The sequence below is a fragment of the Chiloscyllium punctatum genome, chromosome 44, assembly GCF_047496795.1.
Source record: "Chiloscyllium punctatum isolate Juve2018m chromosome 44, sChiPun1.3, whole genome shotgun sequence".
NCBI classification, from domain to species: Eukaryota; Metazoa; Chordata; class Chondrichthyes; order Orectolobiformes; family Hemiscylliidae; genus Chiloscyllium; species Chiloscyllium punctatum.
This window is the reverse complement of record NC_092782.1, coordinates 54,663,711-54,807,889: the sequence shown is the minus strand read 5'-3', so window position 1 is coordinate 54,807,889 and position 144,179 is coordinate 54,663,711. Positions and strand designations below refer to the sequence as shown.

The 144,179-nt window shown below is 42.7% G+C and overlaps 1 non-coding gene across 1 annotated transcript; it reads right to left on the bottom strand.

Moving 5' to 3' along the window:
- Positions 1–43,595: 43,595 nt before the first annotated feature.
- On the bottom strand, positions 43,596–43,668 carry trnar-ucu (transfer RNA arginine (anticodon UCU)). The gene has a single exon. It is a non-coding gene; the product is annotated as a tRNA-Arg (tRNA).
- Between the last annotated feature and the right edge of the window lie 100,511 nt (positions 43,669–144,179).

Below are 144,179 nucleotides of genomic sequence, written 5' to 3'. Positions count from 1 at the left end.
GATGAAGCAGCATCTGTGGAGAGATATCGAGTTAATGTTCAGGTCGATGACACTTCAGCAGAACACTTCGAATTGAAGATCTTTGAATTGAAATGTTCACTCACTTACCCCCCTGCAGATGCTGCTTGACCAGTTCACATTTTCCAGCATTTTTTGTTCAGGTTTCAAATTTACAGCATTTGCAGTATTTTGCTTCTGTGATAAAATCAGACTGAGAACATATTAATGCAAATTTAGAAAAGAAACAGATTATGCAAAAAAAAAAGCTCTGCAGTGAAAATTGTATGATGTGGCCTTTAATCTGCCAAGATTTGACCTTATTAACAGTACATTATACTTGCATAGCTACTGAAATGCCAGGAATTTCTTCCAAATGAAATTCCTACAGGGTCCTTCACTCCAGCAGCATGACAGTCACCTGTCCTCCTGTCAAACATCACATGAATATCAACAGGTATGCACTTAGGAAGTCAAAAACAGCCTAGCTGTCTAACTGACAGTGTTACCTGCATTCAGATGCTTCTATTAAGGAGCCTCACATTTATATGATTAGAGCTTAAAGCAGTGATATACCAGAATGTTGCTTTCTTTCTGCCGATCTATCTTTCGCTTTCTCCTTCTTATCCTTTCTTCCTTTCTGCCATCCTTGTCTCCCTCATTTTATTCCTACTTCCCTCTTTCTATTGCTATCTGCCTCAATCTTTCCCTCTTTATCTCCCTCTCCCCTCTTTCTCCTTCTTACTTATTTCTCTCTCCCTTTACCTCTTTCTCCCTGTCTCTCCCTCTGATTCTGTCCCCCCTCCAAAGCTCCCTTTTTCCAATTTTCTCTTCCACTTGAGTAACTATCTAATGATGTCATTCTCTATCTCTGTCCACCTCTATCCCTCTGTCACTCAAGTTTGCTTCATAAGTCATCAACATGTTTCATAACCATAAGATACAAGAATAATCACAGGAGACTATTCTCAGTTTGAGGGTAGTTTGACTGTATGCCAAACTCTGAGAAACATGCAGGTTGTATTTACACTGAAGGTTATTGTGAACGTCATTTACTCCTACCTCTGACTGTTGTTTTAAATTGACAATATCTGAAAAAGCTTTGTTATTAAAATGTCGCATGGATAGGCATTAGTGCAGATTTTTAAGGATATTTCCCATGGTCCCCTGTAGGGAAATTTTTTTCCTATCATTTTCTTTGTGTTTTAATCCCATACATTGCACTTGTGTCTCTGATCAGCGCAGTGGGGGATATGAGGGAGTAACAATCAAACAGTAGATGTCAGAAGGACCTCTCCTACTTAGTTCCATAACAGGAGGAGATGATGTTTTCAGTCTTCTGTTCATAGCAAAATGGTAAATGGGATTACAAGTATGCTTACTTGAAAAGCTGGGAGCAGTATGAACCTGCAGTGTAAACACATTCACAGAGATTCACACTGCCTCGAACTTGTCATGAAGGCATCCTTCTCATTCCATTTACAATCCTGCTAAGTGTATCATAAGCTGGTAATTCACTCCACATTTTCCTTTGACCATCAACTACACACATTCATGAACTTTGTCATAACCTGCATTCTCAACCTCAGCAGTGTCATTCGATCCAAAATTCACAGGGTCCCTGCCTGAAAACAAAGTACCAAAAACTTAGTTTGAAAAGCTCTTTACCAAGAAATTCTGTATCAAGAATACAGTGCAACACACGCAGGAAAGTAACAGTTTGGTTATTTTTTTTACCATATACTATATAGGCGCATTAGATTTTATGTAATGTAAGGGTCTGAATATTATGATATTTTGGCAATGTCCGATTGGCCAAGATTCATGGGAGGGCTTCTCTCCTCATGTCTTTTTTTTGAACTGTTATCGCAAATTGGCCTTGTTAAATACTCATCATGCCCATCTCATCCAATACAAACCCAATTCCACCACTCCTGTGGCTGCGAGAACTCACCGCTGCTGGGTTATCTCAGGAGGATAGCAGATGGCGGAGAGTTAGAGTTGATACGTTGTGCTTCGGGAAAAAGCTTGATGCAGGTCAGGCAGCATCCGAGGAGCAGAAGAGTCGACATTGTGGTCATAACCCTTCTTCAGGACTGATATCCCAGAACAGAGCGTTTTCACCAGTGCTTGCTCCATATTTGAAAAGCCCACTGTGCTCTCAAACCAACGTTGCCTGTCCGCAGTTATCCTCCACAGTTCATGGCATTTTCCCTCGGAATGGCTGAGCAGCAGAAACCGGCATCCCACTTTACAGACAGGGACCTGGGAGTTCCGGGTTACCAGGTGGTGCTGAAGACAGGCATTTCTCCTTCCTCAGGCCACCATGCAGGGCATGGCAACAAAGCACTGCCAGCTCTTCCCAGGTTGATTGTGATTCCAGCAATCCACAGGAATACCCATCAGTGTAGGAAGAAGGTCAATGACCTTCTCCTGTCCATCAGGTTCAGTGGCACCTCTGCAATCTGCTGTCTCGCACTCACTCTATCTTTGTCACTGTACCCACCTGCCAATGAGGCTTTCACTCCACCACATAACATCTTTCCTCACTCTCCCTCAACCAAACAATCCATCCAGACCGCTGGCCTCTGTGCCTCTAACTCATTCACTCAGGATACCTCAGCAACTTGCTCTCTACTGCAGTGGTACTAACAGCTATGCTTCTCATTTTATCTCACTCAATCCCTCCTTTTGTCACATTCCAGAAGGAAATGGCCCACAATAGGATGGGAGGAATCAAGACAAATGCTGGGATGCCCAGTGTTCACTTCCTCACTCCTTACCAGGGGAGTGGCTTGACCCAGACCACACCCATGACCAAAGCCCTGGGCTGATATCAGGCAATGCTCCTGACATTTTATTGTGCCAGGACTCACTGACTGAAGAGGATCTCCATTGACATGGCTGAACAATTCTCGACTCCAACTTTGAGACATGGTTTTTTGCTTGAAGGACATGCCTTGTCTCTGCCATAAAGCTGCTTGCACATGGTGCAGGTGAAACATTGGCATTGTATGGTAATGTGCAGCAATAGTAGGGACGGCTCAGTAGTTAGAACTGCTGTCTCACAGTGCCAGCGACCCAGGTTCGATTCCAGCCTCGGCAACTATCTGTGTGGAATTTGTACATTCTCCCAGTGTCTGCATGGGTTTCTTCTGAGTGCTCTGGTTTCCTCCCACAGTCCAAAGATGTGCTGTTTAGGGTGGATTGGCCATACTAAATTGCCCATGATGTAAGGTTAGGTGCACTAGACGGAGGTAAATACAGGGTGGGTAGGGAAATGGGTCTGGGAGGGTTACTCTTTAGAGGGTCGGTGTGGACTTGTTGGGCTGAAGGGCCTGTTTCCACACTATAGGCATTCTATGATTCTAACACAGTGACCTCGAGTAGTGACTGCTGACAAGCCACCTGCGTTTGTGTCTACCCTAAAAAGTTAAAAGTCACATGACCAGGTTATAGTCCAACAGGTTTATTTGAAATCACAAGCTTTGAAGCACTGCTCCTTAGTCAGGTAGTGTTGTGTGATTTTTAACTTGACCATCCCATTCCAACACCTGCACCTCCACATCCTGTCTGCCCTAAAAGACATGGCAAGGCAGAGAAGCAGTGAGCATCATAAGACCAAAAGGACAAAGGAGCAGAAATTAGGCCATTCAGCCCATCAAGTTTGCTCTGGCGTTCAATCAAGGCTGATAAATTTTTCAACCCCATTCTTCAGCTTTCTCCCCATAACCCTTGAGCCCCTTGACAATCAAGAACCTAACTATCTACATCTTAAATATACTCAATAACCTGGCCTCCGCAGCCTTCGTGGCAATGAATTCCATAGATTCCCCACTCTCTGGCTGAAGACGTTTCTCCTTATCTCCGTTATAAAAGGTCTTCCTTTTACTCTAAGGTTGTGCCCTTGGGTCCTCGTCTCTCCTCTTGGTAAATGCTGAGTGAATAAGCAGGGAGAAAGTGGGGGGGGGGGGGGGGGTGAAGCCTGACCCAATCAGAGAGCTGGGTACCTGTCTAAGCATACAAAGTGTCCTTGTAAAAGCATCGCAGTGGGAGGTGCTAGCACACTCAAAGGTGCAGCATTGGACTGCAGAAATGTACAAGTGTTTGGTGATCTGCCATGTTAGTGCAGAGCATCATTAGATACCAAAGCTGTGAACATAAGTTGCTTGAGGCTACTGCCCACAGAGTGTACCCCGAGATGTTGGTGTTGGGTGTCTGAGACAGAGATCCCCAAACGAGTTAATAGCAAACTGGAGGCACCAGGTATCCACTCTGACTTCCATGTCGGGAATTCTTACTGTCCAGCAGGTGGTAGAATTGGAACCTGACCATTCATGAAGCAAGATTCAGTGTTAATGAGGGCAATAATGAGTAATAATCCCTATTAATAGACATCTGTTGGAAAATGCAAATTGTTGCTCCCAGCGTCAACAAAGGCCTCGTTAGATTTCTTATGATATTCTCCCAGATTTCTCACCATAGCCTGTGGTGTTTAGGGGCTTATAAAATACTGTCCAAAATTATCAAAATAATGCAAGAACTGAAAGGTGGCTCATACAGCTCTTGAAGCTTTCAATAAGATCAATGATGGACTTTCATGTGAACTTCACCTTTTTGCCCTTTCCCCTATGTTCCCTTGATTCTCTTTATGCTCAAAAATATATTAATCTCAGTCCTAAATATAGAATCCCCACAGGGAAGAAAGAGGCCATTTGGCATCAAATCTGTACTGACCCTCCAAAGATAATGCCAACTAGACCCAGCCCCCATCCCTGGACATGATGAGCAATTTACCATGGCTAACCCACCCAGCCTACACTTCCCTGGACACGATGGATAATTTACCATCGTCAATCCACCCAACCTGCACATCCCTGGACATAATGGACAATTTACCATGGTCAATCCACCCAACCTGCAGATCCCTGGACATAATGGACAATTTACCATGGTCAATCCACCCAACCTGCACATCCCTGGACATAATGGACAATTTACCATGGTCAATCCACCCAACCTGCACATCCCTGGACATAATGGACAATTTACCATGGTCAATCCACCCAACCTGCACATCCCTGGACATAATGGGCAATTTACCATGGTCAATCCACCCAACCTGCACATCCCTGGACATAATGGGCAATTTACCATGGTCAATCCACCCAACCTGCAGATCCCTGGACATAATGGACAATTTACCATGGTCAATCCACCCAACCTGCAGATCCCTGGACATAATGGGCAATTTACCATGGTCAATGCACCCAACCTGCACATCCCTGGACATGATGGCAATTTACCATGGTCAATCCACCCAACCTGCAGATCCCTGGACATAATGGACAATTTACCATGGTCAATCCACTCAACCTGCACATCCCTGGACATGATGGCAATTTACCATGGTCAATCCACTCAACCTGCACATCTCTGGACATAATGGGCAATTTACCATGGTCAATCCACCCAACCTGCACATCCCTGGACATGATGGCAATTTACCATGGTCAATCCACCCAACCTGCAGATCCCTGGACATAATGGACAATTTACCATGGTCAATCCACCCAACCTGCACATCCCTGGACATGATCGCAATTTACCATGGTCAATCCACCCAAACTGCAGATCCCTGGACATAATGGGCAATTTACCATGGTCAATCCACCCAACCTGCAGATCCCTGGACATAATGGGCAATTTACCATGGTCAATCCACCCAACCTGCAGATCCCTGGACATAATGGGCAATTTACCATGGTCAATCCACCCAACCTGCACATCTCTGGACATAATGGGCAATTTGCCATGGTCAATCCACCCAACCTGCAGATCCCTGGACATAATGGGCAATTTACCATGGTCAATCCACCCAACCTGCAAATCCCTGGACATAATGGGCAATTTGCCATGGTCAATCCACCCAACCTGCAAATCCCTGGACATAATGGGCAATTTACCATGGTCAATCCACCCAACCTGCAGATCCCTGGACATAATGGACAATTTACCATGGTCAATCCACCCAACCTGCAGATCCCTGGACATGATGGCAATTTACCATGGTCAATCCACCCAACCTGCACATCCCTGGACACGATGGCAATTTACCATGGTCAATCCACCCAACCTGCACATCTTTGGGCTGTGGGAGGAAACTGGATCATCTAGAGGAAACACATGCAGACATGGGGAGAATGTGCAAATTCTACACAGGCAGTCGCCCAAGGCTAGAATTGAACTTGAGTCCCTGGAACTGTGAGGCACAAGTACCACCCTTGTAAAGGGAAAGAAGGAAAAATATTTAATAAGCTACAGCTCTCAGGGGCAGACTTTCAAGTGTTACAACACTACGAATGAACAAATTACTCCTCAGCACAGTGTTAAACAGGAAACTCTTCAGAAATCATTATATTTTATCGCACAACACCAGGTTATAGTACAACAGGTATAATTGGAAGCACAAGGTTTAAGAGCACTACTCCTTCATCAGGTAGCTGATGAAGGAGCAGCGCTCCAAAGGCTATATATTTCCAAATTAACTTGTTGGACTGTAACCTGATGTCGTGTGATTTTTAACTTTGTCCACCCCAGTCCAACACTGGCTCCTCCACATCATAATTTTTATTTCTTCAGCCAGAGGAAACAGTTGGTCAGCATCTATTCCAATTCCCAATGAACTGAATCTGAAAAATGACTGACAGTGAACTTCCCTCACGGGATCTCCTGAAGTGAGAGTTAATGGGTGATTGAATAGGGTTCAAAATCATGAGGACTTCAGATGGAGTAAACTAGGAGAAATTTATGTTAGTAATGGCAGGACACAGAGTTGAAGTGGAGAAAGTGAGGACGACAAATGCTGGAGATCAGAGTCAAAAAGAGTGGTGCTGGAAAAGCACAGCAGGTCAGGAGGGGCTTATGACCGAAATGTTGACTCTCCTGCTCCTCGGATGCTGCCTCACCTGCTGTGCCTTTCCAGTGTTGCACCTTTCGACACAGGCTTAAAGGAGTTGTCAAAGAAACTGGGAGACTTGTCCTTTTTTTAATTGAAATAATTGTTCTGTCTGGAAAGCACTTCTGAACTGTAGAGTTAATCACAACCTTCAAACAGAAACCATACATTGTCCAATCCAGTTAGGGACCAGTAACTTTTGTTGCTATGCAGATGACATTTGAAATCTGATGCATTTACTAATAAAAAGAAACACAGTTACTTTGCAAAAGTCGCCAAAGCAAACAGTTAATGCTGTCTGGTATTCTAACGTTCAGTGTTAACATGATGTAAACATGAACGAACAGACAAACTGGTCTATCACATGACAAATATTAATTCATGTGATCATCACGAGTTACAAAAATCCTAAAATCCTCAAAAGGGATTAAACTTCTTCTCCTTTGAGGATGGAACCTTGAACCGTTGCAGCTTAGATTGTCCCAATGAGTGCCCACTTCCCACTGCTCAATCTCTTCTTCAAGTCCCACTGAATTTATAAAGCAATACCCCGGCACGATCCCAGCTCTTTCACAGCCTCTGCTCATGATCCTTTCTATACCCAGCTGCCAGCTTCACAGAGCGAACAGCTTTATTTCAGCCTCACCGAGCTCTCAACTGCTCCTGGGCTTCCCTGAGTCTTAATTCCTCAGCTCAACTGAGCAAGTGCTGCCGTTCAGTCTCTCACTCCTGGAGCTGCTCTGATACACCTGCTGTTACATGAATGGCTTGTTACCCTGACATAATCCACACTTGTCCCAGGTGTACTCGGAGCTGGAGTCTCAGCCCCAAAAACACACAGTGGGATGCCTAGAATATAAATTCCCTACCCAGCTCCCAGTTCGGAGCAATAGTCGAAATGTCATTTACGAGCAGGGACACAGGTTTAAGGTAAATGGGTGTAATTTTAAAGGAGATGTGAGAGACAAGATTTTTACACAGAGGGTGGTATGTGTCTGGAATGCACTGCTAGGAAAAGTGATGGAGGGAGATACAACAGAAATGTTTAAGAGGCATTTTGACAGATAAATGAATAGACAGGGAATAGAGGGATATAACAGTGAAGCAATAGATTTTTAGCTCAGAACAGCATCATTAGTTGGCACAGTCTTGGTGGGTTGAAGAGCCTGGTCCTGTACTGTACTGCTCTTTGTTCTGTTTAAATGGAGGGCTTTAGAATTACAGCTGGCGCAGTACAGTATAATATGTGTATAATTAATTGTATTAGACTTTATGGCATTAATATAACAGGCCAAAGGTTCATTGCTAAAGAGCATTATACCACACTTTAAGCATTCTTGTAAAGCAGAATAACAAGGGAACAATAGTGAAGTAACGGCTGAGTGGTTTTACCACTGGACTGTTAATCCAGAGACCCAAGTAACATTCTGGGGTCCCAGGAATATAAATTTCTGACAAAGCTACCAAGGGTTGAATCCCATCATGGCTAATGGTGGCATTTGAATGCAATAAAAATCTAGATCTGAGAGTCTAATGATGACCATGAATCTGTTGGTGATCGTTGGAAAAGCCCATCTGGTTCCTTCAGGGAAGGAAACTGCCATCCTTACCTGGTCTGGCCTACATGTGACTCTAGACCCACAGCAATGTGGTTGACTCTTGACTACCATCTGGACAATTAGGGATTGGCAATCAATACTGGTCCAGCCAGTGATGCCCTCATGCCGTGAATGAATACCAGTGATCTGTGGAACATTATGATGTCATTCTGATGGATCAAGGGAAATGGTGGGAAAAGGACAAGTGGAGATGTGCAGATAAGTGAATATTCTAGAATATTACTTGATGACACTGAGCTACACTAAAGGGGAGGGCTAGTTCATTTGTGCAATTTGTTTTATGCATTCATGGAATGTGCATATCATTGACAAGGCCAGCATTTATTGTACATCCTAAATTGTTCCTGAGAAAGTGGTGTGCTGATAACTGAGTACAATAGCTTGCTCAGCCACTTCTGTGCAGGGAATCACATATAGCTTAAACTGGGTCAGGACGGCAGATGATGGAGTTCTAACATAATCCGATAGCTACATAACTGATACCAATTGTTCATTCCAGATTTATTCAATTAGCAGAATTTAGTCACTGGGGTAAATTTTGAACTCATGACTTGGGAAAGTAGGTCCAGAACATTGGATTATGAGTTGAATAACATAACCACTGTGCCCCTACCTAAGAAAAAAAACCAACATAGAGAGTGCCACATAACTTCATTTGAAGGTCTTGGCCCTATAAGTAACTCTAACATGGGGCCCGCCTTGCTTCTGCATGCTTCTTCTTTACTTAAGACAATGCAAATGATGCCAGTCCCTATATCATCCAAATCTGAGATCCTGGCCTCGTGACAGCTGGGTGGTGGTAAGGATTGCATCAATTCCAAGCCCATACAAAGGCAGCTGCTTGTGCTTATCTCATTAAGAAAACCATGTGGGTTATCGAAGAAGCAAAACAGGCCTTCATAAAGTAATTCTATATCATGCCCCAGGTTTGTTTACTGGATTTTATTATCTTGTGGATTTGAAAGATATTAAAAACACCAGACAGAAGGAAAACATTAATAGGCACTATTTAGAGGAGAAGATGAACAACTTATCCCAAGAAAAGAGACCCAGGATTTTTGCTTAGCATTCAGAGCACAATGAAAAGGGATTATGTCGATGATGATAAGAGCAGCTATATAGTTATATTCAAGATAGTAAAAATTACTCTCTTGATCTTACTGCTTCAGTGAGTTGAAGCACTGTCATTTTTTCCTTTATTGATTTGAAGTTAGCTCTGATAGGAATATTAAATAAAGCTATCATAACTGTGCCCTTTGAAGAATAATAAAGTAGCATAGGGCAGGTAGTTTTCCAAGCTATAAGTCTGGATATCAGGCACTGTAGAGCTACTCAGAATTTGTTTTTAAATACTGCTTTTGTTTTTGACTTCATCAGAGGGATAGGGGTCTCAATCGGAGAATGGAACTTCCTGTCGATGAGGGTGATGGAAACAGAGAAATTTCACAGTTTCTAGATTTCTGAAAGAAACTGGATGGAGCCTTGTGTTGCTGGAGCTGCTGGATGTTATTATGGGAATAGGACTGACTAGATTGCTGTACAGAGTTCAAATGAACTCACGGCTGAACAATCTCCTTATTTAGAGTGGTGCTGGAAAAGCACAGTAGGTCAGGCAGCATCCGAAGAGCAGGAAAATTGATGTTTTGGGCAAAAGCCTCATTCCTGATGAAGGGCTTTTGCCCAAAATGTCAATTTTCCTGCTCCTCGGATGCTGCCTGACCTGCTGTGCTTTTCTAGCACCACTCTAATCTTGACTCTGATCTCCAGCATCTGCAGTCCTTACTTTCGCCTAGATCTCCTTACTTACCATTGTGACTATCAAAACTGATATTGTCTAATGTGTGTCTCCCTGCATGTCTTCATCACTTTCAGTTGCACCAGGCTGACTTTCTTTTAATCTCTGTCTGCTGATCTGCAACTCCACTCACCCCTTCCCCTTCTGTGGCATTCTGGTTGAAACAAGGAACAGAGTTGAGTGGAGCTACTTTGTGAAGTTTTGAGTTGGTCTTTCACACTGGCTCTGTCCATTTACCAACTTCATCAACTTTTAGTTGATTATGTACCATTCTATTCTGTGACACATTAGCCAATGAAACGGTGACTGCATTTCCAGCATTGAGAAAAATAACAACAATGACTTGCATATGTAATAAAGTGCCTCAAAAGACTTCATAGTAGTCAGCTTAATGAGACAAACATTGACACCAAGCCCAAGAAGAAGACCTTCGTGTTATCAGAGATGCCACAGCTGACACCAGGTTGTAAAGGATAAATGTTGCTGGATGTCCACATTAATAAAGTATGAACATCTCAGTAAAAAGCTACCAGCAATTCCTCTTCTAGTTACAAGTTTAATGCTTACTAGTATTACCTTGTGAAAGATGACCAGCTGGAAGGATAGACATGAGTAACAAGTGATAACAAATTACAGTAAACACGAGTTACAGTAAAGAATGGCCAGATAGCTAGATTAAGACTAGATTAAAAAAAAATTATCAACTCCTAACAGATCCTAGTTAAGTCTAAGCTGCATCATTACGGAGTGTGACTGCAAACTGACTAATACCTCCCAGAGACTGTTCCTTATAGGTCAATGAATGGAGCCATATAGATGTTCCACAGTTAACCATTTCAGGCCAACTGTCTCAGGCAGCACTTAGAAAAGATGTCCAAACCCTTTGGGCAAAGAGGTGGACTTTAAGCAGCATCTTCGAGGAAACGAAAGAGATGGTGACGTGAAAAAGTCTCTAAAGGGAATTCCAAAAGCTCAGACCTAGCTTTAAGTGTGAACTAATCCAATAATAACTTCAACATCTATCACCCTATGGCGCTAAAGACTCACAACTAAGCTGCTATTGCCTATGACCTCTGTCATTCATTGTTTCACATCGCTGGTCCATTAACAATTGACTTGAAAGCTTCCAGCTGTGAAGGTAATGCAAAATGCAATTTTAGTATTGATTTCAATCATTTTAACACAGCTGCAACCAGAAAGGAACATTTGAAGGAATGCAAAATCTGCTAGACTCTCTCAATTTTAGTTGAGATTTTCTGACAGGTCCTTGTTTGTTATAAGCAAGCATTGGTGTCTTCTAGCAGGTAATATGTACTCATCAAGGGCTTGGTAACGAATCAAGTTTAAAATATATATAAACTATCTCTGAAACTAGTTGTGAAAGCAACAATATCTGTTATGGCATCTGTTTTCTTTGCTTATGTTTCATGTCCAGAGGGGTACCTCTGCAAAATCAAATCTGGAGTTAAGCATCTAATGATGACCATGAATCCATTGCCTGGTGCTGGAAAAACCCATCTGGGTCACTAATGTCCTTTAAGGGAGGAAATTACCATCCTTACTTGGTCTGGCCTACATGTGACTCCAGACCCACAGCAATGTGGTTGACTCTTAACTGCCCCCTGGGCAATTAAGGATGGACGATAAATGCAGGCCTAGCCAGTGATGCCCTCATCCTGTGAATGAATAAATTAAAAGAAAATACAATCTAATGTTCTTTACAGATGCTTTGCTTTACTGAAGCAGTTTGAGGGAGGTGATTTGAAATGAGTTGTCCATTGTCACTTGGGTTATCCCAAGCAAGTATTGTTCTAAATGCTTACAAACAAAGATGAGAGACAGGCAGTCTTTCTGAAGTTAAGAGAGTCATTCAGTTTGTATTAACTCCCTGGCTGCAAATGGAACAGATCATCTTAGTTAGATTCCTTGTTAGTTTCTTCCAGAACTGCAAGATGCCTTCCTTATTAGCATCGTAATATACCAGGAGAAAGGGAGGACTGCAGATGCTGGAGATCAGAGTGGAGCGTGCGGTGCTGGAAAAGTCAGGCAGCATCTGAGGAGCACGAAAATCGCATTTGGGGCAAGAGTTCTATTACTGATGAAGGGCTCTTGCCTGAAACGTTGATTCTCCTGCTCCTCGGATGCTGCCTGACCTGCTGTGCTTTTCCAACACCACACTCGCGAATGTAATATATCTACCTCTCTATTGTCACAATGGATGGAATCTTACATGTATCTGAGCAACCAAGGCTTTGACAAGATGTGTGGTAGAGTTGGGTGGACAAGTGCAGCAAGGTCCTCCTCAATACTGAGATCCTCTTGCTTCATCTCTTCTGCTTATCACAAGTAGCACAGTGAGATTCTCACCAGGCAGGAGCAAAGGTGCCAATTGACGATCAATACCAACTGTTCCACAGTTTTTGTTAACAGCACAATTCACCTCATAGAGTCACAGAGATGTAAAGCACAGAATCAGACCCTCCTGTCCAACCCGTCCATGCCGACCAGATATCCTAAATTAATTTAGTCCCATTTGCCAGCACTTGACCCATATCCCTCCAAACCCTTCCTATTCATATACCTGTCCAGATGCCTTTTAAATATTGTAGCTGTACCAGCCTCCAATAGAGTCAGAGTGAACTCATAATTTTCAAACTCTCATTTTACCAAACAAGCTGAACGTTGGGTAAACTCAATGAAGAAATCACAGACCCCTTAGTAGCATCAAACTACAGAGGGATCTAGGCATAATAAAATTCCCTGAAAGTGGCAAAGCTGATGAATAATGCAGTCAGGAAGATATATAGCGTGCTTGTCTTCTTTGGTTGGGGTATGGAGTATAAAAATTGGCAAACCATGTTGCAGCTCTATAAAACTTGACTTCATACACATTTGGAGTATTGTGTACAGTTTGAGCCACACTACTAAAAGAAAGTGGAGGCTTTGGAAAGGGTAGAGAAATGGTTTACCCCCAGGGTGTTGCCTGGCTTGGAGAGTATTAGCTATGAGGAGAGATTGGGCAAACTTGTTTTTTTTTCAACTGAGTGTCAAAGGATGCTGGGTGAGCTGATAGAATTTTACAAAATTATGAGAGGTGTGGATAGAATGGATAGTCAGTGCCTTTTTCCCAGGGTAGAAATGTCAATTACTAGGGCACATAGATTGAAGGTATAAGGGGGAAAAGTTTGAAGGAGATGTGACCAGGCAGGTTTTTTTTATTTCAGAGGGTGGAATGCGCTGCCAGAGGAGCTGGTGGAAACGGATACATTAACACCATTTAGGAAGCATCTTGACAGAAACATGAATAGACTTAGAATAGATGGATATGGATTACTTGGAGACAAAACGTTTTTAATTGAGAAAGGCATTCCTGTGTTGGTGTAGTCTTGGTAATCCAAAGGGCCTGCTCCTGTGCTGCTCGTTGTTCTTGGAAACCAGCTGCAGCTCACTGCTTCATATCAAGCACCAACACTTCACTTCACACTCCATGGGCACTGTCCATATTCATCCCAATCCACAGATATTTGACACCTGCCAACCTCCAAGAACCATCACAGTTCTCTCTGATCCACTTACAAGACAATTCTGCACCAAAATCATTCATTATAATGTTGCTACGAAAATACTGAGTGCTCAGGGACATGCACCCAGCTTATGGGCTGGACAAGACTGCATCTCTAATCTTTTCATAGAATCCCTACATGGTGGAAAGAGACCGTACAGCCCATCACATTTGTACCAACCCTCCAAAGAGCATTCTACCCAAATCTAGCCCCTTACCCTATCCCCATTTCCTATGGCTCAGCCAACCAACCTTTACCTCCCTGGATATTATGGGGCAATTTAGCATGGCCAATCCACCCAACCAGCATATCTTTGGACTGTGGGAGGAAACCAGACCCCCTAGAGGAAACCCACACAGACACAGAGAGGATGAGGACACTCTACACAGACAGTCACCTGAGGCTGGAATTGAGTCCAGTTTCCTGGTAGCGTGAGGCAGCAATGCTAACCATGATGTCACCATGCCACTCTCCCTCACACGCATAGCGCTCACTCACTCTAACTCTATGTGGATGCTCATAGCATCACTGCCTTGTCTTTTTGCTTTCTGCCTGTATAGCCAGAGATAACAGGCTCATATTACTGCTGCTTTGCCTTGCCTTTTAGCACAGATACAAAGCCAGGATGCTTATCATGATTGTCAGCAGGTCTTTGTCAAGTCAAAGGAGAACAGCCTGTGATCAGGGTGTCCCTGTACAATTAATCAAAGGCAGACTCAGATACCAGTCCAGGTCCTGCTCAGGGCAGTCAGAATCAGGATCCTCTCCTCGTAAGGGATGAGGAACAGAGTGACAGCAGTACACCTTGAGTTTTTCTGCCCTATTGTACTCTGTTTTCAGAATAAGAGGGAGGCAGGAATTACAGAAGATAAAGAGCTTTACTGTGGATGCAGGTGGGGAGCTGAACCAAGCGAGTGAGTGGGCAGCTCAGAGAGCTGGTGTTGGGGGGGGTGGGGTGGTTGAGGATGGGCGAGTGAGGGAAGATGTTGTTGACAGTAGTGAGGGTGGTACAGTGTGAGTCTTAGTGGGAGGTGGCTACAGTGGCAGAGGTAGAGAGAATGTGAGCTATCAGACAGAAAACATTGACACTTATGGTGAAGATTAGAAAAGGACATTGACCTTCTTCTGACAGTGCTGGGCGCTTCTCCAGACAACCGAGACTGCCCCAGTTGTAGAGCAGGCTGGCATGGCTTGTTGATGACCTCGGCTGCTGATCCTGAAAAAGAGGGAAGTCCTGTCTGTGCACCATTCTGTCCAGCAATCTTCCAGTAGCCTACCCATTAGCCGAGGTGCTGATTTCTCCCTGTCTGCCATGTCCCGGGCAAACCTCCAGACTGACCGTGTCTCAGTGCACAACAGACCTTTAAAGATTGCATAAGGAATGCCAGCATATTCTGGTGAGTGGCGATTAGTCCTCAAATCCAGCTAATCAGTATCCTGCATTTACATCTATTAATCATGGCATGTCTGCTGCAGCCCACAAAATTAGGGCAAAGTCAGTACATGAACTATTCACTTGACTTCAAACATCTTCAATTTCTATTTTTCTCTAGTTCAACTTCAGGTTAATCTGGTGAGCACTGTCTAGTAGTCACACTAGACTCTGAGCATGGTCTGCAGTGGTTTCTTCCATTGCCTCTCCACATCCATAGATGATCCACGCTAGAGAGATCACTGACTACCTTGTACTGTTTGCTTTGATACTCTTCTGGGGCAGTGGATTTGCCAAATACCATATCTGACTACTTGTAACTCCCAATGATACCCAAAATGTAGTTAAAGAAGATGCTACTTTCATCCAATTTCACTCGCCAGTGACCAATCTTCACAGTGAAGATAGCAAAGGCCTTGCCTTCGGAAATTGTGACAAAATCCCTTCAATGATAGGCATGGGTCAGAGAGATCTCTTCAACACTGTATTGAATTCCTTGAAATAAATGCATACCCTCAGCTTGGCAGGGTTTTTTCAGTGCTACCTTGCTGTTAATTCTCTCTGTGGGAGTTAACACTTTTTTGATTACTCCCTCCCTATCCAGTAACTCTAACTTGTCTTACAGGTTGGACCTGCAGCCACCGGGATCTCTCCTCAGCCAATGCTGCATTGGTCTCACTGTCTTATCTACATTGAGATAATATTCACCACCAAGGCCTATAGAAAGATATTTGGAGTTTATTTAAAAGTCATTCATGCATTGATTACCCATCCCTAATTGCCCAGAGCCCAGTTAAGAGTCAGCCACATTAATGTGGGTCTGGAGTCACATGTAGGCCAGACCATGTATGGATGGCAGTTTCCTTCCCTAAAGGACATTAGTGACCCAGATAGTTTTTTTTCCAACAATCGACAATGGCTCTTATTAGACTCTTAATTTCAGATTGTTATTGAATTCAAATTCCACCATCTGACATGGTGGCATTCAATCACAGGTCCCCAGAACATTTTAGGATATGTTCGGGAGTAAATGGCTTTGTGATCTGCAAAACATGACAAATTTCATTTGCTTTATTAAACATTACTCTTCCAGGCTTCTGACTTTCTTCAGCTGAGAAGAGTCGACTTTGCTTAATGTCTACTGTTTGGAACCTCAGATCTTCATTCTTCTCATTGCATTGGGCTCTTCGATTCATTTGTCATCTTAACACGAGCATCATTCCATCATATAGCTTGAAACATACTTTCAAAATCTTTGCTATCTTCAAAATTTTTTTCCAGTCACTATCTTGAGCCATTTCCCACAGATCTGTGAAGCTCATGATACTGTACGAATGCCAGTGTCTATCTGACATTTCATAGTCACTTGGTGCCCTCCTGCAGTAATCATCCTCATTACAAATGATTTATCATCTTTAGACCTGAGACTGTCGACTTGTGGTAGAGTAGGGAGCAATTTGTCAGATTTGTCAGAGTTGGGGTAGGGGGTCTTGCCTTGGACGGTAAATGGGGGGATTTGGGGTTTAACCTCAGACAGAAGCATTCTGTATGGGAGTGGGACTGTAATAGGTGACAATACCTGGCACGATTTGGAGATGCTGGTGTTGGACTGAGGTGGACAAAGTTAAAAATCACACAACACCAGGTTATAGTCCAACAGGTTTAATTGGAGGCACTGGCTTTCAAAATGCTACCTTTTCATCAGGTGGTTGTGGAACAGGACCATAAAACACAGAATTTATAGCAGAAGGATTACAGCATCATGGGGCTGTAATGACATATTAAACAAATTTAGATCAAGTCTTTTATCTTTTATCATGGGATGTGCTAGTTTCAGTTCTTTAATATGTAAATCTCAGAACTCCTTTTAGGTTACATTCTCAAGATAGCTTCAGATTTTCTAACAATAGGTGCCATCTCAGCTCAGACAATGTTTTAATGGTGTGAGGTTAAAAACTATCTGTGTACCAATTTTGAGCCAGAATTGGCATGGTCATCTCATTTTCCAGGGATCAGGTGAGCAGATACAATGCATGGAGGTGGTTGTTTGAGGGTGTCTGGGAGCCTGTGGTGTTTATGGGATGGGCTACTGGGCAAGGGATTGGATATCTGCAGGTGCATTGATACATTCAGGGTGAGGCTGGAAGTCACCTGCTCAGGAGTACACAATCTCATCATGTTGGAAATCAAAAGTGTAAAATGGGGAAGAACATGGTTGCAACCACACTCAGAATAGACCGAGTAAATGGTTTGGGGAGTCAGTGAGAGATGGGGTTGCAACACCTACAGATATTACAGCCTTTTAAAGGAAAGAACATTGCAACCATTGCTTTTGTGTGAATCAAATTGGACTGTTAAGTTGATTTGAATTAACAAAATCCAATGAGGTGACACCTCATACAAAACATTGCCCTGCATTAATTCTGGTAGTTAGTCAGGGAGACAGATAATTGGAGCATAAATGATAGAGGTTTGGCTGTGCTTATTAATTTCAGCGTTATACTGTATCCAAAAAAAGACAGCTTAGCACAGAAACCAAGCCAGAGTCCAATTAAATGATTGTTCAATGTTCTGGCGATCCAGCCAGTTAAGTTAACCAATTGATATGAATGAATAATATTTAGATAATTGACTTCCTACTGTATAAAGAGAAATGATCAAATGCTCAATGCTTCCTAAGCTTCTGGGATGATGCAAATATCATGACATAGAAAACAACCAATCATGGGGGAATAACAGAATATGAATTTGATTATCTTTCATGGAGCAAAGAGAAATTTTGGGTAAAATTCTTTCGAGTGATTTTATCAAAGACCACGTTGAAGAAAAATATCACTGCATGGTGAAGAAGTAGTCTTGGCCTTTTCTGAATCCTGTGTGGGAGAATTGCATTGCCTCAATAGAAGCTCTTTTACCTTTGGGTCATTCAGTTGTGCTTTCCTGAAAATGGAGCACAAAATCTAGGCAATGGAATACTGAGGGAGTGCCGCACCGATGGCAGTGCTGTCTTTCAACTAGGAAATTAAACTGAGACCATAGGCAGCCTGTGTGCCTTTGTCCTGTATGTCACATGGGACTCTGACCCGTGCCACTTCCCTTTAAATGCCATCTGATCAGTCAGTGCTGCAGCCCCTTCCTCACAGAGTGAGTCACTTAACCTACCCACTCCGAGTGTCCCCACAGCCATGTTCTTTCCCATCGCATACTTCTGATTTCCAGAATGATGGAAGATGATTGGTTCCTCTTCCAGTTTTTGCCTGAACATGTTGGCAATGACCCAAATATCCATGTTCCCTTCCCAACAGTCCATCCCATTAACCCTACAGGCTTCACACTTTCTCAATTTCCACCAACCATAGACCAAAAGACCGTAAGAGATATGAACAGGAGTAGTCTGTTTGGCCCTTCAAGCCAGTTTCGAGAGTATGGTGCTGGAAAAGCACAGCAGGTCAGGCAGTATCTGAGGAGCAGGAGAATCAATGTTTCAGGTATAAACTCTTTCCTGATGAAGGGTTTATGCCAGAAACAGCGACTCTCCTGCACCACGGATACTGCCTGACCTGCTGTGCTTTTCCAGCACCACAGTCTCAACCCTGATCTCCAGCATCTCCTTCAAGCCAGCTCTATCATTCAACAGGATCATGGCTGATCCAACATTTCCACCTTTTTCCCCTTACCCTTGATTTACCCTAATGATCAAGAAACTTTTAATCTCACCCTTAAATGCAGTAACCCACCTACATGTGCCTACATCTGCCTTCCCACCCCCCACAAATCTTGCAAATCCTCCTGCTCAATTTTACAATTGTACTGCACCCCTGCCCGGCTTCTGCATCCACCTCAATGACCTCGGTGGAGGATCTGATCTTAATTGGCCTTTATTTAAACATGGAAGGTGGGTTGTCAGTGCTAATTGAACTGTTATTGGACCGCCCAATCCTGTGGGCAGGCAGAAAAACCAAGAGGTCAGATATCCATCTTAGTTAACATTGTGAAGGAAAGGGCTGAAAGTGTCAGGTCCCATATCTTAACTGCACTGTACCTCAATTAATCTGTCACCATTTGTTACCTCTAGATTTTATTATTCCAACACACTCCTACTGATCTTCCATCTCCCACCGTCCCTAAGTTTGAATTCATCAAATTCATTACTGCTTATTTCCTATCTTGCTCAAAATCCCCATTCACCCATAATCCTTATACTTGGCTACCCACATTTCAATACCTCATCGAAAAAAAAAATTGAAATTCCTCCATAATCTCAGCTCTTCCTATCTCTGTGAGCTCTTGTTGACCCCATAATTCATTGTGCTACTCCAATTTTGGTCGCTTGCAATTTTCCACCATCAATCCATCACCGGCAGCCGTGCCTTTAGCTTCCAGGGCTGGTGGCCAAGTATTGTTTGATGATACTATTGTGAAGTGTTTGAGGTGAAGGATGTTCCTAATGACCAGGGACTTCAGAACTAGGGGTCACAGTGTAAGAATATGGGGTAGGCCATTTAGGACTGAGATGAGGAGAAATGTCTTCACCTAGAGAGTGATGAGCCTATGAAATTCTCTGTAACAGAAAGTGGTTGAGGGCGAAACACTGAATGTTTTCAAGAAGGAGTTAGAGGTTGTTCTTAGGGCTATAAGAATTGTAGAGTACAAAGAAAACATGGGAGCAAAATATTGAGTTGGGTAGTCAGCCTTGATCATTATAACTGGCAGAATAGGTTTGAAGGGCTAAATGGCATGCTCCTGCCCTGATTTCCATATTCCTATCTTTCCAAACCTACCCTGTTCGAGCTCCTTTCTCTAGAACAAATTATGTGGGGATCCTACTGAGTGTGAGTAAGTTAAGCTTATCCCAATTAGAAGGATGAATGCAAATGAACCTACTGAAGGCATGTCAGATGGTGTACTCCATAATGCCCAAAACGTCGATTCTCCTGCTCCTTGAATGCTGCCTGACCTACTGCGCTTTTCCAGCAACACATTTTTCAGTTCTGATCTCCAGCATCTGCAGTCCTCACTTTCTCCATAACAGCATATACCAGATATAACTTTAGATTGCTTTGAAGTAAAGAGTCTAACATTTGACTATGTCCCCTAGTTGCAGGTAGCTAATCATCACCTTGACCATTTGGCACATGATTTACTTATAGCAAAGATGTAGACCACTTTGCCTAACTAGACAATTGCAGAGTTTATGTTCCACTCATCCTAGTTTTTCTCATCTAATTTTACTGCCATAATCTTCCATTTCCTTCATCTGTATTACTTGTTTAGCTTCTCCTCAAATGTATCCATCCTGTTGACCTCAACCACTCCCTGTCAGAGTGAGTTCTACAATGTCACCACTTTACGTAAAGGGTGTTCTTCTCAACTGCCAACCATCTTGTTAAGATGATCTCCTGTTATGCTCCTCATCACAAGAGGAAATAATACTACATCCTTTCAATCAAAACCTTTTAGAGCTTAAAAGAAATCACCACAGTCTTCTTCATCTAAGGGAAAAGGTACCCAGCCTGAGAAACATTTGCTACTATGTGTACCCAATCATTTCAAGTATCATTCTTGTAAAGTTTCTTTGTGCCTTTCCATTGCCTCCATGCCCTTGTTTATACATGGCACAGTAAAGGTAATGACACTATCGTCCTACTGACGCCACAGGGCTTCTTTCAGAGGGAGGTGACTGGTGGTGGTTTAACCTGAGAGTCACCGTGCCTCAGGCAAGGGGAGAGGTTGAGAAAGAGAGTTCTTCATGGTCACCTCAGCTGGTGTGGGAATTGAACCCATGCTTTCACCATCACTCATCAGCCAACTGAGGTAGAACCATAGACCAATACAAATGATACACAACAGAAGGAGGCCATTTGGCCCATCTTATCCCTTTTTAATCTCATCTACACACTGCAGTTCGCAACGTCGAAGGTGCAGATCCAGGTTTGAAAGAATTCAGGGTCTCTGCCTCCACCACCAACACAGACAGTGACCCTAAACTGGGAACTGTCCAGGTAACTGACCTCTTTTATACAATAGAGACCAGAACTCCAAGTGTGGTCACATGGTACAGTCTTCCTCACCATGAACCATTAAAAGGGAGGAAAATAGACAAAATTATGTTCATCGCAAGTTTTGTAAAGAATATGGAATAATGATGATGAAAATCTCTCTTCAACTGTATATTTTTTTTTAAAAACAAGCTATCCTTTTTCATTTGCAATTTGTCTGATCTCATTTTTTCAAATTTGCTGTGGAGTACAGTGGGTGAATTAATACAGTAATCAAAATAAATTATGCCTGTTCTCAAGTGTAATTGATAAGCTGGACTTGTGCCAATCTGTGCTGACACCTCTACACATTCCAATTCAGATTTACTTTTTTATTGATTTCAAAATGTTAATGCAACCTCCGCATTCCACATCCCTTCTACTTTACTGTGTTTTGTTTCCTGTCAGAAATACCCTTCCATTTCCAATTCACTTCCTTCCCCAAGCACCCCGACTGAGAAAAAGAAATTTCAGAAGGTTAGTTTGTACTAGACAGGAATCCAGATGCTCAATTAAATGCATGACGTTGTCACCCCAGGTTTTCTGTCTTTGTCTCTCTGTCTCTGATTTAAAGTTTCTTGGCTCTTGTCCTGTTTTGGTCTCTCCGTTTCTATTTTACCAACATTGTCCAACCCCCTCATCTTCTAACCTTGACAAAACTGTAACTCTGCCTCAAAAGAGAATGAATTTAAATCCAGAATCACAAAATGGATAGTAAGTTTCAAATTAATTGCTTTACTCAGAGGTTGGGGAAGACACAGGAAAGACTTCACAATGATGTGGAGTGGAGATTGAGATGGTGGTGAATTCAAGAGGGAACTGGGTAGACATTTAGCAGAGAATGCAATTAAGGATGATCAGGCAGAGGGGATTCCTTTTGCCCCATTTACATCCATAAATGGGGTATTAGTACCCAAAAATCATGGGGAAAATGACAAAGTACCCAATGTAAATTTGCTTGCTGAGGTGACCAGTCCTCCTGTTGAAATGCAAGAGTCCATACAGAGGTTATCTGATGATCAGAGCATCCTGAATGACAACTTTTATGTCAATCAGCACCAGGCATTACTGTTTGTTTGGCAGCTATTGCAGTGCCAGTTAAAAAGACTTACATGCAGCCAGAGGAAATTGGAGCAAGGGCTAACACACAAATTGTTTCTTCCAACTCAACCGAGTTTTTTTATTACCCATTCTGCTGCACATGCTCCCATGAAGTTTCTTTGCTCCTGTAATCTGCTACTCTTTTTGCAACATTATAGAATGTCTTTAATGTTGTAAGACATAGAGAATAGGAGCAGGACCCTCGTCCTATCAGTCTCATTTGATTTATGGGCTCCCTGCTTCATTCTTCCAATCTTCAGTCAATATAGTCTTAACTAATCCAGTCTCTCTTCATACGTCATTTATCACATAGTGCTTAATGTACGAACAAAATCAGAAATTGCTGGAAAAGCACAGCAGGTCTGGCAGTATCTGTAGAGAGAAATAAGAGTTAATTTTTCAGGTCCAGGATGTTTACAGCATCTGCAGTTCTTGCAGTTTTTATTTAGTACTTAATGCATTTTACATTAAGTAATTTACATTACATGTGAAATACGTCATAGTGTCTTGAGAAACCTCAAGTGAGATTTAAGAGTAAGCACATATTACTGTTCGGCTCCAAATAATTGGTGCTTAGAACAACAACTGGAACAAAAGCTAGTTAGATCCTCCCATGAACATATACCAATGGGCATTATGTGGCTGCAGGACGTCAGCTAACCTTTTCAGATGCAAATTGTACTACACAACAAAACCAAGCATGGGGTAGACCATTAGCTCAGTTTTACAATCCAACTACGTTCAATTTCAGCCCATTGTTCAGGAGAGGATAACACATTGCATTCAAGCATTTCCACTGTCTCTGCCACCTCCAATGAGACAGTTTTCACATCTTTAACCTGATGCACGCCTTCTCCAGTCACAGCAGGATGGATTAACCAGACAGAAATTAAATTGCAGATCACAATTTCGAAGCAGCTCAACGTCCACATCACTTGCTTCCAGTGCAGTGGAGCCTGTCCAGCGATGTAAGGTAATGGAAGGCAGGAGGAGATTAGACAGCTGCTTCTTCGACACTCTTGCCAGCAGCTGTAGCCAACCTCGCATCTCGCTCTTTGAGATTTATTGGTCTCTGTTGTTGCCTCTTCTCAATCCAACAAAAGAGTTAGCACTTGAAGGACTTCAAATGTCAAGAAGCATAAAGTGCATCCATGTCCATGATTCAAAACCCGCTGGAAATCTGAAATATAACCAGAGGGATGCTGGACACATTCTTCAGGTCAGGACAAAACCTGTGGAGACAGGGAGAGAGAAACAAAATGAACGCCTAAGGTCAATAACCTCTCAGCACATCCAACTGTGGGATATAGGTAAAGTAGTGTTACTTCTGCAATCATAATTACTTATGCAAGGTAAATGAACTCACACCAGTGTATAATTGTTTCAGCCAAGAGCTGAGTCAACAAGAATGGAATACATAATTGAAGGAAATACATAATTGTTTTTGTATTAGCTAAAATGTGCATGCAAGAATGAAATGTGCCTGCAAACAGTGGTAGATGTTACAGACAAATAGATAAGGTGTTGTGAAGGGAGGGGGTTAAGCTTGATACGTCTGTACAAAGAGTAGTTATAAGCATCTGTTTCCCGCTTCTGCAAAAACAAAAACAAACCACAATCAAGAAGTCATGAGGGCATAAGATCATAACAAGTGAGGGAAACAGATGGTAGTGAAGGAGGATATATCTAACAATGGGCCAAGGCGGGAAGTGGCCAAACAGCCTTGTGAGACCAGAAATAAGCATTTTGTCACAGACAAGGCCAGACAAGGCAAGAGATGAACAAGAGTAATGGGTGCCGGTCTTAGAGAGGTGGGAGGTGTAAACCTGGGAGGAGCAATGGGAGGAGAGAATAGGAACCAAATTACATAAATGTTGTGTACTAGTTGAATTCAGTGTGTGTGTGTCCCTGCCTTCTGGACAGTGGACACCACACCCTCTTGCAAGAGCAAAATAAATGACACTACTGATTCAGATCTTGTCTCAGACTGAAATTATTGAAGTGAGTGAGCTTCATTTCTCACACAACCAAAGTTAACAATGTAACAGTTTATAATCAATTGCAGAGCCAGGGAAATGGGGGTGCAAGAAAGATCAAACGGAGTGGGTTTTAATCGATAGGAAGACAGGGTAGATTGAACAAAGGGGCTGATTGTGTGAGGTAAATGGGGATGATATTCTATTGGTTCATTGTATTCCAGACCAGTTGATCACAATTTTAAAATGTGTGGATAACACAAAACTTGGAAGCATTGTGAACTATGAGGAAGATAGTTTTAGCATAAAGTTCACAGCTTTATTAATCGGGTCAAGAGCAAGGAGGTGATGTTGAATTTGTTTGAGACCTCAGCTGGAGTGTTGAATACAGTTTTGGGTGCCACATTTTGACAAAGAAGCAAATACATCGGAGAGAGAGTACAGAATGATTTACTAGAATGGTTACAGGTCAGAGAGCATCAGTGATGAGGATAGATTGAAGAAGTGAGGACTGTCTCCCTGGAGAAAAGAAAGCTGAGAGTAGATCTGATTGAAGATTTGAAAATCACGAGTGGACAGGACAGGGTTGATAGGGTGAAACTGTTTCTGGTTGTAAAATAAACAAGAATGAGAGGATATAGATGTAAAGTTATGTGTAAAGGAAGCAAGGGTGATGAGATATGAAAATATTTTCACACTGCAAGTTGTCAGGGTGTGGAATGCACTGCCTGGAAATGTAGTGAAGGCAGGTTCAATTGGGCATAGAATTTTTTTTTGATGGAAATCTTGTGCAGGGATTTAGGGAAAAGGCAGGTGAGTGGCACTAGGCAAATACAGCTGGCCTAAATAATGGAGATGATGCAGACACAATTGGCCGAATAGTCTCCTTCTGTATTTCAATATGTTCTGTGATTCTGTGATAGTGTTAAACCTCAAAAGGATACAAACAGGAAGGCGGAGTTGTTAAAGAGGCATTTAGCACACTTGTCTTCATTGCTCAGATGTTTGAGTAAAGGAGTTAGGATGTCATGTCGAGATTGTACAGGACATCGGTGAGGCCTGTTAGAGTCATAGAGATGTACAGCATGGAAACAGACCCTTCGGTCCAACCCATCCATGCCGACCAGATATCCCAACCCAATCTCGTCCCACCTGCCAGCACCTAGCCCATATCCCTCCAAACCCTTCCTATTCATATACCCATCCAAATGCCTTTCAAATGTTGTAATTGTACTAGCCTCCACCACTTCCTCTGGTAGCTCATTCCATACACGTACCACCCTCTGCATGAAAAAGTTGCCCCTTAGGTCCCTTTTATATCTTTCCCCTCTCACCCTAAACCTATGCCCTCTAGTTCTGGACTCCCCCACCCCAGGGAAAAGGCTTTGTCTATTTATCCTATCCATGCCCCTCATAATTTTGTAAACCTCTATAAGGTCACCCCTCAGCCTCCGACGCTCCAGGGAAAACAGCCCCATCCTGTTCAGCCTCTCCCCATAGCTGAAATCCTCCAACCCTGGCAACATCCTTCTGGAATACTGTGTGCAGTTTTGGTCCCATTGCTATAGGAAGGATTTATTAAATTGGAGAGGATTCAGAAAAGATTTACCAGGATATTACCGGGATTGGAGGGTTTGAGTTATATGGAGAGGCTGAAAAGGCTGGGACTTCTAACATTGGTGTGTAGGAGGTTGAGGGGTGACCTCATCACGCTTTATAAAATCATGAAGGGCATAGACAGAGTGAATAGCAAAGGTCATTTCCCTAGAGTTGACGAGTTCAAAGCTAGAGGGAATATTTTTAAGGTGAGAGGAGAAACATTTTAAAAGGACAAGAAGACCCAACTCTTTTTACACAGAGAGTGGTTCAGGTGTGAATTGAAGTGCCAGAAAAAATGGTGAATGCAGGTACAGTTACAATGTTAAGAAGCATTTGATTAAGTTCATGAATAGGAAAGGTTTAGAGGGATATGGGCCAAATGCAGACAGATGGGACAATTTCACTTTGGGAATGTAGTTGGTGTGGACCGTTTGGACCGAAGGACCTGTTTCCATGCTGTATGGCTCTATGACTCGATCACTCATAGACGGACAGTCGGTCAAATCTAGTGCATAGAAGTGTGAGGAGATTCTTTTTCTAAAAGGGGGTGCAGGAAATAGGGATATCTGCGCACATATCACTGATGGTGGCAGGACCATTTGAAACCCTGGTTAATTAAGCCAACTTGATCCTGAGTTTTATCAACAGCGACGTGGAGTACAATAAATCAGCATAAATAACAAATACTCAATCTCAGCTGGAATATTGTGTCCTGTTCGGGCACCACATTTTAGGAAAGATGTGAAAGCGTTAGAAACAATGTACCACATGGAATTCAAGAAAATGATCCAAAGAATGGGGACCTTCAGTCGCTTGGGGAGATTGGAGAAGTTGAGCCTGTTGGAACAAAGAAGGTTGAGAGAAGATTTGTAAGGCGTGTTGAAAAGCATAATGAATTTGGACAGAGTAGACGGAGAGAAACTGTTGTCATTGGTTGATGGATGGAGACCCAGAGGAGACTGATTGAAGCCAATTAGCAAAGCAAGTCATAGTAACATGAGGGAAAACATTTTCTCAAGACAAGTGGTAGGGATCTAGAATGCACTGTCTAAGAGTATGGGTGAAGGCAGATTCAATTATTGCATTTAAAAGAAATCAACCCATTTTCTGAAGAAGGAGAGTTTACAGGGCTATGGGGAAAAGATGAGGAGTGGCACTAAGTGAATTGCACTTATACCGAGGCTGGATGGACTGAATGGCTTTCTTCCATACTGTAATAATTCCATGCCATGGGATATTTTACATCCATCTGAGAGAGAAGATCATGTTTCCGTTCAGCAGCTGACTCAAGAGGTGGAACCTCAGGTGAGGTGAGAGTGACAGCCCTTGACATCAAGGTGGCATTTGACTGAGTGTGGAATCATGGAGCCCTAGCAAAACATGGAGTTAATGGGTATCAGAGGCAAACGTTCCACTGATTGGAGTCATACCTGGCACATAGGAAGATGGCTGTGGTTGTTGGAGGGCAGCTATCTCAGCTTCAGGACATCTCTACAGAAGTTCCTCAAGGGAGTGTCCTCAGCCCAACCATCTTCAGCTGCTTCTTCAATGACCTTCTCTCCATCATATGGTCAGAAGTGGGGATGTTCACCGATCATTGCACAACATTCAGCACCATTCACGGCTCCTCAGACACTGAAGCAGTCCATGTTTAAAGCAACTAGATTTAGACAATATCCAGACTTGGGCTGACAAATGACAAGTAACAGTCACGTCACACAAATGCCAAGCTATGACCATCATGAATAAGGAACAATCTTCTCACTGCTCCTTGATATTTAATGGTGTTACCATCACCGAATCTTTCACTATCGACTTCAGAGGTGTTAGCATTGACCAGAAACTCAACTGGACTTGTCACATAAACGCAGTGGCTACAAGAGCAGGTCAGGCCTGTTGGAATACTGTGTTGAATAACTTACCTTCTGACTTCTGAAAGCCTAACCATTACATACAAGGCACATGTCAGAAGCATGATGGAATATTCCCCATTTGCCTGGATGGGTGCAGCTCAAACAACACTCAAGAACCCTGATACCATCCAGGACAAAACAGCCCACTTATTTGGCACCAGACCCACAAACAACAACTCCCTCCATCATCAATGCTCAGTAGCAGAAGCGTTTACCATTAACAAGACGAACTGCAAAATTGACTAAAGCGCCTTCCAAATGCACAACCACTTCGATCTAGCTGGACAAGGGCAGCCGATCCATAGGTACACCACCAACCGCAAGCTCCCCTCCAAGACACTCATCAAACTGACTTGGAAATATATCGCTGTTTCTTCACTGTCTTAAGATCAAAATCCCAGCATTCCCTTCCGAAAGGCATTGTGTGTCAACCCACAACAGGTCAATTGCAGCAATTCAAGAAGGCAGCACAGCACCACCTTCCCAAGAGCAACGAGGGATGGGCTATAAATGCAGGCCCAGCCAGGGGCGTCCACATCTCACGAATGAGAAAAAAAAACTCAGACGGTGCGATATTCCCCCAAAACACACTACTCTGTCAGTTTCAATTTGGATACATATCCCAGTGGTAGGTTGTAAATCCAGAATTTTCTGATTCACAGCAAGGACTGAGTACAGTAACTAAGATCACTGAACCTGAGAGAAATTTAACTGAAATTGTATGATGGTATTAGCCAAGATCTTTCAAAAGCTGACTGGGGGCAGATGTTTGCAGGTAAAGGGACAACTGGAAAATGGGAAGCCTTCGGAAATGAAATGAGAGTTCAGGGACAGTATATTGCTGTCAGGGTGAAAGGAAAGGCTGGTAGGTATAGGGAATTCTGGATAATGAGAGAAATTGAGGTTTTGGTTAAGAAAAAAAAGGAAGCATATGGTAAGTATACATAGGAGAGATCGAGTGAATCCTTAGAAGAATATAAAGGCAGTTGGAGTATACTTAAGAGGGAAATCAGGAGGGCAAAAAGGGAATAAGATAGCTTTGGCAAATAGGGTTAAGGAGAATCCAAAGGGTTTTTTATAAATACATTAAGGACAAAAGGATAACTAGGGAGAGAAGAGGTCCCCTCAAAGATCAGCAAGGCGGCCTTTGTGTGGAGCCGCAGGAGATGGGGGAGATACTAAACAAGTATTTTGCATCAGTGTTTACTATGGAGAAGGACATCAGAGGTATAGAATATGGGGAAATAGATAGTGACATCTTGAAAATACCCATATTACAGAGGAGGAGGTGCTGGATGTCCTGAAATGCATAGAAATTGATAAATCTCCAAGACCTGATCATGTGTATCCTAGAACTCTGTGGGAAGCCAGGGAAGTGATTGCTGGGCCCCTTGCTGAGATATTTGTATCATCGATAGTCACAGGTGAGGTGACAGAAGACTGGAGGTTGGCAAACATGGTGCCACTATTTAAGAAAGGTGGTAATGGAAAATCCAGGGAACTATAGACCAGTGACCCTGACATCAATGGTGGGCAAGTTGTTGGAGGGAATCCTGTGGGAGAGGATTTGCATGTATTTGGAAAGGTAAGGGCTAATTAGGGATAGTCAGCATGGCTTTGTGTGTGGGTGGTCATGTCGCACGAATTTGATTGAGCTTTTTGAAGAAGTAACAAAGATGATTGATGAGGACAGAGCAGTAGATGTGATTTATATGGACTTCAGTAAGGCGTTTGACAAGGTTCCCCGTGGGAGATTGGTTAGCAAGCTTAGACCTCATGGAAAAGAGGGAGAACTCGCCATTTGGATACAGAACTGGCTCAAAGGTAGAAGACAGAGGGTGGTGATGAAGGGTTGCTTTTCAGACTGGAGGCCTGTGACTAGTGGTGTACCACAAGGATCGGTGCTGGGTACACGGCTTTTTATCATTTATATAAACGAATTGGATGTGAACATAGGAGGTGTGGTTAGTAAGTTTGCAGATGATACCAAAATTGGAGGTGTTGGACAGTGAAGAAGGTTACCTCAGAGTACAACGGGATCTTGATCAGATGGGCCAATGGGCTGAGAAGTGGCAGATGGAGTTTAATTTAGATAAATGGGGGGGTGCTGCATTTTGGAAAAGCAAATGTTAGCAGGATTTATGCACTTAGGTAAGATCCTGGGGAGTGTTGCTGAACAAAGAGACCTTTGTGTGCAGGTTCATAGTTCCTTGCAGGTAGATAGGATAGTGAAGAAGACATTTGGTACGCTTTCCTTTATTGGTCAGAGTATTGAGTACAGGAGTTGGGAGGTCATGTTGTGGCTGTACAGGATATTGGTTAGGCCACTGTTGGAATATTGCGTGCAGTTCTGGTCTCCTTTCTATCTGGAAGATGTTGTGAAACTTGAAAGGGTTCAGAAAAGATTTGCAAGGATGTTGCCAGGTTTGGAGGATTTGAGCTACAGGGAGAGGCTGAACAGGCTGGGGCTGTTTTCCCTGGAGAGTCAGAGGCTGAGGGATGACATTTTAGAGGTTTATAAAATCATGAGGTGATGGATAGGATAAACAAATAAGGTATTTTCCCTAGGGTGGGGAAGTCCAGAACTAGAGGGCATAGATTTAGGGTAAGAGGGGAAAGATATAAAAGGGACCTAAGGGGCTGTTTTCTCATGCAGAAGTTGGTGTGTGTGTGGAATGGCTGCCAGAGGAAGTGGTTTAGGCTGGTACAATTACAGCACTGAAAAGGCTTTCCTGATGAAGGGCTTATGCCAAACGTCAATTCTCCAGCTCCTCGGATGCTGCCTGACCTGCTGTGCTTTTCCAGCATCACACACTCGAGCACTGTAAATGCACCTGGATGGGTATATGAATAGGAAGGGTTTGGAGAGATATGGGTCAAGTGCTGGCAAATTGATATAGAGTAAGTTCGAATATCTGGTCGGCATGGACAAGTTGGACCGAAGGGTCTGTTTCCGTGCTGTACATCTCTGTGACTCTATGACTCTAATTAAATCACCCCGTAGGTTGCATATAAAAACTTGTTTTCAATGTATGATTTCCTATATTTTCAGTTGAAAGAAAGACTTCTGTCATTGCTTAAAAAACAACAACTGACCAAAGGCTGTTCACTTCACATGCATTTCTGTGGTGATCATACTCTTTTATTTTCCATTGCCTGGAAGTATGCTTTATTTACACATTAGGCTGTTGTAAACACTGCTTGATATTTCTTGCTTCACTTCATTGCTTAAAAATGATTGTTTGCTAATACAGACCTGGAAATTTTCATTGAATGTAAAGGAGACTGCTAATCTCTGCTCCATTCCCATGACAACACCCTGACCAAACAGAATTTACCTGCCTGGTCTGAGATCAAAAATTGATAATTAGCTGCTCTTGGTACATCTCCATTCCAACAATGTCCCAACCAATCAGCACCCTCTTTTCATGCTGTGTAAATTGGTGTTCCATTATTCCAAGGCTGTTTCTTGCTTCATCGTCCCCATGGGACCAAGAAAAAAAGCTTATACACCCTGTCTCCTTTTAACAACATTCATCACTAATTTTGGAAACCACTTTAATTCTTTGTGGATTGTTCCATAAGCAAGTATGCAAGGTGAGGTCTTACAGACTCTGAAAGAATAAATGAGTGGCTAATCGGTTTTTCACAATGAGTTTGAAATGTTTGCAGTAAATATTTGGAACGTTCCTGATGAACAGCTTATGCCCGAAGCGTCAACCCTCCTGCTCCTCAGGTGCTGCCTGACCTGCCGTGCTTTTCTACTGCCACACTTTTTGACTCTGACCTCCAGCATCTGCAGTCCTCACTTTCTCCTGGAATTCATGTAAATTAGCTCGCTGAACTGGAAGTTTCATTTTCAGATGTTTCGTCACCATACTAGGTAACATCATTAATGAGCCTCTGGATGAAGCACTGATGTTGTGACCCACTTTCAATTTATGTGTTTAGGTTTCCTTGGGCTCCAAGGAGACCTTAAAACAAAAATAGAAAGCAGGCCATAACACCAGCGCTTCACCGGAGGGTCACTGATGATGGTGATGAAACGTCTGAAAACAAACCTTCCAGCTCAGCCAGCAAACTTTCATCCAGAACTTCAACCTGAGCTACAAATCCTCTCCAAATCCCTTCTCCTGGAATGTTTGCAGTAGATCCAAGAGAATCTCTAACTCCTTGATGAAAAGTCTAATAGAACATTAATATCCATGGCTTTGGGCACAGCTCTTGTGTGACTGGTGGATTTGGATAAGCTATAGTATGATTTGAGATCAGCTGTTACATGGCTAGGTATATTTGGGATCAGCTGTAGTCTGATTGAGTGGATCTGTGACCCACTATGATGTGTTTGAGTGAATTTCAATTCAGCTGTAATGCATTTGGGTAGATTTCAGATAGGCTGTGGTGGAATTGGATATGTTCACAATCAGTCGTGTGATTGGGTAGAGTTAAAATCAGCTGCAATGTAATTTTGTAGATTCAGGACCAGCTATTTTGCAATTGGAGGGAGATGTGATCAACAGTCGTGAATGAATGTAGATCCATCTCATCTGACCTCATAATTATCGCTTGTTTTCAATGAGGATTAGATACATATCCTAGCATTAAAGGGATCGGAGCAGAAAAGAGGAACAGGTTCTTGAGTTGGGTGAACAGCCTTGATCATATTGAATAGCACAACAGGCTTGATGGGCTGAATGGCCTATGACTGCTCCTGTTTTCTATGTTTATCTCGAATCCTGATCCCGTAACTCACTCAGCTGCCCCACCATGGTACAAATCCCAAATCAAATCCCTTAGAGCACTAGATCAATCACCATCCTTTGTTTGTCATCAGCTCATTGTTGATTACTGCAGGACTGTATGCAGATCTGTCAAATGTAAGGGCCTGTCCACAAAATCCAAGGTACAATATTGGAAAAACCAAGAACCAGGAAGAACAGCAGGTACCTCTGATATGCAGCACAAAGACCACAGGCCAAATAACCTCCTTCTGGTCTGAAAAATATTTGAGCTTAGTAAATAGATTGCACAGGTTTGACTACATTTAATTTTTATGAGATGACTAAAGGCGTATACTGAACTTAGAAATTAACTGATGAATTCTACCTCACATAAATAATGTAGAACTTTTTATTCAGATAATGCAACAAAAAGGTGCTCATCTGATTATCCAGGTCTTTATCTACAGCATATTCCTGGGCAGATTTTGTTTCATTAGATTCCTTACTTTCTAATGGGAAATTTACCAGCTGAATAGCTTTAGCATCTTCAACATTTCAAAAAGAATAGAAAGTCAGCACCATATGTGTAATTAGGATTTTGCCTGAGGCTGTTATCAGCAGACTGCCATCTTGATAACATTACACTGACAGTTGTGAGCAACGCAAGTGAATATGTGGGGACTGCTGTCAGACACACACGTGTTTCTTTTAATGAAATCTTATGTACAACAACTGACCAAAGGCTGTTCACTTCACATGAATTTCTGTGGTGATCATACTCTTTTATTTTCCATTGCCTGGAAGTATGCTTTATTTACACATTAGGCTGTTGTAAACACTGCTTGATATTTCTTTTATTCTTGTGAGCCTTGCAACTGTATTTATCGTGAAGAAATATCCTGCCATTCTCAAACCAACAGGTCACATCCCTTTCACACTGACCAATAGCGCAGTATGACCCACGATAATAATGACTTCCCAGAAAACTTGTCTCTCGAACCAGTTTACATTCTGACTTCAAAAACAGTCAGTACTGGAGAACATCAACAGGTCTGGCAGCATCTGTAGAGAGAGCGAAGAACATCATTCATGTTTTACATTCAATATGACTGTTCTGAAGAAGATCTCTGTGGTTCTGAAGAATAGTCATACCAGACTAAAACATTGATCCTGTTTCTCTCTCCACAGATGCTGCCAGACCTGCTGAGTGTCTTCAGAGGTTTCTACTTATTACCTCAGGTTTCCAGCATCTGCATTATTTTGCTTTTATTGTATTCTGCTCTGGTGGTAATTGCAAAGTATTACATGGCATTTGCAGCACAGGATCTAGCCATTCAGCCCAGCTGATCTATGCTGGAGTCTAAACTCCACATGAATCTCCTCCCACCTCATTTGATCACCACCATCAGCATGTTCCTTCCCTTTCTTCCTGAAGAGCCGATCTGGTTTCCCTCCTCCTATGGTAGTGACTTCTACATTTTGACCATTCAGTACAGCTAATGTCTTTAAGTGCTTCAAAGGCAAGCACCACAGAATTAACAAACTATTTGGTGGCATCTTTGGATGAGGCTGCAGCAGGAATATGAGGAGAAGTGGATCAAGAAGCGTAGTCAAAAGGGTGATTTTGAGAAGGCCTTCTGGACAGTATGTTCCTCTCAGTCCCAAACTGCTGACCCATTCCTAGATCACTCCTCATTTGCTTCCACAGCCCTTCCCCTCACCAAGGGCTTAGCAAAGCCACAACAAACAAGGCCAAAGGCCCAAATTCAAAATTCAGTTAAAGTGAGCTCCCTCTGGATGTCCAGTAGGTGTTGGCAGCTCACCTCAATTGTGAAAGTGAAATCTGAAGCCCAGTTTAATGCTAGCCTTTTACTTGCAGTGCTGCACCTACCTGGGCCCCTGGAACAGGCCTACAACCCTGCAACAGATGTTACAGCCTTCACCTTCACTACCAGTTGGACCTTCATGCTGATCGTTGAGTAACATACGTTTCAAATGTATCTGTCTTTCATCTACTCAATAAGTGGCTCCATTAGTCTAGCAACAAAACATGATTTGAGTTAATGGAAGAATTCACTGTTTCCTTGTGCTAACTATCCACTCTAGCTTTGGCAGCTTGTGGATCTTTTCTCATTTTTGGTGAAACACAAAGAGGGCTGACCTTCTTTTTGGAGTTCAAGTGAGCAAAGAATTATAACGTATTTCAGACATATCTGCGCAGACTTCAGAACATGTATATGGTATAACAGATTAATTTTCAGCTTGACTGTGTTCACCTTCAATAAATTCATATTTAGGAAACTAATTTAAAAATGTGCAGTATTTTATGTAAGTTTGTTCTATTACATTAAGACATAAATTGCCTTCCTTCATTTGGAGCTGTTCATCAGAGCAAGGCCTACTTTAGCTGTTGTTGACCATTCCCTATTGCTTCATATTAAAGAATCCTAGCAGTGTGGAAACAGTTCCTTCAGCCTAACAAGTCAACACTGACCCTCTGAAGAGTAACCCATCCCCCTATATTTAACCCCTGACTAATGCACCTAACTGACTCATCCCTGAATACTGTGGGCAACTTAGCACGGCTGATTCACCTAACCTGTACATCTTTGGATTGTGGGAGGAAGCCCATCCAGGCACAGGGAGCATGTACAAACTCCATACAGACAGTCAGCCAAGGCTGGGATTGAACCTGGATCCCTGGTGCTGTGAGGCAGTAGTGCTAACCACTGAGCGACCATGCACACATCAAGTGTTGTGTATAGACCTCGTCTTGTTTGTTGCTGCATACTGTTTAATTACAAATAAAATGGAGAACAAAATCTTCTAAACAAACCACCTAGCTTGCAATTTCAACCGAGTTTTCCTTCTCCCCATTATTTAAATTTGTCCTAATTTTGTACACTTTCTATCAAATCTCCCAAGAGAACAACTTCAGCTCATAGAATCGTAAAGCATGGAAACAGCCCCTTGGTCTAAGTCGTCCATGCCAACCAATTTTCCCAAACTAAACTTGTCCCACTTGCTTGCATTTAGTCCATATCCCTCTAAACCTTTCCTAGTCATGGTCCCATCTAATTATCTTTTAAATGTTGTAATCTGTATCTACCACATCCACCGACAGCTTATTTCACACACGAATCACCCTCTGTGTGAAAAATGTTTCCCCTCAGGTCCCTTTTAAGCTTTCTCCTCTCATCTTAAAAATACGTCCCCTAGTTTTAGTCTTTTGTTTGCTGTCTCTGTCTCCCATGAGGCAGGCCCTACTCCCTGAGTAAAGTGGATGTTAAAAGTTGTAGCTAGGGTCTTGCAAAGTGTAAGATTCTCAGCAGGTTGAATTTCTATGATAAAACTGAAAGCAGTGTGAATGCTATAAATCAGAGACAAAACAGAAATTGCTGGGAAAGCTCAGCTGGTCTGGCAGCATCTGGGGAGAGAAATCAGAGTTAACGTTTCGGGTCAAGTGACCCTTCCTCATAACTGAATGTGGAACTGAGTTCTGAGGAAGGGGCATTTGACTTGAAACGTTAACTTTGATTTCTCTCCACTGAGTGAAACTGAGGACTGATGAAGGGCTTATGCCTGAAATGTGGAATCTCCAGCTGCTCGGATGCTGCCTGACCTGCTGTGCTTTTCCAGCACCACACCTTTTGAGTCTTTCTCTCCGCAGGTGCTGTCAGACCAGCTGAGCTTTTCCAGCATTTTGTATTTTTGTCTCTGAATTTCTATGAGGTTGGTTTGCAGATAAATTTGAAGTTTCAACAGATTCTGGGAACCTGTCTCTCTCTCTGTTGGGATCTCCTACTTTCAAGATATTGCTGCCAATGACACAGGCAGCCTGTGAGGATGTCTCACAAAAGGGGGTAGAAATATTGCCATGAGTCAATACAAATGAAATTTGGTGAACCTCCAAGAAACCAGCTCTTTAATTATTAGGTCGCATCTCTTCAAAATATTCTCCTAAAACTCACAAAAACCTTCTTTTGCATTTGAAATGTTTTTGACGGTATCACATGCCTACCAGAAATGAAATGTTGCATTAAAGAAAAGAAGGAAAAGGCGGTGGCTCTTATCCCTAGAAAGGAGATGTGGGAATGATGACCCGATGGATGTTTTAAGGTAATGAAGGACTTTGATTGAGTAGGTGTAGAGTGTGAGGTAGTCAGCAGTAAATATACCAAAGAGTTCAGGCAAAACATGGTGGCCAGAGAAAGGAGAATCTCACCACCTCAGTATGTAGCCAAGATAAATAGCAGGCATTCACTTAACAGGAAGCTTAGTCATCACATGAAGGGGAAAGAAGCAAAGATTATGCTGAAAGGGTTAGATGAAGGAAGTTGATAGTTGATTTTGGGGAGCGGAAACACCAAATGGTCCATTTCCCAGATTGTAAAGCTCAATGTAAGGTGGGCAAAAGGAAATTGTTATTGAAATGAGATAAGTGAAGAAGCATAGGAACAGCAATAGACTATTCAGGCCCTAATCCTGCTCCATTTTTAGTCATGGCTCCTTTCAGAGAGGATAAAAGGCCCCCAACATCAAGGGCCAAAGGGCCTGTATTGTGCTGTACTGTTCTATGCTCTATTTTCTCATCTAACTGAATGCCATATTCCTTGATATCATTAATAACCTATCAATGCATGCCTTAAACTTACTTAATGATTGAGCTTTCTCTACCTCTAGAGTAGAGAATTCTAAAGATCCACCACCACATGAATGAAGAAAGAGAAGTGCCTTGGGTATATTATGCAATTGTTTGTGTGGGGAAACTAGAATGGCACCAGTTGACTAAACAAGAGAGTTTGATGGTGGACAGCTGTCAGGGAGTGCAGATGAAGCTTCTGCTGTTCTTATTAGAACAATTCATCAAGTTATGGCACAACAGGGAGATGGTGAAATTTGTTTTATGAAATTTATGCACCTCATAGCCAAGAAGTAATCCCCTTAAGCTCCATTATTGTTGAAGATTATCAAATATCCACAAGTTGCAGATCTTAGTACAATTGACAGTGAATGGACCGCCTGTGTTTGAGCGGGACAAACATTGCAGGCACCTTGAATTAACGTCATATTTACCTAACTCAATTACTCCTCTAAGTAACGTAATTACATTTGGAAGATTTGAATACTTTTGGATTATATTCTTTATTAGTGCAGCAATGTTAGGTGGGACTTTCACATTAGCTTGCAATGAGAATATTCTTTTATACTTTCATCACTTATTTTCAGTTTCTTCTCATGCATTTTAATTATGATCCGTTATTAGATTGTAGGCTTCACTGTTCCATTGTGGCTACGTAATTATTTTAAATCATGTTACAGACAGGAGACTTACCAGTTTAAATGATCTCTTTCCAACTTCAGCCATTCTGTTGCTCATTCGTGGGTTTTCAAAGTAGGGTTGAGCCACACAATTTTCTCCCCTTAGTCTTCCACAGAATCCATTTGGCCCATTGAGTCCACACCAACCCCCTGAAGAGCATCCCACCTCATCCCTCCATTTCCCGTGGCTAACCTAACTTGCCTGCACATCCCTGGACAATTTAGCATGGCCAATCCATCTAACCTGCATATCTTTGGACTGACAGAGGAAACTGAAGGATCCAAATGGTACCCACACAGGCACAGGGAGAATGTGGAAACTCCATACAGATAGCTGCCTGAGGATGGAGTTGAGTCTAGATCCCTGGTGATGTGAGGCAACAGTGCTGACCACTGATCACCGTGTCTTTACCAATCCCTGATCCAGCAGGGTAAGTCCACAGGATCAATCCCCCTGAAATCAGTCCCTATCTAAAACCTTCTTTCCCTAAATTGTTGTTCTTGTCTCTCTGGAAATTGTCAGGGATTGCTGAGTTGAGAAATACCCAAGTGTAACATCAAAGGAGCTCTGGACTGTCAGAAGTTTGGGTTTGAAATGATACATTTAATAAAGAGCTTATCTGCTCCTCAAGTAGATGGAAAAGATGCCATCACAGAATCTCACTGGCATTCTCTCTGGTATTCTGGCATATTTGTCCCACAACCAACATCAATAAAATAGATTATCTGCTCATTAACATGTTGCTGTGACTAGCCATTTATAGTCCACAATCAGCTTCCATCTTTCCTATAGTACAACGAGAAGTACAGGTTTATCGAAAATGTATTCATAAGGTGTTGGTGGCACTTGCCTTACCCTAAGTGACCAGGATTTGAGTAGCTTTCTAGGCTATTTCTCAGGGCGGCTGAGTCAAGCACGTTGATGTGGGCTGGGAGTCACATGTAGGCCAGTCCGAATAAGGATGGTAGATTTCCTTCCTTAAAGGATATTAGTGGATCACTTGTTTTTTTTTACAATGATTGTCTGTGGTTATGTGGTTCATGTTAAGCCAGTTGTTTTTAATTCAAAATTTTATTGAATTCAAATGTCTCCATCTGGTATGCTGGGATTTAAAACCATGTTCTCAAAATATAGGGTCCTAGATTACTGGACCAGTGACATTACCACCATATCACTAACTCTTCAAGTCAATTGCAGAAGCATAATTCTCCATAAAGTATTTCAGGACATTGTGCAGTTGTGAAAAAAGAATAGTTGCTTCTTTTATCCAATGTTCATTTCTGATGTGTGACTCTTTCCCTGACAGCTAGTGTGAGCAGATAGATTGATATTCGCACTGAATACCTTTTTGTGCACAGTCGATCACTTTGAGATGCCGTGACTGTTGATTTGGGACCAGTTGTTCAGCTGTAGGAGATTGGCAATAGAAATTGATTCCCTAATTTGTCAATACCCATGTGGACCCTATCCAACATAGGTTGTTGCATGGCAATAGGAAGCAGGAGTTTAAACTGATCTTCTCTCCTCCTGTTAGATCAACATTATCCAGAGTGAGTACTTGATGCAAATAGTCTTTCTAGTTTAGTACCTATCCAGTATAGTGTATTAACCAAATCAAACCATGCAGAAAGGCTGCTCTTTTGAGGTTGACACAGGGTGCAAAGGTGATTTCCATAGCCCACATGTTTGTATCAGGTGACAAGATAGATTTAAGTGGCAAACGTAGCTGACAAACAAAATTGCCTCAGTCCAACTTTGCCTTAAGTGATTATTGGTGACAATTCAGTTGGCTTGATGGCTGGTTTGTGAGAGAATGACACCAACAACATGGACTCAATTCCCATACTGGCTGAGGTCACCATGAAGGTCTTATTTTCTGATCCTTGTCCCTCGCCTGTGATGTGGTAACCCTCAGGTTAAACTCACCACCAATTGTCTCTCTTGAAAGAATAGGACTAGCTGACTTTACCTTATTGCTGAAGAAAGGCACATGTTTTCAACTTGCACTCATCAGTATGTTTTGTAAGTATATCAATTCAAGAGAAAAGTCAGCATTTGTATAGTCTGAGAAGGGTGTTCTGATTAGTTGACGAGTGAGTTCTGATTGGTAGAGATGATGCCACAGAGAATGTTGAAATTTTAAACTCGATGGGGTGACTCGGATTCTTCAGGCATTACCCTGAGAACTTAACCAGTGAATGGATGTTGCCTGCTTTGTCAAGTTGAAACAAGCAGTGTGTGTACATGTTCCTTCTATTTGCATTGAATGTATGTATGTTCCTATTGTATTAATATAGTTCTAGCTTCCAGTATGCTCAAATGTGCCACACAAGCAAACCCAACTGAAATTCCTAAATTAGTTGTCAGCATATTTCTTCACACACTCTGGATTATCCAGCAAATATTGTCCAATTGTAGAACCACATCTGATGTTCAGATCTGTATTCCAAGTTTTGCAAGCTCAGTCACTGCCTCAAAACTGAAATAAACACTTATCTCCACACACGAAGACACTCACAGACTGTCGTTGGTTTGATCTCTACAGGACCTCCAAGACATGGAAGCCTTGACAATTCAAGGTTTTCTTACATTTTTTTGTCTCTATACTTCCTTGACCAAAGCAGGACAATGTCTCAGTATGGCATGCTTGCTGCTTAATGCATAGAAACAGATTCCTTATCTCTGTAATAAATAAATTCCTGCAAAGTACAAGTGTACAAATGTGTGCAACTCCTGATTTCAATGTTTCTCTGACATGTACATAATTTTGTGCCACCTGTAAGTTTTAATTACCAATCAGCAGCCGACAGGTTTTGTTCAGGAATCACATCGACGATTCTGTCTTTCCTTTAAGATCTATGATGCTAACGACCAGGCTGATAATGGTGTGCTCACACTCTGTGTTTTGGTTTAATTTTAGCTTGTCATCTTTTCTCATTAGTTCTTAAAGCGCTCTTCCTAACCTCTCAGCTGTATTTCCCCATAAATTTATAATTATCACTTGCAACGTTTCATCTTGGAGTGAGATGAATCCACCCAGTGTGGAGCAGGTTGAGCAGACGGGGATGGATGTCATTCCTTGCAGAATGCCAGTCCTGATCCATATTAATTCTTGTCCTCATTAAGGTGAGGGATGACAGTGTTGCAGAGCACAATCTTTTTTTTTTGCCTTTTCTTCAAAGCTCACCTTGCAGTGACAACGTCGACAGTTTCTGAGTCAGTGAACTGGGCATTAGTGGCACTGCAAAGAATTTTATCCAGCAATAAGCCGTAACCCACATTGTGTCAAGTTTCTCCGATTAGCCCTAGTTTTATATACCCTACTTTATTGATGCAGATGAAACTATCAGCTTCCATTAGGGTTAGCCTTTGTTTTTGACTGTACTTGCCAAAGTTGATGCATGTTAATAAAAATCAAAAGATGGATGCTGTAAATCAGAAACAAAAATCGAAATTGTTGGGAACGCTCAGCAGGTCTGGCCGCATCTGCGGAGGGAAATCAGAATTAACATTTCAGGCCACGTGACCCTTACTCAGAACCCTTACCCAAAACGTTAACTCTGAATTCCCTCCGCAAATGCTGCCAGATCCGCTGAGCTTTTCCAGCAATTTCTGTTTATGTTGTTGGTGAATGTTAACGTCTCCTGCACCACAACTCTGTTTATCCATCCAGACTTAGCCAGACTCCAGATTTATGGTGTATCTCCAGGACACCCATCTAAAGGGTTAAAACCATGACAAGTCAATGGTTGTTGTCATGCTGATGCGTCCATGCCAATCTCTAAATTATAGAATTCCCATTCGCTATGAAAATGGGATTTAGAGCTAATTGGCAAGTCAGAAGGATTTTAGAACTTGTTCCCACCGTTGTGAAAGGGGACAAAAGGCAAGACTTTCTCAAGTTTAAAAAGTTTACAGAGACCTATTAGATTAAATAAAAGAAGTCAAACTCAAGTGTAAAGGCAGAAATTAATCTAGAACAAAGGGTGAGAAAAAAGTCACGGGGAGAATGAGCAGTTATTAATAGTGTGACTTCTCCACTAAATGATCAACCTGCTTATTTCATATCCAGGACTGAATGAGCAGAAATTTCCTCCAAGCAAAAAAAAACGGGCAACTGAAGACTTTTTTTAATAGTGTCAACAAACTTTAAATCCCTAACAATCAGCTCCATCTTTCTCCCCGAGTGTAGTCTAAGATGAACATATTCTGTCGGAAATCTTAATGTCATACTTGACCCCAATGTTAGCATCCAGCATTCATAACCATACCTTCACTATAACTGCTTCATTTCAACCTGCATGACATTGTCGGACTTCACCCCAGCATCAGCTCATCTCCTGTAGAAAGCCTCTTTCATGCCTTTGCTACCCCTAGACTTAACTATTCCAATACACTTCTGTCTAGTGTCTCATCTCTAGCCTTCTGTAAACTTGAGATTGTCCAAACCCCTGTTCACCTGTCACCTCTGTGCCTCCTGACTTACACAGGCCCCTGGTCAGGTGGCATCTTGATTTTAAAATTCCCGTCCTTTCTTTAAAACTCCAATGTCTTATCCTTCTCTGCCATCTCCTTTGGCCTCACAACCATCAGAGATTGAATCATTTATGGTGGTGTGGGATGTGCACAACCCATCAAATCCATGTCAGTTTATGGCCGAACAACCCATTCCATCTTGCTCTGTCCCCAGTACTGATGGCCCTGAGTTCCAATGGCACTGCCCCATCTAATTTCTGGATAGTCCACACTGATATAATTGTAGCCTCTTAAGCATCCCAAATTGCCATTGTTTCATGTTCATTTGTTTACAAGCAGCGACAACTTATACTGACCAATGGCCTAAGCTCTGGAATTCCCTTCCCACTCCATTCTCCGCCTCTGATCCCTCCTTTAAGACATTCCATAAAATCCAACTCTTTGACCACATCTCTGGTCATCTGCCTTCTTCTTCATAGAATCATAAAATCCCTGCAGTATGGAAACAGGCCATTCAGCCCAACAAGTCTACACTGACCCTCCAAAGACCCTCTACAGTACCCTATTACTCTGCATTTACCCCTAACTGATGCACCTAACCTGCACATCCCTGAATGCTATGGGCTATTCAGCATGGCCAATGCACCTAACCTGCACATCCCTGAATGCTATGGGCTATTCAGCATGGCCAATTCACCTAACCTGCACATCCCTGAATGCTATGGGCTATTCAGCATGGCCAATTCACCTGACCTGCACATCCCTGAATGCTATGGGCTATTCAGCATGGCCAATTCACCTAACCTGCACATCCCTGAATGCTATGGGCTATTCAGCATGGCCAATTCACCTAACCTGCACATCCCTGAATGCTATGGGCTATTCAGCATGGCCAATTCACCTAACCTGCACATTTTTGGATTGTGGGAGGAAACCAGAGCACCCAGACAAAACCCACGCAGAAATGGGGAGAATGCGCAAACTCCACACAAACAGTTGCCCAAGGTGGAATTGAACCTGGGTCCCTGACACTGTGAGGCAGCAGTGCTAACCACTGAGCTGCCCCTAAAAATAAATTTAAGCACACCCCAGATGGGATTTGAACCCACAATCCCTGGCTTAGAAGGCCAGTGCCTTATCCATTAGGCCACTGGGGCTTCCTGCAAGGTTGGCTGTCATACATTCTTTATAATGTCCCTGTGAAGCATTTTAAAGGTACTGTATAAATACAGGTTGTTTTGAAGATCATTCAGCCTCTCAGATCAGATTTGATCTGTATCTCAACTCCATTTGAGTTATAGGGACAGGTTGAATAAGCTGGGGGTATTTTCCCTGGAGCTGAGGGGTGTCCTTTATAGACATTTATAAAATCACGAAGAGCATGGATAGGGTAAATAGACAAAGTCTTATCCCTGGGGTGGGGGAGTCCAGCACTAGAGGGCATAGGTTTAGGGTGAGAGGGGAAAGATATAAAAGACACCTAAGGGGCAACTTTTTCACACAGAGGGTGGTACGTGTATGGAATGAGCTGCCAGAGGATGTGGTGGAGGCTGGTACAATTGCAACATTTAAAAGGCATCTGGATGGGTATATGAATATGAAGAGTTTAGACCGCTATGGCCAAGTGCTAGCAAATGGGGCTAGATTAATTTAAGATATCTGGTGGGCATGGACAAGCTGAACCAAATGGTCTGTCTCCATGCAGTACATCTCTACCACTCTATAACTCATTAACATGATGATATATTAATAAGATGTAAAAATGTAGTTTCACTTAACATTGTATCACAGATATAAAGTGAAAACTGACATTTACTAGCTTTCATTCCATATGAACATTTCTCTCTGTCACAGCTTGCCAGCAGACAAACAAGAAATCACCTTACCCTGGCCAAACAAGATTTGACTGATCTAAATTTTTAAACTTTTTTGAGACATCCAGTCTCAACAGGTTTTTGGGAGACAGTGTTCCCAATTTCTACTAGCCTTTGTGTGAAGAAACCCTTTCAGACTTGCCCTCTGGGCAACCTTTCTCAAATCTTAAGATAACACCAGTTTTCCTGGATTCTTCTATCCCATCCGGCATTGCTCGACATTGCTGTAAATATCCAGATTGCCTTGTTTTCTTTTTACTTCGGATTTTCAGCGATTCCCCGTTTCTTTTCATTTGAGGAATCTCGTAATTCTTGCTCTGCAGACTCCGAAAGGAAAACCAAGAAGGACTGAATGATAGCGCAAGCTAATTTGTTTTGTTACAGTTCAATCGTTTTGTTCTGCTGATGTACAGGAGGCTGACATTTCTTGAGACACTGGCTGCAGCACTCATGCATGTCTCTGCCTGCTTGACATGATTGTGAGCTGATCCAAAAAGCATCTCATCTTGATCCTTTGCAAGCAAGGTGCTTAATATGTATTTTACACTGCCTGCCAGGCCACCTTTTTCCACATCGCATGATTGCAAAGGTGAAGTAACCGCTGAGATTTTACCTATAGGTTTGCCATTTAACAAAAAAAAGCCTCTTGATTTATTAATCTCCAAGTCTGGATTAATTAGTAGGGTTTCAGGTTCAGTTTCACTACTTGATTCCCTCTCAATATGCAACGGCTTTAGTTTACACTTACATCTTGCTGCCACTTACATCTTGCTACATTACTAGGAATCTGTACTCAGCAGTCGAGTTGATAAATGTACAGTTACACATTCACCCTTCTGAATAACATAAAGGATATCGAAAAAGAATATCATATATTAAATAGTTTATTAACTATTTACAGTGAAGCCTTGTCTGTCATACAACACTGCATAACCTCAGTCAAAATCAGTTCCTTTGGTGATCCTTTCTAGTTCTTTGAATCTTGTCACTGTTCTCTGCAAAGCCCTCGTTTTCTAAATCAAAAACAACAGTGCCAGTTTGCATTTATATAGCTCCAAAAATGTTGTTAGGTGTCCCAGGGCCCTAAGTGTCACCTCTTTGCTGATGGCGGTGGCTCAGTGCTTAACACTACTACCTCACATCACTAGGGACCCGGGTTCGATTCCAGCCTTGGGTGACTGTTTGTGTGGGGTTTGCACATTCTCCCCATGTCTGTGTGGGTTTCCTCCCATAGTAACACAGATGTGCAGGTTAGTTGAATTGACCAAGCTAAATTGACCATGGTGTTCAGGGATGTGTAGGTTATGTGCATTAGTGTAGTCAGGGTTAATGAAAACTGATAAGGTAAGGTAATGGGCCTGTGAGGAATACTTTTAAAGGGTGGCACGGTGGCTCAGTGGTTAGCACTGCTGCCTCACAGGGTTAGGGACCCTGGGTTCGATTCCAGCCTCGGGTGGCTGTCTGTGTGGAGTTTGCACGTTCTCCCCATGTCTGCGTGGGTTTGCTCCGGTTTCCTCCCACAGTCACAAAGATGTGCAGGTTAGGTAGATTGGCTATGATAGGTGCATTTGTCGGGGGTCAATGTAGGGGAATGGGTCTGGGTGGGTTGCTCTTTGGAGGGTCAGTGTGGACTTGTTGGGCTGAAGGGCCTGTTTCCACACTGCAGGGGACCTAATCTAATCAACCACAAAAGGAGATGTTTGCGCAGATGATCGAAAGCATAACACAGCATCTGAGGGAGAGAAGGGATTGGGGAGGGAATTCTGAGTTTTGCACCCAGGCATGATGGAAGGATTAACATGGAGTATCCTCCCAAGGTCAAGTATGTGAGTATGCAAATATCACGATCTTATTAGGCTGGCAGAGGAGGTTAGAAAGATCGGGAGCATGCACATCTGCAGAGGAATTTGTAAAACACGATATGACTTCACAGCTTCAGCAAACAAGCCTGAGGACTGGGATCGATTTCGAATTTAGCAAAAGAGGACAAAAATATTCATCAACAAAGGGGGAAGTAAAGGACAAGAAGAAACTTGCAGAGCATGTTAAAACTGACAGTAAAAGCATTAAAGAATATGTGAAGACGAAAAGGTTTGCAAAGACAAATGTACGTCCCTTACAGTCAGAAATGGGGGAAGTTATAATGGCGGGGTGGGGGGGGTGGGTGGGTGGAAGAAAGAAATAGCAAAAGACTTGCACACGTATGTCGGTTCTGTTTCTACACAAAATAGGACACAAATAATTTCCTGGAAATGTTGGGGAATAAAGTGAGATGGAGAAATTGAAGAAAATCAATACCAATGTAAAAAGAAACGGTGCTATAGAAATTTCTGAGTTCAAAGGCAACAAATCCCCAAGTCCTGGAAATATTTGATTCATCGGTGGTCATCTTTGACATTGCTATAGACACCTGAGCAGTTCCGACAGACTAGAGGGTGGCAAATGTAATCCCATTACTTTAAAAAGTACAGAAACAGAAACCAGAGAATTACAGACCAGTTTGCCCAACTTCAGCAATAGGGTAACTGCTAGAGTTTACCATAAAAACAAAGTGATGTAGAATCTTTGGATAGCATCAATGGGATTGGACAAAGCAACATGGGTTTATGGAAAGGAAATTGTGCTTAATGAGCCTTTTGATAATGTAACAAGTTGAAGAGATAATGGAGACCGAGTGGATGGGGTGTATTTGGATTTGAAGCAAGCTTTTGATCAGGTCCCAAGTAAGAAAGTGGTAGGCGCAAGTAAAGCATAAAGGTTTGGGGGTAATATTCTAGTCCAGACTAAAAATTAGTCTACAGATCAGAAACAGAGAGTGGGAACAAATACACTGTCAAGCAGTGGGGTACCTTTGGGATCAATGCTTGGGCCCCATGGGGGAACCAAACATATTATTTCCAAATTTGCCGATGACACAAAACAAAATATGATTGGGAGTTGTGAGGAGGCTGCAGGGTGGTCTAGACAAGTTGAGTGTGTGGGCAAACTGCAGAACAGCTGCAATACTACACGGATAAATGAGAAGTTATAAGCATAGCTTCATTGCAAGAGGATTTAAATTCAGGCATGAGTATATCATGCTGCAGTCATGTTGAAAGCTTGTTGAGACCGCACCTGAAATATCCTGTGCAGTTTTCATCTCCCTACCTAAGTGTGGGTATCCTTACCATAGAAGGAGAGAGCAAAGGTTTGGGAGATTGATACCAGGAGGTGCCAGGACTGTTTTTTTTGAGCAGCGATTAGTTCAATCAGGACTGTATTCACTTGAATTTAGAAGAATGATAGAGGATCTGCTTGAAACCTATAAAATTCTGATAGGATAAACATATTAAATGCAATGAGAGTGTTTTCCCTGACTGGGGACATTTAGATTAGGGGTCATAATCGCAGGATTTGGGATAGGTCATTTAGGACTGAGATCAGAATGTACTTCCTCTCAGAGAGGGTGGTCATAGGTCACAGTGTAGAAGCAGGCCATTCAGCCCATCATGTCTACACCTACTCTCCAAGAGCATCCCATACAGCCCCAGCCTGCAATCCTATCACCTGCATTTCGCATGGCTCATCCACCTAGCCCACATATCCCTGGACACGATGGGCAATTTAGTATGGCCAATCTACCTAACCTACACGTCTTTGGGCTGTGGGAGGAAACCAGAGCACGCAAAGGAAGCCCACATAGACACAGGAAGAACATGCAAACTCCACATGGACAGGCATCCAAGGGTGGAATCGAACTCGCATCCCCGCCACCGTGAGGCTGTAGTGCAAACCACTGAGCCACCATGCTACCCCATCAACCTGTCAAATTCATTATGACAGAAGTCTGTGGAAGCTGGGTCACTGAATATATTGAAGAGGAGATCGCTCTTTTTTGGTTAGTAAAAGCATCAAGTCGTGTAGAGAAAATGTGGGAATATAGCATTGAGATAGAGGATGATCCATGATCATATTGGCTGCTGGAGGAGACTCAAAGGGCTGAATGGCCTTCTCCTATTTCTAGTTTCTACGTGTCTGTGTTAATTGGAAGCCACTGTAAGATAGACATCATCAGGTGATAGGTGAATGGGATTTATTGTAAGTTCAGACACATGAAACAGAAAGCTTAGAGGATGATAAGGAAGACAAGAGTGTGCAGCACCAATGTACAAAGGAAATTCCTCTGAAATAACATGGATGGAATTTCAGGCAGGTGTCTCAGAGCATGAATCAACACTAACCAGGGTAGGGGTGTGCAGCTGTAGAATAGGACTTAATTAAAAATAAATGTTCCTTATCAGGTTGAACAACAATTGACGATTGTAATAAGTCAGTTTGATCTGTGCCCTATTAGAGTTGCCAAGGTAGAGTTTAAAAATTGCAAAACCATTAAAAATCTTTAGAAGGTTATTCCTTTCTCTTTCAATCCATGATTACAACTCACCCTAAAACAAATTCTTGTTATAAACGTCTCAACTGAGGCTTGTCAATTTTGTTTTTGTTTCTTTAAATCTCCTGTGCACTATTAGACTGATGTTTGCTGTGTTATGAAGTAAATTGAAAAGTTGTTTAAAACAGGAGGCTTTTGACTCCTGACATTGAATGATGTTGGTAGATGGAGAAAGTGGAGGAGGACAGAGAGAAAGGCAAAGACAAGACAAGTCATCTGGTCCAATAGCAGCAACCGATAAACATCTAGAATCTAATGTAATGCTTAACTTTTCTTCTTGTGTTGGCTTTCGTGTTGGTGAACTGAGCTGTGATTGTATCCTGAAGGTTAAGAGACACTTCACACTGTTCATTTGCAAGGATGAGTCCAAGCACAGCTAATGCTCATTGGGGAAAGACATCTTAATGACTGGTGCTGTCAGACCAGCAATTTGAAGGTCTTTTTATTGCAGTGTTCTGAGTCAGTGGTTCAAGTCTTTGAAGATGTACTCACCACACGTGACTGGGCTAATTGTTTGTGGGAATAAGGACTAAATGGAGACACAGCTATGCATCATGTTGGGCCAGTACTGAATCCATTTAAATGTTGAAAGGTTGTCACACTTAGGTATTGATAGACTTCTGACATGGTTACAGGTGTGGTGAAGCACTCTCTGGATCAGTAGAGTTAATTCGAAGAATTTAGGAAGTTGGGACAAGTTTTGCAGATTCCTATTGACCAACATTTTTCCCTCAGTCAACACCTCCAAGTGCTAATTATCTGGCTATTTATCTCATTGATGTATATGGATGGTTGCTGTGTGCTAATTGGCTACTGCACTTTTCTACACAGCAATGTAACAGCTATTCCAAATATTTCACTGATTGGGAAGCCTTTGAAGTCATGAAAGGCCCATTATAATTGCACAATTGACTTTCTTTTCTTTTTCTCCAATATGTAATTTAACTTGGAGGGTTTTTTGGTTAGCTTTTCATATGGCAAGAAAGCACACAAACACAAACAGCAGAACCAAAAACACTACATTCATCAATGTTTACATTCTTTAGTTGATGGGGCTGTGGCTCACCAAAATGAAGATAGCTCGGCTGATGCAGTGCTGCTGTATAATGGAATTACAGGATTCAGAACAATATATGAGTAATATACAACCCAGGATGCTGCAAGGTAGAGTGTTTATGTTAAACATTAAAACTCAAAGAATTGCAGATGCTGGAAATCATAACCAAAAGCAGAAGTTGCTGGCAAAACTCAGGTAGATTGATCACTGGATCCAAAAACATTAATTCGGCCTCCTCTCCACAGATACTGTCGGAGTGTTGACATTGTTGACCTGATAGTGTCAAGGAATGGCGAGTCTTGAAGCTCCCTGAATTTACCCCTGAAGAGAGAGCAAATCTTTACCAACTGAGTAAGTGCAAACTGAGAGTCCAACCTGTAACAATATTCTCAGTAAGAATCCAGAAACATTCTGGTGAAGCCAAAATGAAGAAAGTTGCTTGATGGAAACTTTGAAAAATAGAAGATATCATTCAATAGAAATATGGGAACACTGGTCAGGCCATCATTTATACATTATCCTTATTTGAGAAGCTGGTCAGCTACTTTCTTGAATCATACTGACTGTATGGAAGTCTCTTTTGCTGTCATTTGGAACAACTAAGAGAACCAGAACACACATTGCTGTGGATCTGGGCTCACACTTCGACCTGCCTAGGAATGGTAAGAACAACAGAGATCTTGGACACCAGTGAACCTGATAGGGGTTTGCAGTAATTTTATAGTCACCAAGACTGATAGCATTTTATTCCAGATGTGCTGTGATGAAATTTAATCTTACGTCTCTGGTTTGTGGATTTTTAGCCCAGTATTAAATCCAATCCATTATCATTGGGGTTGCACGGTGGCTCAGTGGCTAGCACTGCTGCCACACAGCACCAGGGTCCCAGGTTCAATTCCAACCTCGGGTGGCTATCTGTGTGGAGTTTGCGCATTCTCCCTGTGTCCAGGTGGGTGTGCTCTGGTTTCCTCCCACATTCCAAAGATGTGCAGGTTAGGTGAATTGGCCATGTTAAATTGCCTATAGTGTTGGGTGCATTTGTAAGGGAGTGGGTCTGGGTGGGTTGCTCTTCAGAGGGTCAGTGTGGACTTGTTGGGCCAAGTGGCCTGCTTCCACACTGTAGGGAATCTAATCATTAGCCTATTGATGGCTGAGTACTGCAAATTTCTACAGGCAGTGATGCTCTTTCTTCTCCCTGTCATCCGACAGGACTACATATTGGTGATAAAGATTATTAAATCATTAAATTTTATGGTGCTGACTGAGCCATAGGGAACAGGCCTCAGGTTAATCTTCCTTTCCTTGACCAGAGCTACTGAAGAGAATTTTAATGACATGGCCACACATCTCCCCAAAACCAGGTGAGACCAACTAACTCTATGCTATATGTGCACATGCGTGGGGCAGCATGGTGGCTTAGTGGTTAGCATCGCTGCCTCACAGCATGAGGGACCTGGGTTCAATTCCAGCCTCGGGCAACTGTCTATGTGGAGTTTTCACTTTATCCCTGTGTCTGCATGGGATCCATCAGGTGTTCCAGTTTCCTCCCTCAGTTCACAGGTGGGTAGGTTAGGTGGATTCGCCTAGTAAATGTCGGGTAGGAGGTGAGATGCTCTTTAGAGGGTCAGCGTGAATTGAAGTGTCAAATGGCCAGCTTCTATGTATATGCGTGTTTATATGAGAAACATTTTGAAATTGACTGTGATGGATGGATCCAATACCCTACCGACATTCGCTGACCAAGTACTCAATGATTAATAGTCAATTGTGGAAGCGAATCTTATGTGTCTATGAAGGTAGATCCGTCAAACAGGGTAAGACAGACAAAGGTTGAAACAGAGAAAAGACAGTTAAAAAAAAGTATTACCAACAAAGGTTCTTAGTATTTTTTTTCCCTTGTGTGGGACTGGAAGATCTGTAGAATGCATACACTATCCTCCGTATAAGCCACACTCCATTGTACATCATTTACATTTGATGACTTATTAAGAATTAATGCATTCAAACAAATGCTACTTTTGCATTGTGAATTGTTACTTCTAAAGAGTTAGGGGAATCTCAGATTCAGGGATGCCATCCCCTCGTGCATATCCCCAAAGTCACAAGTACATGAAATGTAGTATGTCACAAGCTAGGTGGCTGGTCACTTAATCTTGAATCACATTTTCACATACGGCAAGCAAAGCATTCAGATACAGCATACGGGTCATTCACAGCTAATAACTAACATCTAGGATCTAGCTACATGATGAAGGAGCAGCACTCCAAAAGCTTGTCCTTCCAAATAAACCTGTTGGACTGTAATTAGTGTGATTTTTAACTTTGTCCACCCCAGTCCAACACCGGCATAGAGTAGGAGAGACAAACCGGTCAAATGGGACCCTTTCATCAGAGCCCTCTACCTTTGTCAGCTGCTCTGGTTCCTTGGCTAATCTGCCTTTCATTGAGAAAGCTATTGATTCAATCTGGACTATTGAGCATGAACTCTCTGCTGATAGTTCAGTAGCTATGAGGGGGCTGCAATGTTGAAGTTACAATCTTTTGGATGAGACTTTAAACTGAGTTCCCTCCTGGTGATGATGCAAAAGATCTCATTATTCCAAAAAGGAACAGGAGGGATTTATGCCAGCGCTGGTCAATAGTTATCCATTAATTAAATTCTTTGAAAGGGATGATCTGGACCCCATCATACTTTTGGAATTTTGCTGTTAGAAATTTGCAAAGATACAAAGAAAGCACATGAAAGTGGTACTTGCGCTGATTTTGCAGAGACCTGGCATTAAGAGAATGCACCACTATCCTCCATGGCTGCCATGTTGTTTGCATTACATCAGACTGCACTTCAAGCGAGCTTCATTGGCTGGAAGAGCTTTGGCACATCCTAAGAAACCATTAAAGGTGTTATGTAAATGCAAAATTTGTTTTGAATAAACACTTAGCAGTAGAAAAAGCATTGCTTATGCTTGTATAAATTACTAACAAATGTATGTATTTCTGTTCCTGCTTTAATGTTGCCTGTACGTTTTGATGATCCTTCATACACTAAAGCTTTCCAGTTCCATAAACAATAGATGTTTTGTTTCTAGGTTTCCTCTCCTGTAAGAGTTTTGCATCATAACCCTGTTTGCTCTAAATATTTAGATCTAAATATCTGATTTCTCCAGTTTCCTCATTTCCCCTCCCTCCACCTTGTCCAGTCCCAACCCTCAAACTCAGCACCACCTTCCTAACCTGCAATCTTCTTCCTGACCTCTCCGCCCCCACCCCTACCCCCACTCTGGCCTATCACCCTCACCTTATCACCCTCACCTTAACCTCCTTACACTTATCGCATTTCCAATGCCCCTCCCCCAAATCCCTCCTCCCTACCTTTTATCTTAGCCTGCTGGACACACTTTCCTCATTCCTGAAGAAGGGATCATGCCCAAAACGTTGATTCTCCTGCTCCTTGGATGCTGCCTGACCTGCTAAACTTTTCCAGCAACACATTTTCAATTAATAACTAATGGTTCCCAATAAAAAAATAAACATTTCTGGTTATTATGATACTCATTGTGAATGATACAAGTAACTTGCATACATGCAGAGCTGGGAATAGCCAGATAAATATCTCAGGTCTCATTCTCAATTTTACTGTCTGCAGTAACCTCAAGATCCTTTGTAGAATCTCTACAGTGTGGAAGTAGGCCATCAAGTCCACACTGACCCTCTGAAGAGCAGACCACACATTTACCACGGCTAATCCACCAAGCCTGTACATCCCTGGACAGCTTAGCATGGCCAATCCACCTAACCTGCACATATTTGGATTGTGGGAGGAAACCGGAGCACCCAGAGGAAACCCACACAGACTCTGGGAGAATGTGCAAACTCCACAGAGACAGTCACCAAAGCTGGAATTGAACCCAGGTCCCTGGCTCCTGTGAGGCAGCCACGCAAACCACTGAGCCACTGTAGAACCCATCTCATTTTTAATCCATTGACTGTTATGTGTTGTGAATCTGCTGTAATCTGCAATGGGCAGATAATTCCAATCTGTTGGATATTTACAAATGGAACAGAGGGTTACAAGGCCAGTAATACACTGTTACTAATTCAACCAGCTGGACATTACAGAATATGAGTTCCCTGATTGAGGCTGTTAATCTGGTCCAATCAAGGACGCCTGGCTGACATAGTAAGGTTGAGTATTAGACATACTGACACACTGGTGTCTGCATGAGGCAGTATTAGAGTCAAGGACTGTTCTTGTGTAAATAAAGGGTGATTTGGTGATGTGATGCTGGTCTGTGTAGAGCTATTTCAGTAACTTTGCTTCTTAATAACCTTGACATTTCAGAGTGCTGAGTTCCAATCTCGCCATGGCACCGAGAATTCAAATTCAGTGAATGAGTAAATCTGGAAATGTGTTGCTAGTCTCATTAACAATGATCATGAAGCTACTGCACTTTTGCAGAAATCCAAGCAGTTTGACAAAGTCCTTAATGGGAGGAAATCTGCTGACTTTACGAATATGTGAAGCCAGATCCACATATTGATTCTTACCTGCCCTCTGAAAACACCTAGCAGACCATTCTCTTCCATTGAATAGATAATGGAATCAACACACTGTGGGGTTGCCTTCATGCCGGAGACTAGCAGTTCAAAACAGTGACTCTTCTTCATCTTCCCAAGGGTAATTAGTGATGGCCAACAATAGTCTGGCTTTACCAGTCCAATTGCTTTCCTTCCAATAATGAAGATTGGTGAAAATGAACACAGTTTTAAGGACTAATGGTCCCCTTTTCCTTTCCCCTCCAACTGCTAACCTCTAGCCTTTTTGTAATCACTGTAATGGCTGTAGCTCACTGGAACAACTTGTTAATGCATGGTTTGCTCTTCCAAGTTCTCATTATTATTTTTTCATCTTTCCTTCAACCTGTGAGTTTGATGAGCAGTAGCGGACCACCTACACTAATTAGTGCACTGGTTGGGTACCAATTAGAGATGGGGAGGTACAGAAGAGGCAGAAACTTAACTGACGTCCTATAACTAGTGCCTTAGAAAAAAAACTGCAGTCATGACAAAAGTTCAGAAATGTATTCTCTTAATCTGCAGTGCGTGATGCTTAATTAGGTGCTAAAGTCTGAGCTTCCGCCAAATATTTGAGTGCTTGGGTATTTGTGCAGTGCTGATTCTGTGTTCATTGAAGATTTAAACTGACAATTAAATTACAGTTTTTTTCCTCCCCTTCAAGAAATTGCCAATAATTATAACCTAAAGAATCGGAACTTCACAGAGGATTGTCAGAGCTGAATGATTTCAAAATGTATTTGCACAAGTAATTTTAAAATTGTAGATGCATGCCCAGGAAATAATAAAGCAACTAATCTTTTCTAACCTTTCTGATGGAAAAGAAAATGCATTATTATTTTGATGCAATTCTTAACTTTTTTTTTCATTTTGCTTCTAAAGTAATTGAGTTTGTTTTTAAATTAAGAGAAAGGTGAATACGATAAACACCAATAGAAGATTTCCAATTTTGAGGAGGAGTACAAAATTAGGGTTGGTATGTCAAAAAGAAATTCAGGCAACTCTTTAGCAATTAAAATATGCAACTCACTACTGCAAGAGACAGTTAAGATGTTAAAATAGATGATGCATTTAAGGGAAAGCTGGATAATCACACACAGGAGAAAGAAAAAGATTTATATACTTTTGGGGTTTGACGAAGGAAATTGGGAGGAAGCTGGAATGAAACACCACCAATAGTGTAGAACTGTTGAGGGAATAGCTTGCTATTGTGCTGTGATTTTCTTCAAAGCCTCTAAACCTCTCCTCAGGTTCGCAAGATCTTCAAACACTGAGGGATTTGGAACTTGGAATCCACCTCTTCAATATTTGGAGCGCTTTGGGAACATCAGAAAATATCTGCAAGATCGTTTTAAAATCATGATTTGTGCCTTTATTACACAGCCCCTGTTTCAGTCACATTGGCTGAGGAAATCTCAGCATCAGCCAGTGAGAGGGTATGAGGATAAACAGAGCTTAGCAATTCGAAGAACAAATAAATGGCAGAGTAGTAGCAGGGGAGAAATTTTCCATTGGTCACAGATCTGCCTGGAACAGAGGAAGATGGTTCTGATTGTTAGAGTTTCATCATCTCAGCTCCCAGGTATCTCTATAAGAGTGACTCTGGATTGTGTCCCAAACCTAACTTCTCCCAGTTCATCAAGAACCTTTCCATCACCATAAGAGGAGTGAGGATGTTCACTCATAATTGCAAACATTCAGCAACATTCGCAATTCCTCAGATACTGAAGTAATCCATGTCCAAATGTAACAGACCTAAACAATATCCAAGGTTGTGCTGACAATTGGCAAGTAATAGTCGCACCACACAATGCCCATGGTTAACAAAAGAGAATCTAACATTTGTCCCTTGACATTCAGTGGCATTGCCATCACTGACACTCCCATTATCAACAACCTGGGGCTTACCATTGACCAGAAGCTGAGCTGGACTAGCCAAATAAATACTGCAGCTACAAAAGCAGGTTCGAAGCTAGGAAACCTGCAGTGAGTAAATCATATCCTGACTCCCCAAAGCCTGTCCACCATTTAAAAGGCACAAATCAGGAGTATGATGGAATACATTTTGTTTGCTTGAATGAATGTAGCTCCAACAACACTCAAGAATCTTGACACTATCCAGGACAAAGTAGCCCATTTGACTGTCACCATATTCAGTACCTTCACTGCCATCACTCAGTAGCAGTAGTGTGTGTGTCATCTAGACTTGCAATACGGGAGGGTGTGGGCAGACTGGTCAGATGGGCATCAGGGATGGCACTTTGGCTCAGTGGTTAGCACTGCTGCCTCACAGTGCCAGGGACTAGGGTTCAATTCCAGCCTCAGGCAACTGTCTGCGTGGAGTTTCCGCATTCTCCCCTTGTCTGTGTGGGTTTCCAGCAGATGCTCCGATTTCCACTCACAATCCAAAGATGTGCAGGCTAGGCGAATTGGCCAGGCTAAATATTCTGGGATGTGTAAGTGAGTAGTCAGGGTAAATATAGGACAATAGGGTAGGGGAATGGGTCTAGGCAAAAGTGAGGACTGCAGATGCTGGAGATCAGAGTCTAGATTAGAGTGGTGCTGGAAAAGCACAGCAGATCAGACAGCATCCGAGGAGCAGGAAAATCAATGTTTCAGGCAAATACCCTTCATCAGGAATGAGGCAGGAAGCCTCCCGGGTGGAGAGATAAATGGGAGGGGGGAGGGGGGATGGGGCTGGGGAGAAGCTAGCCAAGAGTAGAATAGGTGGATGGAGGTGGGGATGAAGGTGATAGGTCGGAGAGGAGGGTGGAGCAGATCGGTGGGAAGGAGGTTTGGCAGGTAGGACAGGTCATGAGGATGGTGCTGAGCTGGCAGATTGGAACTGGGGTAAGGTAGGGGGAGGGAAATGAGGAAACTGGTGAAGTCCACATTGATGCCCTGGGGTTGAAATGTTCCAAGGCGGAAGATGAGATGTTCAATAGGAATGGGTCTGGCTGGATTACTCTTTGGCGGGTCAGTGTAGATGTTTTTGGCCGAAGAGTCTGTTTCCACATTGTAGAGATTCTATGATCATAGAAGATGCACTACGGAAATTCACCAAGCCTTCTTTGATAGCACCTTCCAAATCCGAAAATTGTATGGAAGAGCTTGGGCAGTATATACCAAGAAGAAGGACTAACCAGTGAGATAGGAGATGATGCAAAAATTGATGGGGTGGTAAGTAGTGAGAAGAGTGGACTTAGAATACAGGAGGGTGTGAGTGGGCTGATCAGTGGCAAATGGAATTTGATCCACGTAAACGTGATGTGACGCACTTCGGAAAACACATTTATCAGGATTGCTGGGAAAGCTCAGCAGGTCTGGCAGCAGCTGTGAAGAAAAATCAGAGTTGACATTTCTGGTCCAGTGACCTTTTCTCATGGAGCACAGATTTAAGGGTAAGGGACTGGAGGTTTAGAAGAGGTGTGGGATCATGTCTCTTTTGCCCTGTGCAGGGTGGGAATCTGAAATTCACTGCCTGAAATGGTGGTAGAGTCAGAGCCCTCAAGGAGTCATGCAATCATACAGCATGGAAACAGACCCTTGGTCACCCCTCAAACAGTCCGTGCCAAACATAATCCCAAAGGAAACTAGTCCCACCTGCCTGCTCCTGGCCCAAATCCGTCCAAACCTTTCCTATTCATGGACTTATCCAAATGTCTTCAAAGATTGCAATTGTATCACTTCCTCAGGAAGTTCATTCATTACATGAACTACCTTCCGTGTAAAAAAATTGCCACTTATATCTTTTTTTAAGTCTTACTCCTCTCACCTTAAAAATGTGCTCTTTAGGCTTGAAATTCCCCATCCCAGGGAATGGACAACTCCATCTATACCCCTCATTATTTTATAAATTTCATAAGATCACCTCTCAACCTCCTAATCTCCAGGGAAAAAAAGTCCTAGCCTATCCAGCCTTTCTTTATAATTTAAATCTTCCATATCAGGCAACATCCTGGTAAATCTCTTCTGAACTCTTTCCATTGATAATATCATTCCTATAACTGGGAGCCAGAACTGGACACAATATTCCAGAAGGGGTCTCATCAATCTCCTGTACAACCTCAACATGATTTTCCAACTCCTATTCTCAAAGGTCTAAGCAATAAAGGCAAGCGTGCTAATGCCTGTTTAACCACCCTGTCTACATGTGATGCAAACTTCAAAGAATTATGCACCTATACCCCTAGATCGCCCTGTTTTGCAACACCACCCAAGGCCCTACCATTAATTGTATAAGCCCTACCCTTGTTTTTTGTACCAAAGCGCAATACCTCATAGTTATCCAGGTTGAACTTCATCTGCCAATTTTCAATCCATTGACCCATTTGATCAAGATCCCCTTGTAATCTTAGAAAAGCTTCTTCCCTGTCTACTGTGCCATCAATTTTGGTGTCTACAAACTTACTAACCATGCCCTCCATATTCTCATCTAAATCATTTATATAAATGACAAACAAGACAGGACCCAGAACTGATCTCTGTGGAATACTGCTGGTGACAGACCTCCAGTGTGAAAAGCATCCCTCCACCACCACTCTGTCACCTGCCGTTAAGCCAATTATGTATCGAATTAGCAAGCTCACCCTGAATCTTAACATCCAAAAAGCATTTAGATGTGCAGTTGCAACACCAAAGCATACAAGGCTCTGGAATATAAAGTTACTTTCAATAATGGTGACCATGACTGCTATCATCAATTGTTGTATAAACCCATCTGGTTTGCTAATGTCGTTCAGAAAAGGAAATCTATTGTCCTTACACAGTCAGGTGAAATGTGATTCTAGCCTCATGGCAATGAGGTTGACTCATAAATGCCCTCTTAAATAACAGAGCAAGCCACTTAGTTCAAAAACAATTAGGAATGAGCACCAAATGATGGTCTTGCCAGTAATGTCCACAGTCAAGATTTTAATTACATTGAGAAAAGAAGGATGAGTCTTTATAATATGTCTTTCATTTGGATGTCCTGATACCCTTAGTGTAGTGAAACCACTGCTATATTGTGGGAAGTTCAATATAGAACAATCTTTTCACCTGAAGCCTTTCAATCCAGCCGATCTGTATTCTTCATCAACATCCTAAGTGGGATAACCTTGAACAGTATCAACACAAGTTTACAAGGTGGCAGCACAGAACTGTAGAAAAAGGCAAGACCTTGGCACCACATTGTTTTTTTTTTACAGTGATGACAGGAAGAATGGCTCTGATGAAAAATGGAAAAAATCAGACCAGCGGAGCAATACTTGAGGTGATGGAATGTCGCAAGAAAATAAGAACAAATGAACTAGGAGCAGGAGTAGGCCACACAGCCCCTCAAGACCATTCCACCATTCATTATGATCATGGCTGAACTCATCTCAGCCTCAACTCACTTTCCATAACCCTTCACCCTAATGCTCATTAAAAATCTGTCCATCACCTCCTTAACTTTACTCACTGTCCCAGCATCCACTGCACTCAGGTGTCGTGAATTCCACAGATTAATGACCCTTTGAGAGAAATAATTTCTCCTCTTCCTCTGCCACTCCTTACCTTAAAACTGTGACCTCTCATTATGGATTGTCCCACATGGGGAACAGTGTCTCTATGTCTACTTTAGCCAGTCCCCTTGAGCATCATATACACCTCAATTAGATCTCCTCTCGTTCTTCTAAACTCCAAAGATTAAAACTGCTTAATCTCTCTTCACAAAACAAGCTTTTCATCTCTGAAACAGTCCATAAGGCATTGGGGATAGACAGCAATGCCGTGAGAGAAGGTTTGATGGCTCCTATAAATAGTCAACATGGAAAAGGGCATGGATTGCAAATAGGAGGTGCATGTGTAAGAGTGAAGTTCAGACAACATGGATATCTGTGAGGAAATTACTCGAGATTATAAAACGAGCTGTTGCCTCAGTTCCTAGTACAAACAGTTCACAGGATGGTCAACACAAATGATTGATAAAAAAAGTGCCAACTCTAAGGAAACACTGCAACATCTGGATCAGATTTTACAATGCACAACGTTAACTGTTGACACCAGGAGTCTAATGGTAATCAAATGTTAATTGATGCAGCATGAACTCTTGAATGTCATATTTAAGGAGTCTAATCAGATTAATTAAGGAACGCATTAGTAAATTGAAATATTTTTGAACAGGTCTGTTGTGGGTTATTGTGGTACAAGTTCGTGTTAAGTTAATTAAATCGAAATAGCTATTCAATTAAAATTAAGTGACATAGTAATGCTATGCATAGGCAAAATGTTCAATAATTCTTTAAAATAACATTATGCCCAACAAGCATTGAGAATGGAATGTTTTCAATGTAAGTGTCCAATGTCAGCTCCAATCAGCTCCATTTCGGGACAGTATAATTAAGGAGAAATAAAAAGATGTGATTTCAAACGGTGTCTTATCACATCTAAGGAGTACCTCTAAACACTTCACACACATTGAATCACTTTGAAGCACAGTGACTGTAGCAACATTGGTAGCTTTACTCTGCAGTCAAATGCAGAATAAAGTTCTCTCTGCTCTGCTCCAAGCCCAACATCTTAGGCTTGGCTTCTGAAGAGGAGACCCATTAAAGCCGGCAATCCTGTGGCCTGTCAGTGTGAGGCTGCCAATTAGTATTGCATTGGCGAAGGTTTGTGCTAAGGGGGTAGCCTCATTAGAAACCAGGCTAAGATAACCCAGGCTCATTTCACATCAGACCCTTAGATCCAGATAAGAGTCAACTATTCCCAGTCATCTCTACTGAAGTTGGGCCTGTGGCCTACAAAGAAAAGAGCTGCCTTCTCCACAGGCCTCAATCTCCCAACACAAACTGAGCAACCCGAGCTGCTTTGATTTCTGTTTCTGTTCCTGCTGGTTGAATCGCATTTGATGATCTCACTGCCCAGATATCGTAGCCAAGACAAATAGATTTTTTGGGGGAATATTTCTCTTTTCATGTTATAATTTTCTGCACGGGTCTCCTAATCACAACTGTGAAATCAGACATTATTGAACACTGAGAGTTTAAAAAAAAAGATGTATAAAGGTCTAGCTACACTCTGCAGGGAAGCAGATGAATGGAAGCTGCCAGCTGGAGACACAGCGTCCAGGCAAATCATTGGAGAATCAAAGATGACCCTGTCAGTAATTTTTCCATCCATTCCAAGGGTTTGAGCATAAAATCTAGGGGCTCTCCAGTAAAGGTAATGTCACCCATAGCCTTACCAGACCATTAGAGAGAGACAACTGGCACTGCTTTAACCTCACGGTCATCAGGGTGTAGGCAAGAGAAGAGGTTGTGAAGGACAGTCCTTCATGGTAACCTCAGTCATTGTGTTAAAAATCACACAACATCAGCTTATAGTCCAACAGGTTTAATTGGAAGCACTAGCTTTCGGAGTGCTGCTCCTTCATTAGGTGGTTGTGGAGTACACGATTGTAAGACACAGAATTTATAGCAAAAGTTTACAGTGTGATGTAACTGAAATTGTACATTGAAAAATACCTTGATTGTTTGTTAAGTCTCTCATCTGTTAGAATGACCATGTTAGTTTCAATTCTTTCATCTGTAAATCGCAAAACTTTTTTTTAGAAGTTACATTCTCAAGTGAACTTTAACAAGTCGTGTCAGCCCAGATAATGTGTTGAAGGGGTTAACCCCCTGTGTACTGCTGTCTGTGCAACAATGTTTCGACTGATTCTAATCTAAAAAATGAATTAACAGAATCTTACATGGATTCATGCAGTTTTTAAGCAAAGTACAATGTAATTCTGCAAGTACAAATTCACCCCACAAACATATATGTGTTGCATGTGTGTGTTGGGGGGGGAGGGCGTTTGAGTATTTGTCAGAGAGAATGCATATGTGTGTGTGTGAGTGTAGTGTAAGTCTGTGAGAGGGTGCATGTGGGAGTGTGAGGTGTTATTATAAAGCAGCTATCCAGCCCACCGAGCTAACCAACAGTGCAGAGCTGCCGAACTTGTGTAGTGTTAGAGGCCACCCTTGCACAACAACTTATATTTACGCATGATCTTAAGCATAATGAAACATCACAAGGTCCTTTACAGAAGCCCTGCAAAGCAATATTTGATCCTGAATCACGTAAGGCTGAATTAGACCAGATGGTTAACCATTTGGTCAAACAGATCGATTTCAAGGAGCATCTTAAAGGATAGAAAACAGAAGTCAGAGAGGCTTAAAGAGGAAATTCCAGACCTTAGCATTATGGCAGCTGAAGACACAGCCCCAAGTCGTGAAGGGATTAAGATACCCAAGAGGTCAGAATTAGATGAGAATAGATATCTCAGAGGGACAGTGGACGAAAAGAGATTACTGCAGAGCGAGGTCATGGAGCAATTTTAAATCCTGGGTGAATATTTTAAATTCAAAATGCTGCTTAACATGGATTCACTAACATCATTGAACAGAGGATGAGTGGGTGATGAGGACTTGGGTGCAACATAGGCAGCAGACTGTTAGATAAGCTCAAGTTTAAGTAGGGAATCATGTAGGCTGCCATTTTGGACTATTCACATCTTGACGTACCAGAACAATGAGTGTTTGAGCAGAGTATGTGGTGATGCAGGTGTGAATCAAAGAATAGAATCCCTATAGTGTGGAAACAGGCCATACGTCCCATCTAGTCCACACCAATCCTCTGAAGAGTAACACCCCCAAACTCATTCTCCTACCCTTATACTCTAAAGTTACCCTTGACTAATACACCCACACATCCCTGAACACTATGGTCAATTTAGCATGGCCAATCCACCTGACTTGCACATCTTTGGACTATGGGAGGAAACCGGAGCACCCAGAGGAAACCCGCACAGACTCAGGGAGAATGTGCAAACTCTACACAGACAGTCACCTGAGGCTAGAATTAAACCCAGATCCCTACCACTGTGAGGCAGCAGTGCTAACCACTGAGCCATTGTGTCACCGTGTCAGGTAATTGTCTAGAAGTAGAAACAGACAGTCTTTGAGATGGTACAGACAGAACCTCACCAGATAGGAACACAGTAAGAAGGCATGTGCAGCATTCCAAAGGCAAAGCATCATTCAGAAGCTGGTAAGAAGCACACGCCAAGAATGTGGGTTAAAAAAAGAGCGAAGCCAGACACACTCGGAAAATGCAGACACCTCAGCAATATGAGCACTGTAAGGAGCACAAAAGGCATTACTGATCCCTAAGGAAAAAATGGAATAATCAGGACCAACCAAAAGAATAGCAAAGGCCGTCCAGTTGAATGTGTGCTTGACATTCCAGTAAGTGTTACTGTCCTATCAGAAAATGTCATGTGACTAAAGCGAACAGTCTACAGCGATAAGAGTACTTGGCTCAGGTGGACCAACTTTCAGAAGCGTAGGAATATCGCAAGGTACATGACAAATACAAACGTTTAAGGGAAATGTGCAAAGCGCGTTTTTTACTCAGAGGGTGGTGGGTGCCTGGAACACGTTGCCTGGAGAGGTGGTAGAAGCAGATCCAATCGCAATGTTTATCAGGCATTTAGACAGGCACATCACAGATAGTGAATAGAGGGTTGCAGACCATGTGCAGGAAGATCTGGCTAATTTAGAATGGCACCATGGTCAGCACAAATATGGTGGGCTGAAGAGCCTGTTCCTGTGTTGTACTGTTCTGTGCTTTGTGTGTTAACAGAACACTTTTTTAAGAGAATTGAAAATGCTGCTGGTGAAATTAGTGTTGTGGCTTTAATTATTTACAATGTACATTGATGACTTGGATGAAAAGCAATGTACTATTGCCAAGTTTACGAATAACAGAAAAATAGGTGGGAAACCAAGTGGCGAGGATGGCACGAGGTACTGAATACTATTCTTTTTCTGGCTGAGTATCAGTTTTGTCAAGTATCAGGGAGGGTTTCCTTTCAGGAAGGCTAGCAAGTCTTCTCACCTCATCTCATTAAACACACATCATTAATTAAGCAAAAGTGAGGACTGCAGATGCTGGAGATCAGAGTCAAGATTAGAGCCTGGTGCTAGAAAAGCACAGCAGGTCAGGCAGCATCCAAGGAGCAGGAAAATCGACGTTTCGGGCAAAAGCCCTTCGCCAGGAATGACTGATGGAATGATTGCAAATTAACTGTAGTCGAGAGTTTGGTGCTGGAAAAGCACTGCCGGTCAGGCAGCATCTGAGGAGCAGGAGAATTGACCTTACGGGCAAAAGCCCTTCATCGGCAATGGCTGAACAGAATTCTCACCAGAATCCCTAATGAAGGACTTTTGCCCGAAATGTCAATTCTCCTGTTCCTTGGATGCTGTCTAACCTGCTGAGCTGTTCCAGCATCACACTTTTCACTCTGATCTCCAGATCTGCAGTCCTCACTTTCACCTTGTAAATTAACTGTTTCCATGCCAGCTTCACATACTTGCCCCTTCAGTGTCTGAACATCCAGCAGCCATAGGACCCTCTCTTCTGCCCATCAAACAGGCACTTGACTTTGCTTGTCCTGGGCATTGCCCCAGCCATTCCAGTTGCAGTCTTGTGAACTGGAGGTGACTACAGGAAATGAAGCTCATAGTGAACACCCTCAACATCAAGACCCACCCGGCTTTCAGGGAAACACTCACTCCAAGTCTTCATGTCTTCTACTAACTTGCATTATGCTGACAACCCATTACCACCTTTGTGCAAACCCACCACATTGTACCTTGCCTCCAACTGTGCTCCTTACCCTTAGCACCCTGTATTACATCTTAAAGATGCCTACCCTGCACTTCTAGGCTCTCCCAGTGGAGGTCAAGCTGGTGGTCACGAATAACACCCTCTCCCATAACCTGCCTCACCCTCTGAAACTGTTCCACATCCCTCTTCTGGACATTGACTTTCCCCCATCACCATCCTTGTCGCTACCTCAACAAAGCCTCTGCTCGTTCACTAATAATATTCAAGGTCGAGGTAGACAGATGTTTAATCAGAAAGGAAATTGAAGGGTATGAAGAAAAGGCAGGAGAGTGGTACTGAGGATTATCAGATCAACAGCATTTGCGTTAAATGGTAGGACAGGCTTGTTGGGCTGAATTACCTTCTTCTGCTCCTAAAGCTTATGATGTTATGGTCTTATGGTTGTTTTATTTCAAACATTTTTCGTTTTACATTTCAGTCCTGATAAGTTTAAGAGAAGCTTCAATTTCATGTATTTTTATAGCAAAGAGAAATGATTGGAAAATTAGGCAGATGAGAGTGGATGATTGGAGATGTACAAACAGAAACAGACCCTTCAGCCCAACTTGTCCATACCGACTAGATATCCTAAATTAATCCAGTCCCATTTGCCAGCACTTGACCCATATCCCTCCCAATTCTTCTTATTCATATACCCATCCAGATACCTTTTAAATGTTGTAATTGCACCAACCTCCATCATTTCCTCTGGTAGCTCATTCCATATAGTGGACGACAATTGTAACATAAAATCCCTATATTTAGATAGTGCCTTTAACATTCCTGAGTGCATCACAGGAGCATTCCAAAACCCACTTTGATACCAGACCACATAATCTATATTTGACAAACAATCAAAAGTGGTAGATGTTAAGGAGTATCATCAAGAAGAAGGGGATTCTGGGAGTTAGAAAGCTCTACTGAGAAAATTGCAGAATTTAGGACTGCAACACCCATGGTATCGTAATCCGTGAGGGAACAAATATTATCGTGAATGTTTCTAGAGGCTAGCTTTGGTACAGGCTATTATACCAGAGGGTTTAAACACACAGGTGTATGAAGATCCCTGGATGGTTGGGACTGTACTCACTGCAGTCTAGAAAAATGAGAGGTGATCTTGTAGGAACATATAGGATTCTTAAGGGCCTTGACAGGGTATGTCCTGAGAGGATGTTTCCCTTCAGGGGAGAGTCTATGATGGGAGGGTGTCATCTCAGAACGAAGGGGCACCAACCTAAGGCTGAGATGAGAGGAAATTTCTACTCTCAGAGGGTTGAGAGTCTTTGGAACTCCTTGCCATAGAAAGTTGTGGGGAAGGGTTGTGTGTTTCTTGGAGGCTGAGATAGATAGAATCTTGATCAATTAGGAATCAACAGTTATGGAAAATGCAGGAAAGTGACCTTGAGGAATGTTGGATCAGCCACAACCCTATTGAATGGCAGAGCAGGCTCAAAGGCCAAACAGCCTACTTCTGTTCCTATTTCTTATGGTCTTATGGTCTAAAGAAGGAAAATAGTAAATTGATCTTCAAAGCAAGAGGATTCAAAAACAGGAGCAGGGATGTCTTGTACAGGGCCAAGGTGAGCTCACACCTGGAGTATTGTGTGCACCTTTGGTCTCCTTATCTGGGGAAGGATGTTCTAGATACAGAGACAGTACAACATAGGTTTACCGAGCAAATTCCTGAAATGGTAGGTCTGACTTATGATAAGAGATTGGATCAGCTAGAAGCCTATACAATTCTAACAGAACGAGACAAGGCAAGCACTGGAACCTGAGTTTAAAAGGGAGTTCAGAACCAGGGGACACTGACTAGGGTAGGCTATTTAAGACTGCGATGAGGAGAAATTTCTTCAGCTCGAGTGTGGTGAGCCTGTGGAATTCTCTGCTGCAGAACACGGTTAGGGTCAAAACATTCAATGTTTTCATGAAAGTGAGAGATGTAGTTCTTAGGGCTAAAGAGACCAAATAGAAATGAGAAAGTGGGCACAGAGGACTGAGTTGAATGGTTAACCATGATTATACTGAAGGGCAGAGCAAGCTTGAAAGACTGAATAGCCCCTTCATGCTCCTATTTTCTATGTTTCTATTTTTATAGGGATGAGTAGAATCACAGCATTGCATTAGGAAAAACCAAGCCCAGAGAAGAACTTGAAATCTAGGGTATGCATTTTAAAATTGAGTTGCTGTGGAGTGAGCCATAGGGCAGTGAACATACAGAATACGCAAGAACTAGAGTGAGTATGGAAGGTTTGAGTTATAAAGAAAGGCTGGATAGGCTGGGACATTTTTCACTGAAGCATAGGAAGTTTGAGAGGGGACCTTTAGAGGTTTACAATATCATGAGGGATATAGACAGGATTAATGATTGGTGTATTTTCCCGAGGGTGGGGGATTTCAAGATTAGAGGGCAAGGTGAGAGGAGAGAAATTTAAAAATGACATAACAGGTACGTTTTCTTTACACAGAGGGTAGTTCGTGTTTGGAATAAACGTTCTGAGAAAGTGATGGATGCAGGGACAGTTACAATGTTCAAAATACACTTAGATAAGTACATGAATAGGAAAGGTTTGGAAGTATATGGGCCAGGAGCAGGTAGATGGGCTTGGTTCACTTTGGGATCATGTTCATCATGGATTGGTTAGACTGAAAGGTCTGTTTCTGTGCTCTATGACTCTATGACTCTATAACTGGACTCAATGAGTTCAAAGTTTATGCAAGTTAAAATGTGGGAGACTGACCAGAGTGATCATCAAGCTATGGATAGGGCTTTCATTAAAAGATGAGCTGAAGTGGGACAGAGTGAAGCAAAGTTACGAAGATGGAAAAGTCAGTGATGGCACAAATGTGTGATTGGAAGTCTGTTTCAGGGTCAAATATCATTCCAGCGTCCGTAACAGTCTAGTCCAGATGCAGACAATTACTAAGGGACCTAAGGCAAAAGCAAAGTCTAATCATTTGATTATCAATGTCAATCAAGCAGTCTAACAACTAAGAGATGATGGAGATTTGGAAAATAGCTACGTTGGGTGTGGCCAGAGTAAGGGTGAACACTCGGCATGTTGTTGTCAAGTGGAAGTAAAGAGAGAAACAGGTGGGAAGGGACCATGGAAAGATCCTTGGAGAATGTCTGAGTGTAGGGAGAAACAATTGCACAAAAACATTAACACTAACATACACCAGGAGGGCTGAAAGGGTCAGTGGCTTTCCTGTAAATTCAACATCAGATTGGAAACCATGAAGAAGCAAGATATGGGAAATAGAGAATTTGCCATTTTAATATTCATGGGCTCCCACCATTCATTAGGATAATGCTGTTAATATTTCAATTCGTATCATATTTCACCAACCTTTAATGCTATGCCAACATTCTCATTGCATGACAGCCAATGATTCATGGAGTAAGTTGTAGCAAGATTATTTAATTTTCCGTTATAAATCTAGTTGTTTGAATTAACACAAAGTTCAGTAAAATCTGTACAATCTGCCATTCTACAGACTGGCATCCTTGACCATCTAGTATCTCCAGTATCACCCTCACACCCTCCTGCATTCCCACATACGTCCAAGGAAGGTGTCTAATTCCACTACTAGAAGATAGCCAGCAGTTGAAAATTGTGGTGCTGGAAAAGCGCAGCCAGTCAGGCAGCATCCGAGGAGCAGGAGAGTCGACTTTTTGGACAGAAACCCTTCATCAGGAATGTGGAGGGAGAAGGTGCTGAGAGATAAATAGGGGATGGGGGTGGAGCTGGGGGAAAGGTAGCTGGGAAGGTGATACGTAGATGCAGATGGGGTACAATTTTGATAGGGTGACGGGAAGATTGGAGCAGATAGGTGGGAAGAAAGATGGATAGGTAGGACAGGTCAAGACAACGGTGCCAAGTTGGAGGGTTGGATCTGGGATGAGTTGGAGAGAGGGGAGATTTGGAAACTAGTGAAGTTGACGTTGATACCATGCGGTTGAAGGATCCCTAGGCAGAAGGTGAGGTGTTGGCAGGTAGCTTGGATTTGGCAGTGGAGGAGTCCCAGGACTTTCATGTCCTTCAGTGGAGAGGGAAGGGGAGTTGAAGTGGTCAGCCAGAGGACAGTGGGGTTGTTTGATGCATGTGTCCAAGAGATGTTCCCTGAAATGCTCCGCGAGTTGGCATCCTGTCTCCCCAATGTAGAAGAGACCAGATGGGGAGCAACAGACACAACATCTAAGCACTGTTGTTTTGGCGAGACAATCTTCAATTGGTTACCATGGGGTTTAACAATGTCACAGTTAAAAGTAATGAATCCTCCTAGCTTTTGATCACATGCAGGGTGTGTTTAGTTATGCTTAGGATTTCAAAGACCATGAGTGGGTCCTCACACTCACTCATGACTGACCAGGCTGAGATGATTGATTGATCAATGTTACTATCAAAATCAAGATTCCGTCAGTCACCTGGCATTTTTAATTTACCAGCACCACCCATTCCCCATACATGCCGGACAACGCAAGTTTTACAACTGAATAGCAAAAGGTCTGTGCCACTTACTACGACTTGTTCTCTGTCCACTTCTTACTCGTGACAGGCAAAGCATGTTGACTGCTGTAAGCAATAGTAGCTGAACATCAAGAAGAAAAGTTGGGGCATGTTGGGAGAAAATGAGAGAAACTATTTATGCCAGCTGTAGTCTCGGACAAGGCCCACAGTCAAAGAATTAGACCAAGAGCTTTCAAGACTAAAATTAGAGAACGTTCATTCACCTGGTAGGAATTTGGAACCTTTCTCTTTAAACAGCGGTTGACCATGAGATGCAGAAATAGGCCATTCTGCCCATAGAATATGTTCCTCCATCAATGAAATCATGGCAGATCTAATAATCCTCAACTCCACTGTTCTCTCTTTTCCCCATAACCTTTGATTGACTTTCTGATTTAAAATCTGACATTATATCAATGGCTAATTTTAAAAACTCACAATGATAAGCTTAATTAATCAAAGTTATTAAGGAATCTGGGTCAAAGAAAAGTTCATGGAATTTGCTTACAGATCAGCCATGATCTGATTGAATGTCTAAGCAAGTTCAAGAGGCTAAACAGCTTCATCCTAGTTCTACATTGCTAGAAATTTGTTCCTATTTTTAATGTTTGTGATTGGCATCTTCAGTCATACCATATGTACTGACGTTCTTGGATTCAAGGCAGCCATGAGTCAGGTTTCAAGCCCTACTAGATTGGAACACCAATATTGGCATAAATACACCTCACAATCAAAGCTAAAAGCATCTCTATGTGTCATCATGAAAGCAAGTCTCTCAAAAGGAAGTTCAATCTATTCGAAAGAAAAGGAAAGTGAACTTGCACTCTGTGTATTCACTCCATGAGAAGGAAGTCTCTGCAAAGTTTATTTCATTTCTCCTGAGTATCTGTCAAGTTATGTTGGAAGATCAGGCGTTTCTGCACAAAACCTGGACACAATTATCTGCTTGGCTGTGCCTTTCTGAGTAAAACTGCTTCCTCATTAGAGATGGAAAGTTCTCAGGCAACAAAAGGAAAATGATTACACATCAGCCAAAGCAATTTTATTAAATGAACAACTGATGTATTGGATGTTCCTGAGAATAATGTTACCTATTCAGAAATATGCATTTAATGTTAACTTTGAGACATATTTATTGTTGATAAACTGTTTGGTTTGACACAGTTTGAAGCTTGCGAGTCTAAAGAATAGATTCAAGCCCCAGATCACATGGGCTGTCACTTCAGTGCAGTGTTGAGTTCAGGTTGCTTTGTCAGATGTGCCATCTTTCAGATCAGACTGAGGAAGAAGCCGGCAGAGGTTTGTAATCAATTCTATCATACTTGGAAGAGATGTCACACATGCACGGTACAAACTTTACATACCTGGAGCTTTTGCGATGTGAGCTTGAGCTCCAAAAGGAAACCAAAGATATGAAATCAAATCCCTCCAACTGAACCAAGTAAGCCATTGTTACATTCTGTGAAACATTATATATAATTCTCAAAAACCTTCATTGAACTAAAATATCATAGATCTGAGCAAAAATATATAATCGCAAGTCCAGGTGTTTGATAGAGGATGAAGAATTCAAATAGGAATTAAAGTATCCAAAGAAATAAAAGACATTTGTGCAGTTAAGAATAAATCATTTCATTATGGCTTTTGTAAAATATAAATATTTGATATTAGAAACCTTACTTTGAACTTTGGAATTTTCAGTAACTGAGGAAAGAAAATGGCAACTAATTCTTTTTTGGAGGGATGATGTTATAAATAATAGGCCATTTGTTAACTTTCTTTTACTGGTCCATTACCCTGGCTGGTCATTGAAGACTTATTCATTTTCCAATTCCTTCATTGATAGCATTTTATTAGCTTTCCTGTCTTTGGAATGACACATTCCCTGCATTTTCAGACTTAATTTGTGGTTTCATTTTGAATTAATGAGTGAAATGTGACTCGAAGCAGTAATATTTAATAAAACTTCAGACTATACAGAAATTTATACATATGCGTAATATTCAGAACCAACTTAATTTGCTATGGTGGTCGCTGAACAAGACAATAATACACCACATTAAAGATCGTTCTGGAAGAAATTACTTGTAAGAGTTTTCACAATGACATGTCTTTCAAATTTTCCTTACTTTCATAACAAAACAAACCTTTGTGTTGTCAGATCTGTGAGCATGGCGCGCTGTGTGGGCAGATATGGTAATGTAATCACAGAACATCTTGAGAGAATTAGGTGCTTTAGGCTTGATGTTCAAGCCACACTTTAACTCTTCAGTTACTTAATTAATTTTGCTGTTGCGTTGAAGGAAGCAATCCAGTAGAGTTGGAAATTGTAGAGAAAGGCACAGCAAGTTCAAACTCAACCCGTCAACTCTCTCACCTTCCTCTCTCTAGAGCTCAACCTATCTCAGTGCTTGATAAAGTGCATTATTTCAGGAATACGAGACTGGTATTATGTAAACACATGTGATAACATCCCAGAAAAATCAGCACGATAAATATCCAGTGAATCTGTTGTTGAAGCCATTGAGTAACTGAGCAGTGTTAATCAAGGCATGCAATTTTTCATTTCAGTCAGAACCATAATCTCAATGTTATGTTTGATCTGAAAGATAGCACTTGCAGCAATGTCATGTGCTCTCAGCATTACAGCACAACTCATTGTTCCAATCTCTCGTCTGCACTTACCCCTTTGTGAGGAAATAATGCTTCAACAAAAATAGATTAGATTCCCTACAGTGTGAAACAAGCCCTTTGGCCCAACTAGTCCACACCGAGCCTCTGAGAGTAACCCACCCAGACCCATTCTCCCTAAATAATGCACCTAACTCTACGGGCAATTTAGCATGACCAATTCACCCAACTTGCACATCTTTGGACTGTGGGAGGAAACCGATGCAGACACAGGGAGAATGTGCAAACTCCACACAGACAGTCGCCTGAGTCTGGAATCGAACCCGGGTCCCTGGTGGTATGAGGCAGCAGGGCTAACCAGTGAGCCATCATGCCACCCTAAAATATGCACAGCAAAAGTGAAGAAGAGGGGGAAAAAGACAATGGGAGGAATGCTGACTCTATGAACATACAAAGTTAAAAATCACATAATACCAGATTATAGTCCAGCAGGTCTCTTTGGAAGCACTCGCTTTCAGAGCGCTGTTCCTTCATCAGGTGGTTGTACCTTGCCAATGCCCTGGCCCGTATTATTTGGCAATTTTAAAATGTTTTACCTTTCTTGGTCTGAGTAAGAATGTCAAGGCTCCAATTTTTGTCCACAGATTGCGTGCACAGAGGCAGAAACAAAAGGACCCTGGCACCAATAGTGGAAAAGTGAGGATTGGGGGCAAGAATTTGATTATCAATCCCACCTGGAAAAATACACTGCAGCAGTCTGTCGGAAGCCAAGCACCAGAGAGAAACAGTGAAAATGTGGGTGTTGCAGTAAAATCTTCAATTATCCTTCCTTATGGAAAATCATCACAGTCATTCTGGGGAGAAACCATTCACATACTTTATTCATGGTGAGGAATTTACTTTAGACTGCCAACCTCATGTCCCATGAACAGATTCACACTGAAGAGAAGCCATTCAGCTGTTCTGACTGTGGAAGGAGGTACAGGCCACCCCATAACATCAGGCCAGCTCCAGGGGTTTCCCACTGGTGAGAGGCCATTCACCTGCACAACCCGGGGAGCGGGTTGGAATTCACTCGGTCAACTAAACTACTGCCATATCAGGAAGCAGGCATTCAGTTGCACTTTGGGGTTTCAGTTAGTCATCTGTTCTCACAACACACTCATGCTAGAGAGAGAGTAAATTTCACTGCTCTGCGTGTGGGAAGAGATTCACTCACACTTCTAGCCTCCAGATACACCAACGGATTCACACTGAGGTGAAACTATTCACCTGGTGAATGAACTCCCAGGAGAGATCAGGTACAGTTTTAAAAGACATTTGGACAGGTATGTGAATAGGGAAGGTTTAAAGGGATATGAGGCAAATGGGATTATTTAATTTGGGAAACCTGGTCGACATGGATGAGTTGGACTGAAGGGTTTGTTTTTGTGCTGTATGACTCTATGACTCTGTGAACCCAGATTGGGCACTGGCATTTCCACTTCCATTCCTGGGGGAGGAGGGGGGGGGGGGGGGGCAAGCTGGATTGGAACTCAAGTCATGTCACTTGGGAGGAACCAACTGGCTGGGTGTGAGAGATTTGAATATAGATTCAGAAAGCCCCATGTGGACTATCCTCTGTGCTTCATATTAAGATGTGCTGTTGGTGCAGAATCGAAGGAGCGTTGATTCAGTTCTAGCCATACCCTATCCTAACAATTACATCACTGCGCTGAGCACAAATTATCACAAACATATGTTGGGATAGAGTCATTCCTACATGTGAGAAAATATTTTCTTTCTAAAACTGTGAAGAGTGACAGCATGTTGTATTTAAAAGGCTTTGGATTGTTGGCAAAGTTTTCCCTCTCTCTTTCATAAGGACACTTGAAATTTCTCCAAGACCAATATAATCATAAAAGTTGTTTCAAGAGCTTCGATCCCATTCTGTCATTTGAGACCACTGGACTTATTCTTCACAAAGACTTCCCACAATAAGAGCTGATGAAATTACACCGCAACTGTGATCATTTCGGTTAACAGCTGTGTCTGACATCTGTGGCTCTTGACACAGTAAATGGAAAGATTTTTCTTCCCCTCCTCGCCTGTGATTAGATTGAAATGGACTGCATGGTAAATCTAGCAAGGCTGATAACCAGCCACGCAATTTGGCAAACTCCGGGATGGCAAGCGGTGTGCATAACATGGCACAGTTTTACAGAAATATGTTAATGCCTTCACAAAGCAGATGGAGGAGGCAGTAATAAAGAATTCAAAGCCCAGATCAGCTTCCTTCCGTAACAAAACTTTGGAGGTTTAATAAAACAGCGAGGAATAAAAAATGTCCTTATATGACCCAACATGTTAAAGGGGTGAATTTGGAGCACCATTACATTGAAACATTGGGGTTTATTATCAGCCTGTCACTTGGATATAAACCTAGGCACCATCTCAACATAGCATCCCGACAAAGTGGAAGCAGGCTATTATCCATCAAGTCCACACCAACCTTCCGAAGACTATGCCACCCTGCAATTCCCATGGCAATTCCAACTAGCCTGCACATACCTGGACAATTTAGCATGACCAATCCACCTAACCTCCACATCTTTGGACTGGAAACTGGAGCACCCAAAGGAAACGCACGCAGACACAGGGAGAATGTGCAACCTCCACATAGACATTGCCTGATGCTGAAATTGGACCCAGGTCACTAGTGCTGTGATGCAACAGTGCTAACCACTGAGCTACCGTGCAACCCCAAAACAACTAGTGGAGGAACTGTCCAATTTGCAATTTTAACAGAAACACAAAAAGAACGATAAGCAATCTTCTGTCTACTCCTTTCTAACGACAGAAAGTGCTGGAGAAACTCAGCAGGTTTGCTGACACCATAGAGAGAGAGAAGCAGAATTAATATTTGAAGTTCAATTTAGATCAAAACACTAACTCTGTTTTTCTCACTCCATGCGGGGAGGGAACTGTTAAGTTTCTGCAGCATTTTCTCTCCTTGTTTGAGATTTTCAACACCCACAATTCTGTGGTTTATTTTTGTGCAAAAGTAAATGCAGCAAAAAGGGAAAAGGGAAAAAAGAAGTGAAGACCAAGTTGAAGAGAAGCAGAAATTCTGTCAGAGGGAAGAGCAGATTTCTTTCGAAGGTAGATATTCCTGGAAGAGAAGTGGCAGAGTAGTCAAGCTTTTCCAAGACGTCCTGTTCTTATTTCATGTTTCCAGCACCTGCAGTATTTTAGAGCAAAGAATACTACAACACAGAAAAAGGCCCTTCGGCCCAACAAGCCATTGCTAATACACCATTCCTTTCTAAACTAAAAACCTTTTGCCTCTATGCTGTCCATATCCCTCTATTCCCTGCTTATTTAAATAGCTATAAAGATGCCTTTTAACGCTGCTATTATGTCTGCCTCCATCACCATCTCTGGCAGTGCATTGCAGGCACTTACCACCCTCTGTAAAAACCTGCATGTACTGCAAGGACTGCACAAAACACTACATAGGACAAACAGGAAGACAGCTAACGATCCGCATCCATGAACACCAACTAGCCATGAAATGACACAACCAGCTATCCTTAATAGCCACACACGCAGATGACAAGCAACATGAATTCGACTGGGACAACACTACTATTATAGGACAAGCCAAACAGAGAACAGCCAGGGAATTCCAAGAGGCATGGCACTCATCCACAGATTCTATCAACATACACATCGACCTGGACCCAATATACCAGCCTCTGCAGCGGACAGCTGGAACTGACAACCGGAAGCGGCAGAGACAAACCACTATAAATGCCGGAGGAAGCAACACAGAAGCGCTTCACAGGAGGCTCCGAAACACTGAAGATGTCACCTAGGCAGGGAACGAAATGTCTGCAATACAAATTCCCAGCTCAGCGAACAGAACCACAACAACGAGCACCCGTGCTACAAATCTTCTCACAAACCTTGAACTTCTTTAAACTTTCCCCTTTTTACTTTAAATCTATATCCCCTAGTAACTGGCATTTCTACCCTGGGAAAAAAGACTCTGATTATCCATTCTATCCAGACCTCTCATAATTTTCTAAAATTCTATCAGGTCAGCCCCTCAGTCTCTGATGTTCAAGTGAAAATAAGCCAAGTTCATCCAGTTTCTCCTCATGGCTAGTACCCTCCAAACCAGGCAACATCCTGGTCAACCTTTTCTGCACCCTCTCCAAAGCCTCCATATCTTTCTGTTGTGTGGTGACCAGAACTGCACTCAATATTCCAAATGTGGCCTTACCTAAGCTCTGTACATAACTTATCACTTTTTATACTCTATGGCCTGACTCACGAAGGCAAATATGCCATTCACCTTCTTGACTGCCTTATCCATTTGTGTTGTCACTCTCAGGGAAATGTGGATGTGTAGATCTCTCTGTACATTGATGCTTCTAAGAGTCCTGCCATTTACTGCATACTTCCTTCCTGCATTAGATGTTCCAAAATTCATCACCTTGCATTTGACCAGATTAAACTCCACCTGCCATTTCTCTGTCCAAGTCTCCAACTTATCCACATCCTGCTGTATTGTCTAGCAATTCTCCTCAATATCTGCAGCTTCCCCAAACTTTGTGTTGTCCAGAGTTATTAATCAGAGTACATACTATCTCCTCCAATTCATTTATATATCTTACAAACATCAATGGTCCCAGCATTGATTCCTGCAGAGCATCACAGTTTCTATATCACCAGTCAGAAAAACACCCTCCCACTGTTAGTCTCTGTCTTCTATGACTAAGCCAGTTCTGTATCCACTTACCACTCACTACGGATCCCATGTGAGTTCACCTTCTGTATCTGCCTGTCATGAGGGACCTTGTCAAAGACCTTGCTAAAGTCCATGTCGACAACATCCATTGCTCTGCCTTCATCAATCATCTTTGTCACCTCAAAAAACTCAATGAGTTTGTGAGACATAACATCCCCCTCACAAAACCAAGCTGCCGATTGCTAATTAGTGCATATTTTTCCAAATATGAATAAATCCTAAGAATATTTTGCAATAATTTTCTGATCATTGACGTAAGGCTTGCCGGCCTGTAAATCCCCAAAATATTCCAATTGCCCTTCTTCAACAAAGGGGCAATGTTGACTATTCTCCATTCATTTATGACCTTTCCTGTGACTAAAGAGAATACAAAGATTTTGTACAAGGCCTCATCTCACTCAGTATTCTGGGATAAATCTCATCACGTTCTGGAGAATGTTGCCTGTCTAATGTAGCATCAGACCTTAATGCTTTTCAAAACACCCAACACCTTTTTTTTATATCAACAAGCCTTTGAATACCAATACACCCCTCTCTGAATTCACCATTCACCATGTCCTTCTCTTTATTGAATGTTGATGCAAAATATTTTTTAACAACCTCACCCACATCCTCTGGCTCCACAGATGCATTTCTTGGATGTAAGTTTGCTCGCTGAGCTGGAAGATTCATCTTCAGATGTTTCGTCACCATACTAGGTAACATAATCAGTGAGCCTCCGGTTAAGCACTGGTGGTATGGCCCACTTTTTATTTCTATGTTTAGGTTTCCTTGGGTTGGCAATGTCATTTCCTGTGGTGATGTCATTTCTGGTGGTGATGCCAGTTCCTGTTCTTTTTCTCAGGGGTGGTAAATGGGATCCAAGTCAATATGTTTGTTGATAGAGTTCCAGTTGATGTGCCACGCTTCTAGGAATTCTTGCATGTGTCTCTGTTTGGCTCGTCTGAGGATGGATGTGTTATCCCAGTCCAAGTAGTGTCCTTCCTCATCTGTATGTAAAGATACTAGTGAGAGTAGGTCATGTCTTTTGGTGGCTAATTGATGTTCTTGTGTCCTGGTAGCTAGTTTTCTGCCTGTTTATCCAAAACGCTGCAATGGACAAGAACAGGAAATGATATCACCAACCCAAGGAAACCTAAACACATAAATAAAAAGCAGGCCATATCACCACTGCTTCATTGGAGGGTCACTGATGATGTTACCTAGTATGGTGACGAAACATATCAAGACAAACCTTCCAGCTCAGCAAGCAAGCTTACATCCAAAATCTCAACTGAGCTACAAATCTTCTCAAAAGTCATTAGACACATTTCTTCCTTAATCCTTGCGGGGACCTACTTTTTCCCAAGCTGCCCATCTTGTTTGTTTTTTATGTATAAACAGCCTTGAGATTTTCCTTAATCCTATTTGCCAAAGTTATTCCATGGCCCCTTTTAGCCCACCAAATTCTTGTTGAAGTTCTTTCCTGCTTTCTTTATGCTTCCTTGAGGGCACTGTCTGTCTTCACTTTTACTTTAATTCATTTTTCTTTTATTCTATTTAATGTTTGTGGGTGCATGGCCATACAGCATCCCAAAACCTTCTGTCTGATGCAATAATCAGAACCCACACAGCTACAATCGTATAGTCATACAGCATAGAAAAGACTCTTCGGCCCATCAAATCTGCAATGACCTTTCCACACTAACCCCACTTTTCAGCATGTGGCCCTGGTGTTGGAGCGGATGAGCCTGGTGCTGGAGCGGACGGGTCTGGTGTTGGAGGGGACGGGCCTGGGGTTGGAGAGGATGGGCCCGGTGTTGGAGAGGATGGGCCCGGTGTTGGAGAGGATGGGCCTGGTGTTGGAGAGGACGGGCCTGGTGTTGGGGCAGATGGGCCCGGTGTTGGAGAGGATGGGCCTGGTGTTGGAGAGGACGGGCCTGGGGTTGGTGAGGACGGGCCTGGTGTTGGGGCAGATGGGCCCGGTGTTGGAGAGGATGGGCCTGGTGTTGGAGAGGATGGGCCCGATGTTGGAGAGGATGGGTCTGGTGTTGGAGAGGATGGGTCTGGTGTTGGAGAGGATGGGCCCGATGTTGGAGAGGATGGGTCTGGTGTTGGAGAGGATGGGCCTGGTGTTGGAGAGGATGGGCCCGATGTTGGAGAGGATGGGTCTGGTGTTGGAGAGGATGGGTCTGGTGTTGGAGAGGATGGGCCTGGTGTTGGAGAGGATGGGCCTGGTGTTGGAGAGGATGGGCCTGGTGTTGGAGAGGATGGACCTGGTGTTGGAGAGGATGGGCCTGGTGTTGGAGAGGATGGGCCTGGTGTTGGAGAGGATGGGTCTGGTGTTGGAGAGGATGGGCCCGATGTTGGAGAGGATGGGTCTGGTGTTGGAGAGGATGGGTCTGGTGTTGGAGAGGATGGGTCTGGTGTTGGAGAGGATGGGTCTGGTGTTGGAGAGGATGGGCCTGGTGTTGGAGAGGATGGGTCTGGTGTTGGAGAGGATGGGCCCGGTGTTGGAGAGGATGGGCCCGATGTTGGAGAGGATGGGCCTGGTGTTGGAGAGGATGGGTCTGGTGTTGGAGAGGATGGGTCTGGTGTTGGAGAGGATGGGTCTGGTGTTGGAGAGGATGTGCCCGGTGTTGGAGAGGATGGACCTGGTGTTGGAGAGGATGGACCTGGTGTTGGAGAGGATGGACCTGGTGTTGGAGAGTCAGTGATTGGCTTGACACTTCTACTGGAGAATCAGGGTCTGATTCTGCTGCTGGAGAGTAGGGTGTTTACGTCTGATGTCAATTTCTTAAAGTAAACATCAAGAGTGGCTTGAACAGAGCTTTTCTTTCTCTCATTATAAATAGCCTTGTAGCAGCTGAGGCCATCGGTAACTATTCGGTAAACTTCGGTGAACCTCTCTGCAATTGGATCTTTGCCATCTCTGCTTCAATGAGATGAAAGGCCTCAACTAACCCCTTCGTCAGAAATCTCTTGGGTTCTGGGGTTTTTACATCCTGGCCTTCCTCCTCAAATGCTATCATCTGTTGCTCCAGCTCCATAAGGTCCTCATTGATCAGTTCTTCGGCACAGGATTCAAGCAAGTCTAAGACATCACCTTCATTGATGTCTAACTGCAGCTGATTATTACCAATATCAACCACAGCTTGCCTGGTTTCAGCGATGTCCTCAGCAGTAAACTCTTTTAAAACCATTTGCAAAGTGCCATTGTTCTCCCTGAAGCCGAAGAACTGCTGAAAACGTGCAGTGTTTTAAGTGTTGCACAAAATAGTCCACTCGATTTTTAAAAAAATAATAGACTTTACAGAGGTCGGTTCATAAATACGACCATTTGTAAGTCAGACATTTGTAACCCGGGGAAAGCCTGTATTAGCTTATTTCTTTATTTTTCTATTCATACCTATGGTGATTTGTCATAGTTACTTTCTAACTTTGTTCCTCTCTTCTATTACTTTGTAAGTAAGTTTTTATACTTTTACACTTAAGATGGCGTCATGTTTGTTGTAATTGAACATTTTCAATCTATTCCTTTGTATTTGATGACGTGACAATAAAATCTAAATATAAATCTAAATCTAAATCTTAACATCGTGCTGTGTATCATGCACAAGAATGGATCTGTGACAAGAACCTGAATATTAGTCTCATACAATAAAGGAAGAGGCCATTTATTTCACATTGTTGAAAAATCATCCCATTTTCCTGCTCTTTCCCATGACCTGTGACCTTGATTATTTATCGAGTTCCCTTTTGAAAGTTGGGATCAAATCTGTTTCCACCACTCTTTCAAACAGTGCTTTCCAAATCAACTTGCAGAATAAAGGGAATTCTTCTCAGCTCTCTCAGATTATTTAGACTCTGGTTACGAACCAACGTTTTCTTAATTCATGATGTAAGTTAGATCAACGTTAATCAATTATCATCACTGTCAGTGGAAATTACTACTCCCTAGCTACTAAACAAAACTCTCTTGGAACAATGAGCATCTCTGTCAAATCTCCCCTTAATCTTTTTTCTTAAGTTCACTGGTGAGATGTTGATGTTACCAGAAAGAGTAACATTTTAGAGTAGAGTAGTAGTAGAGTAGCTTTTATTTGTTATTTCTACCATATACAACTATACAGTAAAAAACAAGACAGCGTTCTTCCAGGACCAAGGTGGTACATGGACAGCGCAAACTACATGATCTTACAAAGGGCGGCATAAAACACATAGGAAGTGTAAAACATGCAAATTACAGTGTAATAAAAGAATGATGATTAATAGACATTGTTCTAGCAGCAATTAAAAATCATGCAAAGAATTTCAGATGGTAAAGAGTCCAATCATACAATGTTAAGGAACCTGATGGCTTGAGGGGAGAAACTGTTGCACAGTCTGGCCGTGAGAGACCGAATGCTATCATCTGCCAGATGGCAGAAGGGAAAAGAGTTTGAGTGAGGGGTGTATTGAGTCTTTCACAATGCTCTCAGCCTTGTGGATGCAGCATGTGGTGTAAATGTCTTTAATGGAGGGAAGAGAGACCCCGATGATCCTCTCAGCTGTCCTCTCTATCCAACTCCCGAACCAAGCAGTGATGCAGCAGCTCAATTTATTCACAAGATATGGGTATGCTGACCATCCCTAACTAGCCTGAGGGCAGTTGAGAGTCAACCACATTGCTGTTAGTCTGGAGTCATGTGTAGGGCAGACAAAGATGGCAGATTTCTCTCTCTGAAGTGAACCATTATGGGATTTTCCTCAACAACTGACAATGGTCATCGTTAAACTCTTAACTCTAACCTTTTATTGAATTCAAGTTCCACAATCTGCCATCACAGGATTCAAACCCATATCCCCATGAACATGTCCTGGGTGTCTGGATTAATAATCTAGCAATGACAGCACTAAGCTATTGCTTCCCCCGTGCATGTTTCTGCCTGTCCTTAAGAAGGTGGGCGGCATGGTGGCACAGTGGTTAGCACTGCTGCCTCGCAGCGCCGGAGAGCCGGGTTCAATTCCCGCCTCAGGCGACTGACTGTGTGGAGTTTGCACGTTCTCCCCGTGTCTGCGTGGGTTTCCTCCGGGTGCTCCGGTTTCCTCCCACAGTCCGAAGATGTGCAGGCCAGGGTGGATTGGCCATGCTAAATTGCCCGTAGTGTTAGGTCAGGGGTAGATGTAGATGTAGATGTAGGGGTATGGGTGGGTTACGCTTCGGCGGGGCGGTGTGGACTTGTTGGGCCGAAGGGCCTGTTTCCACACTGTAAGTAATCTAATCTAAGGAGATCAGCTCTGACCATTTGACCATTTTACGCGAGTGTTGATGCTCACTGAGCCTGTCCCATCATTCAACAGGATCGTGGCTGCTCTGTGACCTAACTCCAGCTTTTGTCCATATCCTTTAATGCTTTGCTTAATAAAAAAAAAAGGTCTGTTTATTATTGTTTAGATCAAGGATTGTTGATGTGGTTGAGAACTGAAAGGATAAGGAGATCTGTTCTTTGTGGGCGGCACGGTGGCACAGTGGTTAGCACTGCTGCCTCACAGCGCCAGAGACCCGGGTTCAATTCCCGCCTCAGGCGACCGACTGTGTAGAGTTTGCACGTTCTCCCCGTGTCTGCGTGGGTTTTCTCCGGGTGCTCCGGTTTCCTCCCACAGTCCAAAGATGTGCAGGTCAGGTGAATTGGCCATGCTAAATTGCCCATAGTGTTAGGTCAGGGGTAAATGTAGGGGTAGATGTAGGGGTATGGGTGGGTTACGCTTCAGCGGGGCGGTGTGGACTTGTTGGGCCGAAGGGCCTGTTTCCACACTGTAAGTAATCTAATCTAATCTTGTAAAACAGAGAGGAATATGTATTTGGTACCAATATGTCGGAGGTAATGAAAATGAACTATCCAGTCTCATATGTAAATGTAAATACTAGGTAAGGCTAGGTGATGTGAATAACCAAGCCATCGCTTCCCCCTGTGTATGTTTCTGCCTGTCCTTAAGAAGGTGCTGACTAAGGAGAACAACTCTGACGTGCTAATTGTTCAAATGGACTTACACACTCTCTCACATCACTGAGAAATACACGCTAGTGTGTATTAACTATTTCAACAGTCATTTCATTTGCACTCATATCTTGTTGACAAAGACAAACCAGGAAAGATATTTTTAACCTCACAGCGAATCCTCTTGCAAGGATGCCTACCTTGAAGAAGTTCTCCTCCTCTCTCCACAAGAATCTCAGTGAGTCTCTCTCTCTCACTGCAACCCCCAGGTCATTTCCTCTGCCCTGAAGCTCTTCAACCATGTCCTGAAACAGACTCGCTACCACAGCCCCACCTGCTTCCTCGGTGCGTGCCTCTGCAGCCAACTGATCCCACATGGATTCCAGACAACATGCAAACCAGCATAGTTTGGACCTGAACAAGACAACCAGTACAGACTACAAATTCAAAACCACCAGAAACAGTTCTCCTTCAGGATCCTCCGCTCCACACTCGCAGCCATGCGCCGGCACCTATCCTCTCTACAGTCAGCCCTGCCTCAACTGAGGGCCACACTCTCTCAGAACCGAAAAGGACCACTACTATACTATATCCTCAGAAGAATTCATAGTCTCAACATAGTATTTCAACACCATCTCAAACATCAGAAACTGTAAATACAACCAACTTTTATACATCCACCTCCATCACCAGCACTCCTCAAACATTCTAGGAGGTTGCCCCCAGCCTCCGGAACAATGCGGCCACCATTAGCCATGAGGCTGGTACAGCTACCATCCCCCTTCATTCCTGATGAAGGGCTTTAGCCCGAAGCGTCGATTTTCCTGCTCCTCGGATGCTGCCTGACCTGCTGTGATTTTCTAGCACCACTCTAATCTAGACTCTGATTTCCAGCATCTGAAGTCCTCACTTTTGCCCAGGGAAGACATTTGTTAACTGTTAAGAAGTATTACACATATGCAGAGATTGCAACGATACTCAAAATGTTAATGTAAGTAAGTTGCAAATGGAATGGAAGTCAATTTAGAGTAACTCTCTCAACAACGTATTCATGAAAAAAGACTCAAACATTCCACTCAGTTTATTTCACCACAATTGCATAAATATAGGCTTGTTAGCTTGTTAGAAAGAGTTCAGAGAAAAGCAATAAGAAATTATGTTAAAAGTTCAAATCAATCACCAAAAACATTAAACAAAAACCATTCATCATACTTGGAAAGAAACATTTGTTGAGGATCAATGTGCTAATTACTTGTCTGTGGAAGAATAAGTTATATAAATTTCAGTTTAATATTATTTTGGTAGTCTGTAACTTCACAGTGGGAGTTGTTCTTTTATAGACAGGATTATAGGAATCATAAGAACGTAGAAACAGGAGTAGGCCATTCAGCCCTTTGAGCCTGTCCTATCATTCATAGGATCATGGCTGCTCTGTGACCTAACTCCATATACCTGCCTTTTGCCCATATCCCCTAAAGCCTTTACTTAACAAAAAAAGTCTGTCTATTATTATTTAGATCAAGGATCGTTGGTGTGGTTGAGAAATGGAAAGATAAGGAGATCTGTTCTTTGTAAAACAGAGAGGAATATGTATTTGGTACCAACATATCGAAGGTAATGAAAATGAACTATCCAGTCTCATATGTAAATTTAAATACTAAGTAAGGTGAGATGATGTGAATAACCATGTCTTTACTCCTGGCATCATTAGAGACTTACGGTATATAAGCAATCCAATGTTAATGGATTTTCAAAGCTTAATATCTGGAGTGAAACATTGAGATTTAAGGACCAGTCAAGTCTATCTCTGGAATTAATTCATGGAATCATAGAATCTCTACTGTGCAGAAAGAGACCATTCAGCCCATTCAGTGTGCACTGACCCTCTGAAGAGCATGCTATCTATACCCAGTCCCCCATCCTATCCCCATAATCCTGCTTTTGTCATGACTAATCCACCTAGCCAACATATCCCTGGACACCATGGACAATTTAGCATAGCCAATCCACCCAACCTGCACATGTTTAGACTGTGGGAGGAAACTGGAGCATCCAGAGGAAACTCACGCAGACATGGGGAGAACATGCAGACCCTACACAAGGCTGGAATTGAATTCCAAAAACATGGTCACAGAGATGCATGAATAAGGAGGTGTCAGTGGAAAAATCACTTCGCTTGTTTTCTCAGTTCACAGCTGGAACGTTAGAGACATTTCCAGAAACCTCGTTTTTATTCCTGTAAACTTTCTGATTTCTGCAATAAACAATGAGAAAATTTAGACCGAGTTTCCAGCAGAAGGGTGACAGATTTAAAACAGAGATGAGGAGGAATTACTTCTCTCAAAGGGTCATGAATCTGTGGAATTCACCCCTCCCCCCTCCAGAGTACAGTGGGTGCCAGGGCACTCAATAAGCTTAAGGAGGCGATACAGGCAGATTTTTCATTAGTAACGGGGAAAAGAGTTACCAAGAGCAGGCAGCAAAGTGAAGTTAAGGCTGAAATGAGATCAGCCACAATCATATCTAATGCAGAACAGGCTCCAGGGGCTGAATTGGCTACTCCTGCTCGTAGTTCTTATGTTCTAAGTTGCATAGAAACTAGCGAGCCAGATCATAAAATTATTGTACACACGTTTTTAATTATTGTAATTCTCCAAAAGTATTCTACATCAACCTGAGAGTTCCAGTGAAAGATTTAAAAGAAAGAGGCACTCCATCGATTTTTATTAACCATCCTGATCCAGCCTTTATTCTCAAAGGGAGGAAAGCATTCTTAATGCTTCACAATTGCTACCCAACACCTCCTCCAAGAGAGAAAAGCATTAGTGATGTCCTTGGTATCTATGGAGACTCCTGTGCTTGCTAACCTACCCTGTACTTTTGGAGGCGAAGGAAAGAGAATAGAAGGACAGAAAGTGGAAAAACGAAAGCTATTGAAAACGTGAGACTGGCATTCCCACAAATAAGTGAAGACCACCCTCTCCCTGTGATGAAGATAATCAAATGGTACGGGAATGTGATAAGATACTGTGATAAATGGGCTGTTTAAAATTTGGGTAATGAAAATGATAATTGTAGATAATGACTTTTTGGAGATATTTTCAATGCTGAAAGAAATGGGTGGCATGGTGGCACAGTGGTTAGCACTGTTGCCTCACAGCACCAGCGACCCGGGTTCAATTCCCACCTCAGGTGACATTCTCCCCGTGTCTGCCTGGGTTTCCCCTGGGTGCTCTGGTTTCCTGCCACAGTCCAAAGATGTGCAGGTTAGGTGAATTGGCCATGCTAAATTGCCCGTAGTGTTAGATGTCGGGGAATGGGTCTGGGTGGGGTTGCACTTCAGAGGGTCGTTGTGGACTTGTTGGGCCAAAGAGCCTGTTTCCACACTGTAAGTAATCTAACTTGATAGGGCAGTTGGACAGCAGCTGTTTCTACTTGTCAGGAGTCCAGACAAGGTAGTCACTAATGAAGCAAATAAAGATTTCAGGATAAATCCATTTGCACAGGGTCAGGTTACAATGTGAAGTCTATTGCAATATAAAGTAATTGAGGTGAATTTACATAGATGTCTTTAAAAACAAAAGAAATAGGAGAAAAAAAATGGGTGGGTTGGGATGCTAGTAAAATGGAGCGATACCCTGCTTCTGGCTCAATGATGTTGTCCTCAAGATGGTTAGAGCCAAAAGAATTGCTCTGTCTGCTTTTACCTTCCTTTCCTTCTTTCACTACCTTTTTTGACCCCCTCACTACTGTTTACTTTCACTTCTCTTCTTCCACTACTATTCTTTTACTGAGTTTAATCTACTCTCTTTTCAGTGAGGCGCAAATCTGTGCAGCGTGGAGGAGATCAGGACCAACATGGTGGCAAAGGACGTCACCAACGCTGATGGCAGCTGTTCTCAATTGCCTGGGAGGGAGGGGGTGGGATTGAGGTGGAGGGGAGTGGGGGAGGGGAAACAGGCACCGGGAGCTCAGAGTAGGGGGAGAGGGGTGGGATAGCAGGAACAGGCGGTCTTGGGGGGGGGAGCAGGAACAGGCGGTCTTGGGGGGGGGAGCAGGAACAGGCGGTCTTGGGGGGGAGCAGGAACAGGCGGTCTTGGGGGGGGGGGAGCAGGAACAGGCGGTCTGGGGGTGGGGGGGGGAGAGCAGGAACAGCCGGTCTGGGGGTGGGGGGGGGGAGAGCAGGAACAGCCGGTCTGGGGGTAATGGGGAGCGGGAACAGGCAGTCTGTGGGTGGGGGGAAAGGAACAGGCAGTCTGGGAGTAGGGAGGGAGAGGAGGAACAGGCAGTCTGGGGGTAGGGGGGAGCAGGTACAGGCAGTCTGGAGGTGGTGGGAGCAAGAACAGGCAGTCTGGGGGTGGGGAGAGAGAGCAGGAACAGGCAGTCTGGGGATGGTAAGGGGGAGAAGGAACAGGCAGTCTGGGGATGAGGAGAGAGAGGAGGAACAGGTAGTCTGGGGTATGGGGAGCAGGAACAGGCAGTCTGGGGGTGGGGAGGGAGAGGAGGGACAGGCAGTCTGGGGGTGGGGAGGGAGAGCAGGAACATGCAGTCTGGGGGTGGGGGGGGAGAGCAGGAACAGGCAGTCTGGGGGTGGGGGGGGAGCAGGAACAGGCAGTCTGGGGGTGGGGAGGGAGAGGAGGAACAGGCAGTCTGGGGGTGCGGAGGGAGAGGAGGAACAGGCAGTCTGGGGGTGGGAGGAAGCAGTAACAGGCAGTCTGGGGGAGGGAGGGAGCAGTAACAGGCAGTCTGGGGGTGGGAGGAAGCAGTAACAGGCAGTCTGGGGGAGGGAGGGAGCAGTAACAGGCAGTCTGGGGGTGGGAGGGAGCAGTAACAGGCAGTCTGGGGGTGGGGGAGGGAGAGCAGGAACAGGCAGTCTGGGGGTGGGGGAGGGAGAGGAGGAACAGGCAGTCTGGGGGTGGGAGGAAGCAGTAACAGGCAGTCTGGGGGTGGGGGAGGGAGAGCAGGAACAGGCAGTCTGGGGGTGGGGAGGGAGAGGAGGAACAGGCAGTCTGGGGGTGGGAGGAAGCAGTAACAGGCAGTCTGGGGGAGGGAGGGAGCAGTAACAGGCAGTCTGGGGGTGGGAGGAAGCAGTAACAGGCAGTCTGGGGGAGGGAGGGAGCAGTAACAGGCAGTCTGGGGGTGGGAGGGAGCAGTAACAGGCAGTCTGGGGGTGGGGGAGGGAGAGCAGGAACAGGCAGTCTGGGGGTGGGGGAGGGAGAGCAGGAACAGGCAGTCTGGGGGTGGAGAGGGAGAGGAGGAACAGGCAGTCTGGGGGTAGGGGGGAGCAGGAACAGGCAGTCTGGGGGTGGAGAGGGAGAGGAGGAACAGGCAGTCTGGGGGTAGGGGGGAGCAGGAACAGGCAGTCTGGGAGTGGGAGGGAGCAGGAACAGGCAGTCTGGGAGTGGGAGGGAGCAGGAACAGGCTCAGCAAGCTCAGTCTGGATGGAGAAGGGTGGGATAGCAGGAACAGGCAGTCTGGGGTTGGGGGTGAGAGTAGGACCAGACAGTCTGGGGGTGGGGGAGCAGGAACAGGCTCAGGGTAGGGGGAGAGGGGTGAGATAGCAGAACTGGCAGTCTGAGGGTGGGGGAGGAGAACGGAGGAGACAGTCTGGGAGTGGTGGGGGGGAGCAGGAACAGGCAGTCTGGGGTGGGGGCATGTGAGCAAGAACACGCAGTCTGGGGATGGGGGGAGCAGGAACAGGCAGTCTGGGGGTGGGGGTGGGGGGGGAGCAGGAACAGGCAGTCTGGGGTGGGGGTGGGGGGGGAGCAGGAACAGGCAGTCTGGGGTGGGGGCATGTGAGCAAGAACACGCAGTCTGGGGATGGGGGGAGCAGGAACAGGCAGTCTGGGGGTGGGGGTGGGGGGGGAGCAGGAACAGGCAGTCTGGGGTGGGGGTGGGGGGGGAGCAGGAACAGGCAGTCTGGGGTGGGGGCATGTGAGCAAGAACACGCAGTCTGGGGATGGGGGGAGCAGGAACAGGCAGTCTGGGGGTGGGGGTGGGGGGGGAGCAGGAACAGTCAGTCTGGGGGTGGGGAGGGAGAGCAGGAACAGGCAATCTGGGGGTGAGGGGAGAGCAGGAACAGGCAGTCTGGGGGTGAGGGGAGAGCAGGAACAGGCAATCTGGGGGTGAGGGGAGAGCAGGAACAGGCAGTCTGGGGGTGAGGGGAGAGCAGGAACAGGCAGTCTGGGGGTGAGGGGAGAGCAGGAACAGGCAGTCTGGGGGTGAGGGGAGAGCAGGAACAGGCAGTCTGGGGGTGAGGGGAGAGCAGGAACAGGCAGTCTGGGGGTGAGGGGAGAGCAGGAACAGGCAGTCTGGGGGTGAGGGGAGAGCAGGAACAGGCAGTCTGGGGGTGAGGGGAGAGCAGGAACAGGCAGTCTGGGGGTGAGGGGAGAGCAGGAACAGGCAGTCTGGGGGTGAGGGGAGAGCAGGAACAGGCAGTCTGGGGGTGACGGGAGAGCAGGAACAGGCAGTCTGGGGGTGACGGGAGAGCAGGAACAGGCAGTCTGGGGGTGACGGGAGAGCAGGAACAGGCAGTCTGGGGGTGACGGGAGAGCAGGAACAGGCAGTCTGGGGGTGACGGGAGAGCAGGAACAGGCAGTCTGGGGGTGACGGGAGAGCAGGAACAGGCAGTCTGGGGGTGACGGGAGAGCAGGAACAGGCAGTCTGGGGGTGACGGGAGAGCAGGAACAGGCAGTCTGGGGGTGACGGGAGAGCAGGAACAGGCAGTCTGCGGGTGAGGGGAGAGCAGGAACAGGCAGTCTGGGGGTGAGGGGAGAGCAGGAACAGGCAGTCTGGGGGTGGGAGTGAGCAGGAACAGGCAGTCTGGGGGTGGGAGTGAGCAGGAACAGGCAGTCTGGGGGTGGGAGTGAGCAGGAACAGGCTCAGGGAGCTCAGGGTAGGGGAGAGAGCTGGGATAGCAGGAACAGGCAGTCGGGGGAGGGGGGGGGGGGGAGAGTAGGACCAGAAAGTCTGGGAGTGGGGGGAGAGTAGGACCAGAAAGTCTGGGAGTGGGGGGAGAGCAGGAAAAGTCAGTCTGGGGGTGGGAGGGAGCAGGAATAGGCTCAGGGAGCTCAGGGTAGGGGAGAGAGCTGGAATAGCAGGAACAGGCAGTCTGGGGTTGGGGGGGAGAGCAGGAACAGGGGGGAGCAGGAAGAGGCAGTCTGGCAGTGGGAGGGTGCAGGAACAGGCTCAGGGCACTCACGGTAGGGGGAGAGGGGTGGGATAGCAGGAGCAGGCAGTCTCGGAGGGGGGGGCGGTGGGGAGAGCAGGAACAGGCATTTGGGGAGGCGGTGGTGGGGTGGCAGGGATGACGTCAAGCCTGGAGTGGGAGTGAGGTGAGTCCTTGTGAGAAGTCCTGGCAAAACCTGGCCCGGCGCTTATTGTCTGCGGTGTTGAAGTGTTAACGGTGTTTCTTGGTTTTTCTAACGTTTAGTAAGAAGGACTGTAACTTTTTAACTTTCTTTCTGTATCATTCTGCTTTATACTAAGGTCATGTACCTGGATCTGTTTGTCCCTAAGATGGTGACATAAGTGGTGACATGTAAACTTTTCACTGTACCCATGTGAACATACATGACAATAGATCTAATTCTGATTTTAATTCGCGTGCACCTGGATATTGTGCCTGTGAAAAAATACAGCACCAATATCACAAAATAATACATTGTGCCTGATTTTTGCCCAGATCAGGACACTCTCCATCTTAGCAAAAGTGGCACAATCAGTACAAGGCTGGAAACATCACCCCTGAACCTAGCTCCACCATTTTCACAGAGTGAATGAATGAGGGTGGGTAGTACCTTATACATTTGTGGTTCACAGATGAACTGTGCATGTTAAAATGCAGCTGCCTTCAGACAGATCTGATTTCCGTTACTAGAACATCTAAAGTATTATCTATGTGCTTTAGGCCTGAAAGGCAATGGTCTAAGCTTATCATTTTCTTTGGATAGAGAGAGAATATTCTTTTGGATATGATCACATGACACTTTGAGAGATGTCAGGTATGTGTTGGATGAGGTAAGATGTCCTGTGGGAGTTACAAGGTGCACTTTGGGATTATTAAAAGCTGTCATAATAAAAAAAGGTAAAATTATCGGAAATGTTGAGAGAGATGTAAAAATATCTGTCAACTATCAAGCAGTTTGACTTTCCACTTTTTGACTATTTGCAAAAACTGTCCATAGTGTTACAAGTAATGCAGTACTTGCTATAAAAACTCTACTTGTTGATATATACCTGAGGGTGATCATTGTAGGACTACTGCTGTATGACTGATTTCAACATCTATCATTATCACAGTGGGGCCTCTTTCGTTCACAGTTTTACAGCTGCAAGTTCTAATAAAGTCTTGGAAGTAAGTCAGTACATACAAATTATTTTCGTAAGGGATTAAGTAATTTAATATAGTGAATTAATTTTTTTATGAATGGCAATGTTTATTTTAAAGTGTGAATTCATCAATAGGCTGTTTAGTTTAATCTTAGCATGGGTCCTATAACATGCCAATGATGGATATGGGGTGAGTTAGAATGTGGGATCTCTGAGCAATGATTGGTAGGAAGGGGAATGAGTTGGCACCAGATTGGCATATAGATCACAAAGAGTTATTATTGTTGGGTAGGTGTGCAATGGTTGCATGGACCTAAAATTCAGGCCTGTATGTCACATAAACCTCTTTTCCTTATTAAAAAAATGTCTTGTTATATCTGGCTGAATGAATAGTGCCACTGCAAATTGACTAATGCAGCAAAAGTTATTTTTGTTGTTGTAGTAAACATTTAGCATTTCACACACACTTCCTTTTCATTGTGTTGACTTCCTGTTACCACACATTTGTCATCACATTATACCCTTTAGCTCAATGTAAAATGGTGGCTAATCAGAACTGAGCAAATCATTGGGTAGAAACAAGTAAAACAAGTGGCTGAAAAGCCATCATTAAGAAAATAGGGCCCATGAACAAAATTAATTTGAAGTCAAAAAGCCTTATAGACTAGGGCGGCACTGTGGCTCAGTGGTTAGCACTGCTGCCTCACAGCACCAGGGTCCCAGGTCCAAATCCAGCCTCGGCCGACTGTCTGTGTGGAGTTTGCACATTCTCCCCGCATCTGCGTGAGTTTCCTCCGGGTGCTCCGGTTTCCTCCCACAGTCCAAAGATGTGCAGGTCAGGTGAATTGGCCATGCTAAATTGCCCATAGTGTTAGGTGCATGAGTCAGAGGGAAATGGGTCTGGGTGTGTTACTCTTTGGAGGGTTGGTGTGGACTGGTTGGGCCGAAGGGCCTGTTTCCACACTGTAGGAAATCGAATCTAAACAAAGAAGTTGAAACAATTTATTACTCAATAACCACAATGATAACTTATCCGAATATTGTGCCTTTATAATGCATAGCGTTAGTCTTTGTTAAAGAAAGGATGTAAATCATTGGTTTAGAAAAGTTTTACTAGGGTAGAACCTGGAAGGTGTGTCTTCTCTTATGGTCGGACAGGCCGGTCTTGTGTGTGTTAGAGTTTTGAAGAATACAAGCTGCTTTGAGTGAAAGGTAGAAGATCCTGAGGGGGCTTGACAGGGGGGATGTAGAGAGTATGATTCCTCTTATGGGGGAATCTAGGAGTCACTTATTTAAAACAAATATGAGGCTTTTCTTTTCTCTCAAAGGGTAGTGAATCTTTGGAGGTGTCTGAAAAGCCGGTGGAAGCAAGGTTCTTGAATATTATGAAAGCAGCGGTCGGTAGATTCTTGTCAAAAAGCGTGGTGCTGGAAAAGCACAGCTGACAAAGCAAAGCTTCATCAGGAATGCTTTCTTAAGCCAAAGAATGATAGGTTCCCAAGGGTAGGTGAGATTGAAGATTTGATGTACAATCAAAGCTGTCATGATCTAAAGGAATAACAGAGAAGGTTTGAGGGGCTGAAAGGCCCAATTCTCCCATTAATTCTTAAGTTTGTTTGTCATGAAGATTTCATAGGAGCATTATAAAGCAAACCACAGCACCATAACTAACATGCTTTCGGGTATTCAGTCCTACCAGCCTGTCCTTTATTCACTTAGACCATGGCTCATCTGGTTGTGGTCTCAACCTCTACTTTCCTACCTGCTCCCCCATAGCTCTCCTCTGTCTATTGAAATTCCACAATAATCATAGAATCAGCTACAGTTTGGAAGCAGGCCATTCAGCCCATCAAGTCCACACCAACTGTCTGAAGAACATTCCACCCGCTCCCCTACATTTCCTCATGGCTAATCCACCTACCCTGCACATCCCTAGACACTATGGCTAATTTAGCATGGTCATTCCATCTAACCTACACATCTTTTGACTGTGAGGGGAAACCAAAGCACCTGAGGACATGCAGACACTGGGAGAATGTACAAACTCCACACAGACAGTCACCCAAGGGTGGAATAAAACCCGGGTCCCTGACGCTGTGAGGTCACAGTGCTAACCACTGAACCATCATGCTGCACCATAATTAGGAGATATTAAGGTCATGTGATCAAAGAAGTAGGTTTTAAGGAGTACCTTAAAGGAGGAAAGTGAAGTTACAGAGACAGAAAAGGTTAAGGAAGGCACTCTAGAGCTTGTAATCCAAACAGAAGACACAGCTATAAAGCTGACTCAAATTAGTGGGGGAAGTGAAATGTATTCCATACAGTATGTTTAGCACTGCAAGCGTTAATGCCCAAAAGAAAATTCTGCTGTTTAACAGCACCGATTAACTGACTCTATCTTCATTAGATGTAACTTATAAATGAAAAACTTTCACGTGTTGCTATATGATTACCTTAAGCACTGTTGGTATTGTCACCTAAATTTCAGAATGCAACAGACCAACAAACCAAGCTGATTCATTTCTCAACCTTATCAATTTCCTTATATCGTAGTCATTGCTTTCACACAGACACACAGACACACACACATATATGCAAATAACAGAACACACAGTCGCACGCACACAACACAACACAAAGACACACACAGACATAAAAACATATACAACACACACATATACATACATGCAGCATGCAACCATATGTACACCCATGCAATACACATATATGCGCAAACACATACACACAGACAGATACACACAACACACAGTCACACACACACACACACACACACATGTCCACACACACAGAAACATGCTCATATGCACGTATACACACAAACACACAACAGACAAAGCACACATATACACACACAAATAGACATAAGTTTGGGAGAAGATTTGTAGCTCGGGTGCTCATTGTTGTGGTTCTGTTCACCGAGCTGGGAATTTGTGTTGCAGACGTTTCGTCCCCTGTCTAGGTGACATCCTCAGTGCTTGGGAGCCTCCTGTGAAGTGCTTCTGTGATGTTTCCTCCGGCATTTGTAGTGGTTTGTCTCTGCCTCTTCCGGTTGTCAGTTCCAGCTGTCCGCTGTCGTGGCCAGTATATTGAGTCCAGGTCGATGTGCTTATTGATTGAATCTGTGGATGAGTGCCATGCCTCTAGGAATTCCATGGCTGTTCTCTGTTTGGCTTGTCCTATAATAGTAGTGTTGTCCCAGTCGAACTCATGTTGCTTGTCATCTGAGTGTGTGGCTACTAAGGATAGCTGGTCATGTCGTTTCGTGGCTAGTTGGTGTTCATGGATGCGGATCGTTAGCTGTCTTCCTGTTTGTCCTATGTAGTGTTTTGTGCAGTCCTTGCATGGGATTTTGATCACAGAAACGCTTCACAGGAAGCTCCCAAGCACTGAGGATATCACCTAGACAGGGGATGAAACGTCAGCAACACAAATTCCCAGCTCGGCGAACAGAACCACAACAAATAGACATACACACGCAGAGACATATACACATATACAGATGCACATATACAGGCACACACACTCGCATAATCATACATGTACATATACACATAGATAGACAGACACTCAACAGACATACAGACACGCACACAGATCAAAACACACATACAAGTCACAATTGATTGTCAGTGTTAAGTCACAGAAAAGCCACATTTTCTAACTCACCAATTGATTGATAGATGCCATGGCCTATAGTGTCACCCTTTTTCTCTGGGATATTGAAGCTACGCTAATTTCTAGTCAAGGGTTTTGCCTTCCTCTTAACTGTCACATTATGGAACAGTGACCCTGGGTAGCGCGCAGTGTAATGTCACTTATCTGTCTCTCCAAACATCTTGACAAGTGACAACCTACAATTGTACCTTTCAGTAAATTAGATGGCCTTGTCGTCAGGCCCACTTGGAGGCTGGAAGAATAGGGCCTTATCCTGTCCTCTTTATACTATTGTAGCCCACTTCAATCACCACAAACCTCTCCCCACCCACCATCTCCCCTCCACATAACTTTTCTGAGAAGCCTTCGCCTCTATATTGAATTGATGAGATTTGTTTTATTTGCATGCTTGCAGTTTTACCACTGGATCCTTTCTTTAAAAAAGAACAAAGGGTTACAATTTGTGCAGGGAAAAGACATTAGGAAGATAATCAGCGCAGTTTTCTTTTGCAATACTGTTGAATTCAGTAAGGGTACAGTGAACAAGCACAGATGATTGATTCTTATGTCTTGCAGGTTTAGTCATAACTAGGTGCAAATTTCATAATGTGGTGGAGACAAGAGTGTGATATCTGCAAGTTCACATCACTGCTCCCTTGTTACATCCACAATGTTCAGCAACAAATCTCCTGCTACACGCAGCTGCTGCATAACACATGAGCACAACAATTAGTGGAAAATGACGCTTGTTCTGAAACTGAGCTCAGTCTGACAGACAAATGGTTTGTGTATGCAACAGGTTTTTAAATTACAAAACAAAAACTCAGTAAAAGTTCCAGTGGAAGTTATGCGATTCGGTTCCCAATCTACCCACTCTCCTACCCCCTCAAGTATTGCTGAACTATTCTTAACGACTGAAAAACCTCTCTGTGACTCATGCTAAACTCCAAAGATGGGTTCACATTGTTTTTGTGTCTGTGAGACAACCTATGGTTTTAGATGACTGCTCTGTCAGTTGTGGAGCTCTCGATATTAATTTGCCTGCTTCACTGAATAGTTACAATTACTCGGTGCTCATTCTGTTATTCTCCAGCTGTTCATTATGACTGTTCTCTTTGCTTTTTTTCTTGCGGGTTAAAAAAACCACAAACAAGTAGTTGTGGTCTAGATTGTAACACAAATGTCATCATATCCTGAAAAGAAACACATCCTCAAATGGAGGTCTTCTGCTTGAATTAAACAAATTCTTTCTGAATCTTCTGACTAGATATGGAGCATTGTTGTTGATGCTTGGGTCAGCAGTAAAAGCACACCAGATCATTTCATTATAACACTGTGGATGTATCTATGTCCCAAGGATTGCAGCGGTTCAAGAAAGCAGCTCATCAGTACCTTCACAGGGGCAATTGGGGATGAGCAATGAATACTGGCCTAGCTAGTGGCAACCAGATCCCCAGAGTGAATTAAAAAATAAATTATGCATGTGCTAATTGACTCACCAGTTTGGTGCCATTGAGAACATTCCTGCCTTTCATTCACTAAGTTGAAGTCTCTGGCTCCATTGCATGAACCATAATGACCGATCCTTGATGAAGTTACTATTGGGGATACCCTAATTCAGATACACTGTTCGCCCCGTCCCCATTTGATCATTAAGATGGACATGTGTTGGACCCCTTGATTGGAATGATAGCTGTGTCACCATCAGAGTAAACTGAGCCATCTTTGCTAATTTCCTATTCCAGAGGATGTGATGGTGTCGTAGTAATGTCACTGGATTAGTAACCCAGAGCTCCAGGCTAATATTCTATGGGCTGGAATGGAACATGGATTTAAATCTCAGCATGGCAGATGGTGAACTTTGAATTCAATAAAAATCTGGGATAAAGTGTTACTATCGAGTTACAATTACTGTTGATTATCAGAAAAGCCCATCAGCTTCAGACAGGGAAGGAAATCTATTCTCCACACCTGGGTTTGACTCCATGTGACTCTATACCCTTTAACAATGCAACTGACTCTGAGCTATCCCCTGCACAATTAGGCAGGGAGCAGAATTTGGGAGAAAGTAAGGACTGCAGATGTTGGAGATCAGACTCAAGAGTGTGTTGCTTGGAAAAGCACAGCAGGTCAGGCAGCATCCGAGGAGCAGGAGAATTGACATTTCAAGCATAAGCCCTTCATCCTCTGCCTCCACCTCGGATGCTGCCTAACCGACTGTGCTTTTCCAGCACCACAATCGCAACAGAGAGCAGAATTTAATTTGCTTATTTTTGTTTAATACAAACATTCAGATCTTGACTTCAAAGGTTATCCCTTGGTAGCCATGGGCAACGTAAATATTTGAAACAAATAAATCTTTCATTACAAAGGTACAAGTGAATTTGTCCTTCAACAGGACGTTGCAAATCTGCAACCTTTTTTTAAAAAAAGTGTAGGAGTATCACAACCTGCAGGTTCCCCTCCAAGCTGCATACTATTCTGACCTGAAACTATATCTCTGGTCCTTTAATGCCAGTGGGTCAAATTCCCTGTACTCCCAGGCAAGCAACTCAGCACCACCTTCTCAAGGGCAAAAAGGGTGGAAATAAATGCTGACCTAGTCAGTGATGCCTACATCCACAAACATATATTTAAAAATCATTGACATAGATATGGGGCAATTGAAACTGGCTGACATTGCATCTCTCTTTTTACTTGATTTTCCAATAAGAAGTTTGAAGACTATAGCTGATTTTATTTTGTGCATGATATTGGGTTAATACTCAGTTTCTAAGAGACAGCAAAATTTTCCCTGCATAATATTTCACTGAAACAGAACAACAATGTCACAGCACGGGTACTTTTCTGGCATATATTTTCAGATCAAAGCAAAAGCACATCCAGATAATTAACTTAATGTGAAAGCAGAATGCTGCAGATCTGATATTGAAACAGAACTTGCTGGAGAAGCTCAGCAGGTCTGGTGGCATCTGTGGAGAGCGAATCAAAGTTAATATTTCAAATCTAGTATGACGCTTGTTTGAAACGCAGTCTTTTTTATTTTGTCAGTTACACCTTCTGTCATCCTCGAAAATAGGGTTGGTCACACATGTTCCTGCTTTGCTTTATTCATTCCTAGAATTGTGACACTCCTTTTTTAATGAAGCTTTACTCTTGTCTTCACGATGGAAATGTTGACCCTAAACAGATCATGGACATTATCATTTACAATTTGTGCCCATTTTTATAGAATAGCACTGCCCTGGTGAGCAATCGTTACTACCATGCACTGGAGATTGTAATCAATCCTGAACATCTTACCAATCTTCTTCAAAACGGTACCAAACAAATGTTACAACTTGTAAGTATTATTTACAGATTGAATAACGCTAGATGTAGTGGAACACAAGTAGATACGAGGAAGTGCCAATAAAGATAACATCAGCCGATAACAGGATTAAATATCATCAGTCTTACAATGTACTTCTTACACGGCTTGATGAACGACAGGATTATTGGGTGAAATACGAGATCTTCATAATGTGATGTGCGTGGGTGATGCAAATTCTCAGTACACCCACAGAGTTCAGATCTCCAGTTAGAACTAAGAGCCTGAGCAATCTGCAATGGTGATTGATGTTATGAGAATTATTCAATGTTACAACCAGCCCTTTGAAGTCAGCTGTCACAATTTGCAAGATAGAGAGTTAACATTTGAATGTTCGTCTTCCTTCTTATTTTTTCCCTTTTAATGATTCAGCAATCAAGAAAATTAAATTTATCTATTCATCCTTTTTTATTCTATATTTTTCTACTTCCAGTCTTAATTATTCCAAAGCTTTGCTGAACTGCTGCCCAGCTTCCATCCTCTATAATCTTGTGTTAATCCTATATTTCAATTTCTTAACTTACATCAAGTGCCATTCATTCATTCTTTCAGCGTTCACTGATTTACGATGGTTAATGAATCTTCGAAGCCCTATAGAATCTTAGAATCGCTACAGTATGGAAACAGGCTCTTTGGCCCAACAAGTCCACACCGATCCTCCGAAGAGTATCCCACCCAAACCCAGTCACCATTATTCTATGTTTACCCCTGCACCTAATGCACCTAATCTGTGTATCCCTGAACACAATGGCCAATTCACCTAACCTACACATCTTTGGACTGTGGGAAGAAACCGGAGCACCCAAAGGAAACCCACGCTGACGAGGGGAGAAATGTGCAAACTCCACACAGACAGTCGCCCGAGGCTGGAATTGAACCCGGAACCCTGGCACATTGCTAACCATTTGGCCACCGTGCCACCCCACAGTTCTAATGTTCTAATAAAATGTGCAATATCCTCACTACTGCTTACCACATTATAGTGTTAAGGTTCTATCCTGCTAGCATATCATATTGGCATGATTCAGAAGCCTTGGGTAGAATTGATCGCCATGAGTCTTTCTGATTGGTATTGGTTTAGTTTAGTTTATGAAGAGGTTAGTACCTGATAGAGTTAACCGAAATCAGGAGTCATGTGCTGCCTACTTGGATATGAAGGACTGCGGTCGATGGAGTGAAGGGGCAATGTCCCTGCCACTGGGCCAGGAGATCTGGGTTGGAGTACTACCTGTTCCAGACATGTGTGTTATTATGTTAATATAAAACAAAGAACTGCGGATGCTGAAGATCTGAAACACACAAAAGCAGAAATTGCTGGAGAAACTGGCAGGTTTGGTAGTTAAGATTTGGTAGTTAAGACCCTCTGAAGGAGGTCACTGAAGTTGAAACATTAACTCTGTTTCTCTCTCCACAGAGGCTGCCAGACCTAATGAGTTTCTCCAGCAATTTCTGTTTTTGTAGGTATCATGACATGCCTGAACTGGTTGATTGCAAATGTCTACAGCTGTGGCCAGAAACCAATGTGAAGTCAATCAATGCAACAGTATAAAGGACTAATCCTGGATGAGCTATCCAGTATTCTATTAGTTCTATGTTTAATATTAAAATGAGAATGTTTCAATAATATGAACTTACACTTCATGTGAACCTGATATCTAGCAAGAGACAACTGTGAATCTCTGACGTAATGTAACTAGCTATTAAATGTCATGAAAATATTCACTATTTATCAAGCTTGAGCCTATTCCTCTGTTGAAGATTTTGAGTGAGTGTTAGATTGATATCAGGACAAGGATTAATATTAGTGAAACTACCCAAGCATTACACCACCATTATTTTAAGGTGAATGGTGGTGAGGATTTGCACAGTATATTATGAGATAAGGAAAAACTTCTTCAGCCAGTGAGTGGTGAATCTATGGAATTTACTGACCAGGTAATTGAGTACATTTAAGACCAAGATAGATAGGTTCTTGAATATCAAGGGTTGCTGGGAGAAAGCAGGAGAATGGGGTTGAGAAATCTATCAGCCATGACTGAATGGCAGAGCAGACTAGATGGACTGAATGGCCTAATTTCTGCCCCTTTGTCTTATGGTCTTATGTTGCCAAGGTGGTCATCTGAAAGTTTAATTTAGCTACTCGTAGTAATATGGCACTTGCAGTGGACACAGACTGCAAAATAAAACTCCAATACTATAAAAGCCACCACCATAAAAAAATTGTGCATGTCTATAAATAATTATCAACTGTAATGAACAAGGAACCTGTCAGCTTCTGTGAACGCAGGAGCCAGCAATTCAAAAAGCAGCAGCATTGATCGTAATATTAATCCAACCTTAGACACTGAATAGGCCAGGACTATTTTTCCTGGAGTATGGGAAGTTAAGAGGTAACCTTTATAGACATTTATACAATCATGAGGGGCATGGACAGGTGAATAGCCAAGATCTTTTTTCCCAGAGAGGAAGAATCTAACACTAGGGCATAGGCTTAGGGTGAGCGGGGAAAGATATAAAAGGGACCTAAGAGACAATGTTTCCATGCAGAGAGTGGTGCATGTATGAAATGGGCTGGCAGAGGAAGTGCTGGAGGCTGGTACAATTATGACATTTAAAAGGCATTTGGATGGATATATGAATGGGAAGGGTTTAAAGGGATGTGGGCTGAATGCTGGCAAGTGGAACTAGATCTGTTAAGGATATCTGGTCGGCATGGATGAGTTGGACCGAAGGGTCAGTTTCCATGCTGCATGACTCTATGACTTTATCATTCATATTCTACGATGTCCACCTGGCTGGCCTTATTACAATCACTACAATCCCCACGTCTGACCCTATGATGGATGGATGATCATGAACAAAGCAGCTGAAAATTGTTGGGCCAAGGACATTTAAGGAGAAAGTCTCCCCTTTTGATTTAGTAACGCCCCTCCACCTCTCTCATCTTTCATGCACGGTGCTGCCTTTAATAGGCTTTTCACGTAAATTCATCGATTGGAAAGCATTGGGTAATTAACTGATGGTGATTCACTGATTAGTTTAAAAGAGCACAAATGATTTGGAAATGGGAAAAGACATTCAGAAGTGTGTAAAAACACTTCTGGATATATACCAGAAAGGAAGGAGAATGTCTTACGGCTTTTGTGGCACAGTGGTAGAGCCCCTATCTCTGAGCCAGGAGGCCCAGGTTCAAGACCCACTTGCTCCAGAGTTGTGTCATTACATCTCCAAACATGTTGATTAGAAATATCTTAAACAGAAGTTCCAGGCTGAAGAGTTCAAAGAGAGCTTTAAGCGTTATTGCATTGGCACAGTGACCTCACAGCGCCAGGGACCTGCATTCAATTCCAGCCTTGAGTGACTGTCTGCGTGGAGCTTACACATTCTCTCCCTGTGTCCTACTGAGTATCTTCAGGGTGCTCGGGTTACCTCTAACAGGCCAATGATGTACAGGTTAGGTGGATTGGGTGTCAGAAATGCAAGATTACAAGGATGGGATGGGATGCTCTTCAGAGGGTTGGTGTGGACTTGATGGGTCAAATGCCTGCGTCCACACTGTCGGGATTCAATGATTATATTAAGCAAATAAGCATTGCTATAATTATTTAGAAGTATCAGGAATTTAAGAGTTTAGAAAAATTAGAAGCAGGTGGACAGTTTGATACGACTAATGTTTTGAAAAGAAATGTTTTTGTTCAATAGAATATATTTCTTTCAAAAGTGTTATCAGCACAGTGACATTTATCCACGTAAATTGACAGAAAAACCAGAAAGAATAAGTAGAAGGGACACCCATCATCACATGTTTGAAAAAATGTATGAAAATCATTAAATTCAAAGAGGAAATGGCATACACTAATACTCTTTCCTCTGTGTTGAGAAAATATATAAAATATCATATTGTTTCAAGTTGTTGATCGGTTTGCTAAGCTGGTTGATTTTCTTGCAAATGTTGCATCTCCCTCCTGGGTGACATCTTCAGTGCTGTGCAGCCTTCAGATGAAGCATTGTCATTGTGTTCTGATGCTGGAAAAGCGCATCCAGTCAGGCAGCGTCTGAGGAGCAGGAGAATCTACATTTCGGGCATAAGCTCTTCATTGACAGACAGAACCAAGTAATTTCAGGGCAGATCACAATGACAGTCCTTCATCCAAAGGCTACACAGCACTGAAGATGTCACCCAGGAGGGCGATGAAACATTTGCAAGGAAATCAACCAGCTCAGCAAACTGATCAACAGCTTCAACCACAACCCAAGCTGCTGATCTTCACCAAAACCTTAAATCACATTGTTTCATTTTAAAACACTTCAATGACATTTAAACACTTAAAGACTATGCTATAGCAAGAAAGGGAGATAGTTCTGAAATATTCACGTTTTTCAAGTATAATAAAGACAATAAAGAAAATTTCCATGAAAGAAAATTAGAAGATAGAAGTTAAAAACTTTTATAAAAGCAACAAATTTCTAAAGGATAAAGTTTTATTAACAATTCAACTTCAGGTTCACACACAACATTGTCAAAGATATGTGTCTCTCCTGTTACATTCTGTCATTTTGAAACAAGACTTGCTATCCACCAAAGAAATGTTTTGAGTTTTCTTCTGTAATCCTGAAGCAATCCTGCATCACATCAATTATCATTTTCATATAATCCAGTTCAATTCCCACTCTGAAGGAGCTGTGATTTTAAATCTTCTTGGAGATTTCATCTCTTTCTCCATTGTTATTAGATTTAACGATTATCAGTTCTATTATTTAAATGATCTGTGTAAAAGCTGTTGCAGGAATTGTTATAATTTTTTTGTGGATGGAGCTGATGTTACTGTTCAGCATTTTAAGTTGCACAATTATATCACATGTATTAAATGTTGAATCTTCTTCTGTAAGCTTTCAAAAATTTGTGATTATTTTCTTTAATTACTAGATTGAAATAACTGCACAGAGGCCTGCATCCCATCACCAAGTCACCCTTTATTTACACATGTACAGTACATGGACTCTAACCAGCCAACTCAGAGCTAGTCCCTAATGGGAGGTGACTTCCTGAATCTCCTGTTTCTATCTGTCAGCCAGGACTCCCTGTTTGACCTAGGTTAACAGTCCCCATCAGGGGATCTATGTAGCACTCATTCCAATCAGTATATAGATACTGAAAACAATTTACTAATAAAGCTTTATCATGCAGTTTTTCAGTTTTATTTTAAAAACTGACATTTGTCTTATTTTGTTTTACAGATTTTGTTTTTAAATTTCTATTTATTAAATTTGAAAATCTTTAAAGGTTCCAAAGATTCTGCTCCTAATTTTGCTATAAATTGTTTAGAAGCACTTAACTATTCTTGAAATGCTATAAAATGAAGTGAAACTAAGTTTTATATTTTATCACAAGATGGAAGAAAGACCATACTTTTGCATTTCTTAAATAACACCACAGAAATGGGTATCCAATTACCAAGTCAACCTTTATTTACACATGGAGAGTTCTTGGCTCTAGTACTGCCTCTTCAGAATCAGCTCCTAGAGAGTCAGAACCTTTGATATTCCTGCTTTTGGATGTAGGTTTGCTTGCTGAGCTGAAAGGTTCATTTTCAGATGTTTCGTCACCATACTAGGTAACATCATTAGCGAGCCTCTGGATGAAGCACTGGTGCTAAGGCTCCCATTCTATTTATGTGTTTAGGTTTCCTTGGGTTGGCGATGCCATTTCCTGTAGTGACGCCATTTCCTGTGGTGACTTTGTTTCCTGTTCTTTTTCTCGGGGGTGGTAAATGGGATCCAAGTCAATGTGTTTGTTGATAGCATTCCAGTTGGAATGCCATGCTTCTACGAATTCTCATGCATGTCTCTGTTTGGTTTGTCCTAGGATGGATCTGTTGTCCCAGTCGAAGTGGTGTCCTTCCTCATCTGTATGTAAGGATACCAGTGAGAGTGGGTCATATCTTTTTTATGGCTAGTTGATGTTCATGTATCCTGGTCGCTAGTTTTCAGCCTGTTTGTCCAATGCAGTGTTTGTTATAGTTCTTGCAAGGTATTTTGAAAATTACATTTTGCTTGTTGTCTGTATAGTGTTATTCAAGTTCATTAGCTGCTGTTTCAATGTGTTGGTGGGTTTGTGGGCTACGGTGATGCCAAGAGGTCTGAGTAGTCTGGCAGTAATTTCCAAAATATATTTGATATAGGGGAGAGTGGCTAAGGTTTCTGGGCATGTTTTGTCTGCTTGTTGCTGAGAAATCGGCGGGCTGTGTTAATCGGGTACCCATTCTTTTTGAATGCACTATTATCTTCTGCTCTTTGTAGTTCCTTTGTGCTGCAGTGTGTATGGTGGCTCTTGAAATAATGTTCTACTGCAGCTTTGTTTGTGGTTGGTGGGATGATTGCTTCTGTAGTTCAGTATTTGCTCCGTATGTGTTGTTATCCTGTAGATGCTGGTTTGAAGTTCCCCATTGGCTGTTTGTTCTACGGTGACATCTAAGAATGGCAGTTTGTTGTTGTTTTCCTCTTCTTTAGTGAATTTTATGCCAGTTGGGATATTATTGATGGTGCTGAAGGTTTCATCTAATTTGTTTAGTTTGTTTGGCAGTTTGTTGCTATTTATCGAAATCCAATATCAGGGTTCTTAGCAGAGGCAGTAATGCAGAGACTTGAACAAACAGCTCTGCCAATCATCCAGCCCAAAATTTGGGTCTGCTACATGGATGACACCTTTGTCATCACTAAATGAAACAAATTAGAGGAAACCTTCAGGACCATCAATAATATACTTCCTGCCATAAAGTTCACAAAAGAGGAGGAAAACAACAAATTGCAACAATAGTTCCCATGTACATTTAGTTCAGACAATTAGCATTAACTTGCAAACCAATCAGCATGCTGTTTTCATGCTGCATTAATTGGTATTCCCATTGAAATTTGGTGTTCTTGAGTTTGTCGTGATGACTGCAAGACAAATAGCTTCAAAGTCACATCTCTTTTTCTCAACAATATTTGAGCTTAAATTCTGTCAATTACTTGCCTCTCATTATGTCCATGAAATCAACATTGACTGCAAACCCCATCCCTTTCATTCCATTTAGATTTGATCAGCAGCCTACCCACCACCTTTAACAATGACACCCTCTCTTAAACACACTGTTGCGGAGATGCACTGCAGCGATCACCAAGGTTCCTTTCACAATACTTCCTAAACACAAAAACTCTGCCACCTAGACAATCAAGGGCAGTAGATATTTGACAATACCCCCAGCTACAATTCACCTGATGTGAGACTATTTTGTTACTTTCTCACAATCATAGAGTCACAGTCATAGAGTCATATAGCATGGAAACAGACCCTTTGGTCCAATCACTCCATGCTGACCATAATCCCAAAGTAAATTGTCCCAATTCCCTTCACTTGGCCCATATCCTTGTAAACATTTCTTATCCAAATGTCTATTAAAAGTTGTAACTATACCCGCCTAAAATCTTTTTAAAATCTTTCTCCTCTCACCTTATTAGTAAGCCCCCGAGTCTTGAAACTCCCCATACTAGGGAAAAGACACCTGCCATTCACCTTAACTATGCCCCGCATGATCTTATAAACCTCAATAAGGTCACCCCTCAGTATCCTACCCTCCAGTGAAAAATGTCCTAGCCTATCAACCTCACCTAATTTCTCAAATCCTTCCATTCCTAGTCACTGTGTGAAGTCCTGAAACTCCTTTCCTAATAGTACTGTGGGTGCACACACAGCACAGCAGTTGAAAGCAATGACGTACCTCCATTTTCTTAAGAAGAATTTAGATCTGTCCAGAAAGTGCTGGCTGAGCCAATGATGGTCATGTTTCATGAAAGAGTTTTCAAACATGGCTGCATGGTATCCAATATGAGTCTTCTCTCAATGTCAAGTCAAGTCAGCATAGTCTTACCAGACGATGGGTCTGCTCTCTTATTAGAGAGAGATGATTGGTGGTGATTTAACCTGAGGGTCACCATGCCTCAGGTGAGGGGAGAGGTTGAGAAGGAGTGTCCTTCCTGGTAACCTCAGCCAGTGTGGGGATTGAACCCCACACTGTTCGCATCATACTGCTTTGCAAACCAACCATCCAGCCAACTGATAGGATATTTGACTGAGGCAGAGGGTTCAGGTGCAAGTCTCATTCCAAGTCTGAAGAACATAATCTTGGCTGGCATATTAATACTATACTGATGTGCTGCTGCACTGTCGGGGGTTTGGGGGGGGGGGAGGCGGGGTTTACCTTGAAGTCATATCGTTATACCAAGATGCCATTCACTCTCTCATGAGACAATTGAAAAGAAGAACACAGGTATGTTTCTAATTTCCTAACAAGCATTTAATCCTTTAACACTATGATTTTAAAACAAAAGGTGACATTTTATCTCACACAAAACATATTCACTTACAGTTAAAATTGGGTCCAGATTCTCTGGGCCTTTGTCTCATTGATGTCTTGCAATCTTTGCTGTGGGCAAATTGGTGCTCACATTCCCTTAGAATCTTTATAACGCTTCCCTCTCACTGGAGTGGCTTTTTTAACCTGAAGCTCACCATGCTTCAGGTGTGGGGTAGATTTGAGAAGTCACGGTAACCTTAGCTGGTGTGGGAATATGAAGCCATGCTAAGGGTGTTACTCTACATCATAGACCAAGTGGCCCACCAACTGACCAATGGATCCCTCTATCCTATATTGCAACTATTGGCTACACATTAAGAATATTTGATGAGCTAAGAAGACCATTGGGATATCATACGTACTGCAATACAGGTTCTTCCTTCAAAAACATACAGCTCACTTTTTCCTAAATCTATAAACATTTTTCTTCTAGTCTTGCCTTTAAGCTTAGTTCATTTCTGTTCCATTCATCTGCATTGGTTTCCTTTCAGAAAAGCTGTTTAGACCTGGTGTTTTCTGGATGAAGATGAGAGTTTTGATGAATTAATATGTCCAGATGAAGAAATTCATTCTGGCTGTTTATTTGCTTTGTGTTTTCTTTATTTACAAGGACGTCCTATTCTGATTAACCTGGAAGCATTAACTGCTTTCTCTTTGATGGCAATATATGTTATTTGAAGCAGTAGGAATCAATTTCTTCCACCTTCTCTCAGTCTCCATTTTAACTGAAGAGGGAAAGCTCATTAGAGGCTGTGCTAAGTTCTTCTCTACTTCTCTGTACCTTCTCCACAAACAGCAAAGGAAGATGGGAATACCTTTCCTACAAGCCTGTATAGGGGAGACAATGGCCTAGTGGTATTATCACTGGGCTGCTAATCTAGAGACCCAGGTAATGTTCTGGGGACTCAGGTTTGAATCCTGATTTGGCAGGTGGCAGATTATGAATTCAATAAAAAATTTGTTATTAAGAATCTAATGATGACCACAAATCCATAGTTGACTGTTGCAGAAAAGCTCATCTGGTTCACTCATGTCCTTTAGGGAAGGAAACTGCCATCCTTATCTGCTCTGGCTTACATATGACTCCAGACCCACAGCAATGTGGTTGACTCTGAACTGCCCCCGGGCAATAAATGCCCTTATCCCTGAAGCAAGCAGTAATCTGAGAATCAATCGGCTACTTTACTAAATAATAAGGAATTCAGGCCAAGGATTTAGGCTAAGGGCCAAATAAATAAATAAATATTAGCTGCTGCTGTTACAAAGTGTGGTCATAAAACATTGTACCTCATCACAAAAGAAATTATACAGAGAAAGGTCAGAACTTATTTGCGTTATTTATATTTGGATGGCCACCTTAGGGAAATGAAATATTTTCGTATTCAATCATGTGATTTGGGAACCTTGTCTGTTCAGCATTGATTTCCCATCCCAAAACATCTGGAAAACATGGGGATGAGTTGGCTTCTTGAACCATGTTGACATTCCCTTCTTGCCATTAAGAAGGTGGTTCCAGAGCTTTAACCCAGTGACACCGAAGGAACGGCAGTATATTTCCAAATCAGGATGGCGAGTGGTTTGGAGGGGAACGTGGTGATGGTCCCATGTGTCTGGTGCCCTTGTCCTTCTAACTGATAGAGTTCACAGATTTGGAAGCTGTTGTTGAGGATGCTTTGGTGAGTTAGAGAACATAGACCATAGAACATTTCAGTGCAGTACAGGCCCTTCAGTCCTCAATGTTGCGCCGACCTGTCATACCAATCGGAAGCCCATCTAACCTATACTATTCCATGTACGTCCATATGCTTGTCCAATGACGACTTAAATATCCTTAAAGTTGGTGAATCTACTACCGTTGCAGGCAAAGCATTCCATACCCTTACTACTCTCTGAGTAAAGAAACTACCTCTGACATCTGTCCTATATCTATCACCCCTCAATTTAAAGCTATGCCCCCTCATGCTCACCGGCACCATTCTTGGAAAAAGGCTCTCCCTGTCCACCCTTTCTAATCCTCTGATCATCTTATATGTCTCTATTAAGTCACCTCTCAACTTTCTTCTCTCTAACGAAAACAACCTCAAGTCCCTCAGCCTTTCCTCGTAAGACCTTCCCTCCATACCAGACAACATCCTAGTATATCTCCTCTGCACCCTTTCCAAAGCTTCCACATCCTTCTTATAATGCGGTGACCAGAACTGTACACAATACTCCAAGTGCGGCCGCACCAGAGTTTTGTACAGCTGTAGCATAACCTCATGGTTCCAGAACTCAATCCCTCTATTAATAAAAGCTAAAACACTGTATGCCTTCTTAACAACCCTGTCAACCTGGGTGGCAACTTTCAAGGATCAGTGTACCTGGACACTGAGATCTCTCTGCTCATCTACACTACCAAGAATCTTACTATTAGCCCAGTACTTTGCATTCCGGTTACTCCGACCAAAGTGAATCATCTCACACTTGTCTGCATTAAACTCCAGTTGCCACCTCTCAGCCCAGCTCTGCAGCTTATCTATGTCTCTCCTTCATCACTATCCACAACTCCACCGACCTTAGTGTCGTCTGCAAATTTACTGACCCACCCTTCTACGCCTTCATCCAGGTCGTTTTAAAAATGACAAACAGCAGTGGATCCAACACCGACCCTTGCGGTACACCACTGGTAACTGGACTCCAGGATGAACATTTCTCATCAACCACCACCCTCTGTCTTCTTTCAGCAAGCCAATTACTGATCCAAACTGCTGTATCTCCCACAATCCCAATCTTCCTCATTTTGTACAATAGCCTACTGTGGGGAACCTTATCGAATGCCTTGCTGGAATCCATATACACCACATCAACTGGTTTACTCTCATCTACCTGTTTGGTCACCTTCTCAAAGAACTCAATAAGGTTTGTGAGGCACGACCTACCCTTCACAAAACTGTGCTGTCTATCCCTAATCAAATTATTCTTTTCTAGATGATTATAAATCCTATGTCTTATAACCTTTTCCAACACTTTACCAACAACTGAAGTAAGACTCACTGGTCTATAATTACCTGGGTTATCTCTACTCCGCTTCTAGAACAGGGGAACCACATTTGCTATCCTCCAGTCTTCTGGCACTATTCCTATAGACGATGAGGATTTAAAGATCAATGCCAAAGGCTTGGCAATCTCCTTCCTGGCTTCCCAGAGGATCCTGGGATAAATCCCATCCAGCCCAGGGGATTTATCTATTTTCACAGTCCACAGGATTTCTAATACCTCTTCCTTGTGAACCTCAATCACACCTAGTCTAGTAGCCTGTATCTCAGTATTCTCCTTGACAACATTGTCGTTTTCTAGAGTGAATACAGTCGAAAAATATTCATTAAGTGCTTCCCCTATCTCCTCTGACACCACACACAACTTCCCACTACTATCTTTGATTGGCCCTAATCTTACTCTCGTCATTCTTTTATTCCTTAAATACCTATAGAAAGCCTTAGGTTTACCCTGATCCTATCCGCCAACAACTTAGTGGGCGGCACGGTGGCACAGTGGTTAGCACTGCTGTCTCACAGCGCCTGAGACCCGGGTTCAATTCCCGCCTCAGGCGACCGACTGTGTGGAGTTTGCACGTTCTCCCCGTGTCTGCGTGGGTTTCCTCCGGGTGCTCCGGTTTCCTCCCACAGTCCAAAGATGTGCAGGTCAGGTGAATTGGCCATGCTAAATTGCCCGTAGTGTTAGGTAAGGGGTAGATGTAGATGTAGGGGTAGGGGTATGGGTGGGTTACGCTTCGGCGGGGCGGTGTGGACTTGTTGGGCCGAAGGGCCTGTTTCCACACTGTAAGTAATCTAATCTAAAACTTCTCATGTTTCCTCCTGGCTCTTCTGATCTCTCTCTTTAGGTCTTTCCTGGCTACCTTGAAACCCTCAAGTGCCCTAACTGAGCCTTCACATCTCATCCTAACATAAGCCGCCTTCTTCCTCTTGACCAGAGATTCCACTTCCTTCGTAAACCATGGCTCCCGCGCTGTACAGCTTCCTCCCTGCCTGACAGGTACATACTTATCTAGGACACACAGGAGATTTTCCTTGAATAAGCTCCACAATTCTAATGTGCCCATCTCCTGCAGTTTCCTTCCCCATCCTATGCTTCCTAAATCTTGCCTAATTGCATCGTAATTGCCTTTCCCCCAGCTGTAGCTCTTGCCCAGTGGTATACACCTATCCCTTTCTATCACTAAACTAAATATAACAGAATTGTGATCGCTATCACCAAAGTGCTCACCTAATTCCAAGTCTAAAATCTGGCCGGGCTCATTACCCAGTACCAAATCTAATGTGGCTTCGCCCCTTGTAGGCCTGTCTACATACTGTGTCAGGAAGCCGTCCTGCACACACTGAACAAAAACTGACCCCCCCTATAGTACTCGTACTATAGTGTTCCCAGTCAATATTTGGAAAGTTGAAGTTCCCCATGACAACTACTCTGTCTCTCTCACTCCTATCGAGAATCATCTTTGCTATCCTTTCCTCTACATCTCTGGAACTATTTGGAGGCCTATAGAAAACTCCCAATAGGGTGACCTCTCCTTTCCTGTTTCTAACGTCAGCCCATACTACCTCAGTTGACGAGTCCCCAAACATTCTTTCTGCAACTGTAATACTGTCCTTGACCAACAATGCCACCACCCCCCTCCCCCCTTTTTACCATCTTCTCTGTTCTTACTGAAACATCTAAATCCTAGAACCTGCAACAACCCTTCCTGTCCCTGCTCTGTCCATGTCTCCGAAATGACCACAATATCGAAGTCCCAGGTACCAACCCATGTTGCAAGTTCACCCACCTTATTCTGGATGCTCCTGACCTTGAAGTAGACACACTTCAAACCAACATCTTGCTTGCCGGTGCCATCTTGCGTCCCTGAAACTTGATTTTGGACCTCCCTACTGTCAACCTTTTCTATACTCGAACTACAATTTTGGTTCCCATCCCCCGTTGGATTAGTCTAAACCCACCCCAATAGCCTTAGCGAATATCACCCCCAGGATATTGGTACCTCTCTGGTTCAGATGAAGACCATCCTGCTTGTAGAGGTCCCACCTACCCCAGAAAGAGCCCCAATTATCCAAGAATCTAATACCCTCCCTCCTGCACCATCCCTGTAGCCACGTGTTCAACTCCTCTCTCTCCCTATTCCTCACCTCACTAGCACGTGGCATGGCAACAAACCAGAGAAACAACTCTGTTCATCCTAACTCTAAGCTTCCATCCTAGCTCCCTAAATTTCTGCCTTAAATCCCCATCTCTCTTCCTACCCATGTCGTTGGTGCCTATGTGGACCACAACTTGAGACTGCTCTCCCTCCCCCTTAAGGATCCCAAGAACACGATCAGAGACATCACAAACCCTGACACCTGGGAGGCAACACAACAACCGTGAGTCTCTCTCGTCCCCACAGAACCTCCTATCTGTCCCCTAACTGTGGAGTCCCCAATGACTACTGCTCTGCTCCTCTTCCCCCTTCCCTTCTGAGCAGCAGGGACAGACTCTGTGCCAGAGCCCTGTGCCCCACTGCTTTCCCCTGGTAAGTCATCCCCCCCAGCAATATCCAAAACAGTATACTTATTATTGAGGGGAATGGCCACAGGGGATCCCTGCACTGCCTGCCGGTTCCCTTTCCGTCCCCTGACTGTAACCCATCTGCCTTTTTCTTGTACTTTAGGAGTGACTACCTCCCTGTAACTCCTCTCAATAACCACCTCTGCCTCCCGAATGATCCAAAGTTCATCCAGCTCCAGCTCCAGTTCCCTAACACGGTTTTCGAGGAGCTGGAGTTGGGTGTACTTCCCGCAGATGTGGTCAGCAGGGACACTAGTGGTGACCCTTACCTCCCACATTCTGCAGGAGGAACATTCAACTGCCCTAACCTCCATTCCCACTATTCTAAATTCCCAAAGAGACTGTTGAAAAAATAAGGAATAAAAAATAAACTCATTACCTTACCAATCTGGCGCACAGGTCCTTTTTTTTAGGTTAGAGGAGGAGGATGGATGGGAGACACTACCCAGGTAGTGTTTCAGGTAACGCAACCACACAAATATATAACTTGCCAGAAGTCCTTCGCTCCTCCCTTGCACCTCTTGGCAAATGGAAGCCCAACTCCCGAGGTAAGTCCCTTTTAATGCGGAAAAACTCACCCTTCCCAGCAACCCTCGCTTCACCTCTACTTCTCTCCTCGCCGCTCCTGGTAAAATCTGCGGTGTGGAAATGTTGAAGTAGTTTCTCATATTTAAAGTTTCCATGTTCTCCCTTGTTTGAATTCTTGACATTGCTAATACATTTTTTCTGCTGTTTTGCCATTGCTATTTTAGTCTGTTTTACAATGTCTAAATATATATTTTAATCTCTCTATTTGCTCACTTAGTTGCAGTGCGATTACACTTTTTTTTCTCTGGAACCAATAGTTAACTAATTGTAAGCGTAGATTCTTTAAGAGAATTGCTTTGGGTATGGAGTAATAATTACTGGTGTGGAGTAATAGCTTAATTATGTCTTTACTGTAAGTATAGCTGCTGAGAATGTGCACAGAGAGCTTTGTCAGAGCGATATCAGATCATATGGAATGGGAGCTAGCGTCCACTGGATTCCAGAAGGTGTTGGCTCTTATCATCCTTTACGTACAGTCGTGTTTAATAAACCTGTTGACAGTCACTGTCCTGAACGTAAGCCGGATTCTACTACTCGGTAACTCGGTAACCAGGCACACAGAACTGAAAGCAAGTGGCAAGAACAACCTGGGGTGAAAGTAGGATAATGCTGCAGGAGCAGGTCAAGGCATTTGACCATAGAGGAGGGAGAATACCTGAAGAGATTTAATTTAGCTTGATTCATTATTGTCACATGTCCCTAAGTACAGTACAAAGTGTTGTTTTACATGCAGTACAGCAGATCATCGCCTACAAAGGCACAAGAACCATAGGGTGATATAGAACAGAGCGAGGAATACAAAGCTACGGCTGCAAAGAAGGTGCATGAAATGCAAGATCAACATTACGTTTGAAATTGAGAGGTCCATTCAGAAATCAAATAACAGCAGTGAAGAAGCTGTTCTTGAACCAGTTGGTACATGTGTTTAAACTTTTGTATCTTCTGTCTAATGGAAGAGATTATAACTGGGGTGGGAGGGCCCTTTGATGATGTTAGCAGCTTTTCTTCAGTGTTGAGAAGTGTAGATGGACTCAATGGATGAAAGCTGGGCTTGCATGGTGGACTGGACTATGTTTACAATGTTCTGTAGGTTCTGACAGAGCAGTTGCCATACCAAACTGTGATACACCCACAGAGAATGACATCTCTCAAAGCTGGTGAGAGCCCTCATGGAGAAGAGTTTTGTGGACAAAGGAATTCTAGCCCCATCAAGGCACCAGACCTCAACGAGGGAAACTCCACTAAAAAAAACCTAGGAAAAAGCCATGGCAGGGATTTCAGATAGTAACCAGAAAATCATGTGACCACAGTGAGTGAGGAGTGCATACTAATTGAAAATCTTCAAAGCGAGGAAGTACTATGCAATGCTGAAAAAGCAGGATAAACAGAAAATATCTATCACCATAGTCCACAGCAAAAACACGGAAAGAGCTTTTCCTTTACCTGTCACACCAGACCATGCAAAGATCCCTGACCAGACCTGGTATTATATAAACTGTACTAACAGTTTAGCCGATACTGTACTGCTGAAGGCTTCATTAACAAGGATCAAGTTGGTATATTGTCAAATGCAGTGACATAAGCACTCTCTGCAGACAAGGTGTAGGTGAAGGAACTGCAACATAAGATGTCACAATTAATGCTTTAGATTGTTATTTTGTTTAATATGTCCATTAATAGGCCGAGTGAAGTTTAATCAGTGCAGCAAAGAGGCAGGGGAACTGTTGGTTATTTTATAAAAGCATTGTACCACCCGCTAATAATAACCAGAATGAACCATTAAAAGATAACCTTGTAAGGGACTACATCACAGTGGAGATGGTGGATGAAGCTTCCACCAGATTGTTTACAGACCAAAGCTGTTTTGCACCCAAAGAGCATAGATCTTTTATCTAAGCAGGCTGAGAATTTCCCTGAGATTTGACCATGAACTCCAATTCGGTGTAATTTATTAATCAGAGAGCTCCAAGACAGCAGTCACAATGGGAGAAGTACCTGCCATTACTTCTTCTCTATGTTTGTGTTTGGAAAGCTCTGTGTGGATGCCAACCTTACCTCATCACTAACGTTGAGTGCCATGAACAACATACAAAAGACCGCTATCAGGTGGTTTGCTGAAATGGCAATAGGAGATTTCAACCTGAAGCATGAAATCTTCCAAACAAGCTACTGCATTCTGTGACAGCCTGAGTAGATTTTTTTTTAACAAATTCAAAGGATGTGGGCGTTACTGGATAGGCATAAGTTTACTGTGCACCCTTCATTACCCAAAGGACATTTCAGAGTCAACCTCATTGCTATGGATCTGGAATCACATATAGATCAGACCAGGTAGGGACAGCAGATTTCCTTCTCTAAAGAACGTGAGTGAACCTGATGGGTTGTTACAACAATGAAAGTCATTGCATTGGCTTGTTATTGGGTTAGCTTTTTATTGTAGTTTTTTTGTTATTGAAATCAAATCTCACCATCTGCCAAGGGGGAATTGTTTTTCATATTGGCAGAGCATTAACCTGGGCTTCTGTATGATTGCTGGAAAGGCACAGCAGGTCAGGCAGCAACTGAGGAGCAGGAGAATCGATGTTTCAGGCATAAATCTTTCAGGATGCTGCCTGACCTGCTGTGCTTTTCCAGTAACACGCTCTCAACTCTGATTTCCAGTATCTGCAGTCCTCACATTCTCCTTCGGTATGGTAGGTCCAGAGAAATCACACCTCTGCCACCACCTCCATCAGAATACTCAAGATATATTCTTCTTGGGGGAGGTGGTAGACTCACAGGGCAGTTTATGACATGCTGATATCATGATTAAGGCTAGAACACTAATTGCAAATTGAATGTAGGGGTAGATGTATCTATTCTTTCGGATCCAAACCTATAGCTGGAGCTTCAATTTTTCCGAACATTTCCTGTTAAACGTTAATACACAGGAGGAATTGCAATGAGGGCATGAAGACAGAGGCTGACGATTCTTTGCGGCAATGGTAGACAGATTATTAATATTCTCTATCTCATTCACAATCTGCATTGTTCATTATTAAACACAGGCAACTGTGTAACTTTGAATCTTCTTTATTCACTGATTGGAATTGATTCATTACTTTCAGGTCTTTATGAGATTCTCAGTCCAGAAAACAGTTGTCATGGGAAATTGCGATCCAATTCTAACAATATGTTTGCCCTCCAAAGCCATGGTAAAGGGGCATGTCCATTTATAAGTGTGCCAGGATGGCTGTGAATACTGTTAGTAATTAACACCTCAAGCAGAAGAGATTTTGTGTGGGGTTTGAAATAAGGAGTACAATGCTAAAAGTTGAAATTTATTGGATAAAGGGGCAACATGAAAGAACTTGCGAATTATAAAGACTTAGAGTCATAGAGTCATACAGATGTACAGCATAGAAACAGACCCTTCGGTCCAACCTGTCCATGCCGACCAGATATCCGAACCCAATCTAGTCCCACCTGCCAGCACCCGGCCCATATCCTCCAAACCCTTCCTATTCATATACCCATCCAAATGCCTCTTAAATGTTGCAATTGTACCAGCCTCCACCACTTCCTCTGGCAGCTCATTCCATACACATACCACCCTCTGCGTGAAAAAGTTGCCCCTGAGGTCTCTTTTATATCTTTCCCCTCTCACTCTAAACCTATGCTCTCTAGTTCTGGACTCCCCGACCCCAGAGAATAGACTTTGTCTATTTATCCTATCCATGCCCCTCATAATTTTGTAAACCTCTATAAGGTCACCCCTCAGCCTCCGACGCTCCAGGGAAAACAGCCCCAGCCTGTTCAGCCTCTCCCTGTAGCTCAGATCCTCCAACCCTGGCAACATCCTTGTAAATCTTTTCTGAACCCTTTCAAGTTTCACAACATCATTCCGATAGGAAGGAGACCAGAATTGCACACAATATTCCAACAGTGGCCTAACCAATGTCCTGTTCAGCCGCAACATGACCTCCCAACTCCTGTACTCAATACTCTGAACAATAAAGGAAAGCATACCAAACACCTTCTTCACTATCCTAGCTACCTGCGACTCCACTTTCAAGGAGCTATGAACCTGCACTCCAAGGTCTCTTTGTTCAGCAACACTCCCTAGGACCTTACCATTAAGTGTATAAGTCTTGCTTAGATTTGCTTTCCCAAAATGCAGCACCTCGCATTTATCTGAATTAAACTCCATCTGCCACTTCTCAGCCCATTGGCCCATCTGGTCAAGATCAAGTTGTAATCTGAGGTAACCTTCTTTGCTGTCCACTACACCTCCAATTTTGGTGTCATCTGCAAACTTACTAACTATACCTCTTATGCTCGCATCCAAATCATTTATATAAATGACAAAAAGTAGAGGGCTCAGCATCGATCCTTGTGGCACTCCACTGGTCACAGGCCTCCAGTCTGAAAACCAACCTTCCAGCCCCACCCACTGTCTTCTACCTTTGAGCCAGTTCTGTATCCAAATGGCTAGTTTTCCCTGTATTCCATGAGATCTAACTTTGATAATCAGTCTCCCATGGGGAACCTTGTCGAACGCCTTACTGAAGTCCATGTAGATCACATCTACTGCTCTGCCCTCATCAATCTTCTTTGTTACTTCTTCAAAAAACTCAATCAAGTTTGTGAGACATGATTTCCCACGCACCAAGCCATGTTGACTATCCTGAATCAGTCGTTGCCTTTCCAAATACATGTACATCCTGTCCCTCAGGATTCTCTCCAACAACTTGCCCACCATCGAGGTCAGGCTCACCGGACTATAGTACCCTGACTTGTCTTTACCGCTCTTCTTAAACAGTGGCACCATGTTTGCCAACCTCTAGTCTTCCAGCACCTCACCTGTGACTATCGATGATACAAATATCTCAGCAAGTGCCCAGCAATCACTTCTCTAGCTTCCCACAGAGTTCTCGGGTACACCTAGTCAGGTCCTGGGGATTTATCCACCTTTAATCTTTTCCTCCTCTGTAATCTGGACATCTTGCTGATGGTGACATCAGCAAGATGTCACCATCTATTTCCCTACAGTTTATATCTTCCATATCCTCTTCCACAGTAAATACTGATGAAAAATATTCATTTAGTATCTCCCCCATTTTCTGTGCCTCCACACAAGGGCCACCTTGCTGATCTTTGAGGGGCCCTATTCTCTCCCTAGTTACCCTTTTGTCCTTAATATATTTGTAAAAACCCTTTGGATTCTCCTTAATTCTGTTTGCCAAAGCTATCTCATGTCCCCGTTTTGCCCTCCTGATTTCCCTCTTAAGTATACTCCTACTGTCTTTATACTTTTCTAAGGATTCACTCGATCTATCTTGTCTATACCTGACATATGCTTCCTTCTTTTTCTTAACTAAACTCTCAATTTCTTTACTCATCCAGCATTCCCTATACCTACCAGCCTTCCCTTTCACCCTGACAGGAGTATACTTTCTCTTGATTCTGGTTATCTCATTTCTGAAGGCTTCCCATTTTCCAGCTGTCCCTTTACCTGCGAACATCTGCCTCCAATCAGCTTTTGAAAGTTCTTGCCTAATACCGTCAAAATTGGCCTTTCTCCAATTTAGAACTTCAACTTTTAGATCTGGTCTATCCTTTTCCATCACTATTTTAAATCTAATAGAATTATGGTCACTGGCCCCAAAGCGCTCCCCCACTGACACCTCAGTCACTTGCCCTGCCTTATTTCCTAAGAGTAGGTCAAGTTTTGCACCTTCTCTAGTAGGTACATCCACTTAACTATATCTTTCCTCTTAGAATAGCTACTGGGCTTGTACCTAAGAACATTCGTCATTGAAATGTCAGGTCTTGTGGAATTGGAGCTCGAGAATGTCAGGTTCCACAGACTCCATTCCTTGTATAGAACAACCTCGATTATCCGAACATCAATTATCCGAATTTTGGATTATCCAAATAAGAGCTCAAGGTCCTGTAAATGCTGCCTTTGTTTATGATCAGATCAGTTATCCAAATAATCACTTATCCAAACAAAGTAGTCCCCGTCTGTCTGGTTTGGATAATCGAGGTTGTTCTGTATATAGTTATGTTTAATAACTCCTCTTGGTATTCTCTCATCTCAGCATAGACTTGACCTTACTGCAGCTATTATCAATGCTCCACACAAACCTCTCCCCAATCCTGTGATTTTATCAGGCTCACTTTACTTCATATATTGTCTTACTTTCCTGTTAAAACACAACCTATCCTCATGTCAGGCTGATGTGGAAGGTGAAATTCCAGGCAATCCGTGCTGAGCTGCTTATAGAGCTGGCTTGGTCACAGAGAAAGGAATAGTAGTGAGAGGGTGTTTTTCTGACTAGAGATCTGTGACCAACGGTGGTCCACAAGGATCTGTGTTTTTGTTTGTAATACGTTTAAATCAATTGGTGGAGAATATCCGTGGTCTGATTAGTAAGTTCACAGACAACAAAAAGATTGAGGGAGCTGCTGCAAGTGAGGAGGATTGCCAAAGGGTATAATAGGCTGAAGCCTTGGGTAGAGAAATGACAGATGGAAAGAAATCTGGACAAATGCAAGGTGATGTGTTTTGGAAGGTCTACTGCAGGAGCGAAGTCTACAGTAAAATGCAGAAGTCCACAGTTCCCTGAAAGCGATAACACAATTGGATAAGGTGGTCAAGAACGCATACTGCATGCTTGCCTTCATCAGTCCTGGCACAGAGAATAAAGATTAGCATGTCATGTTGCAGCTGTATGGGACTTCATGGTGGCTCAGTGGTTAGCCCTGCTACCACACAGCACCAGGGACCCGGGTTCAACTCTAGCCTTGGGTGACTATCTGTGTGGAGTTTGTATGTTCACCCCATGTCTGCATGGGTGTCCTCCCACAGTCCAAAAATGTGCAGGTTTGGTAATTTGGCCACGTAAATTGCCCATAGTGTTCAGGGATGTGTAGATTAGGTGGATTGGCCTTGGCAAAAGCAGGTTTACAGTGATAAGGTGGGGGGGGGGTGGGGGGGTGTCTGGGTGGGATGCTCTTCAGAGAGTCAGTGTGGATTTGTCAGGCCAAATGGCCTGTTTCCACACTGTAGGGATTCTATGAAATGAAAACTTTCATGAAGAACCATTTCAATTACTGTCTACAGTTCTGGTCACTACACTACCAGGACGCTGTGCAGCCTTTGGAGAGGGTACAGAAAAAGTTTACCAGAATGTTGCCTTGTCTGGAGGTATTAGCTATGAGGCCATATTGGAGAAACTCAGTTTGTTTTCACCTGAACATCAGGGACTGAGGGACAAGTTTAGAAAATTATGAGGCCTGGATAGAGTGAATAGTTGAAGTCTTTTTCCCAAGTTAGAAAAGTCAGTTACTAGGGAAGATAGGTTGAGGTAAAAGGGAAGAAGTTTAAAGGAGATGTGAGATGTACGTTCTTTTACAGAGGGTGAAAGTTACCTGGAATACACTGCCACAGGTGGTGATAGAAGCTGATACTGATAGGCATCTTGATATATGGATGAATCAGCAGGGATTGGAGGGATATGGACAATATGGAAGCTGAAGACTTTTATTTTAGAAAGGCATCATGTGTCAGCACGGTCTGGGTGGGCAGAAGAGCCTGTTCCTGTGCTGTATTATTCTTTGGGTGGCGCAGTGGCTCAGTGGTTAGTACCGCTGCCTCACAGCACCAGGGTCCCAGGTTCGACTCCAGCCTTGAGTGACTGTCTGCGTGGAGTTTGCACGTTCTCCCTGTGTCTGCGTGGGTTTCCTTCGGGTGCTCCGGTTTTATCCCACAATCCAAAGATGTGCAGCTCGGGTGAATTGGCCATGCTAATTTGTCCATAGTGTTAGATGCATTAGTCAGGGGTAAATATAGGGCAAGGGAGTGTGTCTGGGTGGGTTACTCTTCGGAGGTCGGTGCGGACTTGTTGGGCCAAAGGGCCTGTTTCCATACTGTAGGGAAACTAATCTAATCTAACCTAATGCAGTCATTCCAAACCTCCTGTCAGTGCGGCCTCAATTTTGATTCTCATAATTCTTTCTCCATCTTAAAATTGATCTCCTGAAAGCAAGTGCTCTTTGAAAGCACAAATTAAATCTTTATGATCACATATACTCAAATTCCCTTGCCTGCAAGCTAGTGATCACTTACAACATCCTACTCGACAGCAAGTAAAATTCACCTTTTTACCTGCTGCACCACTTCACACGTTGCGTCAAAATTGTCTACTCCCACTGTCGACCCATGTAGTTATTGCATCATTTATTCAGAGCCACTGCATCCACGTCAGAGAGCTGCAGCAGTCACCAGCAACAATTTATTTTGACTTTTACTGGTTGAACCCTGTAGAAAATTGATGTTGGTAGTTTCCCTCTCAGGGTCGAGTCTCACACATATTAGTTCTTCCCTGATCATCGAAGGGTTTATGTTCCATTTTATTTATGCATGTCAACAGTTGCTGAATATCATCAGGCCTTAATCAAAACCTTGAGTTTCATTTTCAGACCCATCTTTCCCAAGAGCGGCCACCAAGACGCTGGCAACAGTCAGCAGATCGGAGAGCACCAGACCTCCCAAACATGTTCACTTCCTTTTTTTTCAGATTTTCAACACCCACGGTGGGTTGCTTTTGTAATTACAACAACCACTTGCATTTACACGATTCCTTCAGGGCAGTAGAATATCATTAGGTGCTTTGCTGGTGTGTTAACAGGCAAAACTTCAAAAATCACACAAGACCAGGTTACAGTCAGACGGGTTTATTTGCAAACACAGCTTGTGAGTTTTGACCTTGTCCAACCCAGGCCAGTACCCGGCACCTCCACATCAGTCAAAACTGGACAGAGCCAGGTGAACAGATGTTATTGAAAGATGTGTGCTTATGCAGCACCTCTCATAACCATCAGACACTTCGAAGCACTCTATAGTCAATTAAGGAATTAATTGTTAATCAGTAATAGAGCCAAGGGTTGTGGGAAAAAAAACTGAACAGTGGAGTTGAAAATGATCAGATCAGTCATGATTTCACTGACGAGCAGAGTGGACTTGATTGGTTGAATGGCCTGCTTCTGCTCCTTTCTCTGATGGTCTGATGGTCTTAAGTGCAGTCACTATTTTCTAGTGTAGGAAGTTGGGTGGTTTGTGCACAGCAAGCTCCCACAATGTGATTATCACTGGATATTGGTTCGCATGATGGGGATCAGTTTAGCTCAGTTGGCTGGATGGTTGGCTTGCGAAGCCATGTGATGCTGACAAAGTGGGCTCAATCCCCGCGCTGGCTAAGGCTCCTGTGTAGGGCTCTCTTTCTCAACCTCTCCTCACATCTGAGGCTTGGTGACTCTCTGGTTAAATTACCACCGGTCCCCTCTCTCTAATGAGAGACAAGCCCTATGGTCTAGTAAGACTGTGGTGACTTGACTTATTTTCACTGGGGTAAATGTTGGACAAGGCATTGGGGAGAACTCCTCTATGCTTCTTCAAATTTTGCATGGAATATATGGCGTCTGCTTGAGAGAGGGGACGGGGCCTTGATTTAAAGTCTCATCTGAAAGACAGGCCAGTGCCCGCCCAACACCTCCCACCAACCCCCCCCCCCCGCCCACACCCATTGATGTGTCAACCTTAATTATTTACTCAGACAATTGAACAAAAGTATGGGAAAATGAAGAAACTTAAAGGAAAGGAGGCGACAGAGTGTTGATTTATCATGTATATGAGATATAAGTGCGATTAGTCTCCGGAGCACTGCTCCTTAATGCCTAGATGCTTTCCATAAAATCTCCTGATTTACAGTATTGTGGGTAATCATATTGTACTTAACCTGCTGTTCCCTTTCAGTTCCTCCCAACTAATCATGGGCAATGACAACAGTACTGCATGGTTATATATTCTGATGATGTTTCATTCTCAATGAAGTTGGCAATGTTTAGGAATTGTACTTTTTTTTCATTTTCTTTTACAAGTGCATTACCCAAATGGTCTGTCCATTAGCATCAGAAAGACTCACACTTACATAAAGCTTCATTGTGCCTTGTGAAAATCTTCTTCTTTATCACTGAATGCCGGCTTTTATCAAAATGTCATCTACTCAAACCATTACACTGATAACCCTGAGTTTAGACAGCTTTATTTTCTCTCTTTTGACACGGTTCCCAATCAGATAATTGTATCTTCGATATGGCATCTGCTCGGCTTGAGCCTTATTCTCTCCAATTTTCAAATCCACCACCTCCAGATTGGCTCAATTTAGCTGTCTGCTAGCCTGCTTCCAGCTGCTTCACTCAGGGTCTTCCAACAATCCAAACTTGTTATCCATCACTGTTCCAGGGCTCACTTAATAGTGCATTCAGAATGTAACCTGGATTGGCACAGCTGCCTGGTAATAAGCCTACTTAGTTCACTGATTTGCAGGTGATTTAGCTCATAGATTCTTCCCAATACAAGATAATGGTGAGCAGTAATCAGCGATGTGAGGGATAACTAAATGCACAGTGTCTGTGTGCAGCAGATCACGAAGTAGCTTTATCACTCGACAGCGTGTGGGGGCATTTTGGAAACGCTAAGGCCAATGGACTATCAACTTTTTTTTAATGTACTCACCGATGACACATGCATCAGTTCCAAACTCCGCTCCGTCCACTACATACCTAGAATTCCTACAGTGTGGAAACAGACCCTTCGGCCCAACAATTCCACACCGACCCTCTGAAGAGTACCCCACCCAGACCTGTTCGCCTACTACTCTACATTTACCCCTGAACAATGCACCTAACCTACACATCCCTGATCACTATGGACAATTTAGCATGGCCAAAACACCCTAACCTGGGAGGAAACTGGAGCACCCGGAGAAAACCTGCACAGACACAGGGAGAATGTGCAAACTCCACACAGTTGCCCACGGCTGGAATCGAACCCAGGTCCCTGGTGCCGTGAGGCAGCAATGCTGACCACTGAGCCACTGTGCTGTCCTGTCTATTACACAGACAGCCTGTTATATACCTATTCATTACTGTCACACCCAGTAGGAGGGGTACCCACTTTGTTATGGTTCCTGACAAAACACCCCAAATTGTTAAGAGGAGTGAATACAGATCAGTCTCTGAACTGTTCATAGACAGTGTTTGGGTTGAACACGATGACCACTGTCATGGAATTACCAGTAGAATTAACATTGCTGGTCAAAAAGTTGATTCACGATTCTTAATTTTGTAGATTGGTTGAGCTTCAGTTATTCCTTTTGACTAGGACTGATTTCCAGCATTCAAGGTGAGGAAGAATCATTTTGTTCTCCAACTTTTCTGTGTCTGACTTGCTAACTAGCACTCAGAATAAGAGATTCTCTTTACCTGCTTTGCAGGGGTAACTATGGGACAGTTCGTTGTCTGTAATTTTCACAGCATGATCGTAGGAGCACTAGATTAATACATCTGGATACCTTAGCTGACTGACACAAGAAAGAATCTCAGTCCCTCTGGCATACTCCAGTACAGGTGAAACTGGCTTTTAAAACACTGTCCTCATGTATTTATCAAATGGAAAAGACAAAATGGCTCTGTAGTTTGGGACACAATCTGCAGAAGGTGGCTGTCCATTGAACAGAAACCCGTTAACCTCTAATCTTCTTTGTACATATGCAATATTACAGTGCTGTCTGTTTCAATTTGCCTGGTCCCTTTTTTTAAGGTTTGTTCTTTAAAGTTCCCTTTGCATCTTCAGATGTGATATGGCTAAGTCTCTCTCTCTCTCTCTCACTCTCTCTCTCTGTCTCTCTCTCTCTCCAGACAATCACTTAACTTACATCTGCAGCTTCTTTTGCTTGTATCAGCTCTTTTTGGGAAATAAAAGTCTTGGAATTACAAATCAGAGATGTCCATAAAGGAATCAAATTGTGGATCTTGAAATTACATACCAGTCTATTTCAAACATCCTATTTCTGTTTTACACTGACCTGATGCACATTTGTCTATTATAAACCCACCTGTTATGCGCCCATCTTATCCATTACATGCCCATCTATTGCACATCTGCTCATTACACAGCTGACCATCGTACACCCATTTATTACACACCTATCTGTTGCACACTATCCATTACAGACCTGACTGTAATACTCCCACTTATTGCTTGTCTGTTGCACAACCACTTGTCACACAAAACTCCTGTTACAAGCCTCACCTGTTGCAAATCTCACTTGTTACACACATATGCTCATTACACCACTGTCCATTACTGTCACTGACTGCTTAAGGATATTCAGCCTCCGATCTGCGGGTAAGCATCCTCCAATGCGGTCTTTGAGGTACACAATAATGCAGAATCACTGAGCAGAAACTGATATCCAAGTTCTGTAACTATGAAGACAACCTCAACTGGGGTTTTGGGTTCATGTCATGCGACATGCAACCCACCACACTGTTTAGTATCTGTAAAATCTTCCTTACTGTCCTGTTTTGTCACCATCATCTTGATAAGTTACTATGATTTGTGGCTGCATGGTGGCTCCATGGTTAGCATCGCTGCCTCACAGTCCCAGGTTCAATTCCAGCCTTGGGCGACTGTCTGGGGGGGAGTTTCCACATTCTCCCCATGTCTGTGTGGGTGTGCTCCGGTTTCCTCCCACAATCCAAAGATACACAGGTCAGGTGAATTGGCCATGCTACATTGCCCATAATGTTAGGTAAATTAATCAGAGGGAAATGGGTCTGGGTGGGTTACTCTTTGGAGGGTCGGTGTGGACTGGTTGATCTAAAGGGCCTGTTTCCACACTGTAGGGGATCTAATCTAATCTCTCTCTACCTTAATTAGTTTGTATAGTTTTGGATTATTTATTATTTTGATTTGACCCTCAGCATGTGACTCTTATGCCTATCATGTTATTCCAGTCTTTTGATTTGTCTCCAGCACCAACTTATTTTTAACTTTTTGTAATCATCTCTCTGTCTCATTTAATCAGATTATAGGTCATCCATTCACTTGTTATTCAGCTGTTGATACTTTACTCACACAGTCTTCTACTTTTGATCACCTGCAGACGCTCCATTTGCACGATTCGTATGATCTATTGATCTCTCTGCCCTTGATCTCTCTGTGTGCTTCTCCCTCACTTCACCTGACAGAGGGGCTATGCTCCAAAAGCTTGTGATTTCCAATAAACCTGTTGGACCATAACCTAGTGTTGTGTGACTTCTGAATTTTTCTTCCAACAAACCTTACCATTCAAAATCAGTCTGCCTATCTTTCTGATCTGTGCTGGTGGTTAGATTGAGACTAGTACTAATAACAGCTAGATTATTTGGTTCAACGTGCATGGTTTCTGAAGAAAAATATTTATTTTTAAAATTAAAGTTATCGGTATACCAGCTGATTGGAAAGCTTGTGCCTTAAGAAACTGTAAAACCTAACAAGAACATGTGGTTCACAAAATGCTGAAAACATGCAACTCTGTGCGCCATTTGGACTCTTGGTTTTAAATTTCATCTTCTTTCTTATCCCATTGAATAAAAATAAAACTCAACAAAAACTATTAGCACTGCTGAGGGGCTCTGGTGTCAGTATGCTGAGGAGAAAGCTAATTTACTTTGGGTGCCATTTTCTTTGTCGTCAAATTTCTGTCACCCTATGAGAGCCTGGCTCAGATTGTCATCCAAGTGGCACTCTTTTTGTGTCAGTGAAGTATTGAACTGTAAAGGCACTAGGCTCCATGTTGTGGACACTTACACACACTTTCCACCAGGGGTCAGTAGATAGCAACTGGGAGCTGGAGCCCTGGCTAATTGGAAACATTGAACAGAATCTTACAGGAGTCTAAAGGTCATGGGACTGTGGTAAGCAATGTGGCAGAGTTGCCGAAGAAGTTCGACAAGGACCACGTCAATGTTGGGAGCAACTTGCTGCATCTTTTAACTAAGTTCCAGGGGTCAAGGCAAGTTTCTTGCTAGGCAGCAGTATGTTGCCTATAAGGTGGGATTATTGCTGGTAAACAACCTTATTAATGGCATATGTTTCCTCAGGAATATGCAGTTTCTGATCTTACGGCCCACAGCGAACAGACTAGACATTGAGAACTCTCAGTGTGGCAGTCAGAGCAGGACTTCAGCTCACCATAGGCTATGAAGATCCTCCAGGATGGTCACCACTCAACAAGATCTCAGGGCATGGATCAGGCTCATCTGCTACATGCATGGTCACCAACCACACGGGTGCTCACAGATGCATGTGAATGCTTGCTATCAAAGGCCAGAATATTAGACATGTCAATCCTTTTGCACATTGCCATTTTCCCAATCTATCACAATTTAATTAGCTCTCTGTCATTTCTGTTTTTCCTACTAAAATGGATAAATGTGAATTTATCTGTATAAAAAAGTTGAGTGACTCTGCAAAACATTGCAGATGCCGTATAATGTGAATGTATCCATGTTTTACTGCAGCTGCCATGTATTTGCGCACTCACTCAATTTATCTATATCACCCTGAAGCCTGATTACATCCTCCTCAGCACTCCCACTCCCAACGAGTTTTGTCTCATCTTAATAAACTTGGAAATATTACATTCATTTCCCTCACCTAAATCATTAATGTATGTTTCTCACAGCTGAGGCCCAGGCACTGATCCCTGCCATACTCCACTTGCCACTGCCTACCACTGCCAAACAGACCCATTTATTGATATTTAGATCCAGGACTGGGAACATTCAAGCCAAGTTGGTTCCACAAGGAGAGTTCACTTAATTCAGCAAAGACCAGAGTTGAACCTGAAACATTTTTGATGTGTGGACTAAAAAGCTGAACAGCATTGTTTTTGGTTATGATTTGGTGTAGCAATAGAAGAATTGGAATCATATCATGGCCTAACTTCTATCTTCTTGAATGTAGACGTCTAGACGCATTGTAGTTGAAAGCAGATGACTGGTTAGTGGGCCAATGGGGTGAAGAGTGGCACTACCTCTGCGATTTATAGTTTACGATCTTCCCTTCAAGCCATGCTTGTTTTCCTTGGATGAAAGGGTTTATGGGAGACATGGAAAGGCCTTTTCCCCACAAGAGCCTGTGAGTTTTGCATAATTCCATCAGTCTGGGTCTCCTCTGGTGACTTCAGTCAGTCTGTGACTCCCAAATGGTGTCTTCTTCAGCATTGTGGTGGGTCTGGCCCAGGATTCCAACGGTGGAGAGGGGTTGGGTCCACACACCCAGAGCCGTGAAACGGACTCAATTGACTTTGTCTTAAATTCTGTTCTTTTAAAATTTTTATCCTTTATTATATTATCGTAGAAGGGCAATTACTGACAGCATTTTATTTATTTATTTTTCTACTTTATTCCTATGATTTTGTACTTCTGAACGTCTGAAATGCTGGACTTTTTATTTCTTTATTTTCCTAATTGTTTGTCCTAAGAGGTTGTACTCAGGAGTCTGTATGTAAGTTGGCATCATAAGTGGCCAATTGTAACCTTTCACTGTATTCACGTTAAGTACATGTGGCAAAAAAGCTAATTCACATCGTGATTATAGTGATTATAATGAGGTCAGCCAAGTGGACCTCATAAAATAAGAGTTCCCTGATTGGGGCTGTTAATCTGGTCCAATCAGGGAGCCCTGGCTGACAGATTTTAAAAGTGTGTGTCAGAGATTCTGACATTCTGGGTGCTGACTATTACGAGTCAAGGACTTTCCACATGTAAATAAAGGGTGACTCCATGTTATTTCAATTCACATCGTTCTTCTTACCACATCTGTCAGTGCTTTTTCTCTCCAGAGCTGCAACCAATTGTCTCTTTGCAGGCTGGGATCGAACAGCAATGGTAGAAAGACGGAGCAATGCCACTTCCTGGAATCCAGGAATGCATGTAGAGTGTGGAAAGACAATTGTCTGCAGTCATGGCTTCCTACCGCTATAATACCCTCAGAGAACACTAACTCCTCGGAAGATATTTGCATTTCTAGTCACTGTTCGGAAGGATCCACCTCCAATCAGAAAATTTGCATTTTTTTTTCATTGATGCAGTGTGAAACATTATCTAAACATAGAAAATACTAGAAATACCCAACAGCTAGTATTTGCAGAGAGATAGAAAAGGATAACGTTCAGATTGAGTATCCTTTGTCAGACCTGAGTTGTCTTAAAAAATGTAGGTAATCACACTATTGGCTGTTTCAACAAATTGTCCACTTTAATCCTGTTAGCGAACATACGATCCACTCACTTCTGACTCCCTTATTAATTGTTTGAAGTTTATCATCATTGCGCCTTACTTGTCCATCCAATGACCTAAACAGAATTAAGTTCTCCTGATATTCTTGTTAACTCTCTCTTTCTGCAAAGATACTGCCTGACATGCTGAGAGTTTTTGCTTTTGTTTTATTTCAGACTTCTGGAATCTGCACTACTTTATCTTTGTATTCATGTTAAGTTCTCCTGATCATCTTTCATCATCGATCTGAAGTAACTAATCATCTTGTATTAATATCTTCTGTTAGCTGTGTGCTGTGCAGATGCAGAAACCAGCTTAGGTGTTACAATCCACTTTGGCAAATAAAGACAGGTTGGAAATCGATATTTAATAACTTCATATGATTCCAGCTCCCAACTATTGTTGTGAGTGGACTGATACTTTCCTTAAGTTTTCATTTACCATCTGTGTATATGTATTAATGATATTGTCAATGGTTGTCAACAGTACATGAAATAAATCCAGAGAGGTGAGTGTGCTGTTCTGTCTTCTGTTAGCAAACCCATTAAACCGTGTCACAAATCAATGGTTCACAGGTCAGCGTGAGGGTAGTTTCACAGATAGATCTTAAGCAGTAACAGCAGTGGCAAAGACCTGTAGAATTCATCACACACTGAGTAAAATAGATTACTACCTGAACAAATGCTGGTCCGGTAACAGGAGTTGACAGCAAATTACTTCGAGTGAACTAGATTTGTTATAGTGATCAATGCAGACCTGCAATATTCTACTCTTCAATTCAATTTTTTTACTTCTGCCCTGCTTTTGTCTTTCACTTGCCTGGAGAGACTTCAGAGCTTTGGCAAAGGAGCCATGTTCCAGTCATTGTAATTAAAATGAAGGCAGCTTATGCTACTAACCTCATGTGAGGTTCCCTGGTTTGTTATGGTTCCAGATGGGATAACCCAAACTTTTAAGCTCCCAGGTAAAGAGAGATGGATTGTTACTCTTTTATTCACTTACTTTCATGGATGGCTGTAACATGGATAATGCTTGATTGGTATCAAATCCACAAGCATCCACTCCCTCCTTCCTTGACGCTCAGTTGCAGCAGTGTGTACTACCTGCAAGGTGCACTGAAGATCCTCAGGCAGCACTTTCCACTTCCATCTAGAAGGATAAAGGCAGCAGATGTGTATGTTAGGTGCATTGGCCATGCTAAATTACCCATAGTGTTCAGGAATGTGCAGGTTAGGTGCATTAGCCATGGGAAATGCAGGGTTCCACAGCAAACTAGCACTGAAACTTAGACACAAGTACTTTAGCCCACTAGCACATACAGACCAGAGTTGAAACTTGTTTTTAACCTTTCTGTCTACATATTTTGAAAAGAGAATGTACCAGCATGTTCTCATCTAGAATGCTGTCTTTTCTCCCATCATGTTCCTAGTTAAAAATCACACATCACCAGGGTAAAGTCCAACAGGACTATAACCTGTACTTGTGTGATTTGTGACTTTGTACACCCCAGTCCAACACAGGCATCTCCACATCATGTTCCTAGTCTGAGATTCTCATGGGAGATTGTAGTTCAGGTTTTTTTTTAATTCATTCAGCTGGGCCAGCATTTATTGTCCATCCCTAGTTGCCCAGAGGGCAGTTAGAAGTGTCACTGTGGGTCTGGACTCACACATAGGCCAGACCAAGTAAGATTGGCAGTTTCCTTCCCAAAAGAACACTAGTGAATCAGATGAGTTTTCCTGACAATTGATTCATGGTCAGCATTAGAATCTTAATTCAAGTTGTTTTTCTTAGCTCAAGCTTCACCATTTGCCATATTGTGATTCAACCCAGGTCCGCAGGACATTACTGAGGTGTCTGGATTAATATTGTTGTGATAATACCACTCAGCGAATGCCTCCCTTCAAAGTGCATTGCTCCCTTTGAAGCTTCTTTGGCACCTTTAGGTGTGACATTACAGGATTCCTCTTCAGACAGCCAATAATTTACAACCACAGTCATTTTTTGGTTATACATATTCTTTCAAAATAAACAGATGTTGTGATTAAAAATTCAATATGGCTGTGGGTGGTCTGGCATTCTGATCATAATCATGAGAGTTAATGGTGATGCCCTTTCCCAGTTAGGTCCCAAGAATTACTGAAAGAAATGGCTAGTCAAAAGAAGGCTACCTTTCAAGTCCCTACATAAAGGAATGGCATGCATAATATGTGCAGCACCAAAACAGACCACGTGACCTGGGCAGTTTATGCTGCTGTCACTACCCCCACCCCATACAAGCTTTCTTCCACTCAACCTCATCTTGGCTAATCGACAATTCCTTTCATCTTCATTGGTTTGTTCAGCTTCCATTTCAGTCCATTTATACTTCTCCCCTCAACCATTCCTAATGGGAGCCAGCTCCACATTCCATCCACTCCCTGATAAAGAAATCTTTTCTGAATTTCTCACTGATTTATTCATAACTATTTTATATTGACTGTCCCCTAGTTCTGGACTCCCCACACAAGCGGGAATATCATCTCTCTTTCTACATCTTGCATTTAAATCGTACCTTTCATGATATCTAATAACACTGTGCATCTTCATTAAGATGTGTGGCCACTAGGATGCAGGGAAACATATCTCTTAATTCTCAGAAAGCAATCTCCCACGCACAGCAATATGTTACCTGAAGTGAGTTCTACTTCCAGCACAGTTTACTGCCTGATGTGGTGATATTGTGATCTATTTGCTGAGCTTTTCTGGACAAATTATATATGTCTAAAGGATCTGCAATGGAATACATTCTTATACAGTTGTATAAAAGAAAAGCACACAGCTGACATACTGAGTTCCATCATTATTTATGTTATCCTTATAACATAGCACACTTGGCATGAGTACTATGGTATTGAAAGATCCAACAGACGTATCTTGCAACTCATTAATATATACAGATTAATATATATAATCACAGGCATGTCAAAAACTTGGCTAGTATTTAACTTTGCAGTTGCAACAAAAGATTATGCTTCATGTGGAGAGTTAGGCTTCATATGATGGCAAAAAGATAATGTCAGAGATGCTTATAGCCTCAGGTCACACACGCAATGATGATGTGTTGAGCATGCCTCTTAAAGGTAGACTGTATATGAAACAAAACATAACAACTTTAATAACCTAACAATCACTTTTAATAAAGTTAATCGAAGGGTAAGTATTTTACAGGAAAGCTCCCCTGCTTGTCTAGAGAACAGAACTATGGGATAGCTTATGTCCACTCATGAAAGCAGTTTGAGCTTAAGATCTCATTCAAAGATCAGCAGCTTCAGCCCAGATACTTGGACTGATGTCTCCAGAATGGGACTTGAACCATAACATTTCGACTCAAAAGTGAGAGTTACCCTCAACAAGACCATGTTGACAGGCCACGCATTTTTTATAAATATATGAGAACATACTCATTGCAAAATGACATTTACCTGAATACATTCCGCGAAGAAGTCACAGCTGGCCTTTACGAAGCACGTCTATTTAGGGCTTTCTTCACCGAGCCCTTTCAGAACCAGAAACTTATATTTTGTGAAAATGTCCATCTACACTTATAGCTCAGTATAAGCAATCAGAGCTGAGTCAACACATTGAGCTTCCTCACTTTTCTGCTTCAGTCCCCAGCATCCTCAATGTTCAGGCAGTGGCTCCTGCCTGACAGGTATGAAGCAGATTTGAAGAAAGGTTTGGACAGAAGTATGGGAACAACTTTTGAAGTTGGCACTAGCATAGGGAAGAAAGCAGAGAAAAGCAGAGGCAATTCATAAAATTTGCCCTCTCTCCAAAACAATCCAGCTGCATGGCGTCTTTAACAATCATCATTTGATATCAGATATTTTAATTCCACATACATGCACAGATTGAAATGAAATGGAAGGATGCTGGATTTGATAAACTTGCTGTTTTATTTCTCTCTTCTCATTCACAAGCACCACTGAAGATGACGAGACTTACTTTGGCATTTTTTTGTGATATTTTTGATCTTGATCAATGGGAACATTTGCAGAAAATGTTTCAAACAGAGCTTCTGACCCCAGTCAGAACAGAGCCAATATGTGATGTGGTTATCTGGTGCTGTGTATAATCAGTGCTCAGGAGATCCTTTATTTTGGACTCTGTTGGACACCTTTAAAAAGCTTAGCCAAACTGGGCACTAAATGCATTGCCCAGTATGGCACCAGAATTAAATACACTACCTATTGTTGTCCTGAGCTACCAGACCAAGACAGCTAGAATTTTGGAGGCGTGGGGGTGTGGGGAGGGGGGTGTTGCTTTTTAGATTTTACTTTCATACACATCATTGCACTATGCTACTAAGCCTCAACTTCTTTCAATAATTTTCATTCCTTGAATTCGTGTTTTCTCAGGAAAATAACAAGGAGTACTACTCCATATCAAAATCAAGCATTGTCAGGTCAAAAAGAGCTCCACTGTTATGAAGATACTTCATCTTTAATATTTCTTAGAGGATTTAGGTTTAAAGAACAGCAGAAAAGATTTGATTTGTTTTAATTTTCGTGGAAATGCATGTCATGGGTTTCTTTAAAAGAAATAATTGAAAGGTAAGTGTAGACATTGGATTACATTAATGCATGGCTGTACTGAACAGTGAACTGCTTGGAGAGAGAGTATCTGGAATTAACTGAGGGCCGTGAAACCTGTATGGAATGATTAGGGTTGTGGTTAGGGTTAGGGTTAGGATTGGGCTTGGATTTGGGTTTGGAGTTGGGGTTGGGGATAGAGTTAGGGTTAGGGTGAGGGTTAGAAGTGGGTTTAGGGTTAGGATTAAGTTTGGGGTTTGGTTTGAGATTGGGGTTGTGGTTAGGGTTGGGGTTGGGTTTGGAATTGGAGTGGGGTTGGGGATAGGGTTAGAGTTAGGGTTAGGGTTAGGGTTGGGATTGTGATTAGGGTTGGGTTGAGTTTGGGGTTGGGGTTGGGATTGGGGTTAGGCTGAGGATGAAGGTGAAGGTTAGGGTGTTTTTTTAATGATAGGAATTATAAAAAAAGTATTTGGATGTGTTACTATGACAAACCCCCGTTTATTGTGAGAAACGGGATGTTATTAGGGACCATTCTAAATGAATGTGAACAAACAAGCCATATCATTGTGCCCATAAGCAGACTGTGATAATGATCCAAGATAATGATGTGACATAGCTGACCCATTTTCCAGAATCTGGGTGTAAACATATTTAAGGGTTGTGGCAAAAGATTTTAAAAACACATGAGGGCCAAATTTTTTACACAGAGAGTGGTCCGTACGTAGAATGATCTTCTAATGGATGTGAGCACAGTTACACAATTATGGACCAGACCAAGCCCCCTCAAAATATATTCAGAAAATAGTCTAGACCTTAACATTTTCCTATTTTATAGGTATGTCGAAAGTGTTATGTTCCACATGCAATTCGATTGGTCAAAATACTCAAAGTTAAGCAAAAAGTACTTTATTCATACGCTATAGCTAAAATACAACAAAAGAAAGAAGAAATTGAAATAACAACTCTATTGGAAAACTTAACAGAATAGTAGATTCCTCAATTACTAAACAGTAACTGTTCCAATATAGTAATATCCCATAAATGCACCCTTTAAAAAGGCAAATCCAGAAAAACACAATGTCTCACATGCAACTCCAGCAGCAGGAAGAGAAAACACCAAGAGAAACCTCAGAGCGAGAGTGTGGTAGGGAGAAATACTGCAGCTTCCAAACCTTGCTGAGACCCCAGCAATAACTGCTACTAAAAGATAAAACTAAAAATCCTGGTTCTAAGGGAGCTTGCCCCGCCCATTCAGGCTACTTCTATTATTCCTTCTTTTATAAAAAAAGCCCTCACAAACTGTTTGCTCTCATGGTTCTGAGAAAACTGCTCAGTACGTCCGCTTAAAACCTCTGTTTGAAAAAAAAATACATCTACTTAAGCTATACTATCATCACACAGTGTTTAAAAGACATTTAGATAAGTACATGAATATGAAATGCTCAGGCTAAGCGTTGGTAGGTGGGACTAGTTTAGTATGGGATTATGGCTGGCCTGGTCTGGTTCAACCAAAGGGTCTGTTTCCATGCTGTATGTTTCTATGATTCTACGACAGATGGCTGAAAAATGAATTGGATGTGTCACATTGTTATATTGGAGCATTATTAATGTCAGGAGAGGATAAGCAACAGCAGATGTGTCAGATTCAAAGATAGTGGCTGAAAGTAATAATGGGGATGAGACAGAAGGAGACTGAGACAGTGCCCAAATTGAATCATCTATAATCCAGTTATCTAACTCTGAATAGTTTGGGAGATTAGACACCATGCTTTTGTATTTAGAGGTTATTCAGTGATTTCAAAGGAGTCTGAAGGGGTAAACCAGAGAGAAGAGGGTGGTGCATGTATGGAATGTGCTGTCAGAGGAAGTGGTGGAGGCTGGTACAATTACAGCATTTAAAAGGCATGTGGATGGGTACCTGAATAGGAAGGTTTGAGAGGGATATGGGTCAAGTGCTGGCAAATGGGACTAGATTAGATTTGGATGTCTGGTCAGCATGGACGACATAGACCAAAGGGTCTGTTTCCATGTTGTACACCTCTATGACTCTATGACTTGATAACAACTTTATCCATACATGATGTGGATTGAGGATAATTCTCCCTTATGAAGCAGCATCCTTATCACTTAAGTCCAGGGAAACAGGTCCAGATGAAAGCAGAAAACCAACACATGATGGAAAACCACTTAATTGAACCCAGTTAAATCACCTGGTGTTCTCTGATAATATTAATGCCTGAGCCTGATGTTTGAATCAGATCAACTGCAGAAAGATTAATGCAAACACCTACTCAATTTTTCACTTAGAAGATTTCATTGATATGGTGGGCAGTTTCAGATTTCTTATCAAAACTGATAGTTTTAAGGGATTCATCAATCCTTATGATACCAGGCAGTCTTTTCCAATGCAGAGTGATGTGATTTAGGCTAAAAGATGCTCCAGTGACTTTCCAGGGACTGGAGAACCAGTTAGTAGCCATTGTTTCCAATTGTATTGTTCACCTTGATATTGCACTGGTTTACTTGGAAAGTCCACTTGGAGCAATTAGGTGGAGAAAGTTAGGCCTGCAGATGAGATCAGAGTCGAGAACATGGTGGTGGAAAAGCACAGCAGGTCAGGCAACATCCGAGGAGCAGGAGAGTCGACGTTTTGGGCATAAGCTCTTTTTCAGGAATTGCTCATTCCAGATCCCTGCTCACCCTCTCATTCCTGATGAAGGGCTTATGCCCAAAATGTCAATTCTCTTGCTCTTTGGATGCTGCCTGACCTGCTGTGCTTTTCCAGCGCCACACTCTTGACTTGGAGGAATGAGAAGCCTGGATGAGATATTTCAATCAGCTGATTTGGCAATAAATCTTGCTAAAAGTGAATTTATGAAGGCACGAGTAATCTTCTAGGGGACAGAGTGTGAGGAAGGTATGTGACGTATATATTGATAACAATTTTCTCGAGGATCTTAAACTATTGGCACATGTGTGTCAGATTATTTTTCTGAAGGCATTTAAAAATTAAGTTCCTGGAACAATGATTTTAAACCATTATGTGCTTTCCAGAATGTTAATGACAGTTTGTTTATACTTGGGGGTGGGGGGGGGGGGGGGGGCGGGGCCTAACCCTAACCCTATCGTTTATCAAAGTCCCATACCAAGAGTTTTGGGTATGAATCTGCACTGGGTATTCAAAGCTGAGAAAGTCTAAGATTTCAGTTATATGAGTTTTGAAGGAAAAGGCTTCACACTGAACTAGAACCGAGAAGAGGTTAAATCTCACCTACAGATTAATCAGGAAGAGAAATTCCGCTGTTATTTTGATTAACCATAAAATGATGGCATTAGGGTGTAGCTGGGATTTTATTTTGCTGAGTTATTTGAAATATTTAAAGCTGTTATTTTTAGATAGCTTCACTTGTTTTATATTAAGAGAGGAACTGAGGACCCTGGGTCTGTATTCAATAGAGTTTAGAGAGATGGGGGCGCGGGCTGGGATCTCATTGCAATGTCTGGACTACTGACACTCTGAGGTGGATCAGACGTAGAGGGGATGTTTCCACTAGTAAGAGAGGAGGGATCTGAGGGCACAGCCTCAGAGTGAATGGGCGACTCTTTAGGACTGAGATGAGGAGGAATTTCTTCAGCCAGAGGATGGTTAATCTGGAACTCATTGTCACAGAAGGCTGAGGAGGCAAAGTCATTGGGTGTATTTAAGACGGAGATAAACAGGTTCTTGATTAATAGGGGATCAAAGGTAAAATGGAGAAGGGAAGAGAATGGGGTTAAGAAATGTATCAGCCAGAATGAATGATAAAACATGTTTGATGGACCAAATGGCCTCATTCGGCTCTTATAGTCTTACATCCTTATGGTCTTCATTTTTGTTTCTTTTGGGTAATAAATGTCCAGAATATTGTTAAAACCAAAAGTGCAACCTTGAGTGTTTATGTTTCGGTGAAGGCTATTGCAATTGACTAATGAATTTTCCCCAAAGAAAGCCAATGCACTTTGGGCCAGAGAGCACCAGGCATATTTTATGAGAGTTAAATCCATTTAGATCAACGTTGGCTGCACTAAATCTCATTAGGTCCATCAAAGTCGCAACCGACGCTCGTGATTTAGGATTGAATGTAATTCTTTTACAAGAGGGTGGGTTGGATGGAGAAAATCCAATTGCATACCAGTCTAAAAAACTAAATCAACACCAAATGAGATACTCTGCTGTGGGAAAAGAGACTGTTAGATTGTTACTCATTCAATCATTTTGAGATATCTATATCCATCACAGCAACAGAGGGGGATTCGGATGTAATGATCATAATACCATAAAACATAGGAGCAGAATGACCATTCACCCCATTGAGGCTGCTCCACCATCCAATGAACTCATGGCTGATTTGATAACCCACAACTCCACTTCCCTGCCTTATTCCCTTAACCCTGGAATCCCTATTGATTAAAAATCTGTTGATCTCAGCCTTAAATATACTCAATGATCCAAACTCAACAGCCCTATGCAGTAAGGAATTTTACAGATTCACCCCCCTCTGAGAGAGAGAGAAAAAAAATCAAATCACTGCATTAAATGGGAGAACTTTGACTCTGAGATTAAGTCCTCTGACCCTAGACTCTCCCACTAGGGGAAATAACTTTTTGCATCTATCCTGACAAGTCACCAAAGATAGCTACCTGGTTCAACAAAGTTACTCCTCATCCTTCTAAACTCCAATGGGTACAATTCCAACCTGCTCAAACTCTCCTCATAAGAAATCTGCTGTATACTCAGAGTAAACCCAGTGAACCTAGCCTGGCTTATTCCTGATTCCAGTCTATCTTTCCTTTGATATGATGTGGAGGTGCTGGTGTTGGACTGGGTTGGACAAAGTCAAAAATCACACGATGCCAAGTTATAGACCAACAGGTTTATTTGAAAATATTAGCTTTCGGATTAACACTCTTTACACATGACAAAGGAGCAGCGGTGCAAAGGCTTGTGATTTCAAAAAAAACCTGTTGAACTATAAGCTGATGTTGTGTGTTTTTTGACCTTTTCCTTAGATAAGGGGACCTAACCTTTTCACAGTGCTTCCAAGTATGGTCTGACAGGTGTCTTGTAAAATTTTAACAAAACTTCCCTATTTTTATTCTCCATTCCTTGGAAATAAAGGGCAACAGTTCACTTGCCATCCTATTTTCTGTTAAACTTTTAGGTGCAAGCTTTTTGTGATTTTTTTGTTTACACAAGGACCCCACTCCATGCTGTTTCTTTCTTAAGTCTTTCCTCATTAAAATGATATTCAGTTCTTTTATTCTTCCTGCCAAATTGCATGAGCTCACATTTTCCCACACATTATTTCTTTTTCCAAGTTTCTGCCCACTCAATTAACCTGTGAAGATTCATTGTGTCATCTTCATCACTTTCCTTTACACGTATTTTTGTGTCATCTGTAAACTTGGCAACTGGGAAGGCAATGCCCAACTGGTATTATCCATTAATCCAGAGATGGGAGTAATGCCCTGAGGGCTTGGGTTCAAATCCCATCACAGCAGATGTTGAATTTGAATTCAACAAAAATCTGGAATGAAGAGTCTAATAACGATTATGAGTCCCTGATCAATTGTCAGGAAAAACCCATCTGGTTCACTAATGTCCTTTAGTAAAGGAACTGCCATTCTTACCTGGCCTACATGTCACTGCAGACACACGGGGAAGTGGTTGACTCTTAAACTGACCTCTGGGCAATTAGGCCTCAACCTGTGAATGAATAAAATAAATATACATTCATTCTGCCATCCACATCATTAATATATATATATATATATATATATATATAGTAAATAATTGTGGCTTCCCCACTGATCTCTGTGGTACTCTGCTAGCCACATCCTGAAGATGACCCCTTTATCCTCTTCTATACTCAATCTTCTATCCATCATAATATTCTTGCCCCAACACACAGAGGTCTTATTTTATTAGGAAGTCTTATGTGCAAGAGATTGAATTATGTTTGAAAATCCAAATATACTCCATCTTCTGGTTCCCTTTTATTCCTGCTTGTTACCTCCTCTGTAATAAATTTGTCAGGCATGATTTCCCCTTAGTTAAATTTTGTTTTTTCTGCTAACTTGTGGTATGCGTTTCTAAATACTCTGCTATTACATTCTTGATAATAGATTCTAATATTTTCCTTATGACTGATGTTAAGCGAGGTGGCCTGCTTTTTATCTTCCCTTCTTTCGGAGCAAGGTTTTATATTGGCAGTTTTAAAATCCTCTGGGGATATTTCCAGAATTTAAAGATTATTAGAAGATTTCTATGAGGGAATTCAGTTTCTCTGTAGCTATGTTCTTTAAAGTCTTTGGATGTAACCCATCAGTTCCAGAAGACTTACTGAGCATAACTCCCTACTCTGTATGAAAATTCCAAACCAAAATGCCAGACTATTTCAATGAAGTTTGCTATACAGGAAGTCCCCGGGTTATGAACGAGTTCCATTTTTAAGTCTGTTCTTAAGTCGAATTTGTACATAAGTTATGTACGATTCACATCGACTGTCAATGAGTCAAATGTTTGTCTTTGTATATAGTATATATTTTAAATATAATAATACAATAACAATTAAAAAATGTAACAACAATACAGTATTTATAATTGAGAGAAAGAGAGAATATGTGTGCGCGTGTATAGGCATAAAAAACATTCAAGAAAGATTTCTTCAATTGTTTAGATAAAAATGAAAAGATAATAATTAAAGGTTAATACTTAGCCTTGTTCCAATCGATGTCTTGCATACCGGAAGAGGCTTTAATTAATAATTCAGATGACTTTATTAATTGAATGCTGGGCCTGGTGTTGCAGAGGATGGGCCTGGTGTTGGAGAGGATGATCTGGTATTGGAGAGGACGGGCCTGGTGTTGGAGAGGATGGGCCCGATGTTGGAGAGGATGGGCCTGGTGTTGGAGAGAATGGGCCTGGTGTTAGAGAGGACAGGCCTGGTGCTGGAGAGGACGGGCCTGGTGTTGAAGAGGATGGGTCTGGTGTTGGAGAGGACGGACCTGGTCCTGGAGAGGTTGGGCCTAGTATTGGAGAGGATGATCCTGGTATTGGAGAGGACGGGCCTGGTGTTGGAGAGGATGGGCCCGATGCTGGAGAGGATGGGTCTGGTGTTGGAGAGGATGGGTCTGGTGTTGGAGAGGATGGGTCTGGTGTTGGAGAGGATGGGCCCGATGTTGGAGAGGACAGGTTTGGTGTTGGAGAGGATGGGTCTGGTGTTGGAGAGGATGGGCCTGGTGTTGGAGAGGATGGGCCTGGTGTTGGAGAGGATGGGCCTGGTGTTGGAGAGGATGGGTCTGGTGTTGGAGAGGATGGGCCTGGTGTTGGAGAGGATGGGTCTGGTGTTGGAGAGGATGGGCCCGATGTTGGAGAGGATGGGCCCGATGTTGGAGAGGACAGGTTTGGTGTTGGAGAAGATGGGTCTGGTGTTGGAGAGGATGGGCCTGGTGTTGGAGAGGATGGGCCTGGTGTTGGAGAAGATGGGTCTGGTGTTGGAGAGGACAGGCCTGATGCTGGAGAGGATGGGTCTGGTGTTAGAGAGGACGGGCCTGGTGTTGGAGAGGACAGGCCTGGTGTTGGAGAGGATGGGCCTGGTGTTGGAGAGGATGGGCCTGGTGTTGGAGAGGATGGGCCTGGTGTTGGAGAGGATGGGCCTGGTGTTAGAGAGGACAGGCCTGGTGTTGAAGAGGATGGGCCTGGTGTTGGAGAGGATGGGCCTGGTGTTGGAGAGAATGTGCCTGGTGCTGGAGAGCCAGGGATTGATAATATTACTGGAAAGTCAGGGTCTGATTCTGCTGCTGGAGAGTGGCAGGTGGGGTTACTTCTGAAGTCAATTTCTTAAAGTAAACATCAAGGGTGGCTTGAACAGAGCTTTTCTTTCTCATTATAAATGGCCTTGTAGCAGCTGAGGCCATTGGTAACTATCCGATAAACTTTGGTAAATCCCTCTGCATTAGGACCTTGCTCTTCTAACTTTGCCACCTCTGTTACCAACATTCGTTAGTTAGAATGAACCATTGTATGCTACTCAATTTTTAAAAATAATAGGCTTTACGCAGGCTAGTTCATAAGTCGGACGTTCATAAGCCAGAGAAAGCCTGTTACAGCTTTATCTTTGAAAGATCTTTCGTATTGTGAAGAAAAACCATGTAACAATCACGTTTTGTCAAGAACATAATTTTGTTTGATTTACCTCAGTACAAAGAAGGAATTAAAGACAATTGTGTGCTTACATTTAAAAAATAAATAACAATGAGTGTGTGAATATATCGTAAAATTTTAAGCATATTTTTGTTTTGTTCACATTTAATGATGACATGCATTTAAAAAAGCATTTCATTTTTCCAAAGGTGAAGTGTTACAAAGATGCTTCATATTTAATATTTCTTCAAAGGAAGGATTGTGGAGAATTGGATTTAACTCAGGTTTTATGCAAATACCTGGAGTGGTTTCTTTAAAGGAGGTCATTGAAAGGTCACAGTGGACCTGGGGGTTATTTTTTAGCAAGGTTTCCTTGAAATCACATGAGTGATAATTCCTCATTTTTTAGACAACTCCTTGGCCTGTTGTGAACAGTGAAGCACAACAAAGAACTGCGAATGCTGGAGATCTGAAACAAAAACAAAAATTCCTGGCAAAATTCAGCAGGTCTGGTAGCATATGTGGGAAAAAAGCAGAGTTTATGTTTTGTGTCTAGTGACTCTTTATCAGAATAATCTCATGAGCGTTTTGACCAATGAGCAGTTTTGAGGAAGTGCTTTGGCGTCTGAAACTAGTTGGAGACAAGAACACATGAGGAAGGGATTCTAGCTTAATATCAATCATAAGGAAAATCATTAGAATCTGTGATCAAGAATGTAATAGCAGAGTATTTAAAAACACACATCTTAAGTAAGCAGAGACAGCATGGTTTAACTAAGATGAAATCATGCCTGATAAATTTATTACAGAGGAGACAACAAGTAGGAATAAGATGGAACCAGAAGATGGAATATATTTGGATTTCTTTTGACCATCATTGCTGAAAAGAAATTCCATCTTTTGAGTACATGACGATATATCTATCTGTTTTGAAGTAACTTCTTAATATTATACTTCCTGAGGAGGTTGTGTCTGCAAGATTCCAAAGACATCAGTCAGCAATTAGTGACTTGACCATAAATGCCAGAACATCAGAGTGATGGACTTCAGAACAATCAATACTTTACCTTTTCATGTCCACGAATGACCTATTAACCAAAGTACATCTTTATCAGAAATGTCAATCTCTGAAGAAAAACTTGTTTCTTTTTCTCTCTTTTGATGATGCTCACGTGTATGCTTACACATTTGTAAGGGGGAATATTGAGAAAGTTAATCATTTTAAACTTCTATACTTTTGACTGAATGTTAACCAGTTATTGCATCCGCATTCAATAAGATTTTTTTTTAAATTTTGATATTAAACCCACATTAAGGCACTTGTGGATTAGTTCATTTGGCTGATGGCTGGTTTGTGATGCAGATTAGATGCCAATAATGTGGGTTCAATTCCTGCACCAGCTGACATCACCATGAGTCATTAAATCATCACAGTGCAAAACAGGCCATTCAGCCTATCAAATCTGCAGTGACCATCTGAAGAACATCCCACCCAGGCCTAGTCCCCACCCTATCCCTGTATTTCCCATGGCTAACCCACACATCTCTGAATACTGCAAGGCAATTTAGCGTGGTCAATCGACCTAAGCTGCACACCTGTAGGGGGAAACTAGAGCACTCAGAGAAAACCCACACAGACACAGGGAGAGCATGCAAACTCCACACAGATAGTCACCTGAGGGTGGAATCGAATATGGGCCCCAGTGCTGTGAGACAGCAGTGTTAACCATTGAGCCACTATGTCACCCCTCTGTGCCTGAAAGTTCTTGACTTCCCAACCACCAAACCCCCCATGACCCTACCCACCCTTTGCTTCTGGTGACCCTCAGGTTAAATTCATCACTAGTCATCTCTCTGTAATGGAAGAATGGGTCTTCAGTCAGTACTGTTAAGAAACCTGGTAGATGCATCACTTTTAATTAAAATTGTGATATTAATGAAGTGTTGAATTGCTCATTTTAGTAATTGGGAAAGGTATTCTTATTTTATGTTGTGTCCCATAAGTAGTAGGACAATAGCGATGGTCCACTCTCTAACCTCAGTTGCAATACCTTGCTCTGACTAGACCATTGTGTAATTGCTTTGTTTCTTGCACCAAGCCCTTCAGACAGCCTTTCTAAATAAAATGGATGTTTTCTTCTTATTCTGTTTGGAGCTGTTTCCTGCATTAAAATTGCCCTTAATCTCATAATTTTCATTCTTCTTTCCAGTGCCATCAGGACCTCGTCATCCATTTCTCTGAAACCCCCTTCACCCCGACAAATCCCCAAGACCATTGCCCTTCTACAAT